This window comes from Ursus americanus, chromosome 8 (genome assembly GCF_024610735.1).
Source record: "Ursus americanus isolate L20-20 chromosome 8, mUrsAme1.1.p, whole genome shotgun sequence".
Classification (NCBI taxonomy): Eukaryota; Metazoa; Chordata; class Mammalia; order Carnivora; family Ursidae; genus Ursus; species Ursus americanus.
Window position 1 is genome coordinate 50,102,717 of NC_142134.1, and position 144,179 is coordinate 50,246,895.

Here is a 144,179-nt window from a genome sequence, read left to right on the forward strand (position 1 = left end):
CTTCAGTATGCTTGGTAAAAGAAAAAATGGCTATTCCCATTGAATTTATGGATAACAGTGAATAGCCACAGGAATATCCTGGAAATGTGAAAGGAAGACAAGCAGCATTACCATGGTAATAATACTCGGGGTGAGGTGGGGTAGCGAATGGGTCATCCTGTTATCTCTCATGGCATTCCCTTGCCCCCGTAGCACATATGACAACACTGTAATCGCATATTTGTGGGACTCTTTGTATCAGTTGTATGCCTCAGGAGACTTTGAGCTCTATGATGTCAGGGGACATAATTAATTTTTGCTGCCTTTTGTATTTTTTACCTAGCACAGTAGCTGGCATATTGTGGGGAGCTCCAAAATATTTTTAACATGTTAGTGTACTGTGCTTATGTGTCCATACATACATAGATGATGAACACAGCAGAACGCTTGTCAAGATTTGCAGAGATCTGTGGGAAACAACTTCAGTCGTCCTAACTGTGGCCAGTGAGACGATGCCGTGCAGCCGTGGTGTTAGCTGCTCACGTCCTCTCGTCCCACGCCCTCAATTAGAATCTAGCCATGTCCCCACCTGTGACGGAGAGTGCAGACAGGCAAACACTCAACGCAAGAAATAATGCTGTGTAGCTTCCCTGTCATTTGGAAAGTGAGAATGCATTGCAGTTACATAGGCATGCAGAAATTTAAATGTCAATCGTATGCACGAATGGTGAAGACGTAGGTTTAGTTCTCCAAATCACTTTACACACGCCCGTAGCTAGGACGTGCACACACACACACACACACACACACACACACACACACACACACAGAGTAGTGCAGCGCCCTGGCATTCGAGAAAACGCCTAATGCTTGGAAGACATGGAACCCGGACTGAAATCCCAGCCCCAGGACAGACCGGGTGTGTCACTTTGGGCGAGTCATTTAACGCTCTCAGAACTTTCGTTTCCTTATTTGTAAAATGATATCTACCTTTTCGAGTTAAAATAAGAATTAAAGCTGACATCTTCTTTGTGTTTTGTCTCTTCTTTGTTCCTCGTTTACTGCCTTGTTTAGGATTATGTATTGTGATTCCATTTTATCTTCACTCTTGGCTTGCTATTAGCGGTACCTCTTGGTGCGTGTGCAAGTGTGTGTCAGTGGTTGCTCGCGGACTGACCATCGGCATCTTTAACTTACCACAGTCTGCCTTAAAGTCAGACCCCTTTATGAATAGTGTAAGGATCTTACAACAATACCCTCCATTTCTCTCTTGCTGTCCTTTTTGCTATTGCTGACGTATATTTTAATCCTACCTTTTATGGGTTTTTAATTCAATTCCATTTTGGTCAAAGAACATAATTTTGTATGATATAAATCTTTTATCCTCGTTGACATGTGATTTATGCCAAGCATATGGTCTTTATTGGTAAATATTCCAAGTGCCCTTGAAAAGAATGTGAGCATTTTTGTTTTGGGGTGGAAGGTTCTGTAAATGTCAAATAGATCAAGTTACTTGATAGTGTTGTTCACATCTTCTATATACTTACTGGTTTTCGGTCTCCTATTGATTACTGTGTGAGGGGTGCTGTGTGGGTTTATCTGTTTCTCCTTGCAGTTCTATCAGTTTTTGCTTCATGTGTTTTGAAGCTCCGCTTTTACATACATAAACGCATGGATTATTTTGACCTCTTGAAGAATTAACCCCTTTACCATTAAGAAATAACTTTCATTATCCCTGCTAATAATTTTTATTCTGAAATCTATTTTGTCTGATATTAATATGCCTATTCCAGCTTTCTTTTGGTTGGTGTTAATGTGGTAGAGCTCATTCCATCCTGTTCCACTTCACCTCTCTGAGTCTTTATAATTACAGTGGATTTCTTATAGGCATCAGATAGCTGGGTCTTAAGTTTTTTATCTAATGAGACAACCTCTGCCTTTACTGGAAGTATTTAGACCATTTTACACTTACTGTGATTATTGATATAGTTCAGTTTAAATCTACATATTGCTATTGGGTTTTCTGTTTCATCCCTTATTTTTTTTTTCCCTTTCTTTCTGCCCTGTTTGTGTGTCCTTTCTATCCTCCCTCCTTTCTCCTCTGTCCTTCTGGCACTCCAATTACATGTCGTGGAGGCAAACTAATGGTTCCCTGAAGATGTCTACATCCAAACCCCAGAGTCTGTGACTATGCTAGGTTTACATGGCATGGGGACCTTAAAAAGGGAGATGACCCTGGATTATTTTGGTGGGTCCAATGTAATCACAAGGATCTTTAGAAGTGGAAAAGGGAAAACCAAAAAATAAAAATAAAAAGTGGAAAAGGGAGCATTAGAGAAAGTCAGGGTGGTGCAATGTAAAGATCTGACTCACTGTTGCTGGTTTTGAAGACGGAGGAAGGAGACCGTGAGCCAAGAACTACAGGTGGCCTCTAGAATCTGGGAAAGAGAAAGAAAAGAACTCTCTCTAGAGTCCCCAGAAAGAAATGCGGCCCTGTCAACGCCAGTGAGACCTTAGCTGGACTTCTAACCTACAGAACCGCAAGATAATAAATGTGTGGTACTTTACAGCAGCCCTAGCAAACTAATACAAACGTAGGGTAGGCTCTTGATATTGTCCCACAGGTCACATGGACTCTATTTTTTTCTGTCTGTGCTTTATTTTGGAGTGTGTACATCACATCAAATTCACTGATCTTGTCTTCTGCAGTGCCAAGTCTTCTATTATTCCCATCCTGTGTATTTTTCTCTTCAGATATGGTATTTTTTTAAATTTCTTGAATATATATACACACACATACACATTCTTTTCTCTTCCACACACTTCATTTCTTGAATATATATATTCATTCACATCTGCCCTCATATGTTCACATTTTCATTTATATTCTTGAGCAAATCTGTATTTAGATAGCTGTCCTAGGTCCTTGTCTGCCAATGTCTTCATCTCTGTCATTTCCAGGGCTGTTCCTATTGACTGATTTTTCTCCTAGTTATGGGTCATCTCCTCCTGCTAGGAATTATTGACTGAACGCTAAACGTTGTGAATCTTGTGTTGACTTGCTGAATCGTGTCGTACTCTTTTATAAAGTGTTGGCTTTTGTTCTCACACAATTAAGTTATTTGCAGATCAGTTTGATTCTTCTTTTTTTAAAAATATTTATTTATTTATTTGAAAGAGAGTGGGGGAGGGGCAGAGGGAGAGACTCTCAAGCAGACTCCCCGCTGAGTGTGGAGCCCAACGAGGGGCTCAATCTCACGACCCACGAGATCACGACTTGAGCCAAAACCAAGAGTTGGACACTTAACCGTCTAAGTCACCCAGGCGCTCCCAGCTGGATTCTTCTGAGGCTCGTTTGGGCTTCGCTCTGGTAGATCCAGAGAAGCCTTTAGGGTTAACTTAACCTCACAGAGGTGTGATCCTTTCAGGGCTCCACCAAATTTCCTGAATATGGTAAGTTTTCTCACTTCTGACTGATAGAAAAACAAACTCTTCCAGCTTGATGGGAATTGCTAGGTCTACTGATTTCCCATAATTATTTCCCCTGTTTTGAGGAGTTTTCCCACATGTGTGCAGAGGTAAGTACTTAACCAAAGACATGAGGGAATCTCATGGCAGATACATATGGCTTTCTCTCTGTACCTCCATCGTCTATTATAATGTGCTTGACAGGCTCTCCCTTCCTTGAACTCCAGTTTCATCTCAACTCAACAAGCTCTCCAGGCACTGTTTGGCGTATCCATTTCTGTGCTGCAGCTTAGAAACCTGCTGTCCAATGTCCTAAAACAGTGCTTGCCTCACATATTTTGTCTAGTTTCTTTCAGCAGAACTAGAAACCTAGAAAACTAGGTTTTCTAGTTGCTTTCAGCAGAAGATAATTCCCATAGCAGTTAATTCATCATGGACAGAAGTGAAGGTATATTTAAAGAATTAAATAATATGTAAAAATGCCTAGCAAGAAGGCACTCAATAAATGATTAATCAATGAATTATTTTAATTGCCTTCAATAATGACAATAATATCTGCTAGGTTTAATCAGGCTCTTACTAGGTCTGAAACAATATAGTATTTTACACATTATCTTATTTAATCCCTATGCAGTTGGATAATACTATTATCACCATTTAATAGATAAGAAAACTGGAGCAAAGTGAGTAAAGCAACTTGCCTAAGGTCACGTATATAGTAAGTAGCAGAGTCAGAATCTGAACCCTAATATACTTTCAAAGCACCGGCTATATGACTTCAAGTATCTTATCTTGTGTAAGAATACTTAGAATGAGTTGAAATGGTAAAAATAATGAGACTGATTTCTTTAACCAACAAACCAGAATTTTTATCTTCAGGTGAGCATTATTCTTCAAATTACTAACTACCTTGAAAGGACACAAACTTATTTTAACAATGTTCATAGCACAATTAGGGCTTCTCTTACAAAATGAGTTGATGAGCCACAAACACAACAAAAATTTTTAACCCAAATAGTGTTATTTTTCACCTGAAAAAATAACCAGCTTACTCATCCATTCATCCACTCATCCACAACCATCAGTGATATCCAACTAGTTTCAACTGCTTCCAAAAAAAAAAAAATCAAAATTATCCTCAAAAGATGAAGATAGCCACTGTTTTATCAAGCCTATTTTAAAAGATGGGTGACAAATTCTCTAGTTAACTCCCAAGCAAGTGTTGCAAACATATACTAAACATGGCAGCATTGTTAGAATACTGCTATAGCCTCACAAGGGATTGTTTTTAAAGGAACACTCAGTTGATCCTTTATATTTATTTAAAATACTATTGACATTATTTTATGGCCATACTTTTTTTTTTTTTTTTTTTAGATTTTATTTATTTGACAGAGACAGCCAGCGAGAGAGGGAACACAAGCAGGGGGAGTGGGAGAGGAAGAAGCAGGCTCCCAGCAGGGAGCCCAATGCGGGGCTGGATCCCAGGACTCTGGGATCACACCCTGGGTTGAAGGCAGATGCTTAAGGACTGAGCCACCCAGACGCCCCATCATACTTCTTTTTCTTAATGTTTCACATTTTTATTTAAATTCTAGTTAGTTAACATATAATGTAATAGTTTCAGAAGTAGAATTTAGTGATTCATCACTTACATTTAACACCCAGTGCTCATCACAAGTGCCCTCCTTAACACCCACCATGCTTTTAGCCCATCCTCCCACCCATTCCAGATTTACTCCAAGAAATCGACGAGGTAGGAAATGCACTCCTTTATGAGAGAATTCATAGTGATCTTTCTTTTAAAAGTGTTTCAGTTTTACAACCACAATAACTACCTATATTTCTTTGGAGATATATCTATTGTAAAAGATTGGATACTTCTATGCCAGTAGGCTGCATATCCAAACATCAGAAAATAATCTTAGTCCTTGATAATCAAACTGCGGTCCATGAGTCAGCGCCTTTAAAATTAATTACCTAGAAGCTTGTTAGGAACAGAGAATCTCAGTCCCACTTCAAACCTCCTGAATCAGAAAATCTGCATTAACAAGATTTTCAGGTGATTTGTTTGCAGGTTAAAATTTAAGAAACAGTTCCAGCTGATTCTATGAAGAAACAACCTAAGTTATAATGCCAATGAAACAACTAATGAAGATAAGGAAATGTTTTTTGGATAGAATAGTCAGTGATGACTATCTTAATTAAGGAGAAAGTTAATTCTACAGTAAAGTTTTAGAAATGTAAATCTTTTAAGAGAACTTCAGCCAAATTTAGTTGGACCAGAGATGAGTATCAAAAAAATTAAATAACTAAGCCATAAAACTCCTAGAAGAAAACATAGGTGGTAAGCTCCTTGACATCAATCTTGGTGATAACTTTTTGGATCAAACTCCAAAAGCAAAGGCAACAAAAGCAAAAACAAACAAGGGAGGCTACAAACTAAAAAGCTTCTGCACATCAACAGAAACCTTTAATGAAATGAAAAGGCAACCTACTGAATGGAAGAAAATATTTGCAAATCACATATCTGGTAAGGGGCTAATATTCAAATTATCTGAAGAACTCATAAAATGCAATAGCAAAAAAACCCCAGACAATCCCATTTAAAAATGGACAGGGGACCTGAACAGAAATTTTTCCAAAGGAGACATATAAATTGCCAACAGGTGGTGCCTGGGTGGCTCAGTTGGTTGAGCGGTTGAGCGTGGGACTCATTTCTGCTCAAGTCATGATCTGGAGATCAAGCCCCGCCTCCGTCAATCTTAAGCCCACCTTGCACCAGGCTCATTGTGCTGGGTTTGGGATTCTGCTGGAGATTCTCTCCCTCTGCCCATCCCCCTGCTCACACATGCTCGCTCTCTCTAATAAATAAATCTTTAAAAAAATAAATTGCCAACAGGTACATAAAAAGGTGCTCAACATCACTAATCCTTAGGGAAATACAAATCAAAAATCACAAGGTAACAGCTCATATCTGTTAGAAGGCTATTATCATAATCCAATTAAAAAATGGGCAGAAGACGCGAATAGACGTTTTTCCAAAGAAGACATCCAGATGGCCGACAGACACACGAAAAGATGCACAATATCACCAGGGAAATGCAAATCACAACTACAATTAGATATTACCCCACACCTGTCAGAATGGCTAAAATCAACAACACAAGAAGCAATAGGGGATGGCGAGGATGTGGAGAAAGGGGAACCCTCTTGCACTGTTGGTGGGAATGCAAACTAGTGCAGCCCCTCTGGAGAACAGTATGGAGGTTCCCCCAAAAATCAAAAATAGAACTACCCTATGATCATTAATTGCACTACTAGGTATTTACCCAAAGAATACAAAAATACTAATTCAAAGGAATATATGCAATCCAATGTTTATAGCAGCATTATCTACAGTAGCCAAATTATGGGAACAGCCCAAGTATCCATCAAATGATGAATGGATAAAGATGTGATATATAAAGATACACACCACACACACACACACACACACAAATGGAATATTGTTCAACCATAAAAAGAATGAAATCTTGCCATTTGCAATGACATGGATAGATCTTGAGGGCATTATGAGATGTGAAATTAAGTCAGACAGAGAAACACAAATACTGTTATAATCTCATATGTGGAATCTTAAAAAAAAAAAAAAGGACAAAAGAGCTCATAGATACAGAGAACAGATTGGTGATTGCCAGAGGCAGGAGTAAGGCTTGGAGAAATGAGTGAAGGAGGTCAAAAGGTATAGACTTTCAGTTATGAAATAAATAAGTCACGGGGAAGTAACGTATAGCATAGTGACTACAGTTAATAATATGGTTTTGTATATTTGAGAGTTGCTAAGAGATCAGATCTCAAAAATTCTCATCATAGGAAGAACTACGTAAGGTGATGGATGTTAAGTAGATTTATTGTGGTAATCATTTTGCAATGTATACAAATATCAACTCATTATTCTATACACCTGAAACTAATGTCAATTATACTTCAATAAAGTAAAAAAATTAAGTAAATAACTTATAAGAAAATCGAACCCCTTTAATCTGAAAACACCGCCAGGCTTTGAGAGGTAGTCCTATTGCAAAACTAGGCCTGTGTTCAGGACACAGAAAGGTCCCTGGCCTCAATGAAGTGAAGGTAGCTCAGAGAGCCGGGGAGGAACCTTGCAAGGCTTGGGCAGAATAGGAGTCCCACTGGAACAAATGAGGTGGAAACAGCTGTAACATCTATTTCTTTCCTTCAGGAGGTCCAAACTTTTTCACATTCGGAATAAACTGAGAAATTCCGTATCAAATAGAACTTTCTATAAAAATTTTAAATTGCTTCAATCTGAGTTTAACAGCCACCTCTCCTTTAACGTCTTCCTAAATCATCTTAAGATTACATCTAGAATTCAAAAAGAAAAATTACAATAAAAATGGGTTTTAGAGTTTTCTCAGATTTATTTAATATTTCTACTGAGAACAGATAAATCACAATTCAGAACTCCAGCAAGAAACAATACCTTGAAGCTACACTTATGAGGAAGCAAGTTAAATATTCGGAACCACCAGAGACACCATACATACCATTTCAAAATAGGCATGAGACTCTTATCGATTATGATTCTCTAGATCCGGCAGAAATGTTGCAAAGTGGAATTCACTCAATATTGAAGGCTGAAGACAATCTGCTCTAGCATTCAGGGGAAGGGTTCTCAGGAATGAAAATGCACTCTGATGTTCCTGTTTGTATAGATGTGTTACCCTGATTAGACATAGCTATCAACTGAAGACAATAGCCGTGTTTTTGTGCACATTCTATCCCTTACCTGCTCGCGGTGCCTGGCCTTGCAGGGCGCTTCCTCAAGGAGGTGTTCTTATCCCCACAGCCTAGGTAGTTGTGAGGTGGTACAGGGCCTAGTGACACAGGGCACTCAAAAAACAGCTGCTGAAAAACAGAAACAAAGAAATAAGCCAGGCTCATAAATATAGAGAACAGAGGGAGCCTGGGTGGCTCAGTCAGTTGAGTGTCTGACTCTTGGTTTCGGCTCAGGTCATGATCTCAGGGGTCATGGGATGGAGCCCCACGTTGGGCTCCATGCTCAGCATGGAGTCTGCTTGAGATTCTCTCCCTCCGCCCTTCCCCTGACTGGTGCACACGCTGTCTCTCTTTCTGAAATATGTAAACCTTTAAAAATAATAAATAAGTACAGAGAACAGATTGGTGGTTACCAGAAGCAGGGGAGGAAGGGTGGAAGAAAAGAGTGAAGGGGGTCAAAAGGTACAAACTTTCAGTTATAAAATTGATAAGTTATGGCAAAATTATAGCCTAGAGACTACAGTTAATAATAATGTTTTGCATATTTGAAAGTTGCCGAGAGAACAGATCTTAAAAGTTATGACAAGAAAACATTTTCTTTTGCAACTATGTAAGGTGAGGGATATTAAGGAAACTTATTGTGGCGATCATTTTGCAGTGTATACAAATATCAAATCTTTATGTTATACACTCGAAACTATTATGCAGTTGACCCTCCAAAACCATGGATTTGAACTGTGAAGGTCCACTTATAATGGATTTTTTTTACAGTACAGTACGATAAATGTATTTTCCTTATGATCTTAATGTTTTCTTTTCTCTAGCTTACTTCATTGTAAGAATACAGCATACAGTATATAATACATATAAGATACAAAATACGTGTTAATCAACAGTTTTCAGTAAGGTTTTGGTCAACAGCAGGCTATTAGCAGTTAAGTTTTGGAGGAGTCAAAAGTTACATGTGAATTTTCGACTGCTTAGGGGATCAGGGACCCAAATCCCTGCATTGTTCAAGGGTCAACTGTAATGTTATCTTTCAATTATATACCCCAAAAGAAAAGAGTAGTTATTGAGTATATACGGTAATTGAAGGCTGTTTGGGTTTTTTTTTTTTTTAAGATTTTATTTATTTGACAGAGAGAGAGAGGGCACAAGTAGGGAGAGCAGCAGGCAGAAGGAGAGGGAGAAGCAGACATCCCACTGAGCAGGGAGCCCAATGCAGGACTCAATCCCAGGACATGGGATCATGACCTAAGCCAAAGGCAGACGCTTAACCGACTGAGGCACCCAGGCACCCAAGAAGGCTGTTATTAACATTTCATTTTCAGTTTTCCAATAGAACAACTGCCCTAGGCTTCTCTGACAAACATACTGTCTTTACAGTGACCCACAGTGAGATCTCAGAGTATTTCAGGTTATATAAACGAAGAATCAAGCACACCACCATATTGACTCCCAACAGTATATGCCCCTATTGCTAGGGGTGGAAATCCCTACGGGAAACTTTGAAGTCCACTGGTATTAAACCCAAGTTAAAAACTAATCAAAAGAAATGAGCTTAAGTCTTTTCCCTTTAAAAGTGTTGGTTCTCACCTCCTTTTGAAAGGAGGTGTTAAAATTAAAATTCTAATTCAAGGATTCTCACACCTTAGGTTTTTTGTGTTTTTTTTTTTTAAGATTTATTTATTTGAGAGAGAGAGAGAGAGAGAGCAAGCACGAGTAGAGGGAGGGGCAGAGGGCGAGAGAGAGAAGCTCAAGCAGACTGCCGACTCCAAGCTGAGTGTGGAGCCTGATGTGGGGCTCGATCTCACAACCCATGAGATCACAACCTGAGCCAAATCCAAGAGTCGGAAGCTTAACCGACTGTGCCACCGAGGTGCCCCTCACACTTTAGGGTTGTTTTATCATTACTCAGGTGTAATTAACACACCGTGTTATATTTGCTTCAGGTGTACAATATAATGCTTCAACAATTCCAGACATTTTCCAGTGCTCGTCAAGATAAGTGTATTCTCAATCCCCTTTTTCTGTTTTCCCCATCCCCCCCACCTACCTCCCCTCTGGCAACCACCAGTTCATTCTCTGTATTTAACAGTTTTTCATCTCGTTTGTTCATTTGTTCTGTTTCTTAAATTCCACAAGTGAAACCATGTGGTATTTGTCTTTCTCTGATTTGTTTCACTTAGCATTATATTCTCCAGCTCCATACATGTTGTTCCAAATGGCAAGATTTCATCCTTTTTTGACTGAGTAATATTCCATTATACATAGGAGACACTAACATTATCGATTATCTCAAGAAGATTGAAGAACTGTTTGTCCTTTTTAATTATACTTTTATTATAAAAGACAGGCTCATTGTAGACACCTTTCATTGTAGGAAATCTGTAAATGACAAAGAAGAAAAGAAAAATTAACCATGTATGAGCACTGTCTTAGTGAATTTCCTTTCAGTCCTCTATGTACACAAAATTGGAACTATTCTGAATAGAGTCATGTATCCTGTTTTTATTTTTTCACTAAAAACATGAATCTTAAGCACTTTCTAAAATTCACAAAATATTTGCTCATAAAAATATCTTTAGTGTGCATAACAAAAAATAAGGAACAGCTCCCACCCCAACCCCAAATCTTAGCTGTAACAACCTGGAAATCCTGGGTGTGTATTCTTACATATTTCTCTTCCATAAGCATTTTGCCATGTCATTGTTCTGCAAAAAATGCTTCCAAAGATTGCATTGTATTCTACCTTATAAATATGCCATGCTCTCTTCGTTTTCCCAAATTTAAAAAAATTTTTTGTCATACGGAAGCAACTCTATTTCCTTAGATTGTATTGCTAGAAGTGGAATGACAAGGTCAAAAGGTATGGACATTTTTTTTTTTTTTAGATTTTTGTTTATTTATTCGACAGAGATAGAGACAGCCAGCGAGAGAGGGAACACAGCAGGGGAGTGGGAGAGGAAGAAGCAGGCTCCCAGCGGAGGAGCCCGATGTGGGACTCGATCCCGGAACGCCGGGATCACGCCCTGAGCCGAAGGCAGACGCTTAACGACTGCGCTACCCAGGCGCCCAGGTATGGACATTTTTGATTCTTGGTACCTTCAGATAGGTGGCCCTAATTCACACTCCCCTCAACAGCATTATCAGTGTGCCGATCTTACAAACCTAGTTTTGATGAAGATTAATATCAATCCAGTTAAATGATATTTGATAAGCACATTATTACACTGAATTGAAATCATTTGTATGGGCTGCTGCTTGTCAACTTAACTAGACTGAGCCAGAAGACCAAGTTTATGTCTTTTTTATCTTTATACTTCAGACTGGCATCATACACGAAACATTCACTTACTTAATAAATACTTATCAAATGTCTGCCAGGTGTCAGATGCCATTCTAGTTTCTGGAGACACAGCTCCAATGGATGTTACATCCTAGTGGAGATACATAAAAAATAACCAAAGGTAAAATTATAGTATGCCAGATAATATCTTCTATGGTCAAAAACAAATCAGGGAAAAATTAGGGGAGTGGAGGGGAAGATGGAGAGGGTTTTCCCTGTTTTATATAGAGCAGTGAGAAAAGGCCTCACTGATAACATGGTATTTGAGCAGATATTTGAAGCAGCAGCATGCTGTGCGGGTTTGTGGCAGGAAGAGTATTCTAGGCAGTGCAAAGGCCCAGAGAGCAATCTTAGGATGTATGAAAAGCAGAAACATCAGTCTGGCTGGAAGAGTGAGCAAGAGAATAGTAGAAAATGGGGTCAGAGAGACAGTGGGGAAACTCACCATGGAGGACTTGTAGGCCTGGTCAGGACTTTGTCTGTTATTCTGTATGAGATGAGTAGCCATTAAGAAGGCTTTGAAAAATGACACAATTGAATCATGGAACTTTACATCAAAAACCAGGGATGTACTGTATGGTGACTAACATAATATAATAAAAAAATATTATAAAAAAATGACACCATTGGACAGATTTTCAAAAAATCACAAGCTGCTGTGTCGAAATAGAATGTGTGGGCTAGGATTATGGGGGAGCCAGTTTCCCCCATAATTTGGAAATTCAATTGATATAATGGCCGACATCAAAGTAATAATTGAGATTCTGAGAAACAGATTGTAAATGTATTCCGAATGTAGAGTCAGTGGATCTTACTAAGGTGTTGAATTGTCCCTTGTATGAGAAATGCAGAGAAGCCAGACTTAAAGTCAAGATTTGGGCCAACTGAAGAAACGAAGATGCCATTTACTGAAAAGGAAAAGATTACAAGAGACTTTTGAAGGCAAGGTGAAGAAATTGGGAGTTTTGATCCCAAGTTTTCATCTCTAAGGCCTTCAGATGATGAATACTGTCATACCGACTTAGCTGTTCGCTGGGCCACCATGTTAAACTAACACTGACCCTCAGAATCACATAATTTATCAACCTGGGTAAGAATTTTTGATGGTTCAAGAACACTTTTTTAGGGTTGACTTGTTCCCTAGTGTTCAGAATGTTGATTGTGCATTTGAATAAGAAATGAAGTCCAGTTCAAACTATTTTTAAAACGAGAAATACACATATTCAAGGTAACATTAAAAAGTTGTAGCCTTCAGTTACTGCCCAAGACCTAATTATACATCAATACATTTTTAAGAACTAAGCTAGAATTTCTTTCCCCTTCCTCCAACAACAAAAACTAGATACTATAGATGGTCCCCGACTTACAATGGCCCAACTTACGATGTTTGACTTTACCATGGTGCAAAAGAAATACACATTCAGTAGAAACCATACTTCAAATTTTGAATCTTGATACTTTCTCCAAGCTAGCGATATGTGGTAGGACACTCTCCTGTGATACTGGGTAGCAGCAGTGAGAAGCAAATCCTACTTAGCCATGTAAACACTAAAGTAAACGGATACACTTAACCCATTCTGTACCCATACAAGCATTCTGTTTTTCACTTCCAGTATTCAATGAAGTACATGAGACATTCAAAACTTACAGTCTTCGTGTTAGATGATTTTACCCAAACGTAGGCTAATGTAAGTGTTCTGAGCAAGTTTAAGGTAGGTTAGGCTAAGCTGTGATGTTTGGCAGGTTAGGTGTATTAAATGTATTTTCAACTTGATTATTTCAACCTACAATGGGTTTATGGGGATATAACATCATTGTAGGTAAAGGAAGATCTGTACTTTGTTGTACACTAGAAATGTACTCTCAAATATTCAAGAGATTCTAATTCTTTAATTCCTAGAATTCTTCTTAGAATTCAAGTGATTCTAATTACTTTATCATATTAGCACTGTCCAAAAAGAATGGTGAAATAGAAATGTTCTATATCTACACTGTATAACATGGTAGCCACTAGCCACATATTAGCCATTGAGCACATGAAAATGTGGCTAATGCAACTGGGGAACTGATTTTTCAATTTTACTTATTTACATGTAAATAGCCCCATGTCACAAGCGGCTACCATACGGTAAAGCACAGCACTATACTGTTAACATCCTCTTGATGTAACAATTTTCAGTGAACACAAAACTCTGGAAATTGGCTGTGTACTTTTTAAATTATAAGAAGATTCCTTAAAGTATAAGTATTTTCCCATCTGTGTAGAACAGAGGAAATACATGCTATAAATTTGTATGTGGGTGTGCATATATACACCAAAGATCTACAAGTATACATCATAAGCTTGTAATACTAGTTTTCTCTGGGAGAAGAAAATGGGTAACTAGGGGTCACAGTTGGAAGAGAGAATATTCCCAATGTATCTGTTTGAACATCCTTAATTTTGGATCACATAATGTTTCATCTATTCAAATATAACTTCAGACTATTTTATAATTTTTTGGTTAACGCTAACCTACACACCTTTCCCTAAGTATCTTTCCTACGTGGTTCAAATCAATGACTGACAGTTGAACTAAGTATTATCTTCTGGGTATGTCTCTAAGGTGGTCTGTAAGTAATGTTTGAAAATAAATCTTAGAAGTGACAGCCAATTCCTCAGCTTCTATAAAACGTCAATGTCCCACCCCAACCCCGCCTCACCAATCCCCCTATTTGAAGCAGTCTAAATCAGATGTGGCTTGGTATTCTGTCTACTGAACTCACTGGCTTATTTTACAATAAAATGATTATTTTGGGGGTGCCTGGGTGGCGCAGTCATTAAGCATCTGCCTTCGGCTCAGGGCATGATCCCAGTGTTCTGGGATCGAGTCCCACATCAGGCTCCTCCGCTGGGAGCCTACTTCTTCCTCTCCCACTCCCCCTGCTTGTGTTCCCTCTCTCGCTGGCTCTGTCAAATAAATAAAATCTTTTTTAAAAAATGATTATTTTGCTTCCAGTTTCTATTGAGTGTTACTCTTCTTGGGCTCTCGTGCTCAGCAGAGTGACTTGTAGAGAGCCAAATTTATGTGAGTTCAAATTCAGACCCTGCCGTTTACCAGGTGCATATCCTCAGACATTATAGATCTACTGTATCTCAGTTCCCTCACCTGCAGAAAAAAGTAAATAATCATCTCTACTCCACTGATTCTTTGTAAGGATTAAATGGGTTAATATATGTAAGATGGTACCTGACATAAAAAACTCAAATTATCCTGTTGATAGCTATCATAATACCAAGAGGTATGCTTTAAGTCTATTTTTAAGCCTCTACAAGCCATTAAAGATACAGATATAATTCTGTATTTTGCTATGCAAATTCTAAACAATTGTGCTTCTGTTTTCATTTCTTTTTAAAGATTTTATTTATTTGACACAGAGAATGAGCACAAGCAGGGGGAGCAGCAGAGGGAAAGGGAGAAGCAGGCTCCCCACTGAGCAGGGAGCCGGATGCTGGGCTCAGTCCCAGGACCCTGAGATCATGACCTGAGCCAAACGCAGATGCTTAACCAACTGAGCCACCCAGGCACCCCCGTGCTTCTATTTTCAATAAATTCTGACTTGGGGGAGGGAAATATGTGCTCTCAAAATACTAAATTACTTTGGGTAATTACTTTGGTTTAGTTTCCTGTAAAAAAGAAAATACAGTTGGAATTCCTATATTAGGATTAGTAGAGAATTCAACGTGGGCCCCAGTGCAATAAGCTGGCTCTAGGTTGCAGCTTTTAGTGTTTTTGTGTTTTGTTTTTTCTCTAAATATGCTACATAAACACACCTCAGAAGAAATAACCTAATTAACATGTTTAAATAATCTAATTTTGTCAAAATGTAATAATATATACCAATAAGGGATATAACATCTTGGGTTCGTGCTTTTACCAAACACATGATATCCTAATGGTATGTTCATAACCGTTCTCCTTATCCTGAAAACTGATTATAAAATGATTAAGAGTTGTTATATTTTGGTTTTGTAAAACCAGGAAACTTACAAACTAATCAAGCATACTTAATGAAAAATAAATTCTGTTCAAAAATACAGGCATTTTTAAGATAAAATATATCAATCTACAGTTTACAGTTTAGTTCTTATTAGTACATGAAATAAAGGAGGATTTAAGTTGACGAAACATTTATCAGGAGGAGGAAAAAACAAACAAACTAATAAGTGAACTGCTCTTACTTACAATGATATTTATTAAGGAAAAAGCATCCTGAGGGACCAGGACCATCTTAATCTGCCAGCAAAATCAGAGAGATGAAATACAATATAATAGACACAAAAATTTTCTTTTCCATAAAGCCAAAGTCTAGGGATGCTAGTAAACTTAATGCAAACATAAAGGCTGCCAGACCAATCTCCTACATAAATGCCTTCCAAATTTCCATTTCAGACACAGGGATGAGGGATTTAGGGGAGAGAATCTTTGAATCAACATTTTATCTTCAATTCTTTGCTTCACTGACTTCTGACAGTTTGGCAAATTGGGGGTCATCACATTTAAAAGAAATGCCAAAGCTTGACAAATGCAATCTAAGAGAGAGAGTATAAATTCTAAATGCCTGTGCAATTTTCTGTAGTTTCCAGCATTCTACCTCAAAAAGTTATCAGATTTAAAACTTAAGTCATTTCCTTTAGATGGTGTAATTTTAGCAAAAAGCATTTTCCAAATTATGGGATAATTAAGGTAACACTAAAATCATATACCCAAAATTCAAGTCTTCTGCCATTCTGTTATTCTGGGTATTTGTTATTTGGTGTGTGGGTAGGAGGATGTATGCAGAGATTAACTTTGTTTCTGAAAAAAATCTGAAAACTTCCCAGTCTAATCCTATCTCAGTTTCCTCAGTACATGTTCAGGAATCTCCCTCTTTGGCACTGGATATTACTGGCCACCAAGACGGTCCACTTAAAAATAGGTCTCCCTCATCCTCCCAACTGCCACAGTCTAAAAACTGTGCCACCTGACACAGTCTGGGGCCTACTACTTACAGCTGATTGGAGATCCATTCTCAGCCAGGGCTGAAACAAGCATATTTCACCTTTGAGTTCCTGAGGTCAGCTTAGTACAAGTCAGAGTCATGGGCCCTTGACTGCTCTTTTCACTGTCCAACATTGCTTTTGCAAGTATTCTATCACAGAAGCTATTTCCCTTGAAAATATTAAGATTTATATGCTTACATGTTCAAATGCTATGCATCATCAGGTCAAGCCTTAAAGTAGATTAATTTGGAAAAACACAAAAACAAGAACCTGAACTAGATATTCTCTTATTTTTAAAAAAAAAGAGGCTCAAATTCTCTGGTTTTAAAAATTCAAATTGGACTCTAGTTTCAAAGGAGAAAAAAAACAGAGCAGTGATAGCATACATTTCCTGATTCCACAGAAATACTCAAATTCTTAGATAATGCTGTACATCTTTATGTCAGATTTTGTTAAACTTTACAACAGCAGTGCAGAACAGAAATGGAAAGAAAAGACAGTAACATAAGCCTTCTATCATTAAGAATAGGTATGACCTCAATCAAAATCAGATTAGAAAACTTTGTCAAAGAAGTACCAGGAATTGGTTTCTTTTAGGGAGTCCTTAAAAAATCTACCACTTAGAATAACTTGTACACACCAACTTTGATGTTTTTTTCTAAATGAGTTAATTACTCTCATGTAGCTATATGAAATTTTTCAGAGTAATTTTACTGGGAGGAAACTGGATATAATTTGGTACCTTCCCCATATGGCAGTGACATGGACTAACAAATGAGAAGAGGGAAGGGGAGGGAAGAAGACATTAGAAGTATAGAGTGAAGTATAATGGATCAAAAAAGGTTTAAAAAGGGGGGGGTAAAGAATTTGAAACTATACGAAGAGAATCAAATTCTGTGTGTGTGTGTGTATGTAACAATTTTGTACCTTCAAAAATAAAACTGGAATGTTATTTCACTTAAAATGTACAAGATGCAAAATGCTCTGTAATGGTAAAAAAATGTACACTGATATAAATTTTCATAATTTTCCAATAAATGACATTTCTAGATAAAAAAATTACCATTACAAACCCTTTACTCAAATGTTTATTTCTTGTTTCCAGCATTACAATTTGCTGTGATTCATAAACTTCAATCTAAGTAAGTTTTTAGATGCTGACCTCATACAATTAGTTAGGTCCTTAGGTCAAACACTCACTTATCCAGCCAAGAAATCACCCAGCCACCGCTCTTGCCTGGACAACGCTCACTGCTGCCTGGACAACGCTCACTACTACCTGACCAATTTAAAGTGCATATGAGTTGTTTTGATGAATGGAGACACAGCTGTAGTTTTGCACTAAATTTTCCATTATTGAATTGTATGTTTTTTCACCATGATACCTTATGATCACTAGAAAGCTACTTACATCATGTTTTAACCATATATTATGTTAAATGCCCATTTATAACTGCAAGAAACTCACGTTACAGACACACTACTGACTATGATATTATACAAAATCATGGCCACAAGTTTCCGCATAAAGAAGAGATTTACTTCTCTTTTAAAGCAAGAAATACCCCACAGTTCAGATTTACATGAGTAGTGCCTTTTTAAATAAATTAAAAATAAAATGCTGTCCTGTCTGTAAAATTATAAATACTTCTAGTCCATTTTACAGAATGTTAAAATGCTTATAAATGCATTACCTCCTAGTAAATACACATTATGACACCGAAGCCAGTTAAACAAAAACAAAAAAACCAGCCATCAAACTGGCCTATGGAAACATCTAGAGTTTTTTGTATCTCCTACACTGGAAAAATTAAACTAAACAAAGAAAAAAGGCTAGGGAAGAGACAGAAATTTTACAAAATGGCAACTACTATAACCTAAAAGAGTGGACTGACATGTCTCCCTTCAATTCAGTAACTAAGCCATTTCTGGAATGAACATTTATGGATAACTAGGTTAGGAGAGTGCTCCTCTTAGTACCCAGGGCAGAATTATGTAGAAATAGTTTCCACATTCTACAAGGAAAAAAACAGAGTGACTGTTCAAAAACCAAGATTTAGCCAGAATGTTCAAGATTGGCAGGTGTTGATGGAGTGAAATCTTCAATGGTCACAAAATTAAAAATCATAGTCCTATGGATACTGCTTATTTTTACCGATGTGAAGAAAGGAAACATGATTGCAAGGTACAATACACACTGACAGGGTAACATGAAAAATTATGAACAATTTAAATAACTAAAATGTTCCCTACTGAAACATAAAGACGTGATTTCCAAATTGATTCAACTTGTAATATGTCTCTTAGAAGTATGAAGTAGTATTAGGTCTATAGACTGCTGAATTGCCCTTCACACTGAATATTTCCTCCATCTTAAAAAAACAGCTTCTGAATGGCATGGACTCCTTTGGTGTGGGAGAGCAGGCTCGCCAGACTTGTTTCCAAGGCTTCCTCCAAGGTGATTCACCCCATCAAATCTATAATATCTCCAAATCTACATGTCGAACTTCAGGATTTCGTTTCTGGAAGGAAAAATCACCGCCACATTATTCATTGCAAGACAGAATTTTGTTTCCTTTTATTCCTTTAGATCACTAAAGCCACGGAAAACATATGGTCAAACAATTTCATGGTAGCATGTTAGCAAGATAAAAATCAACAGAGGAATATTACACACTATGAACAGCATGGTAAGCAGCCCCACCTCCCTGAGTTTGTTCATATGTTCGTTAATACAATAATGTATTAAGAATCTCATATGTGCCAAACATTGCAAAGCTTTTGGAAATATATGCATTTGGGGTAAAAAGAAAATCACTGGAAGACAAGAATAAGCAGAAGAAATAAACTGATATTCACTTGTTTCATATATGTTAGCAACAACACATATAGTTTTGGGCCAGGCACTGTGCTAGAAAGTGGAGCTAGGATTATTAAATAAGTCTGTTCCTGACCTTGAGGGACTCAGTTTAGCTAGGGAGCCAAGTATATCAATACCCATCTACGAGTTATAGCATTAGAGCTAATAATAATAAGAGTTAACATTTAAGGAGCAGTTACTCTTGTGTCAAGTACTGTGCTAAGTAAGGGGTTTCACGTGCATGTGTATGTTTTAAAATCCTCGAATAACTCAATCATTTCCATTTTACATATGGGAAAACTGAAGTCTGAAGAAATTAACTAGCCTGCCCAAAGTTTCGTAGCTAGAAGTGATGAAGCCAGGATAAATTCCAGACCCCAAGCTCCTGACCATTACGATGTACTATAATGCTAACTCTGGGAACAAAAATGTCAGATCTATTACTTTAACTCATGAGATCCAGCAAGACTTCACTAAGGATATATTATCTAAACAAGTCTTGAAAGTAGTGAGTTTTCCAGAGAGATGATGAAGAGGACCTAGACAGAAGAAAAAGCATGAGCAAAGTCAGGGAGCTCGAGAAGTATGTACTGGCAGTACTGTGTAGTTAGCCACAGAAGCTGCAAAAAGGGCGGGATTAGTAAGGAGACTGGAAAGGCAGGCAGAAACCAAGTTGTTGAAAAATTTTAAATGTTAATGTTTAGTGCCTAAAAAGAGATCATGTGCATAGTAGAAACTGAATAAATATTGTTAAATAGAAATGAAAATAAGTGGTGCTCAACTTATAATTTTCATTCATTTGTTCAATACTCATTTTTTAAAAAAGATTTATTTATTTGAGAGAGAGAGAGAGCGAGCGAGCACAGGGAGAAGGAGAGAGAATCTCAAGCAGATTCCACGCCAAGCACAAAGCCTGATGTGGGGCTCGATCCCACGACCCTGAGATCATGATCTAAGCCACCAAGAGTCAGATGCCCAACTGACTATGCCACCTAGGCGTCCCTCAACAAATACTTATGATTTATTATGTTCCAGGCACTATCCAACTCAAACACTTCACATACCACAAATTTATTCCAAAACTCACTATGGAGAGATAAAAAGCACACTGTGCAATTTATTTTGCAATGCTGCAGACTCAAGAAAATGCTATAGGAGCATGCAATTCGAGAAGTCAAAGACAGACTAAAGAGCAGAACATTTAACTGGAATACTACTTATTAGGAATTTACAAATACTATGGCATCTTCCCACTGCATTAATTCCCAACACAATTATTGCCTCCCAAACACAAAAAACTTCATGGAGGGATAGAAGGGTCTATCCACAGACTGAAATATAGAGATAGAACAAAAAAATTTTAATTAGCAGTTCAATGAACTTCAAAGTAATGGGGCGCCTGGGTGGCACAGCGGTTAAGCGTCTGCCTTCGGCTCAGGGCGTGATCCCGGCGTTGTGGGATCAAGCCCCACGTCAGGCTCCTCCGCTATGAGCCTGCTTCTTCCTCTCCCACTCCCCCTGCTTGTGTTCCCTCTCTCGCTGGCTGTCTCTATCTCTGTCTAATAAATAAATAAAATCTTTAAAAAAAAAAAAAGAACTTCAAAGTAAGAACAAAATATATTTCACATTTATAATATGGGACTTTATAAATTAGCTTCTATTATTTTTCATGTTTTTACACAGAACTATCCAAGCTATAGATTTTATGCCAAAAATACCATCTATTCTAATAATTAGATCAATGGCATTACTCAACAGAGATGGCTATACAGCTAAATTTTATCACTGAGTGTGATCTTTCAAAATAATTCAATAATTATTAAATTTAAACTTAGAGGGCAAACATTTTTAGATACTAAAAAGAAAGGAATATGCTAAAGTTGTAGTTTTCAAAAGAAAATCAGCTGATTTTCATAACAAGAAACAAGAATTACATTCATGCACTCTCTTGGTTTGACTCAACTATGAAGAACTTTAAGATAAATTATATCTTATGACCTTAGAGAGGCTTTTAAACTGAAATTATGGGTTAAACTTTGTTTCCTGGTTTGAAAGACTTATAATTCAAAAACACGTATGAATTAGTTCAGTCTACTGAAGATTTAATAGCTTCTAATCAAAGCACAAAGTTAGCTAAATAAAAACAATAAATTTATCTGATTATGATGAGAGTAAATATAAGAATAACCGATTTGTTAACTTAGATCTGGCTTCTGACTTACTGTTTCTACTGAAGAGTAAAGCTAAAATAAAGATTTAGTCTAAAAGTCCATTATTTTATCCATGTCAGGGAAATAAAAACAAATAGAATGGAAAATCAAAGTTTATTTATTCTCATGTCACCCTGCACAAAAACAATCATCTTGCATTATATTTAGAACAGTGATTTTTCAAAGTGTGGTCAAAAGATCCTGAAACCTTTTCTTCCTTTTCTTTCAAGATATTGACTGATTGATTGACTGATTGAGAGAGTGAGCACGGGAGCGCGCACTCATGTGCGTGCACATGTGAGAACATGCACGAGCAGGGGGAGGGGCAAAGGGAGAGGGAGAAAGAATCTCAGGCAGACTCCGTGCGGAGTGCAGAGCCTGGATGCTGATGCGGATGCCAGGCTCAATCTCACCACCCTGAGCAGAAATCACGAGTTGGTCGCTTAACCAACTGAGCCACCCAGGCTCCCCCTGAAACCTTTTCAAGGGATAGTCCAAGGTCAAAACTATTTTCATACTAACACTGATGTTATTTGCCTTTACTAGTAATGCTGCTATTTCCTCTGATGACATACAAAAGCAATGCTAGATAAAAATAATGGCATCTTTGTACAATTCAAGGTAACTGACACCAAACTGTACTCATAGTCACTGTGTTCCTTTATTGTCAGACACATAATTTTTTTTTAAAAGCCTGGGGCGCCTGGGTGGCACAGCTGTTAAGCATCTGCCTTCGGCTCAGGGCGTGATCCCGGCGTTATGGGATCGAGCCCCACATCAGGCTCCTCTGCTATGAGCCTGCTTCTTCCTCTCCCACTCCCCCTGCTTGTGTTCCCTCTCTCGCGGGCTGTCTCTCTGTCGAATAAATAAATAAAATCTTTAAAAAAAAATAAAAATAAAAATAAATAAATAAAAAGCCAGTTTCACTTTAAAATGTCCTTCATGATCAGGGTGCCTGGGCGGCTCAGTTGGTTAAGCATCCGAGTCTTGATTTTGGCTCAGGTCATGATCTCAGGGTCCTAGTTGGGCTCCCCACTCAGCACTCAGTGCAGAGTCTGCTTGGGATTCTCTCTGCCCACCTCCCTCTGCCCCTCCCCCCACTCACGCTCTCTTTCTAAAATAGATCTAAAAAACAAAATGTCCTTAATGAAAAAATAAATAAAATAAAATGTCCTTAATGGAGTAGTGAAAACATCAGTTTATTAAACCTCAATCCTTGAGTACATTTTTTTTTTTAAAGATTTTATTTATTTATTTGACAGAGAGAGAGAGAGCCAGCGAGAGGGGGAACACATGCAGGGGGAGTGGGAGAGGAAGAAGCAGGCTCCCAGCAGAGCAGGGAGCCCGATGGGGGCTCGATCCCAGGACCCTGGGATCACGCCCTGAGCTAAAGGCAGACACTTAATGACCGAGCCACCCAGGCATCCCCTTGAGTACATTTTTTTAAATAGTGTGTGAAAGTGCACCTGGGTGGCTCAGTTGGTTGAGCCACCAACTTGGCTTCAGCTTGGGTGGTGAGGCTCAGGTGGTGATTTCGGGATCCAGGAATCTGCCTTCCACAGGCTCTGCACTCAGCAGAGTCTGAGAGTCTTCCCCTTCTGCTCCTCCCCCACTTGCACTCACGCATGCACACTCTCTCTCAAATAAATAAATACAATCTTCAAAAAATAAATAAAATATTCTGTGACAAAGTGGGAAATATTTCCAAAGCCCTTCTGAAGTCTGATGTCACAAGGAAAAACACCTCTGAGATTGCTTGAATTATGGGTTGAATCTGACACTTTTTTATCTAAACACCATTTAGGGCTCCTGGCTGGCTCAGTTGGTTGAGCATATGGACTCTTGATTTCAGGGTTTGTGAGTTCAAGCCCTACACTGAACACGGAGCCTACTTTTTAAAAAAAAAAAAAAAAAAAAAAAAGGTGAGCTTATCTAAACCCCAGTTTTACTTGAAAGAAAAACTAACAAACTATGGTTATTCAAATTTGGGCATTTGGCAGGGATCTTTTTTCTTTTTTTAAGATTTTATTCATTTATTTGACAGAGAGAGAGAGAGAGTGCGAGCACAAGCAGGGATAGTGGCAGGCAGAAGGAGAGGGAGAAGCAAGCTTCCCACAGAGCAGGGGGAGCCCGGTGTGGAACCTGATCCCAGGACCAAGGATCATGACCTGAGCCGAAAGCAGTCACTTAACCAACTGAGCCACCCAGGCACCTGGGCAGGGATCTTTTTAAAAAATGAACAACATAAATCTGTTACTTCAAGGAAAACAACAATATTTGTTGCTAATGCTAAAATGCAAGGTTTCAAATGAAAATCAGAATGCTGAAAAACTGGTATCTACCACCATGACCCCGACAGCTTCCGAATACTTAGAAATGTATCATCATTTGAAAGATATGCATAAATTCAGGGAATTAGTATTTTCCAAATGGCCAATTCATAACATTCCAGAATCATGCATGAGTTAAAAGATCCATTCAAAGTACAAAGATAGACCAATGGATTTTCAAGTAACAGTGTATAGCAGAAAATTAATCATACCTAGAGAGAGGTCTGGCCTTGGCCCTTGGCTATGGGAGGTGATCTCTAGGCACTTGGAATGTCCTGATTGATAATTTGTCTTTATCTTTGGCCACACAGTATCTGCTGTATATCCACAAGGGACTGGGGACTAAAAGTGTGGTCTTCTCCTTGGAGTGGCTGCATATGAAAGGTTGGCCACTCAAGCCGTCAACTACGGAGCCCCAATAAAATCTCTGCACATCACTGCCAGAAAATAACAGTGTCTTTGACTCCATGGGAAGGGGACAACTGAAACTCTGTGTTTGGGACTCTGTCCTATGCACCTCCTTCGCTTGGCTAGTTTTAATCTGTATCCTTTCATTATAATAAATCATAACCATGAGTATAAAAGCAGTCAGTGGGGGCGCCTGGGTGGCACAGCGGTTAAGCATCTGCCTTCGGCTCAGGGCGTGATCCCGGCGTTATGGGATCGAGCCCCACATCGGGCTCCTCCGCTATGAGCCTGCTTCTTCCTCTCCCACTCCCCCTGCTTGTGTTCCCTCTCTCGCTGGCTGTCTCTATCTCTGTCGAATAAATAAATAAAATCTTAAAAAAAAAAAAAAAAAAAGCATTCAGTGGGGGCGCCTGGGTGGAGCAGTCAGTTAAGCTCCTGACTCTTGGTTTCAGCTCAGGTCATGACCTTAGGGTCTTGAGATCAAGCCTCAAATTGGGCTCCACACTCAGTGTAGAGTCGGCTTGGGATTCTCTCTCCCTCTCCCACTCGTGCTCTTTCTTTCCCTCTCTAAAATAAATAATCTTTTAAAGATAAATAAGTAAGAGCATTCAGTGAGTTTTGTGAGTCCTTTTTGTGAATTATCAAATCTGAGAGTGATATGAGGAACCCCTTGAAATTTGCAATTGGTGTCAGATATGAGGGGTGACCTTGTGGACTGTGCCCCTAACTTCACAAACAGTTTATGAAAAATTCTCTGATATAGTTTCAGATTCCACATTGCAACAAAGCTTTAAGAGGCTACAGCTGTCAGGTACTGGTGTAATATCCAAAAAGAACATCATAATTATCTGAAAATGCTATAAGAATACTTTTAAATACTTCCTCCCTTTTCCCTTTTCTTCATATCCTTCAACCAAAACAATATATGTCAACAGGATGAATGCGAAGCAGATACGGGAATCTAGCTGTCTTAGATTTTTGCAAAAATGTGAAACAATATCACTCTTTTCACTGTTTTTTTCATTTTGGAAAATATAGTTACTTTTCATTAAAATGTTATTTATATTAACATGTAATAGTTTATTGTTATAGCTTTTTAAATGAGTATTTTTTGAACTCTCAGTTTTAATATATAATTTAGTAAATATTAATAAATATTAATTCAAATAAATAAAAGCTCTTTGGCTCCTGAATAATTTTTAAGAATATAAAGAACCGGGGATGTACTGTATGGTGACTAAGATAATATAATAAAAAATCATTAAAAAAAAAAAAGAAGAAGAATATAAAGAATCTTAAAACGAAAATATTTGAGAACTGCTCATCTACAAACTTGAAAATCATGTTGTGAACTATAGTATTAACATAAACATAATAATATTATTTGAAGTGCTTCTATTACTCTGGCACCTAGAGTCTGAAAGAAAAAATAGTAGTGACAGAAATGTCTCCCTGAAATTTTTATTTCCCTTCAATTTTTAACAAAACTAAAGAATGGTCAATATCAGCTGAAGAAAATGCATTGCCTTCAAGAAGCTAGGTATGTTAAAGATCATTTAAGTTTTATTTATTGCAATAACCTGAACTCAAGAGTCAATAAATGACAATTTGAGAAGACTGAGATTTTTAAAAATAATCTTATCAAGTAATATTTCAGTAAAAAACCAACAGGTTGTAATGATCCCCAACTGAACAGAAGCAAAAAGAAAATATAAAATGATGACGGAGTAAAAAGAAGATGTGTGTATGTTCAAGGTCACAGTCTGTTTTTCAAACTTTTGAAGAGAATCTACTTTCCCTTTCACCTTTCTCTAGAAACTTTCAAAATGCTTTTTACTTCAAAACAAACAAAAAACCTTTAGCTACTTTAGAAACTAAGCAAGCACTATAGGATAGTGGTTGAAAGCACAGTATTTTGAATTGACCAACGAAGGTTCGAATCCCAATCTCCTACTTCCTTGAGTAAATTACCCAACTTCTCTAACCCAATGATTTTTCTCATTCACAATTACTAGTCATACACCATGAGGTTACTGAGAAGATAAACGTATACACGTGATACAATCCGCATAGTGTTCTGACACAGAGTAAGTACTTCAGAAATAGTCGGCATTATGCTTATTATGAATACATCTTACTTTCAGTTCTTTCTCCAGTCTATCTACTTCAGCTCCTAAAGTATCAATAATATTTTCTCCATGTTTAAGCATAAAGGTCTCTAGTTCTTCAGGAGTTTTCACTTCTTGAATTTCCTACAAAGAAAGCAATAGCAAGAAAACAAAATAACTTTTTAAAAAATCGTAGTAGTACACTGATGATTTCTTTAAAAAATTATAACAAACACCATTAAGTTTAATGAAAAACTTTCATGCTAAAGGTGATGGATCACCTAGTTCTAAAAAAAATTTAATTCAACAAAAAATTAAGTATAATATTTCACGGAGATAGCATTACAAAATCAGTGGGAAAAGAACAGACTATTCAATAAACAGTGTCAGGGCAGTTATTTTTCTACAGGAAAAAACGATTTAACCCCTACCTTAAATCATTAAAGAAAAAAATAATTCTAAGTGAATTTAAGAACTAAGGGCAGAAAACAAACTACAAAACATTTAGAATAAAAAATATCTTTATGATACCGGAATAAGGAAGTATTTCTCAAGCAAGATAATAAAAAGCCTGGAGAAAAAGATTATAAATTGGGCATAAAGTTAAAAAACACATTAAACCTTCTGTACAATAACAAAGTGAAATGGTAAATCACAAACTAGTAAAAGATATTTGCATATACACAACTGAGGAAGGATTAGTGTCCAGCACACTAAAAATAAAATGTTTATTAATTTGTCAGAATAACAGAAATTAACTAAATAAGCAAGCAGTAGAGGAAGTCCCAATGGTCAATAAATTTCAATGCTTACTAACCTCACTACTACTACCGGGGGGAATAGAAATTATAATTAAATATAAATTGTAATTTTCACATCTATCATAGTGACAAAAATTCAAAACTATCAATATAATACCATCTAGTAAGAATGTGAAGCAACAGAAACTTTGATGTACTGACGGTGGATGTTAAATTGACACACTTTGGAGAACAATTTGCCAATACCTAGGGAAGTTGAAGGTAAGTTTGTTTTGTTTTGTTTTTAAGTAGGCTCCACACCCAGCGTGGAGCCCAACATGGAGCCTGAACTCACGACCCACGACCCCTGAGATGAAGACCTGAGCCAAAATCAAGAGGTGGACACTCACCCCAAAATCAAGAGGTGGACACTCACCTGACTGAGCCACCCAGGAGCCCCAAGTTTACTCAATAGCCCAACTATTTTAAATCTAGCTGTATAGTGCCCTAAAGAAATTCTTACACATTTGAACAAGAAAACACATGAGAATGCCATTGTGGACATAAATGTCCATCAAATGGAGACTGGATAAATAAGTTGCAGTATATTCATAGGAGAATATTATATAGCAATTAAATTAATTAGAAGTGTATGTGTGTTTACACATATATATTAATATGAAGGAATCTCAAAATCATGCTGTTAAGCTAACTATAGAGGAAATCAGATGGTATGATACCATTTGTATCAATTTTGAAATATCCAAAAATGCTACACTATATACTATGCTAAGAAAAATCTGTTGAAAAGTATAAAAACTAAATGGAAATGACAGTACTAAATTCAAAACAATTTTTAGTTCTAGGGATGAAGGAAGAAGAATGGGATCTAGAAGGAGAAAACAAGGGCTTCACCCATTTTTGTAACAATTTATTTCTCTTTTTAAGATCCTAAGCAAATACAGTAAAATGTAAAGATCTGACAAAGGCAAGTGGTAACCTTTGCACTGTTCGTTATTTATCCTCTAAGTTCTCTTTTAAATGTAATTCTTAATATAAAAGCATGGGTTGTAGAATCACAGAGATCTAAATTCACATCTGACTCCATATTGTGGCTCTGCAATTTTAGACAAGTTATTTAATCCTTCTGTGTCTTAATCTGCCTACGTATAAAACTGAAAATATTATTTCTTTACCTCACAGCGCTTTTGAGAGTGTATCAGAGAACAAATATAAAATGCCTAGCACGTGACAAGCACCTGAATAGTAGTTTGCTCTGCTGCTGTCTCCCCCAACCCACTCTGCAGCAAATAAAATGGTCTCTGTCAAGTTTTGGAACCCTAGGAAGTTGAAAGCTGAAGTGATTTTAAGATCTGTGAAAGTTTCATTTTATTTACTGAAAAAGTAATTTCTCTAACATTTGACTATATAAGAAAACAGCAAATACATAAACTTACCTGTAGCATTTGGTCAAAATCTTGTTTTTCCAAATATGATCTTGTAACAACTCGTCCATCAAAATCTACTTCTGCCTTAAATCTTACTTTCCCTAATCCCAGATCTGTGGCTTTAACATCATGAATTGCCCTGCAATCAATAACAATGCATACAAATTTATACGCACACATACACATTTTAATGGCACAAAATACAGAATTTTTGTTTTTTTCCATCAGTGAGGAAAATGGACCAAGATGGCCTTCAGAGTGTTCACCATTAAGTGCCACCTATACATTTCCAAACAAATGTCCATTTAGCTATTTTTGCATAATGCCACACAAAGATGCAAACTTAATAAATATTATTTTATGGTTTGTATATTCATGAATTATACAGTTTGTGGATTAAAAAATCAACTCTAGGGGCACCTGGGTGGCACAGCGGTTAGGCGTCTGCCTTCGGCTCAGGGCGTGATCCCGGCGTTGTGGGATCGAGCCCCACATCAGGCTCCTCTGCTATGAGCCTGCTTCTTCCTCTCCCACTCCCCCTGCTTGTGTTCCCTCTCTCGCTGGCTGTCTCTATGTCTGTCGAATAAATAAATAAAATCTTCAAAAAAAAAAAAAATCAACTCTAAATTGCTTTTCTACAATGTTGTCATTTTGTCTCATAATCCTTTTTTTAAAAGCTTCTTTAAAAATCTTCATACAGTTGTGAAATACTCTATTGGAATGAGGTTAATAATAACTACCTAAGGGGATTTGATATGGGGAATAATGAGCCAACACATACATACAATGTTTAATATGGTAGCAACTACACGGCAGGCATTTAATGAATAGAATTCAGAAAGTAGTTAAGTTGGCATCTTTACTTTACAGACTATAAAACAGTCCCAGAGGGACCTAGGTGACTTGCCTAAGGTAATTCAGCGAGTCAACAGCAGAGGCAGGACTCACCTCCAATCTTCAGACACCAGTGGTCTCTCCATTATACCATTCTGCCTCCCAGAAAAGGAAGATGTTCTAGTGTTATAACTGCTTTTCATCCCTTCTGCCCTAACCCTCAGGAATCAATCTTCCTTAGAAAACTGCTGAGAAATTCTTTTCTTTCTATGATAACCACTATTAACACCTTTTCTTTATGGGATATATAAAATAAAAAACACTCCGAATCTTGGGGATATAGAGAGCTTTAGGAAAACAAGCCTAAATGAGACTCCAAATACTCAAAACATTTGACCCTAATTTCTGAGTGATCCTGAGCAAGTTACCAAATACTGAGTCTAAAATTCTTTAGCCATAGAAATAAGCATATTCATCAACTAAGATAAAAATAAGAATGATTTAATATTTATAAAGTTATATATGACTAAAATGACACAAAACTTGTCCAGATTGGCAAGAAGCTATATAATTTTTTCATTTTAAAAAAGCATATCTACGTCAGTCCTAACAAAATATTATAAATTTCATTATTTGACTAATACAGTGAAAGTAATGCTTAGAGGGAAATTTGTAACTGTAAAAGCCTATATTTTTAAAGATAGATATCAAATGAAAAACAAACTACCGTCTTAAGACATTGGAAAGAAGAGCAAACTAAACCCAAGCGGAAGAAAGGAAATAATATAGATCAGAACAGAAATTCATGAAATACAGAAAACAACGGAAAATCAAACTAAAAGCTGGCTTTTTGAAAAGATCAACAGAACTGACAAATCTTTAGCTAGACTGGCCAAGAAAAAAAGGAAGACTCAGATTATTAGTAGGTCAGAAATGAAAGAGGAGACATTACTACCAACCCTAAAGAAATAAAAAGGATTACAAAGGAAAATTATGAATGGTTGTATGCCAACAAATTAGATAACTTAGAACTAATGCACAAATTCCTAGAAAGACACAAACTACTGAAACTGACTTGAGAAGAAACAGACAATCTGAACGGACCTGTAACAAGTAAACAGGTAGAGTAAGTAATCAAAAAACTACCCACATAGAAAAGCCCATGCCCAGATGGCATCACTGGTGAATTCTACCAAACATTAAAAGAAGAAATAATACCAACTCTTCATAAACTTTTCTAAAAAACAGAGAGGAAAGAACACTTCCCAACTCATTCTATAATGTATTACCTTGATACCAAAATCAGACAAAGATATTACAAGGAAAAGAATATTTCCTTTTACTGAGGAAGTCCTAAGCCTAATACTGATTCTAAGAATACTCAAGTGCTAAGCCTAATACTGATTCTAAGAATACTCAATTTCTAATCTAGATCTAGCTAGGTAACTACTTTTCCAGATTAAAAATGCAGGGCTTAGAATATAAATCTAGTAATAATTTACTCATTTGTTTTACTGATTCAGATATACAGGTCGTTCTTGAAAGATTAAACTTAAAGATTCTGGTTATAAGGGGAATCTGGGTGGCTCAAGTCTATTAAGTGTCCGACTCTCGATTTTGGTTCAAGTCATGATCTCAGGGCTGTGGGATCAAGTCCCGTGTTGGGCTCTATGCTCAGTGGGGAGTCTGCTTGAGATTCTTTCCCTCTGCACCTCCCCAATTTGTGTTTTCTCTCTCAAATAATCTTAAAAAAAAAAAAAAGATCTGGTTATAACACAGAAGAAAAATACACTCTTTTAAAGTTTAACGTATGTATGTAGCTAGCAGAAAATTGTGATTTTGAAGGTTTATTCCTCCCATATTACTCTGAAACTTGAATTTCACTAACAAGTACTAATTAGAACACTGTTATCTCTTCTGATTATCTCTTAAGTCTTCAGTTTTTTTGTTTTTTTTTTTTTGAGAGAGAGAGAGAGAGTGAGCACAGAGGGAGAGTAAGAGGGAGAAGTAGACTCCCCGCCAAGCGGAGAGCCCAACATGGGGCTCGATCCCAGGACCCTGATATCATGACCTAAGCTGAAAGCAGATGCTTAACCACCTGAGCCACCCAGGTGCTCCACTCTTCATTTTTTTTTCTTTTAAGTAAACTCTACCCCTGACGTGGGGCTTGACCTCATGACTCTGAGATCAAGAGTTGCATGCTCTACTGACTAAGCCAGCGAGGTGCCCCTTCAGTTCTTCACTTTTATATCATTTAAAAGATAAAGATTATAAGGAAAAACTTTTAAAATTATCTAAAACAAGAAGTCTATTTTCAAAAGGAGTATAAATTATATTCAATTTGGTAACCACTTCCCCACTGAATAGAAATCTTCTTAAATTTAACATAGCAATTTGTAATTATAGTACAAATATAAGGCAAAAATAAATATGAAGGTTCCACATAAGTGGTTCTACATTATGGAGATAACCACTTGCAAACTTCTGTTCCCATTACATCATCTAACTGTTCCTTATTCTAAAAATTAAAGATATACAGAATTTAAAAGAAAACAGGGAGTTTCCTAAATGCTTTCACTTTTTTTCTTGTAAGGTTGCACAAAGTCCTAGATTAAAAGGCTAAAGCCTAGGGAACCACACACTCTTCTGGAAGTATTTACAAACCAAGCATTTCTATTTCTTAATATATTTTTGTAAACCTTAGCAGCATCACCAGAATAAGCTGACCTTACTGATGGGTCGTTCTCCAGGAGTTCAGTAAGCCGTTGTACTTGCTCTGGCTGGATGGATCGCCCTAAGAGTGCTTCTGTGTTAGTGTAGATGAGGAATGCTGAGACCATGCCTAATAACGTGCCCACACCCAAAGAACCTAGGCTGTCATACAGTGGATTACCTAAATAAAGCACAGAAGAAGTCAGTAAATTAACATTTTCTATTATTTCAATCAGCTTTAGTAAGTAAAGAACCAAAATTAGCAAAACAAAGGACCTGAAATTCATTCCTAATTCCTTTAATGACTTTCTCCTAGTAAGCTGACCATACTACAAAATGGGGTTGCTACAGTATGCTTCATATGACATAGGAGTATTATGTGGTTTAATTATTTAAGATCTATTTCTTGCATATGGTCATTATATGACTGAGGGTTCAGAGCATTTTGGATTAGAGACATCATATACATACTAATAATATAATAAAATCCATTTCTTTTTGATATATCAGTAGCACTTTTCCTGTCCCATGCTGACAACACCACGAATTCAACAGCTGAAAAAAATAACCACTTTTTGTCTCTTCTTATCAAGGTTCTGTGAGAGAATTAAGCCATACAAAAAATGATATGGATCACTCTTCTCATTCAACCAAGGATAATGCATAGCTCGTACCATAGTAGATACAAAGGGGAGGAGTTAATTCATTGCATGTTACAGGTACGTTAGAGCAGTGGTTCTCAAAGTACAGTTCCTTAACCAGGAGCATCAGCATCGCTTGAGAACTTGGTAAAAATGCAAGTTCTCAGGCCTCACCTAAGATTTTCTGAATCAGAAAGTCTGGAGTTGGGACCAGCATTCTTTGTCTTCCTAAGCCCTCCAGGTGATTCTGATTCTAAAGTTTGCCTTTGGTTGTTAGGTATTAATTCTCTCCCAGAACCACTGAGAAGAGTTGATTTATTATCTACGAATGTGTAGGTTAATATTTATAAAATAGACATCAACAAATATATTTTAAATTTTTATAATAAATTTTACACACAAGGCTTTTATAATTAATTTTTTTATCCCAACGATCAAATGTCAATGTTAAATTTAACTCTCTTAATGCTTGTAAAACATTCATTTTACTAAAAAAAAAAAAAAAGTCAATTTACATACTAATTTTACTAACATTTAGTCAGAATATAACACTAAAAAAGTAAAATGACTAATCTGTACCAAAGTATTAAAAATGACCCATTTGTATGTACTATATGTTGGCTAATTGAACATAATGATAATCATTTTTAAAAAAAGATTCATTTGTAAAATATAAGGCACTAGGAGGTTTGTAATTACAGAGTTCAAAATCAAATACTGTTCTTTAAAGATCCAAATATTTGCCTAATTATTACTTAAAAATATACATGTATAAATAATCCTACAGAAAACACAGAAATATTAGTTGCAAAATATTTCTTGGCATGTTATTTAATTTAAATGAATTAATTTAGCTAATTAAATAAAACAATGTGAAACTCTCAAAACAAAAATTTATGTAAGTTTGATTTGACTATTTTTATTATTATGGAAAGGAAAATAATCTATTAAAAGTTGACTTATTCATCAAGTGACACTTTCCTTAAGCCTAAAATCTTGCTAAGTAATAAGTCTAAGAAATGTCTAAAATGGTAAGGTCAACCAAAAAAACAATCAGAACTTTTAGAAATATTTTGGATCACAATGAATATCAGAGAATGCTGGTTTAGTCTTAAGATGTACATTAAAAATGAGAAAGACCCATTCATATTTCAGATATTTTAAGAAACACTGTAGAACTGTGGGAGCTCATCACCTAAAATTATTTCAAATACGCAGGGACAAACAGGTAAGCATGGAAGAAGTTTCATTCCAAGAGAGTTCCAACCTCAGAAATGGAGTCTTTTCATACTACATGGTTCTTTTGTTTTAGAAAATAAAAATGATTTCTCTGTCTTCTCATTCACCTGTATTTAACTGCTCTTCTAAACATTTAACTAGCTACCAAAATGAGGATAAACGCCAACTAGAGAGTCCAGGAAACAGGAAAGCAACAGCGTTATTATTGGCAGTAACAGTGGAAGACAAATGAACAAAAGCTACAATATATATTTATTCACAATTTTAGAGTGTATTAAAGTTCTCTTCCATATATTATCTCAATAAACCTTCGAGGTCACTAGGCCAAATATTATCAATACTAAGTTCAGAATAGTTGCATAATTTATTAAGGCACAGCTAGAAAGGCTTAGAGCACATTACAGAAATGCTCTAACAACAGCCTTCTTTACTTCAAACCAGGAGAAAATTTCTGAGAGACAACTCTAAAGACTTTTACTGTGTTATTTGTCTTATAAAAATAACTGGTTAGTATGGAATTAGCATTTAACAGTTGACTGGTTTAAAATTATTCAATGAGGGGCGCCTGGGTGGCACAGCGGTTAAGCATCTGCCTTCGGCTCAGGGCGTGATCTCAGCGTTATGGGATTGAGCCCCACATCAGGCTCCTCCGCTGTGAGCCTGCTTCTTCCTCTCCCACTTCCCTGCTTGTGTTCCCTCTCTCGCTGGCTATCTCTATCTCTGTCAAATAAATAAATAAAATCTTTTAAAAAAATAAAATAAAATAAAATTATTCAATGATATAAAAGAAAATACCCACATATTAGAGAATTATTTAAGTAGTACAAATAAGTCACATCTAACTGAAGAAATATTTACCTGTTATAGAAGTAAGGCCCATACATGTAGCTGCTATTGTCACTCCCAAGACTGCTGCAGTATCTTCCAGTAATATAACATTTGTACTAGGATCACGACTTTCCATTACTTAATCATTGGGGTAGAGACAAGAAAAGAAACTTTCTGAAATTCTAATTTGATACTCTCATGTAACATTTTAGTAAGTATCCATTTAAAATTAAGATATAAATTAAGATAAAAATGTGCAAGACCCTGATTCTAGAAATTCTATCCAATGTAAACATAATTTATTGGTTTATATGTTGAAGTAACTAAAATTTAAAGTCAAATTACTTTCTCTAGTTATATAAACATATATAGAAAAACTGTAGTTCACTTAAGTTAAAATCCAAATATAAAGTATTCATGTTCGTATCACACTACATTTCTCTTTTTAAAAGAGATGATACATAATGTAAGAGCCACACAGAGAAGACATCGAGATATATCTCGTACACACCTATAAGGAAAAAGCAATAGTACTGGGCAATTTTAGAAAATAAAGGAGGTGAAGTAAGACACGTGGTTTCTAACATACTTACCATATTTATAAAATGACATTCCTTTGGCCCGAGCACTCCTACGAAGTTCATTTACAGCAACAAGAAGTGTTGCTGAAAGAAAAGCATTCATATCAGCAAGAAAAAAACTTCATGCCTCCAAATTTTAAAGACAGCATCTCAAAATAAATAGGTACAACACTTTTAATGCCAGGATTGTCAATAAAAAAAGTTCTATATTAACTAGTCATTATCAAGACTCCTAATTATAATACAAGGAATCCCCTATTTCTAAACCACAGTAATTTAAATACCGTTACCACCACCTAATGACCTTAATTACTGGACAGCAACTAGTTGGCAGGCACCACACTAAGCACAATCACTTTTGATCCTCCCAAGCTTTTGAGGCAGGTGGTGTTATCACCATTTTACAGACTGGCAAAGATGAAGGGAACACTATGCACAGCAAGTGACAATGTATTAGACGTAAGCATAATGTGAATACACCAATGAGTTAGACAGTTTCCTACATGATGTAGCACTTTTCTGTCATAAAACTGCTACAGCTGAGGGGCGCCTGGGTGGCGCAGTCGTTAAGCGTCTGCCTTCGGCTCAGGGCGTGATCCCGGCATTCTGGGATCGAGCCCCACATCAGGCTCCTCTGCTAGGAGCCTGCTTCTTCCTCTCACACTCCCCCTGCTGTGTTCCCTCTCTCACTGGCTGTCTGTCAAATAAATAAATAAAATCTTAAAAAAGAAAAAAAAATAAAACTGCTACAGCTGAAACCTGCAGAAACTTGGAAATATTTTATTGCAAAGAGTCAGCCTTCCATGATTAACACGAAAACCTGATTTTTATTTATTTATTTTTAAAGATTTTATTTACTGATTTGAGAGAGAGGGAAAGAGCGTACAAGCCGGGGTAGAGGCAGAGGAAGAGGGAGAAGCAGACTCCCCACAGAGCAGGGACTCCAATGCGGACCTCAATCCCAGGACCCTGAGATCATGACCTGAGCCGAAGGCAGCCACTTAACCAACTGAGCCACCCAGGTGCCCCACTAAAACGTGGTTTTTAAAAATTCAATATATAGTTATGTTTTTAGACTCCATTCCAGATGTTCCGAGTGTTATGATTAAGACACTCAAGAATAACAACAAAAAAACCAGCTTTTCCCTTGTCCCCATCCTTTAGAGGAATAACCACAATACATTATACAAAGAATTTACTCCCTCAAAGTAGGTTCCTAGTTCCATAGTTTTTCTTTAATCAGTGGAATTTAACAATTTATAAAAATGAACTGCTGAATATATATTACTAAATTAAGAAAAAAGAGATACCATAACAGTACATACCTCCTTCAGATACTAATGATCCCGCTAAAATACAATATGCCTAGAAAATAAGTATTAAAATATAGCGTTAGTATTTCATTAGAGAATCACAATGATTCATGCATAAAGTTTATAAAGTTTAAAATGGAAACATAAATTCAAATTCTAGCTAGGTAAGAATCTTGATGGGAGACAGCTCAAATGAGGGCAATGAGATAGTGTATCCTATACAAGGAAAAAATAAAAGTTAAAAATTTGATGGTCATCTCATTTTTTTAATACTTAGAAGAGTAATTTATCCGTCTACAGAATGTTACACCGTCACCTAAGTTAAATTCATGATATAAGAGATGAAAAAATTAGTATAAAAAATTTTCTGAAGTTCAAAATGAACACAAACATTTGAAATCTGGAGTGCAGATACCAGGATACAGTAAGATTCATACCCTGACCCATGCAACTTCTGGATTTTGTTTGGATGCCCAGTACCAATCCTGATTCAGAAAGATAAGCAGTTACAAATAGTGATCAATGTGGGGGAGGGGGATTACACCACCTTCCTCACAGTACCAGGACACACTTGAATTAAAGAAAGATTTGAAAAAAACTTTAATCCAAGAGATAACCTAGCAACACAAATTTTTAAAAATTTAAATGAAATTCAAACGAAATATATGTAGAATTTTCAGCATTATCTTTTTGGAACCCTGGGCTTCCCTGAAATAGAAGTTTGGAAAATTCTGAACCTAGTCTCTTATAATTCTGTTAAGGAAACTGAGATGTCCCAAGGCTATCGATTTGCTTGAGTACATAGAAATGATACCAGGGTAAGAACTAGAATATAGGTTTTCCAGTCTCAATTTTAGGCTATATCTCCACTGAAACTTACTGCCAACTTACAATATAATTAAAACAGTAGCTAAACTGCCCAATAATTTTTTAAATCCTTCTATCTCCTTCCTGAAAGGATTTAAGATACACAACACCCAATAAAGGGAAACAGCATATCTCAGCAAAAGATTCCAATACCTAATAACCATAAATTGGTCTGCGGTACGTTGACTCTATTATTTATTAACTAAGAGTCATAGTCTGATGTAACCTCATTTAGTTGCAAGAAGACAAAAGAGCTTCCAGGAGGTTTTTTTTTAAGGCTCCATACCCAGCATGGATCCCAACATGGAGCTTGAACTAGGACCCTGAGATCAAGACCTGAGCTGAGATCAAGAGCCAGATGCTTAACAGACTAAGCCACCCAGGCACCCCAAGCTCCTAGTAGCTTTAAAACTTACACACAATTTAAAATTTAACTAATTTTCATTAACCACTTAGTCTCTGTAAAGTCATACTATACAATTCAGATGAATGCTAAAAGAATGAGGTATCTATAAAGTGGCTGAACCTTTTCAGAATGGAAGAAAATACGTTAAATGAGATTCATTCCAACTGACAACAAATTAGGTTATAAGTACTCCCGCATTCCAAAATGAGATGCTGTACCATCTCTTCAGGCTTTGCAAGAGAACGCCCAAGCCTGGTTTTACAACTCCCAGCTCCAAACCCACTAACCATGCAGAAGAGCTATGGTCAAGGCCAAAAGTTAAGCTGTTAAGATTGCTCAGAAAGCTGGATGTGCATCCCAGGTATTTAGAGATTACAGTTAACTCTGTCTAATGCACATACAAAAATAAATTTATTGGCAAGTCTACTGATATTGATTGTGCCAACAGACTAGATGATTATATTTGGAAAAAAAAACAACTGCACTCTCACTGAGAGGGTATTAAAGATGTCTGTTTTAACACACAGAGCCCACACAGAATTCTGAGAGTCTTTTAAAAAGAGATCAACTGCCCAAAGAGCCCTCTCGAAAATGCAAGGCAACCTCAGCAGAAAGAGTCTGGAACTACACCGTTAAGAAGCAGAAGTTAGGAGGGGGTACCACATGACCAATCTGTACTTGTCAAGGGAGCTAGAGTCAGAGTGGCCACACAGGGTAATCTCCAAGAAGTTTCCATGAGAGAAAAAGGCAGCTTTAAGTATCTATGAAGGCCAGAGGAAACCAATGCAAAATGATGCTGGTGCCAGTAAAGCAGTACTTTTCTGTCCTTTCTCCCTACCTTTGATGCTGCCAGAGGCGAGCTCAGGAGGAGAGAAGGACAGAAGCCTTAGCTAGGAAAATACAGAAGGTGACCATGCTCCCATACTCCCATTCTCCCACTATAGGCTTCCTACCTACATGAATGAAAAAAAAAGTCTTTAAATGCAACAATTCCAACTTATGACTATCTTGTGGCACTGGATATTTCTATTAATGACAGATTATTCTTGGGACTAAAATGAATAGAGATCTTCTTGTTCTTCAATATAACTGAAGAAATTAATGGAACTGCCCAAGATTTTAACCCAGGAATCAGTACTTTATGACTGCACCTACAGAGATACTCTTTTCTTTTTTCTTCTTTTTTAAGATTTTATTTTTAAGTAATCTCTATACCCAGCGTGGGGCTTGAACTCACAACCCTGAGCTCAAGAGTCGCACGGTCCACCAACTGAGCCAGCCAGGCGCCCCTGTACCTACAGAGATACTCTTGTTCAACATCATTGAATCATATGAATTGAGAGGTCATATGTAGTCGTGTTCTAAAAAACACAACTACAAACACATAACCCTATATTACAGTCAAAAAGGCATGTGATAGTCCCTTTAACATCAATATGACAAAGGCATTCTACCATACTTAATCACTCTCATATTACTTGAAAACTGAGGGGAAGAAAAGATTACCCATAGCAGGGATTCCATTGGTTGAGGATTAAGCAATCCCATGATTCCGTGGTACCAAGATAATCCTGCACCCATCATGAAAATACCAACACCACTAATTAGTGAAGCAATATAGCGCATATTTGAAAAGCCATACCTGAAAAATAAAAAAGACAGTTTATCATTATTACAACTGTAATTATTTCAGTTTACAAGAAATACAAATTGTTTTAAAATACATGTTGATTAAGTCAATGAAAAAGAAAACCAAAAACTTCTTACAATTTAAAGATGTTTGTGGTTTTGTATTTAAGTAAAATGTAAATGCCATAACTTAAACCTAATCAGATAATAACATATAATAAGAAAAAACTGCAAGATCTTTGAAAATATATGATAACAGAGAATATGACTGAATTCAGGTATTTTCTAACCCCTTTTCCATACAGTGTTTTGATTAAATAGAGGCAATTTACTATTACATACCACAAATACCAATAAAATTAATCTTTTTAAAATGCATTCAGATGTTTAATGGAGATGATGACATTAAAATTGCTCTGTAATGCAGCTTCTAACTGAACCTTTGGTCTTCTTGCCTATAATCTGATGTTGGCTACTTGGGGCTGGTTCTGAATACTTCAGCACACAGCAACTAACTACTATTATTAGGACTATGAGCTTCAGTTTTCTAGATGTTTTTATGGCAAGTTCTTTTTTTTTTTAATCTCATTTATTTTTTAATAAACTTTGGTCAATATGTGTATTATTTTGTACTATTGTATGTATTAAAAAATACTGAGTTTTAGAAGCTCAAAAACATGACATACTATATGAGGAAAGGAATCACTCATTAATAAAAATATTTCCTGGGAAATTTACTCCCCAAACCAAACTCTATGGCACCCTTCTGGCAGATGCAAATTTAAACAATAGATCTTAATTAAAACTGCTTTGTAATTATTTTTGCAAATATGTAGTAATCTTGCCAGACGGAATTCTGTTTATAGATGTGACAATATTCTACCTGCTTGATTTAGAAAAATTTACTTTTTCTCAATGTACCCTCCGAAGTAATATAGGATATGTATATATTTATTTCAGTTAAAGTAAATTAAGATCTAAATTAAGTGCTACTACTTTCCTTCTATGTGTTTTCAAGAAATTATAGGGACTTACTGAAAATTTAAACTATGTAGATCTTCACTGTCCCATATTAGTCATGAGCCACATAATGCTATTTAAATTTAAATTAATTAAAACAATAAAAATTTAAATGTAGTCTTTACACTAGCCACATTTCAAATGCTCAACAGCCATGTGTTGCTACTGACTATCATTCTGGACAGATTTCACAAAATATTTCTATCACTGTAGAAAATTCTATTGAGCAGCACTAAAGTAGACTGTCGAAAATACCTTAAAAAGAAATCACGTTCACAATCTAAAACTGCAAAATTTTATCCTGTTTTTAAAATTTTGTTGTATAAAACTAATCAGGAAAAAAATTTTCTTGACATAGTAAAAAACTATAATGTAATTAGTAGATAAGAAAGCCAGGTGTTCTCTATAATTGCTTATTGATAGTTCTAGGATATTCAAAATATACTACTATTTATAAGAAAACAATAGTGTCTTGCTTTTGAGTAAAAAAAAAGGTATTTATATAAGGCACAGAGATATACTCCTTTACAGAAATAAAAGTACATTTTTTTTTACCCTAAGGTTGATCAAATTTTATTACTGAAACTTGTTAAATAAATGATACATGTGGAATTCAAAAGTATTAGCTGGTTATGTTATTTTAAAAAAAATCTCTATCAAATAACTGATGTGACTCAAAATATTATAAAAGAATACTCATTTTACAAATAAATAATTTTGAAATGTTAGCAGAATACTATTTCAAAGTCACAACAGGATTAAAATACATTCAATAGGATTTAATAAAAGTTACCACTAAAATTTTAGATTCAGTGCCTATTAGTCTAAATGTGGAATATGTTTCTTTTAGCCAAATAAAATAGAACTCAAAGATCAAAATATGTGCTTTGTCATTATCAAATATGAAGAGGACAAGATCTCTATTACAAAGCATAAAAATAATTTAAACGCAAGTTTCAAATTATATCTTGAATTTATTTTGACACTGTGGTTGAGTCCTACATTTAAATACTATAGTGAAAGAAATGACCTAATTTTTTTTTTTAAGATTTTATTTATTTATTTGACAGAGAGAGAGAGAGACAGCCAGCGAGAGAGGGAACACAAGCAGAGAGGGAGAAGTAAGCTCCCAGCGGAGGAGCCCGAGGCGGGGCTCGATCCCAGAACGCCAGGATCACGCCCTGAGCCGAAGGCAGCTGCTTAACAACTGAGCCACCCAGGCGCCCTGAAATGACCTAATCTTTAACACAAAAATGCAGGTATATAAACTGCATGAGACTTCTAAAATTCAACTGCTTTTATTTCAATGACTTGCTGCCAAAAAGAACAGAACAGAACAGAAAAAAGAAAAGAAAAGAAAAAAGAAAAGAAAAGAAAAGAAAAGAAAAGAAAAGAAAAGAAAAGAAAAGAAAAAAGAAAAGAAAATAAAGGCAATGTCCTTACGGATGAGTTGGATCTGGTGTTTGTACAGACTTACTGATGCCCACTGCTAGTAAACCCTATGGAGAAGAAGGAAAAAGGGTAAATAATTATTAGCAAGATGGAGAGTACAGTGTGGTAATACCAATCTGGAGTGTGCAATGTGACAATGGCAAAGAACCACTTCACATGCATATACACCACAGCCCAGCAATTCTGGTTTACAGTCTCTACCTTAGAGAAATAAAGATGAACCCTAAGGGGTCCAAAACACCATTGCTTATAAAGACGAAATATGTGAAAGCCAACCTAAACATCCATCAATAAGGAATGGCAAAATAAATGATGGTATTGCCAAACCATAGTTACTTCTACAACAGTTTAAAAGAATGGAGTTGAACAGAGCTTTCTGTACTGACATGGCAAAAGCTCGTACACATACTATTAAAGTAGAAGAAAAAAAAATCAAGTTTAGGAACAGTGTGTAAAGTACAAAAAAACATGTCATTTTTGTAGACAACATATAATGGAAAGCACAGGAAAAGGTCTATACCTGTTTATACCTTTGAGGAGAGAAGTAGGATTAGGATAGTCTGTAGTATCTGGTATTTTTACAGGAAAAGTAACGTATTGCTATACAAAGACAGTAAAAATTTTAAACAGTATACATTGTATACAGACACATACATCTCTACTAAAACTTCAAAGTCATGCACAGGAAGTATACTTATCAATATATACAGAGCAGTGATTATCTGGGGTGTGGAAAGATGTGGGGTATGGGAATAAAGATGTAGGGTTACAACTAAGATTTTATTTCTTTAAAAAAACAAAAACATAAATATGGCAAAACTACGACCATGTCTTTAATCCTAGTTACCACCTTTCTCTCCTTCCTTCCTTCCTCCGAGGACTTGATCTTCCTTTCTTTCTTTCATTTATTTGGTTTTTCAACTGTTTCTTTCTTTCATTTATTTGGTTTTTCAACTGTATCTTTTGTTAAAAAGAGTTATCCACTGAAATTCCTAATATTAGTACGCTTGCCCCTAGTAAGTCCTTTCTATTCTAATTTGATGTGAATTTAGATATCTTAAAAAGATTACCTTATTAGAATTACTTATTTACTAAAAATACAAGGCCTCTGAGTGAATATCCCACGTGGTATTATTTGCCTAATCTGGGGCTTTTCCATTTTCTCAGCATGGTATCAAATAATCAGAAAGCTTCAAGATAACAAAATTCTTCATAGATGAAGTTTCCCTGTAGGTTACAAAGAACCTGATAGAAACATTTTCTCTAGTAAAATATATAGAGATTATACCACCTTGAAAATGGCTGAAACAAATATATGACTGGACTTTTAAGTTTTGATATTGAAAATCCCACCCTAAATACACGGAGTATTACAAGTTTTTTTTTCTACTGGATTCCAAAGAAAAAGAGGGTTAAAACTACCTAAAACACAGATGATAGCTTTTCAGTGAATCAAACCAAGAAAATGAAAGCAAATTAAGACAGAACACAGAATTCTTTTAAACTTGTAAATTAAATTGAAATATTCATTAATTCACACTATGTGTGTATATACACATTATGTGTGTGTGTGTGTATATATATATATATATGTGTTTATACTGTTTACAAAATAGCCGATGCGTATTCAGTTATTTTTAAAATCCTTAATATTCAGGTTGGCCATGCAACGAAGTGTAGGATATCAAGATTTTTATAAACTGAATGTGGACCACTTTATTAGTTTTTCCTATAAAAGTAAGATATCACAGACCATCCCTAATCCTGTCCCCCTCACTCCTCCCAGAGGTAGGGTAGCATGAGATAGGTTTGATATGTGTCTTTTCAGACCCCTCTCTGCACAATTACAATGTGTCTGTGTGTATACACATATATACACACTGATGTGTGTGTGTGTTGTGTGTGTGTATATATATAAAATCAGTTAATAAATATAACCTACATCTGTTTGGTTTGCAACATAATGTTAGTAACAACTGTCTAAGAAGCATTATACATGCTTCCCCCTTTGACCTCCTTACGGAAGACAGAGCAAAGATTGACTTCTTCTAAACACTACACTATAAACGCAGGTGCTCGATACATTCATATCAATTAATATTAATGAGGTACTGTATATTATTTAGCAGGAAAGTTCTAAAAAAATGAACTGTTACAGAAATTGTAAACCTAGATATCACTAGAAGCACAGGTCTAAATTTAAAACTTAAGGTATTTTAGTCTCTCAAAAGGTAAAGAAAGAAATAATACTACGGTTATAAAAATATGACAACAAATTAATTTTTTAATAACTGGAAGTTTGTACCTTTTGACCACCTTCACCCATTTCACCCACCCCCACTTACTCCTTGTCTCTGGCAACCACCGATCTGTTTTCTATATCCATAAGTTTGGGGTGTTTTAATTTTATTCCGCATGTAAGTGAGATCATTCCGTATCTCTCTCTGACTTTATTTCACTTGGCATAACGCCCTCAAAGTCCATCCATGTTGTCATAAAGGGCAGGATTTCTTTTTTTTTCTAATGGCAGAATAGTATTTAGGTGTGTGTGTGCGTGTGTCTGTGTGTACACACATATACACTAGTTCTTTTTTATCTATTCGTCTACTGAAATGGACATTTAGGTGGTTTCCAAGTCTTGGCTACTGTAAATAATGCTGCAGTGAACATGAGGGTGCACATATCTTTTCATAGTGTTTTGTTTCCTTTAGATAAGAACCCCAGAAGTGGAACTGCTGGATCATGTGGCAGTTCTATTTTTTTTTTTTATGAACCTCCATACTATTTTTCATAGCACCTGTACCAATTTACATCCCCATCAACAGCGCACAAGGGTATCTTTCTCTCTACGTGCCCGCCAACACTTGTTATTTCTTGTCTTTCTGATAGTAACCCTTCTGACTGCTGTGAGGTGAGCTCATTGTGGTTCTGATTTGCATTTCCTTGATGATTAGTGATGCTGAGCACCTTGTCAAGTACTTTTTGGCCATTTGTATGTCTTAGTTGGAAAAATATCTATTCGGGTCCTCTTCCCATTTTTTAATCAGATAGGTTTTTTGCTATTGAGTTTAGGAGTTCTTTAGAATTAATTTTTAAAAATATTATTATACTTCTAAAATAGTTTTGTGTGTGTGTATTTTTTTTAGAAGAGGGAGAGAGGGTGCAGGAGTGGGGTCAGGGAGGGGCAGCCAGAGAGGGAGAATGAGAACTTCAAGCAGGCTCCACACCTAGTGCAGAACCCAACATGGGGCTCAATCTCACAACCCTGAGATCATGACCTGAGCCAAAATCAAGAGTCGGACACTTAACCAACTGAGCCACCAAAGCACCCCTAAAATAGTTTTAAAGAACATAAGAAATACAATTGCCATCTACTCAGTAAGGCCCAGTTGAAATCTTTTTCATCAAAGCCTTTCTGACCACTCTAATCAAGACAAACTCTTCACCAAGGATTCTCAAAACACCAATACCACATGATCTCAGCTTTTATTTACCTCTGTTGCCACTCAATCTATTACAGAAATTAATTTGTTTTTCTAGTTAGAACACTAACACATTCTCATTGTAAAGAAATTAAATAGGACAGGAGAGGGAATCATTTAAGAGTCTGACGGATATTTCAGACTATCTTTATATACACTTGTATATTGTTGTTAATATTGCTTTTGTGAATATATTTGTGCCAGATTTCAGGGAGGGGTTGTGTGCGTGTGTGTGTGCGCTTAAAAAGATGATCACAATCGGGGCCTGGGTGGCTCAGTTGGTTAGGCATCTGCCTTCAGCTCAGGTCATGATCTCAGGGTCCTGGGATTGAGCCCCACATCGGGCTCCCTGATCAGAGGGAAGCCTGCTTCTCCCTCTCCCACTCCCCCTGCTTGTGCTCTCTGTCAAATAACTAAATATAATCTTAAAAAAAAAAAAAAAAGATGATCACAATCTACATCATTTATTTTTGCACTTTCTATTATGGGAATTGTCAACATACAGAGAGATGGATAAAACATTTTTTAAAAACCCTATAGAACATTTCAATAAATCCAACTCATCCGTTACTCAGCTTCAGTAATTATAAATACATAACCACATCTGTTTTCTCTAATCCATACCCACTCCTCCCATGAACAGTTTGAAGTAAATTCTAAGCTTCACGCCATTTCATCTTTAAATATTTTATCTGAATGACTAAAACTCTACAGAGTTTTAGAAAATTCAGACACAAGACCATTACCATATTTTTAAATATTAATACTAATTCCTTAACATTTTAAAATATATAGTCAGTAATCACATTTCCACATATGGAAATTTTAAATTTGAAGTAAAATTCACACGCAATGAAATGCAAGAATCCTGAATATACAGCTCTTTAAGCTTTGACAAATCATTTTTATTATTTTTTTTTTAAGATTTTATTTATTTATTTGGCAGAGAGAAAGAGACAGCCAGCGAGAGAGGGAACACAAGCAGGGGGAGTGGGAGAGGAAGAAGCAGGCTCCCAGCGGAGAAGCCTGATGTGGGGCTCAATCCCTGGACTCTGGGATCACGCCCTGAGCCGAAGGAAGACCCTTAACGACTGTGCCACCCAGGCACCCCTAAGCCTTGACAATCAACACCCTTGTAACATATATTCCCATCAAGACACAGAACTTTTCAATCACCTCAGAAAATTCTCCTGTACCTCTTTTCAGTCAATCTCTTCCAACATCAGAGGCAACCATTTGTTGAATTTTTTAAATTGTTTTTATTTTACTTCTAGTATAGTTAATAGACAGGGTTATATTAATTTCAGGTGTACAACATAGTGCTTCAAAACTCCCATGCATCACCCAGTGTTCATCATATGTGCCTTTCTTAATCCCCATCACCTATTTCACCCATCCCCCCCCACCTTCCTTCTGGTAACCGTTAGTTTGTTCTCTATAGTTAAGAGTCTGTTTCTTGGTTTGTGCCTCTTTTTTTTCCCCTTTGCTCATTTGTTTCTTAAATTCTACATATGAATGAAATCATGTGGTATTTGTCTTTTTCTTACTGACTTTATACTCTCTAGCTACAATCATGTTGTTGCAAATGCAAGATTTCAATTTTTATGGCAAATAATATTCCATTTATATAAATATATGTATATATACACACATATATATATCCCCCACAACTTCTTAACCATTCATCTACTGATGGACACTTGGGCTACTTCCGTATCTTGGCTATTATAAATAATGCTGCTATAAACACAGGGTGCATGTATCCCTTTGAATTAGTATTCTTGTATTTTTTTTTAAGATTTTATTTATTTATTTGACAGAAAGAGAGAGCACAAGCATGGGGAGCAGGAGAGGGAGAAGAAGGCTCCCCGCTGAGCAGGCAGCCCCATGCAGGGCTCAATCCCAAGGTCCTAGGATCATGACCTGAGCCGAAGGCAGATGCCTAACAGACGGAGCCACCCAGGTGTCCCTGTATTCTTGTATTTTTTGGATAGCACCCAGTAGTTTGACTACTGGATTATAGGGTAGTTTGTAATGCTGAGCATCTTTTCATGTGCCTGTTGGCCATCTGCGTATCTTCTCTGGAGAAATATCTGTTTATGTCTTCTGCCCATTTTTTAATTGGATTATTTGTTTAGGGGGTGTTCTATCAGTTCTCTATATATTTTGGCTACTAACCCTTTATCAGATATGTCATTTGTAAATATCTTCTCCCACTAACAGGTTGCCTTTTAGTCTTGTTGACTGTTTCCTTCACTGCACAAAAGCTTTTTATTTTGATGTGGTCCCAATACTTTGTCAGAGAAATTACTGCCTCTACTCTCTTCTGGATTTTTATGGTTTCAGGCCCCACATTTAGGCCTTTAATGCACTTTGCATTTACTTTTGGGTACAATGTAAGAAAGTTGTCTGGTTTCATTCCTTTGCATGTAGCTGTCCAGTTTTCCCAACACCATTTATGAGATACTGTCTTTTTTCCAGTGGATATTCTTTCCTGCTTTGTCGAAGGTTAATTGTATAATTGTGGGTCTATTTCTGGGTTTTCTATTCTGTTCCATTGATCTATGTGTCTACTTTGTGCCAATTCCATACTGTTTTGATTAATACAGCTTTGTAATATAACTTGAAGCCTGGAATTGTGATACCACCAGCTTAGCTTTTGTTTTTCAAGACTGTTTGGCTATTCAGGGTCTTTTGTAGTTCCATACAAATTTTAGGTTTGCTCTAACTTGGTGAAAAATGTTGCTATTTTGACAGCGATTACACTAAATCTGTAGATTGCTTTGGGTAATATAGACTTTTTTTTTTAAGATTTTATTTATTTATTTGACAAAGAGAGACACAGCCAGCGACAGACAGAACACAAGCAGGGGGAGTGGGAGAGGAAGAAGCAGGCTCCCAGCAGGGAGCCCCATGTGGGGCTTGATCCCAGCACCCCGGGATCACGCCCCGAGCCGAAGGCAGACGCTTAACAACTGAGCCACCCAGGCGCCCTGGTAAAATAGACATTTTAACAAAATTTTTTCTTCCGATCCATGAGCATGGAATGTCTTTCCATTTCTTTGTGTCTTCTTAAATTTCTTTCATCAGTGTTTTACAGTTTTCAGAGTACAGGTCTTTCACCTTTTTGGTTAAGTTTATTCCTATAGACTTTATTATTTTTGGTACAATTGCAAAATGTGATTGTTTTCTTAATTTCTTTTTCTGCTGCTTCATTATTAGTATATAGAAATGTAAAGGATTTCTGTATGGTGATTTTGTATCCTGAGATTTGACTTAATTCACTTATCAGTCTAATAGTTTCTTTGTGGAGTCTTGGGATTTTCTATATATACCATGTCATCTGCAAACAGTGGAAGTTTTACTTCCTCCTTATCAGTTTGGATACCCTTTATTTCTTTCTGTTGTCTGATTGCTGTGGCTAGAACTTCCAGTACTATGTTGAATAAATGTGGTGAGAGTGGATATCCTTGTCTTGTTTCTCACCTTAGGGGGAAAGCTCTCAGTTTTTGCCCATTGACTATGATGTTCCCTGTGGGTTTTTCATATAGGTCCTTTATTTGTTGATGTATATTCCCTCTAAACCTACTTTGTTGAGGGTTTTTATTATGAATGGATATTGTACTTTATCAAGTGCTTTTTCCCATCTATTGAAAGGATCATACAGTTCTTATCCTTTCTCTTATTGATGTGATGTATCACACTGATTGATTTGGGAATACTGAACCACCTTGGCAACCCAGGAATAAGGCCCACTTGATTGTGGTGAATGATTATTTTAATGTATTGTTGGATTTGGTTTGCTAGTATTTTGTTGAGGATTTTTGCATCTATGTTCATCAAAGGTTTGGCCTGTATTTTAGTGGTATCTTTATCTAGTTTTGGGATCAGAGTAATGCTGGCCTCACAGAATGGATTTGGAAGTTTTCCTTCTTCTATTTTTTGGGATAGTTTCAGAAGAATAAGTACTAACTCTTCTTTATATGTTTGGTAGAATTTACCTGCGAAACCGTCTGGTCCTGCACTTTTGTTTGCTGGGAGGCTTTTTTTTCTTTTGAAGATTTTGTTTATTCATTTGAGAGAGAAGAGGGAGAGAGAGAGGGCACGAGCAGGCAGGAGAGGCAGAGGGAGAGGCAGACTTCCCCCTAAGCAGGGAGCCAGATGAGGGGCTGAATCCCAGGACCGAGATTATGACCTAAGCCAAAGGCAGACGCTTAAGCATCTGAGCCACCCAGGTGCCCCTGGAGTTTTTGATTACTGATTCAATTTCTTTGCTAGTCATCAGGCTGTTCAAATTTTCTATTTCTTCCTGCTTTAGTTTTGGTAGGTTAATTTATCCATTTTCTTCTAGGTTATCCAATTTGTTGGCATATAATTTTTCATAATATTCTCTTACAGTTTTTTGCATTTCTGTGATATTGGTTATTTCTCTCTCATTTGTGATTTTTGAGACTTTTTTTTTTCTTGATGAATCTAGCTAGAGGCTTATCAATTTTGCTGACTTTTTTCCAAAGAACCAACTCCTAGGGGTGCCTGGGTGGCTCAGTTGGTAAAGCATCTGACTCTTGATTTCGATTCAGGTCATGATCTCAGAGTTGTGAAATCGAGTTCCATGTGGGGCTCCATGGTAACAGTGGAGTCTACTTAAAATTCTCTCACCCTCTGCCTCTCCACCCACTGCTTCCACATGGCATGTGTGTTCTCTCTTGTTAAAAAAAAAAAAAGAACCAGATCCTGGTTTCATTAATCTATTGTTTTTCTAGTTTCTATATCATTTATTTCTGCTCTAATCTTTATTTCCTTCCTTCTGCTGGCTTTGGGATTTGTTTGTTGCTCTTAATTTTATAAAAATATTTCTTTATTTGCACATTCAAGGAAAGGAATTAAATATCCCAGTTTATGGGTGCCGGGGTGCCAGTTGGTTAAGTGGTGAGATCAAGCCCCACATCCGGCTCCATGCTCAGCAGAGAGTCTGTTTGAGAGTCTCTCTCACCTTCTCCCTCCGGCCCTCCCCCAGCTCATGCTCTCTCTCTAATAAATAAAATCTAAAGAAAAAAAAAAGTCTAATGTCAAATCATTTTAGTTCATTAATCACCTGTGATTATTTTACAGCCTTAGTTTTTTAAGATTTTCTTTCTTTCTTTCTTTGGGGGAAAGAGGGAGAGAGCGCACATGCACTTGAGGGTGTGTGCATTGAGGAGGAGCAGAGGGAGAGGGACCGGCAAACTCCACATGGAGCCTGGAGCCCAATGTGGGGCTTGATCCCACAACCCTGAGATCACAACCTGAGCCAAAATCAAGAGTCAGATGCTTAACCCACTGAGTCACCCAGGCACCCCGATTATTTTATAGCTTTATTCAAAAAACTTAACTGGCCCTTATACTCATAAGAATTCATATTCAGAGACCAAATTTCTACCTAATGATAAGAATCTCTTATACAAAAGCCTTTGCCCAACACTTAGTACTGATAATCTTATACTTCGCATTCCATTGTTGTTAAGTTCTTAAAGCATAACAATCTGCTTTAAAATACTATGACCAGGGCACCTGGGTGGTTCAGTCAGTTAGGCATCTGACTCTTGATTTCAGCTCAGGTCATGATCTCAGGGTTATGAGATCAAGCCCTTCACTGGGCTCCATACTGGGTGTGGAGCCTGCTTGAATTTCTCTCTCTCCCTCTGGCCCCCTCCCTACCCTCTCACCTCATTTTCTCTCTCTCTTAAAAAAAAAAAAGTAATAAAGATCCTTGATTTAAAAAATAATAATGGGAGCGCCTGGGTGGCACAGCGGTTAAGCGTCTGCCTTCGGCTCAGGGCGTGATCCCGGTGATCTGGGATCGAGCCCCACATCAGGCTCTTCTGCTGTGAGCCTGCTTCTTCCTCTCCCACTCCCCCTGCTTGTGTTCCCTCTCTCGCTGGCTGTCTCTATCTCTGTCGAATAAATAAATAAAATCTTTAAAAAAAAAAATAAAAAATAAAAAAATAAAAAATAAAAAATAATAATGAATAAAATACTATGATCAAATTCCTATGTACTTCATCATCAAAAGTAAAAAAAAAAAACTTTCATTTTATTCCTCAAGCCAACTATAGGAATCATTCTGTTTTTACAACTTTTAGACTAAAGCCTTAAAAAATTTATTTTAAAATTAATAAGAAAAAAACTTTTACACCTTACCTGATTACAAGTATCAGATAAAGAGTGTATAGCTTCAGAGAACATACTTGCTGAACCCGTATAAATCCAGGCAAGAAATTTAAAGAAGCAGTTTAATCCATTGCTAGGAGAGAAAGATAAAACAATTTAGCATAGGTTTTGATAAAAATTTCCACCAAAAGCTTATTTGAGTATATAAATCTCTATACTAGATTCTGCTTAAAGTAAATTAAAAAGAATCTCTAGCCTTTAAGAATTTATTATATTTTATACATAACTAATGAATCATTGAACACTACATCAAAAACTAATGATGAACTATACAGTGGCTAACCAAATATAATAAAAATAAATAAAATATTTTAAAAAGAATTTATTATATTTTAGGTAACAAGAGTATAAGTTTGAAAAATACAGATTATGATATCATTAAATATTCAAGTGAAGAAACATGATTTGTGTAAACAAATTACTTAAGGGTATTTTGAGAACTGATGAGGAAGAGTGTTTTATATTTGGACGAAGTAAAGTCAGAAAGGAAATTAAGTGTCTTAGGTAAAGAGGATCTGCACTTGATATTGTCCAACACACTAGTGTCAAAACCAAGACTTCAGTGAAAGTCTGTTTATTTAAGCAGGCCAGATGTGAAGGTGCCAGATGCCAGAGGTGAAGACAAATCTAGACCAAGCAGTTGCAGAGTCATACTAGAAGATAACAGATGCGGAAAGTAGACATGGTTAGCTCTGAGGAAGCTCACTGTTCAGATTCCAACAGTAATGACTGATACGGTTTACCTCGGGCACTACACTTAGTCACTGACCATGTTTCATTATATTGCTATTATTACATAAATATGAATATCCTCATTGTATAAATACCGAAACTGTACATCCCCTTCCAGCTACTCTTTCCCCTCTTTTCCACTTCAGATAATTTCTTGAAAAAATTGTATCTCTTGCTGTCTCCGTTTTCCACATTTTGCACCAAGTCTTCAGTCCATTTAACAATCGCTTATGCCTCAGATACCTCAACAGGTTATTCTTATCAATACCACAACTGTTTCTTGCTACTAAATTCCTGAAAACATTTTAGTATTTTCCTTAAGCTCACAGAAGCATATACCACTATCTTCTTAAAAGACTGTGTTCCTTGGCGTCCATAATATCCCTGGTTTTCTTCCTAGGTCCCGGTTTGCTTTCCTTTCTTTCTTGCTCCTTTATCTTCCTCAGTCTCCACTGCAGGCTCTTTTCCTCTACCCATTCCGCAGATGTTAGCATTCTTCAAGGTTTCCTCCTGAGGGATTTTTCTTCCTCACACTTCATACACATTCTCCAGGCGATATTAACTACTCCTATGGCTTTAATTATCATCGATATATTAATAACTCTCAACTATAAATCCCTAATCGACCTTTCCTTTGTGAACTTCAGACCAAAATATTAATAATTATTAAGTACCTATTATGTACTGGGTATTACACTAAGCAGTTTACATATATTACATACATTCTTCCAATGAAGAAAGTTTTAATTGCTAACCTCACTTTACTGACAAGAAGAATTAATGCTGTTGACCAACTCCACTTGGGTGCCCCACAAGCAGATCACTCAAACTCAAAAATAAACTCATCATTTCCTTTGCTGCTACCCTGCCTCTCCTTCAAGTGCTCCTTCCCTGAGTGATGATGCCGTATCTATCCAACTGTCCAAACCAGAAACCTGGGCACCCTCCTTGACCATACCTCCTAAATACTTCTTGGACCTAAACATGTCTTTCCATCCCTACCTTCACTATCTCAGTTTAGGGCATCATCACTTCTTCTCTGCATTACTGTACAGGACGTCCTCCAGTCTAGTGCCCCTCCAATCCTTAAAGATGAGAATTATGAATTTATCTTTGTATTTCAAGACACTATCACAATTCCTGACATGTCTATGTATATATTTTAGAAATAAAGAAACAAACTAATGAATTATGGAATTAATACTTGTAAATATCCTAAAATAGATTAATCAGTAAAAGAGAAAAAAGATAACAAAACAATAGGAATCAAGAAGACAGAAGAGAAAAGAAGAGGTACAAACATCAATTACGTTCTTCCAAGTTAAGTGGGGAAAAACAAGACTGTAAATATTCTTCAGTAGTTATGACCTATGTTGGTTTAGTTACTCAAAAAATGATCTCAGCCACTTCACCTTTTTAAAAAAGACTTCTATCAACTCCAAGGAAAATAAAAGAATTTTCAGAGAGCAACTATTCTTAGATCCTGACTACTCCAAAAACAGACCCAGCACAAGCATGGATATCTATACGGACTCTTCCCTCATCACTTTACTGACAATAATTAACAAAGGCTCATTCAACTTCCTTATATAATAACATGAACTTCTAACTCTTTACATAAATACCAAGTAATAAATTTTTACATTCATAGATGTACACACTAAAAATAATCTATTTCTATTTTAAATGGTACTTACATGCAAATGGCAACCATCACCACTTTTCCTGGCCCTTTAAAAAAAACTGATGTTGTTCTGGACCGTGGCTATAAAAACAAACAAACAAACAAACAAAAACACCAAAAAAATCTTTAAAATTTCCCAGAGAAACAGTTTAATGCTTATAAGTTATCTGACACACCAGAAAATATGCCCTCTATCAAACCCTCTGAACTAGATTTAGTTATTTGCTTCTTTTTCTCCAGAATCTCCACTTTAAAAAGTGAGAAGATAGAAATTGAGAGTATACATGTGAGTCCTTTTCCAAAACCTTAATTATTTGTTTTCTTTTAAGTAATTTCCTGCCTATTGCCAGAAAAGATCTGAGTTGGTTACATAGAAACTAGGGATAAAGTGATAAAACTGTATTGAACTAAGATCAATATACTCTAAAATTTTTCTATTTCTTGAGCAACTTAACTTTTAAACAAGAACAGCCAAAGCCAAGTTTGCTTCTCTAATTTAACTCCTTACTGCTCTCTAAATACCAAAAACCTCAAGTGATGATGTTTAATTTCAAAACAGACCAAAACAAAAGAAACAAACCAAGTAAACTATTTTTTCTTGAGTTACATGTAGTTTTGCTGTTCCTTCCATGTACACTTTCTATGTTGTTTCTCCTGCTCTTTCCTCTCCCTGGAATGCCATCATCATCTTCCATTTGTGCAGCTTTTACTCATCCTATTCCATGTTAGGCTGACTGGCACTTTTCTGTGTAAAGCCTTTCTTGGTCCATCACAGAGAATAAATACTCACTCTGCTGCACATTTATTATTGAATTTAACATTTCTATTAGAGCACCTCATATATTCTGCCTTATATCATTTATTCAAGAAATATTTATTGTGCAACTACTATATGCCGGCACAATTCTAGATGCTGGGACCTGACAGTAAATAAGAGTCCTGCCTTCACTGATTTCACAATTTAGTTCAGGAAGATAGAGAATAAGTCCATAAACAAATATATAACATCAGATAATAATGACCATAACAAAGAAAATAGAATGGAGAGGATCATGTATGGGGTCGGGGGAGGACGTATGTGGGTAGGGTTATTTTAGCTAGAGTAGGAAAGAGGTTCAAAGAGGAGAAGGCAGTAACCATGAAAAAAATTTGGAAGAATGGTTTCAGGCAGAGTATACATACAGCACATTTAAAGACTGTGGAACAGAAATAAGTTTGGTATGTGGAAAGGACAAAATAAGGTTAGTGTGGCTAAGAGCTAAGAAAGCAAGGAAAATGGTAGGGGTTGAGGACAGAGAAGGAGACAGGGACCATATTCCATAGGATTTTGGAAACTATGGTAAGGAGTATAACTCTTATTCTACTGGCAAAAAGGTGGCGCCAGATGATTTTATGCAGATATTTGATATAGTCTAATTTAGGTTTTACAAAGATATAGCTTAAAATGTAGAGAATAGGGATGCCTAGGTGGCTCAGTCAGTTAAGTGTGTGCCTTCGGCTCAGGTCATGATCCTAGGGTCCCGGGACTGAGCCCCTCATTGGGTTCCTTGCTCAGCGGGGAGACTGCTTCTCCCTCTGCCTGCTGCTCCCCCCGCTTCTGTGCTCTCCCTCTGAGTCTGACAAATAAATAAATAAAATCTTTCAGTAAAATGTAGAGAATAAATTAAGGGGACAAAAGCAGAGGTGGAGAGAACAATTAGGAGAGGACTCCAGGTAAAGGATGGTGAGGTTTAGACTAAGGTTTCAGTAAGAGGCATGGTGAGAAGCAGTTACACTAGGTATCCATCTTGGAGAAAATGCCAGTTGGACCTGCTAGTGGGATTTAAATATAAAAGGGTCTATAAACGAATCTTTTGAGATTGAATAAATAAGCAGGCTTTTTTTTTTTTTTTTTTTTGCAGAAGAGATGAAGGAAGTGGAGGTATTAATGAAGTACAAGGAAAACCAGGAGAAAGACTGTCTTGGGCTCCTAGAGAACAAGGTGTTCCAAGGAAAAGGAATACTCGCTACTGGTGGCAGGCACTTCAATATTTCTTCCTTCTTGGATTTCCATGAGAAGAGATCCCCCCCCCCCCCCCCACCGCAATACTGGTGGCCTCCCCTCCTTCCCAGTGGCACTCTGGAGGTTGACTAAGTTTAGTGAGGTAAATTTAGGAGAGAATGCTGGTCATGCTTATTAGCTCCCTCCTTTATTTTAGGAGTTGGTACACATTCTCTTCTTCATTGGCTCCATATTTGGGCAAGACAGGTAGAGTTGTCTACAATTTTCTGGGTAAGTCTAAACCAGAAGAATCTTTAAGCTCTAATGTACTGGCTTGGAACTCTGAAAAACAGATGAGGAAAACAAATAAGGACTAAAATTTTAGGTTGTTACTGGGGTCATGCCATAGTAAGTCACCACAGCTTCTGGCAATTTTGTCCCCTTGCATACAGACTACAAGGGCCTTGAAGAAGTAGAAATAGCCCTCACTGAGGGTGCAGGTCCTGTAAGATACGCTGCTGCAGCTTACACTTGAATGCTATAGATGCACCCTGACTGGGTATTGCCAAGAAAGCTGAGGTGAGATTCTATATCAGGAATTAGGGGAGAAAAATGCCTATTTAAATTTTTTCTCACTTTTATAGTGTTTTGCAGTCCGGTGCCCAGTCCAGATTTAAATGGCATTTTCTACGTTCCCTGTGGACAACAGAACACAAGAGAGAGCTTCTAGATTTTAAGTGTTAAGACTAGCTCTTGACAAACAATATGCAATTAGATGCCCCGAAATTGTTTTGAACTGCCTCCAGAGCTAACACAAGGAATTCGACAGGAAGAAACCTTATCTATGATTTTACTTGAACTTAGATTCGCAACTACAAACTCTGACCATGGCTCTAGATTTGAGTTCTATTGTTCATCGATAAATAAAAACCAGAGTATGTCTGTTTTATTACAATGAGAACGTGCTGCATCCTTTGGCTGAACAGAGAAAAGCAAAACTCCAAAAAATTATTTTAGGAACAGTAAAAAAAAATGCAGAGAGATAAATGAAAAGATGCTGTTTAAACTGGAAAATGAGAAATATTTCTATAGAAGAAAGGTATGAGAACTTTTGGGATAAATAAGACAAATAAGGAAGGAAAATGAGATCTTTAGAATAGAATGTTATAAAGAAAAAGAGATTCATGGAGCTCAAATTGCTGATAAAAAACGATTACAGAAAAGGTGAAAACACGTTGGTAGTCATTAGATCAGAAATGGTGACAAAGTCCAAGGAAAAGCAAGAGATCTACGAGGAGCCAGGATTCACAACCCCCTTGGGAAGCATCCTATTAAACCCACCCCTAAATTCCATAATAAAAGCAACTGGAGAACTGCCCCTTAGCGATCAGAATGGCCAACATGCTGGGAATAACTGAAACTGGAAGATGGGTATATCAAATATTTATTTTTTCTACTTCTGGATATATTTGAAATTTTTCATAATAAACAAATTTTTTTAAAACACTGGAACAAAATTAGAAAATCTGGCAATATTTCAAAAAGGACTACCAGCAAAATCAGCATAAAATGCTTAAAACACTCCTGGCATTTCAAGGTTATAATTGCAAGTAGAGATAAAGGTACTTCTGATACTCTAAAGGACTATCACAAACAAATTCACAGAATTAGAATTCTAAGGAAAGGCACAAGAAAGTAGAAACATATTAAAGGAGAAATGTATTAAAAGGACATGGAGAAATTAGATATGAAACAGTTAGATACTGTTCTGACGAGAGAATGCTTTGGCAGACCCAGGACACAGTGAGTTCGCACATATCATTACAAGAGTTCCCCTAATACAGGAATGAAGCATGAGAGACCATGGACTATGAGAAACAAACTGAGGGCCTCAGAGGGGAGGGGGGTGGGGGATGGGATAGACCGGTGGTGGGTAGTAAGGAGGGCATGTATTGCATGGTGCACTGGGTGTTATACACAACTAATGAATCATCGAGCCTTACATCGGAAACCGGGGATCTACTGTATGGTGACTAACATAATATAATAAAAAAATCATTAAAAAAAAAAAAGAGTTCCCCTAATACAAAGAAAAATACCATAGAAAAACAAGTGTCTGGATCAGGAGAAAAAAAAAAAAAGTAAAGAATATTTAATTTTAAAATATTTAACAGGACTAGCCCCATACATTTTAGAGAAGGAAAGCAGCCATCTTCAGTAGGAGAGTGAATGTTCCTTACAGAAATATGGGAACAGTAGAGGGAAATTAAAGTGTTATCCTATTACTACCAAAAAAAGAGTGTAATAGAAACAAATTCTAGGGGTGCCTGGGGGGCTCAGTTGGGTAAGTGTCTGTCTTCAGCTCAGGTCATGATCTCAGAGTCCTAGGATCAAGCCCTGTGTCAGGCTCCCTGCTCAGCAGGGGGTCTGCTTCTCCCTCTCCCCTTGCCCCTAATCGTGGTCTCTCTCTCTTGCTCACTCTAATAAATGAATAAATAAATCTTAAAAAAAAAAAAAAGATATTCCATTCAAACCCTGGAACATTTCAAGGTTGACAAGTATGAATCCTCAAAAGGCCTCTAGTAACACTGTTTTCAGAAGTCAGCAGCTACTCTCAAAAATCTGGTGACAATGATCCTCCACATAAAACAGATTAAGACCTAGGAACAGATCTTCCCAGGAGGCAGGTCCCACGAGTCTAAATTATTCCACAGCCAAAGGCAGCGGCAGCAACTGCCATGGCACAAGTGACAAGGCTGGCTAATAAGGCAAAGATCCCACCAATGAGATGCCAGAAACACAAAACTCCAAGGGGAAATGGAAATTAAGGAGTTTTGAATATAATAAATGGAAAAGAAAAGAATATCAAATACAATATGACTAGAGTTGTCATCATTGCCAACCTAAGTTTTGCCAAAAGGGAGCAATGTCTCAAATGTAACTCAGAAGAAAGCTAGCCTTTTCTCCAGATGGGACATTCACTTCGTGACACGAGATACCTCCCAATTAGGTTTAAGAGCAACGCTGACTCTGGACATGACTACTTGGTATTTTGGAGGAACTGGTGACTTTGATAAGAGCCATTTCAGTGGAGTGGTGGGGATGAAAGCCCAAATGAAGATGATTCAAAAGAGAATAAGGGGTAGGATAATAAAAGTAAACTTCCTATACTGCTCCCAGTATTAATTTCCCTCTAATAGGAAGTATTCTGGCACACAAGTAGGTAAGTTAGTAAATCTGGTGCTGCAAAGTGAGGTACTTTTATCCGATTACATCTATTTTTTCAGTGAAAGATGAAGAAAGGTCATCAGCTGAAGAGGAAGGCTGTAGGAAGTTTGGGAAGAGAGGAAAAATCTGCAAGAGCTATCTCAGAGTGAGAGACTGCACCATGTAAGTTCAGTAAGACGGTCAAATAGTACTGTGCCCACCGATTTCATATATACTCACATAATGAGAAAGAACAATCAGAATGGCTGTGTGATTTTCTCCTCCAAGGGCTAAACTTTTTGAGCACAACCAAAAAAGTGGCAGTTTGAATATTTAATCAGGGTTAGAAGTAGGAGAGAGGACAAAGTATATGAGAGAGTTAAATTTTGCTGAAAACCTAAGAAAATAAAGTCTTCTCCCTTACCTATATTTATACATTTATACCACTGTTATGAATTTAAAGAGAAGTTATGTCCCAGTTTTTTTAATTTCAAGAAAACCAGAGACAGACTATATAATTCAGTAAATTACAATGTACTCAAGAAAATCTTGAAATTTGATCAGACATGCTAAAATTTCACTGTGCAAAATATACACACATAACATTATCAGAAAGATAATCTTACCTTGGTGTTTCCCAGGAAGTCTCTATATTCTCTTAATATTTTTTGGTTTCTAAATAGCCCTTTATAAAAAAAGAATTACAAAGTACATTTAGCTCATACGTATTCTGTCAGTCACATTTTAGGTTAACACAATTATTCTCTTTAAGAGTATGTTAAATATGTTCTACTGGCAATCTGCAAAAATATTATTATAAAAAATCTGGATCTGCAACCTGAATAAAAAATGGGCAAAGGACTAGAACAGACCTTTCTCCAAAGATGATATACAAACGGCCAACAAGCACATTAAAGGATGCTCATATCAAACTCATTACTGGAAAAATGCAAATTAAAACTACAATGAGGGGGGCACCTGGGTGGCTCAGTCATTAAGCATCTGCCTTTGGCCCAGGGCGTGATCCCAGGGTCCTGGGATCGAGCCCTGAATCAGGTTCCCTGCTCTGCTGGGAGCCTGCTTTTTCCTCTCCCACCCCGCCTGCTTGTGTTCCCTCTCTCGCTGGCTGTGTTTCTCTCTCTGTCAAATAAAATCTTAAAAAAAAAAACAAAAAAAAAACTAAACTACAATGAGGTATCACCTCACACCCATCAGAACGGCCATTACCCAAAAACAAAACAAAACCAAACCCAGAAAATAACAAGCGTTGGTGAGGATGTGCAGAAACTGAAAACCTTCTGTATGCTGGTGGGACTATAAAATGGTGCAACTGCCATGGAAAGAAACATGGACAGCGCCTCAAAAAATTAAAAACTACCACATGATCTAGCAGTCCCACTTGCTGGTATACATTTAAAAAAAAAAAAGCAAGCAAGCAAGCAAGGAGGGTCTCAAAGAAATATTTACATACCCACATTCAGAGCACTACTATTCAGAGGAGCCAAGAAGTGAAAGCAACCAAAATGTCCATGGATAAACAAAATGCGGTATACGCATACAATGAAATATTATTCAGACTTAAAAAGCAAGGAAATTCTGGCACACAGATGAACCTTGAGGACATTAAGCTATGTGAAATAACTCAGTTAAAAAGACAAACATTGTATGATTCTATTTATATGAGATAGCTATAGCAGTCGAATTCATAGAAACAAAGTAGAACAGTGGTTACCAAGGGCAACAGGTGGGGGGAAAGGGGAACCACTGGTTAACAGAGTTTGTTTTACATGATAAAAAAGTTCTGTGAAAAAAAATTTCTAAAGATTTGTTTCATAACAATGTGAATATACTTAACAACTCTGTTAAAATGATAAATTCTGTTGTGTTTTTTAACACAATAAAAAAAGGCAGGGAGAAATCTAGATTTGCAATGAAAGAAGGGTATGTATGTATGTATGTATGTATTGGGGGGGTAGGAAGGGGCAGGAGAGGGAGAGAAAGAATCTTAAGCAGGCTCCATGCCTCGTGCAGAACCTGAGCGGGGGGCTTGATCTAACAACCCAGAGATCATGACCTGAGCTGTAATCAAGAGTTGGACACTTAACCAACTGAGCCACCCAGGCGCCCCAGCAAGGCACTTTGATATAAGATTCTCTTCTCAATATTATCTAAACATACTTAATCTTGATAGAAGAACCAATTTTTCATTTTTTAGCTCAAGGTTTAAAAATACAAGAAAAACAAATTTCTTTTTTTTTTAAAGATTTTATTTATTTATGTGACAGAGAGACAGCCAGTGAGAGAGGGAACACAAGCAGGGGGAGTGGGAGAGGAAGAAGCAGGCTCCCAGCAGAGGAGCCCGATGTGGGACTTGATTCCGGAATGCCGGGATCATGCCCTGAGCCGAAGGCAGATGCTTAACGACTGCGCTACCCAGGCGCCCCAAGAAAAACAAATTTCTATTACTTTATTTTCTCAAATTGTGTTTGAATATTTCTTTTAACGTATGTACAGCCTATTCATGGTATCATTATTTTAGTAGCAGAAGACTGGAAACAACCTATGGGGGAATGACTGAGTAAACTATGGTGTACCCCCCAAAATGGAGTATTATAAAAGGAATGAAGAAATGTCTCTATTTACTGCTATAGAATGGTCCTCAGGACATAATGTCAAAAAGAAAAACAACAACAACAAAAAAAGCAAGGACAGAAAGTACACTTTATTTATGAAAGGGGGTGGGGGGGTTGATACCTGTATATATGCTATTTCATAATATATTTTTTAATGGAAAAAATAACTCCAAAACTAATTTTTTAAATGGTTACCAAAGCGAGAAGGAAGAATAGGGTGGAAGAGATAAGGATGGAAACTACATTTCTCTAAAGGTTATGTCTGGTAGATGTGACTTTGGAATCATGCAAATGTTTTCGAAAATTATAAAATAAAAATCAAAATTATTTCTAAAAATCAAAAACGAAGTGAAACAAATGAACCTAATTTTACATCTATTTGATGGTTTATCCATGCAGACAGAAATTTCAAGTGAATTTAAAACAAAGATTATGTAACCACACATCCCTAGTGGAATATATACTAAGACAAAAAGAAAAGTCAAGAAAACTTAAATCATCCTGATGGCAATAATACTGGTATTACTATTTTGAAACTACACTGTATTCTTTCTATATGTGTGTACACACATGTAAGAATAAACCAAAAATATAATTAATTATATTAATGGATTAAGAAATAAGATTTTCAGTGTAAGAAAAGAGTTACAAAACACAACAGAGAAAAAGAAAACATTAAGTTTTTCAGAATCGGCTATATATCTTCTCTATTAAGAAAAATGAAGTATTTCCTATTACTGTCCACTTGAAAGACCTTAAAAATATGCCAACCTATTAAAAATGAGCATCCCTGGGGCACCTGGATGGCTCAGTCAGTTAAGCATCCAACTCTTGATTTCAGCTCAGGTCATGATCTTGAGGTCATAAGATCGAGCCCTGCATCAGGCTCCCTGCTGGGCATATAGGCTCCTTGGAATTCTCCTTCTCCCTCTCCCTTTGCCCCTCCACACCTCTCTCTCTCTCCTTCTCTCTCTCTCCTTCTCAAAAAATAAAAATAAAAAAAGAGTACCCCTAATTCCCCAAGTACAATCTCTCAATTTTTTTACCACTAAAAAGAAACGGGGCTCCTTTCAGAGATGGGTAATGCCCAGTCTGGGGCAGGACATGTACAAGATAAACCTGAAACAGGGGCGCCTGGGTAGCGCAGTCGTTAAGCGTCTGCCTTTAGCTCAGGGCGTGATCCCCGCGTTCTGGGATCTTAGCCCCGCATCAGGCTCCTCTGCTGGAAGCCTGCTTCTTCCTCTACCACTCCCCCTGCTTGTGTTCCCTCTCTCGCTGGCTGTCTCTCTGTCAAATAAATAAATAAAATCTTTAAAAAAAAAAAAAAAAGATAAACCTGAAACATCTTATTGTACCTAAGAGCAAGGACACTACAATACTAAGGTTACGACAAAGGGACTCAGAACCAATTTGAGGTGCTTCCATTGGCCAAATATGGGACAATTTGAGCACCACTACTTTGCCTACTTTGTTCTTTCCTTCCTAGCATGTCTCCTCCACCCTCTTTCCCTTCTCCTTGATCTCCTTCCTTTCCCACCACTCCCCTTCTTGATACTGAATTCCCATGCTCTCAAGAAACTCTCTCTGCCCCTTTTCTTCCTATATTACTGACTATAATTGTCTCTCAATTTCCACTTAGAAATTTCATCAACTCATCAAGGGAAGGTAATACTGTCACCTTTAAGCTTTAGAAATGTACAGAATTTAGAAATACAGTTAAAGAATTCAGATTCTCCTAAATAAAGCCTGACTGTCAAACAAAAATATGTGTACATTTTTCTCAGATACTAGCACCTCTACCTCTATTTTAATCCTGCCATATTATATCAGTTCCCCAGAGTAACCAGAACTGAACTGCGGTGCAAGCATCTAATTCCCCAAGGCAATCTGCCCTGTTGGAATAACACTGGATCATATCCTGTATCAGCATCTCTATTACCTAAAAGAACCCAATGGAAGCCTTTTAACTGAATAGTGATACCAAAATTCTGAAGCTCCCTGACCCCAACATATATTTCTTTTACTGAAATATTTCACCCCTGTGGATTTACCTGCAGCTCTCTTTAGCATATCTGTGAATATAAAAATAATCAACAACTGTTTGCTTCTGAGAAGCCAAAACCCCACAGATACTAGGATTCACTGATTCTCCTTATTACTTTTCAAAATGCTAAACTAATGATTTAAAGGATTCTGCACAAAAAAAAAAAAAAAAAAACTACACTTGCTCAACATGCAGATGACTTAATATTATATATTGCAGGCCTAAGAGAACCTCAAATATATTCTTTATTCCTCCTGACCAGATTAGATGGAAAGAGACAAAATGTTTTCAATTTTGTCAAGAAAAGGAATAATCAGCAAAAGGTCACTCATTTTCTTTGCCTGAATTCAAACTATCCAAAACCACCCTCGATCTTCAACCAAGGTGCAACTGAGAAGATATTCGGACCTACTGACAGATTACTGCAGGCAGTGCTTAGTGAACTTTCTAGAATAGTTCAACTATCACTATCATATAAACTAACTAAAACAAATACCTGTTTTTTAGAGATATATACTGAAATATTTAAAGATGAAATGGACTGGTTTCAAAGTAATTTAGTAGAGTGAGGGTAAGGGGAATATAGATAAAACAAGGTTGGCCATGTGTTGATAATTGTAAAGCTGGGTGATGGATTCTTGAGGGGTTGTTACACTTTCCTCTGTACTTCTATGTTTGAAATCTCCCCACTGATGGGGGGAATGAAACAAAATGTGAAGAAGGAACATTAGGATATATTCAGAACAAAAACCCGCAACAAAGCAGGGATAGAGGGAACATATCTCAACATCATAAAGGTCATGTATGAAAGACCCACAGCTAATATCATCCTCAACGGGGAAAAACTGAGAGCTTTTCCTCTAAGGTGAGGAACAAGACAGGGATGTCCACTCTCACCATTGTTAAATATAGTACTAGAAGTCCTAGCCTCAGCAATCAGACAACAAAAAGAAATAAAAGGCATCCTGGGGCGCCTGGATGGCTCAGTTGGTTAAGCGTCTGACTCTTGGTTTTGGCTCAGGTCATGATCTCAGGGTTGTGATGCTGAGCCCCACACTGGATTCCACAATGGGTATGAAGTCTGCTTAGGAATCTCTCTCTCTCTCTCTCTCTCTCCCCCCGCCCCCTGCCCTGCCCCACTCTCTCCCTCACTAGGAAAAAAAAAAAAAAAAAAAGGAAATAGGCATCCAAATCAGCAAGGAAGAAGTCAAATTTTCACAAATCACAGATAACATGATACTCTATGTAGAAAACCCAAAAGACTCCACCAAAATATTGCTAGAACTGATGTGCAAACTCAGCAAAGTCACAGGATACAAAATCAACATACAGAAATCTGTTGCATTTCTATACACCAAAAATGAAACAGCAAAAAGAGAAATCAAGGAATTGATTCCATTTACAACTGCACCAAGAACCATAAGATACCTAAGAATAAACCTAACCAAAGAGGTAAAAGGTCTGTACTCTGAAAACTATAGAACTTATGAAGGAAACTGAAGAGGACACAGAGAAATGGAAAAACATTCTATGCTCACGGATTGGAAGAACAAACGTTGTTAAAATGTCTATACTACCCAAAGTAATCTACATATTTAATGCAATCCCTTTCAAAATACCACCAGCATTTTTCACAGAGCTAAAACAAGCAATCCTAAAATTTGTATAGAACCACAAAACACCCCAAATAGCCAAAGGAATCTTGAAAAATAAAAGCAAAGCTGGAGGCATCATGATTCTGGACTTGAAGCTATATTACGAAGCTGTAATCATCAGGACAGTATATGGTACTGGCACAAAAACAGACACATAGATCAATGGAACAGAATAGAGAACTCAGAAATGGACCCTCAACTCTATGGTCAACTAATCTTCAACAAAGCAGGAAAGAACGTCAAACAAGAGTCTCTTCAACCCACTGCTGTTGGGAAAACTGGACAGCAACGTGCAGAATGAAACGGGACCGCTTTTTTACACCACACACAAAAATAAATTCAAAATGGATGAAAGACCTAAATGTGAGGCAGGAAACCATAAAAATCCTAGAGAGAATACAGGCAGCAACTCTTTGACCTCAGCCATAGCAACTTCTTACTAGACGTGTCTCCAGAGGCAAGGTAAACAAAAGCAAAAATGAACTACTGGGACTTCATCGAGATAAAAAGCTTCTGCACAGCGAAGGAAACAATCAACAAAACTAAAAGGCAGCCTATGGAATGGGAGAAGATATTTGCAAACGACATATCTGATAAAGGGTTAGTATCCAAAATCTATAAAGAACTTATCAAACTCAACACCCCAACAAACAAATAATCCAGTTAAAAAAAATGGGCAGAGGAGAGGAAGAGGCATTTTCCCAAAGAAGACATCCAGATGGCTAACAGATCCATGAAAAGATGCTCAACATCACTCATCATCAGGGAAATACAAACCAAAACCACCATGAGATATACCTCACACTAATGGCTAAAATTAACAACTCAGAGAAACAACAGATGATGAGAATGCAGAGAGAGGGGAACCCTCTTACACTACTGGTGGGAATCCAAACTGGTATAGCCACTCTGGGAAACAGCAGAGATTCTCAAAAAGTTAAAAACAGAACTACCCTATCACCCAGCAATTGTGCTACCAGGTATCTACCCAAAAGGTACAAAAATACTGATTCAAAGAAGTACGTGCACCCTGTTGTTTGCAGTAGCACTATTAACAACAGCCAAATTATAGAAAGAGCCCAAATGTCCATTGACTGATGAATGGAAAAAGAAAGTGTGGTGTATATATACGATGGAATATTACTCAGCCATCAAAAAGAATGAAACCTTGCCATTTGCAACAGTGTGGATGGAGCTAGGATATTATGCTAAGCAAAATAAGTCAGTCAGAGAAAAACAAATACTCTATGATTTCACTCATATGTGGAATTTAAAAAACAAAACAGATGAGGGGCGCCTGGGTGGCGCAGTCGTTAAGCGTCTGCCTTCGGCTCAGGGCATTATCCCAGCATTCTGGGATCGAGCCCCACATCAGGCTCCTCTGCTAGGAGCCTACTTCTTCCTCTCCCACTCCCCCTGCTTGTGTTCCCTCTCTCGCTGGCTGTCTCTGTCAAATAAATAAAACCTTAAAAAAAAAAAAAAAAAAAAAACAGATGAACATAGGGGAAGGGAACAAAAAAAAAAAGGAAAGGGAGGCAAACTATAAGAGACTCTTAACTACAGAGCACAAATTGAGGGTTGATGAAGGGGAGGTAGGGACAGGATGGGCTAAATGGGTGATGGGTATTAAGGAGGGCACTTGTGATGAGCACTGGGTGTTATATGTTAAGTGATGAGTCACTAAATTCTACTCTTGAAACCAGTATTACGCTATACGTTAACTAACTGGAATTTAAATAAAAACTTGAAACAAAATAAAATTTTAAAAATAAAAAGTAGGTAACTCCAAAAAAAGAAAGAAAATATTCAGAACATACAAAATTAAGAGTTAAAATCTATCAAAAAATTACAAAAATCAATTTAAGAAGACACACAATAGGAGTAAAGGATATAAAAATTATCACAGAATTAAAAAAAATAAACATATTAAAAGATAACCAGTAGTCATCAGAGAAACTCAAAATTAAAGATACCATCTGTTGCCCATCAAATACACAACAAAGTTAAAACAATGGTAACATGCAGCGTTGTCAAGGGTATGAGGAAATAGTCACCCTCATACACTCTAAGTGTAAATGTAAACTGGCACCATATTCCTTCAGAGAATATTTTAACAAATTTTAAAATGCCCATGTCCTTTGACCCTGAAATACTACTAACACTTTACCCCGTGTATTTGTAATAAGAACATAATATATTATTACATATTTAACAAATATGACATTCACTAATGTGTTCTTTGTAATGGTAAAAAAAAAAATTGGAGAACCTAAAGCTAATTACATCCATACAATGGAATACTACTCAGCTATTAAAAAGAATGAGAGAGAGGTAGATTTCTGTATGTAGACATGGGAAGATGTTTATGGTTAGACTGGTAAGTATAAAGAACGAGATGCAAAACAATAGGTACAGTGTCACCCAATTAATGTTTAAGTGAAAAAAATGTATGTATATAAATTTGAAAATGCATCAAAAATATTCTGGGTAGATATATCCCGAACTGCCAGCAACAGTTATCTACAGGAAGTAAAATGAGATGGTAACTAGAGAGAATGAAAGGAGACTTTTTATTCTTTATATTTTTGTATTCTTTTTTAAATCACAAGTGTGCATCACCTTTGTCATTAATGCATACATATATATAAATATATATATAAATCAAAGAATTATCTAAATTACATTTCACATAATCCTGAATTCTAATTCTATAAAGGTGGCTTTGTCACAACTAATGGATTGTTAAATGCTCTGAGAGTTTTATTTGCAACTAAATCTGAAGCATCAAGCACAGCATCTAGTTCACAGTAAATGTTTGACAAATATTTGCTGAATGAATTAAAGCAGAAATGGGGGCAGGGAGCACCTGGGTGGCTCAGTCAGTTAAGCATCGACTTTTGGTTTCAGCTCAAGTCATGATCTCATGGGTCATGAGATCAGCCTGGCATCAGGTTCTGCATTTAGTGGGGAGTCTGCTTCTCTCTCTCTCACCTTCCCTCTACCCCTCCCCCAACTCATGCGACTCTCTCTCTCTCTGAAATAAATCTTTAAAAAAATTTAAAAAGTAAAGTAGAAATGGAGAAACTGAATTAACAGACTTTTCCATAAGAAAGCACTACCTCTTTTAGAACAAGTATAATCTTCAAATCAGACCATAAATTGTAATATTCATATATCTTATAATAAACCACCAACCAGCTTTGTTTCCTCTCATCATCTTTAAAGAGCTACAGAGGAGAAAACCAGAAAAATAAGAAACTGTTTTTATTTTTTTAAGATTTTATTTGTGAGAGAGAGCAAGCACGCATGCACACAAGCAGGGGGAGGAGAAGGAGGATCCCCATTGAGCAGGGAGCCCGATGCGGGACTCAATCCCAGGATCCTGAGATCATGACCTGAAGGCAGACACTAAACCAAGTGAGCCACCCAGGTGTCCCAATACTGTTTTTAAAAAAGTGGCAACTGGTATTTGCTAGAACCAACAGAGCCAAAGCCAAGAGACATACAACTACTAGGGAGTGCAATTATTACCTACAAGTTTCCTTTCAATTAACTCCATTTGAAATTGGATATACTTACTTTCTCTGTACTCTATTTCTGCTTCCTTACGCAGTTTTTTCTCTCTGGCAAGAGCTTCCGGGCTTCCCCAAACTTCCAAAGATCTGTGCATACACACATAGCCATCAATAATAGACCATTTTAATGACTTTATTGTAATCATAATTAAATTAAGATGAACTATAACTACATGAGGATCTTACAATAAAGCATAAGGTCCTTTAGGAAAAATATAAAGCACTTAAGAAATTTTTCTAAATTAAATCTAAACAGTAAGAGTAAATTCAACAGCAAATTTTCTTCTAAATTATCACATACTTTTAGTTAACTAGTACATACTAGTAATTCGCAAACAAGTTTGCAAAGATGAAAATACTTTGCTTTTAAAATACATCATTTAAAAACCTCTGAGTCTATCTAATATGGGTTTTTATTAATACAAAATTTGGCTTGTACATTTATTCTAAAAGAAGTATGTTCTTACTTTGCCTCCACATCTGATCTCAAGTATACAGTAAAGGACTCGGTATCTTCATGAGGACTTCGTCGTCTGATTTTCCGAAGTTGTTCTAGATCACTGAAGAAAGAAACATGCTGAATTTATTCAGAAAAGGTTCATATAATTTTTGTTCTTAGAAGCATTATTAGGGGTGGATAAAAGCCACTACCTAGATCCTGATCTTTAAAGGCTATACAGATCAGTTTAAAGATGGCATTTTGTACACAAAAATTGGTCTAGAGACAGTGAAAAAATTAAAATTATTCTTGATGCTCACTAAAAATACCATAACATAATATGCAGAGATTCAACTCTTTCATTGGTGTTTGCACTTTATCTGCTATGGACACCCCAATGCAATGTCTGATGTATGAAAAAAAAGTGGAAAATACATGGCTTAGAGTACCATCCTCTACTTAGGAATTTAAATTCAAAATTTATAGTCATACTTGTTTATATCCAGATTAATACTAAGTGGTGATACTAAATGGTAATACTATTTATAGGTATAAAGTCATAAAGAGTATCTGTCAATTCTGTTATTTATTTTCCATTCTCTTGAATTCTGAAAGGTTTATGTATTCATCAAGTCACTGCTAAATAGTCATTCTAAATTTGATCACTGTACTTCCTACAGAAATTTTATAAGAGTTATGAAAAGGCCTATAAATAAAAAGCTGGTATAAGTTCCAAGAAATTAAACTTGGGAGTTTATTGGGTACTTGGCTGGCTCAGTAAGTGGCGCGTGCGACTCTTGATCTTGGGATTGTGGTTTTCAGCCCCACGCTGGGTATAAAGATTACTTAAAAATAAAATCTTTAAAATAAATATAGTACAGTACAATAAGTCAACAACCAACCATCACATATTAGTAAAAAGCTTGGACAAGGTATCAAAGATATGTATTCTAACCCCCTGATGCTGACTCAGTAAATGAGCTGGGTCATCACTGACATCTTTACTATGTTTCCTGGCCTACAATGTGGAGACAGCAATACCTAATCTACTTAATTGACAAAATTTTTGTGAAAACTAAATGAAATACTTCATGTGAAACAGGACACTGTTTTACATCAATGTCCCAAATGGCTGTTAATAGTTATGGGGGTTATAAAACTGATTATAAGAATTCTTATTTCTTGATAATATATCATAGAGGATGTGACCAGGAGGGAGAGGGAAAAAAAGGCTAAATCTGATGACTAAATTGCCAAGAAATTTTCCATGTATTATGGCTTTTTTAGGCAGACACAGAAAGGAGGGGGAAATTTTTAATTTGTGACAAATATCTCAACAAATCTCTATGATTACAAGAAATTAATATCAAAAAGATATCAGAAGAACTTTATGCTCAACAGAGTTGGAGTGTGAACATAAATGTAACTAAATTACTCAACTCTGCTAGCCAAATAAACCAGAAACTTTAAAAAGTTAAACATAAAATTATACCAATATCTTATTGATAAGATAATATCTTATCTGCCACATATTAACATAATAATAAAACTCCTACGGTTCTTGTATGATATAGACATTTTGAAAAACCTGCTTTTTTAAGATACCATGAAAGACTAATTGCTCACACTGAAGCAGAGTTCAGTTTAATAAGCTAACAATTTTAACATTTTTTTAACTGAACAAAATGGTTCTTCAGTTTAGGAAGGAGTCATGGGAAAGTTTCCACATGGAGAGTAGCAAGTACCACATCCTAAGAAATAAATGGTTACTTAGATTAGACAGAACTACAACATTTAAAAACAACAGCTGCTGTACCTGGATTTAAGGCAGAACTCGTTTATTGCTCTGACTCCAGTGATGAAATTATTCTGAGTGTACTTCGGTCCATATTCCCTCTTCTTAAGGACTGCTTTGACTAAATTCAAAAATACAAAAAAACATAACCAATATGCACATTAGAAATGACATTCGAAGATGAACATATGCTGATACTTAAGTGGGTTCACTAATGAATTTCATAGAAAACTGATGTTTCTCCTGATGCAATGAATGCATCAGAAGAAGACAATCTCCCAAGTGCAGAATAGGACAGAGTTCCATTTGTAGCCATCTAGATTTTATCTCCATAGTCACCTGCCACTGACGCCAAAATGTCAATCCTTTGTCTAACGGAAACCCTGTATAGGTATTCCTGGTCTGTTTAAATTGTACTAATACAATATAAATTGTCTAGGGTCTAAAAATAATAATAATAAATTGTCTGGGGTCAAATGAAAATGAAGTTTCAATAAGAAAATTACATGCTTGTTCAATGTTTTTCAAACTGTAGGTGAAACCAGCATTTTAAAAATGCTTCATTTAAAAATGAAAATAGAAAGTGATCAAAGAGTACCACATACAATGAATAAGTACTTTTTGTGAAAACTTTTGTTTCAGTTACATACAATAACATGTATATATATATGTGTGTGTGTGTGTGTATACATGTGTGTGTGTATATATATATGTATGTATATATATATATGTATATATATATATAGTAGGTCCTTAGTATTTATGTGAGTTGCAGTCAAAAGAGCAAGAAGGCTGCTAGACTTTTCACATAGTCCATAAGAAAGCTGAAGTGAACATAAGAAATATTTTAACAGTTAAAAATTACAGAAAGTGTATTACAGATTATAGGTAAAATATTGCCTTCTAGTAAATCGTTTCCCTTTTACCAAGATCAAATTGTTCATTAAAAATCCCAGAGGTATCAATAACAAAATACTAATTTGGTATCAATTATAGTTTGTGAATTAAAAATTACACTCAATATAGGTCTATATTTATAAATCATTATAAAGTGAGGCTTTTGGTCATATGACATAGATAAATAAAATAGGCAAATATCTGAAGAGCAAGGGCAAAACAACAGAAAGTCATATGTTCCGTTTCAAACTGTCACCCTGTTACTTCTTTTCTATTCTCATACATTAATTAATGAGTTTTCCACTGTACTTTGAAGTGGAAAGAACAAATTAAGACTAAAATGATTCATCACTACAGTAGGTAAAAAAGACTCAAAATAATATATTAACAATTAAAATCAAATGCACAAATAATAAGAACATTCCAAACATAAAGTTCAATATAAAAATAAAAACTTTATTTGAAAAAACTACATCCAAGGAAGTTCAGGTTTCTTTTTCCATGAGTTTCAAGTCTCTAAACTGCCCTACTCTAATGATCCTAAAATTCTATATCCAGATGAGCTCCTCTGGAGCAAAGAACTACTTCTTCCTTTTAAAAGATGAGTTTTTTTAAATTACTTTTTAAAGATTTCTTCAAAGTATATAGAAATCCCTATTGGCCTGTCCCAGCCCAGATTACTGACGATGATGACGGCAATTATGTTAATTATTCTTAACTGTAACTGTATACTACGGATCATCTTTAAGATTATCCTAGAAAAGAAATCCCATTTTTAGCACAATCTTACAGGGAGAAAACTTTGGCCCAAGGTAAGTGCCCAAGGCCATACAGCTAGTACATGCTGGAGCCACAAACTGAGTCCACTTTTGTCTGATGCCAAAGCCATGGTGCTTCTAGTCACAGTTACTGGCTCTGTACAACATGCTGCTTGGAGACAGGAGCCTATCATTACAAAGAGCAGAGCTGCAAAGAAGAATGCCTTCGTCATTCAGTTATTCCTAAAAGAGAAAGTTGGACAAGAATGTCCAAAATCTATCTGGATTTGAACATGCTGTAACTGAAAGGTATTGGTCTCTTTTTCTTTAATCACATTACTTTTCTAAAAATGATAAAGCAATTGATGACTTTTATTTGCCATTACTCCCTTCTTTGGGCTTTCGAAAAAACAATTACCACAAAATTTATAACCAGAATGCAAAGTGAACTTCAGTAGAAAATTAGCTTATAAGCAGGAGAATAAATCTTTATGGTAGGTATAAAGAAAAGTAAAAATGGACTGTACACTCAGAATAATATAAATATACAGAGCTCTATATAAACTAATTTTGTACATTTAAATCAAAACACCATTATAATAAAAAATAGAATAAAATATATTTACCTCTTACTTGGAGAGATTCTTGCTTAATAAGTGGAGCTTTCAGTTCAGCACCTATATTTTCTGCTATAAAGTTTATTTAAAAAGTAACAATAAGTAGTTGCTTTCATACAAACCTATAAACTTAATATTAGCTAACAATCTGGCAATATATAAAAAAGATAATATATGACAGACCAAGTTGGATTTATCCTAGGAATTCAAGAATAGTCAAACATTAGTAAAACTATTAATGCCCCTCATTAACATACTAAAGGACAAAAGCTATAAAATCATTTCAGAAGCTAAAGAAAAAGCATTCACTAAAATTCAACACCCATGCAAGTTCCAAACTTTTTTGAAAATTATCACAAAAAGGAATTTCCTTAGAAAATAAACCTCTAACAAACGCAATGGTGAAAATTTAGATGCATTTCTTTAAAATAAGGAATAAAACGAGGACACACACTACAAATCCTTTTACTCAAAACTACACTAGAGGAGTGCCTGAGTGGCTCAGTCGGTTAAGCAACTGACTTTGGCACAGGTCATGATCTCAGGGTCCTGGGATTGAGACCCGTGTCGGGCTCCCTGCTCAGCGGGAGGCTGCTTGTTCCTCTCCCTCCGCTCCCTGCTTGTTCTCTCTCTCTCAAATAAATAAAATCTTAAAAAAAAAAAACCAACCCAATTCTAGAGATATTATTCAATGAGGAAAGGATGACTACCAAGTGGTTACTGCAACAACTGTACAATTCCCTCCCCCACAAAATAAATGAATAATTAGATAAAAATCAAAAATTAAATCTATCTCACCCCATAAACAGCCAATTTCAGGTGGATTAAGGACTTACATGTTAAGGCATTTACAGGCCTAACAGACAACAACAGAGAATATTTTTAGCTAGAGACAGATTTCTTAAACAAGAAAAAATGAAATTAAAATTCAAAACTTCTGTCCATCAAAAGATCCTTTAAAAAAAAAAAAAAGAAAAAGAAAAGCCTCAAATTGGGAGAAGATACTTCTAACAAATAGGATAAACAGAGGATAACTATCATATTTAAGAATTCTTCCACATCAACAAGAAAAAGACAACTCGTTAGAAAAACAGAGCAGAAGACAAGAATAAGAAGGAAAGGAAATACAATTAACCAATAAACATATGAAGAAATGGCTGCCTCATTATGGACAAAATTCAAACGAAACCACAAGAAGCCATTTTACAACCATCAGATTAGAAAAAATGAAAAAATGTATCAATATCTAATGTTGGCAAGGATACGGAGCAATGGGAATTCATACACTGCAGTGGAAATATAAACAGGCACAATTATCTTGCTAAGCAAGTTGCCATTATCTGATACAGATGAACATAAGCATAGCTTATGACCTAGCAAATTCAACTTCTAAGCCAATATATTTGACTTAATAGAAACTTGCACAAGAGTACAAGGAGAAAAGTGTATGAGTGTTTCAGAGCAGCACTGTTCTGTTGCTTCAAACTGGAAACCCAAATGTCCATAAGCATGAGAAAAGACAGACCATGTTTTAGTCACAGATTTTATACAGTAGTGAATATAATAAATATAATGGTTATCTTTCTTTGAGCCTTTACTATGTGACAACCACTATTTATTCTAAGCACTTCACATTTATCAACTCATTTAATTCACACAACCGTCTAAAGTACCTACTCTAATTATCTACACAAAAATTAATGAACCAGACACATACACTTTTAGGATAAAGCTTAGTAAAATTTACTGAAAAAAGTAAATCACAAAAGCATACACCCAATAAGTTATCACACAATAAAGTATAAAAACAAGCTAAACAATTAGAGATACATACAAATATCTCAATCTATTCTCTTTCTTAGAAATCAACAGAAAATTCAGGACACTTTGGTTTTTCTTGTGTTTTTTTTTAATACAGATTTCTCTATCTTAAGAGATCAAGAGTTGCAGGCTCCACCAACTCAGCCAGCCAGGTACCCCTCAAAACACTTTTTTTTTTTTTTTTAAGATTTAGGAGGAAGAGGGGAAGAGGGGGAGGGAGAGGAAGAGGGATAGAATCCTAAGACGACTCCACACTGAGTGCAGAGCCCAACTCGGGGCTTGACCCCAGAACCCTGAGATCATGACTTAGCCAAAACCAAGAGTAGGACGCCCAACTGACTGAGGCAACCAATCACTCCAAGATACTTTATTTTTAAAACAGGTCATAACACTAAGCTTTTGGCCCATTCTGCCAATGTGTAAGCTATAAACGACTGCTCAGCAGCTGAGGCACTCTTCAGTGGCATGTTTGAGAAGTGAATAAAAATCCTATAAAAACAAATATTCAAATAGTTTCCACAGGAACACAGATAGCTGACCCCATCTCCTAGCCTTCCATATTGCTGCATCTGTGCCAACCCTACATACAAAGACATTTCAAAACTAGCAGTAATTAAGTTAAATGGTCCCCCCACATCCCACCATTCAAGCTAAACTCGAAGTTAACAGCTACAGGAGGGGCACCTCCGCGTGAATTCTGGCTGAAGCATCCCCCTGGCAACAGGAGATGCTTCATCCACTCTCCCGAGCACAGGACACAGGCAGAAGGCTGACGTCCTACTCCTCCGCTTCGGGCGGGAAGTCGTGGTTCTGGATTTGCTGCATCAGTTGCCATGCTGGCCCCGACATCTTATAGTACATAGGGGGCCTCTGGTACCCAACCAGAAGCAGCAGCAACAGTGTGAGCACCCACGTTTTCAAAGGGCATCCAACTACCCACATGCATCTTGGACAAATCACAGCTCTCAACAATGTGATGAAGGTCGTCACATGTTGGTCCCAATACACTAGTTGAACAGTACCTCGCCTCTGGTTTCAGTCTCTTCTGCAGAAGGGGCTTCACATGTGCATGATCATAAAGGATCCAATTAAATGATCCATATACTCCATCACTCACGTAATACATAAAGGCTTGTTCACTCAACTCATCCTCGTCATCAGAGCCTGTCTGTTCCTTTAATACGAGTATTTTGGCAATGACGTTAACTGAGCATGAAAGCTGCTGCAACATAATATCTGCCGGGCTCAGCTATGATTCTCAATCCCGAGTCTGACTTTGACAGGAAATACTTGTCCAGTGTTGGATTGATGACGCTGCTGATCTCTTCAAATTTAAGCTTTACGTCCTCAGATCCAGAAAAGCCACCACTGATATCAAGCAGATACACGTTGCAGCCAATCTCAGTTCCCAATGTCAAAGACACAGAAGGCATCAGAGATGGTCTGCACGAAGGTCTCAGGCTCAGACAGCCACTTCCCACATGGGAGCTGACACTGATGACATCAATATTTAGCTCTCTCACCCACTCCAAAAGAATCCTGCTGGTTTTGAGTGTGGCACCAAATTTAGCACTGAGACAGACTGCTTTGGAATCATCAGTGGCAATTCACAAAACCAACTTTGCCTTTGGATGTGCCTTGGCAGCTTTCATCAATTCAACTTCACTATCCAAAAGTCATCATCTGGACTCCATTATTGGCAACGTACTTAACCTGAGACACTTGTTTACAAGGATCTGCACAGATAATCCTCTCTGGAGGCACCCTTAGACTCTGCACCAATTGTATTTCAGTCTTCCTGGCACAGTCAAATCCTGTCCCAAAGGCAGCTTGGGTCTTCACTATAGTTCTATCATTGCATTTGAATGCATGAAAGGGGGTGACCCAAGGAAGAGCTTTTAACCATCTCAGATGTTTCTTTAGAATGTCTCGCAGGTCTTCAATGTAGAAGGCATCCTTATTATCAGAAGACAAAACTTCGTTAATTTTTGGTCCAGAATGTCCTTGGCAGTAAAGCCTTCACAGAGGAAATGGCAGTCAAACTCTGCATTACCAAAGTTGTATTTTACATAGAGATAAGAATGAGGAGGAGGAAGAAAATGCTGGTGTAGCAGATCAAGAGGATAATCCTAAGAGCAAAGAACTTGAGCAGCTGAGATAGTAGAGGATCCAGAACACGTCTTTGAAAACATGTAATAAAATAAAAAGTGTTTCCACATATTTAGATGTATCGGTGTACTTAAATGATACGCAGCACCATGAAATCTGACGACTCGAGTAGTGGTACATTTGGACTTCTGCCATTTTACTGTTTTCAGTTTACCATCCCTTTTTCTTTTTTTTGCTTTTATTTTTATTTTGCCTTTCTTGCCATCTGTTAGATTGATGTTATCTACATCTTCTTCCCGCCCCATCCCCTATGATGGTCTGAAATTTGTTATATTTCTTTTAAGATTCCACTTAAAAATTTAATACACTTTCCTGTAAATCTTTCTAATCTGTAAAGTTATTCAGTATCTCAACTTTCCTCTAAACAAGAAAGAAAACGTTTAATCACGGAAAGCTTCTTTGATCTTATTACTCTTGACTAAAATTTTAGCATTTAATATTTTAAAAGGCTGTTCTTGTTTTTATCATCAATAGTTAATTTTACCCACACATTTTATCCCTTTCTTGCTCTTCATGGTCTCTTTTACATCCCAATGCTTTTTTCTTTTTTTTTCAAAGATTTATCTGAGAGAGAGAGAGTGCGCGCGCACACACAAGCAGGGGGAGTGGCAGGGGGAGAAGAAGCAGGCCCCCCAGCTGAGCAGGGAGGCCGACACAGGGCTCGATCCCAGCACTCTGGGATCATGACCTGAGCCGAAGACAGACATTTAAACTACTGAGCCACACAGGCGCCCCTCCAATGCTTTTTTCCCTCTGGTTTACTCTGTATCTTACACAAATACATACTTTAAGTTTCTTTTTTTTAATGTGGGTGGGTTAATAGTAAATGACATTCATCTTTCTAGATGTGAAATATTTTTATTTTACCTTCACTCTAGACTGGTTATTTAGACCAGTGTAAAATTCTAGAGTAACATTCATTTTTCCTTTTACCCTTTCATAGATGTTACTCCAAATCACTCCTCCCTGTGTTTTCTGCATATTATGACAGATAAAAAGTCTACCTCAAAAGAGCAACAACTGGACTGACAGCATTTTCAGTTTTCTCTTTGGAAGCTTTTAAGTTGGGCTGTTTCTTGTTTTTGCTTTCGTTTTTAAATCTGTGAATTTCTTTTTACTTAACCTGCTTAGTATTCAAAGTGTACTTTTGATATGAAGATTCTTATTTTGCCAAAATCTCAAAAATTCTTATCGTCACTTTATATACTTCTCCACCATTTCTCTATTCTCTCTGAAACAGCCTATTAAATGTAGGCTAGAGCTTCATGCCTCTTAAATGCCTTTTCATTTTTTTTTGAAAATCTTTTTGCTTTTCTATGCACACTGAGGGTCAACTTCAATGTACTAATCCTCTACTCGATGATGACTATTTAATCTCTTAAACTTTTTAAAAAAGATTCACTTATTTATTTGTTTATTTTAGAGAGTGAGAATGAGCGGGAGGGGTAGGGGGAGAGGGAGAGAGAAACTAAAGCAAACCCCACGCTGAGCCCAATGCAGGGGTCGATCCCAGGACCCGAAGATCATAACCTGAGCCAAAACCAAGAGTCAGACACTTAACCAACTGCACCACCCAGGTGCCCCTAATCTATTAAATTTTTATTTTAGTGACTACATACACTTTCATTTCTAAGATTTCTAGTTGGCTCTTTTCCAGATTTATTTGTTCTGGTTTTACTCTGCCAGTTTATTTCAAAATATGAATACTTCATTTATTTTTTTGAGGATATTAAACTTATTTTAGAATCACCTACAGTTAATACACATTTGATTTTGTTGGCTTTCTTACAACTACGATTTTTCCTGTATTTTTATTTTTTTATTGATATAATTGACATATAAGATTTTATAAGTTTAGGGGTGCATGGGTGGCTCAGTCGTTAAGTGTCTGCCTTCGGCTCAGGTCATGATCCCGGGGTCCTGGGATTGAGCCCCACGTCAGGCTCCCTGCTCAGTGGGAAGCCTGCTTCTCCCTCTCCCACTCCCCCTGCTTTTGTTCCCTCTCTCGCTGTGTCTCTGACAAATAAATAAAATCTTTAAAAAGAAAAAAAAAGAGTTTATAAGTTTAAGGTGTATAATGCGTTGATTTGAAATTTATATTTCAATATGATCCTTTGTGTACTTTTAAATTTTGGAATTTACAATCTTATTCTGAATAGGATATATCCTTTCACTCTCCTTCTCATGCTTTAGTGCTCAAAACTCAATCTGATCCTTCTGTCTTAAATTAGATTTCCTACTGCCAGTCTGAAATTCCTACCCTTCTATCCAGTCTCCAAACCAGCAAACAGTAGGTTCCAGCTCCTGTTTTTCCCTCGCCTCCCTACCCTACAGCCTCCTACAAGACAAAGCCTCACATAACAAATGGAAGAGACTAGTTCAGCCTCCTATATGACAGTGTTTGGGTAAGTTCATTTTTTTACAATTTATTTTTTATTTTTTTATTGTTATGTTAGTCACCATACAGTACTTCATTAGTTTTTAATGTAGTGTTCCATGATTCATTGTTTGTGTATAACAACCAGTGCTCATTGCAATATGTGCCCTCCTTAATACCCATCACTGGGCTAACCCATTCCCCTACTCCTCTCCCCTCTGAAACCCTCAGTTTGTTTCCCGGAGTCCACCATCTCTCATGGTTCGTCTACTCCTCTGATTCCCCCCTTCATTTTTCCCTTCCTTCTCCTAACGTCCTCCATGCTATTCCTTATGTTCCACATATAAGTGAAACCATATGATAATTGTCTTTCTCTGCTTGACTTATTTCACTTAGCATAATCCCCTCCAGTTCCATCCATGTCAATGCAGATGGTGGGTATTCATCTTTTCTGATGGCTGAGTAATATTCCATTGTATGTATGGACCACATCTTCTTTATCCATGCATCTGTTACAGGGCATCTCGGCTCCTTCCAGTTTGGCTAAGTTCAAACAATGAGTCTGACTCCAGCACCTGGCTATGCATGTAGCACCTGTAGATCCATTACCCTAACCAAACCAAACCACTGTTTGCTAATGCCTGATTACAGACCAGAATCCAGCACCTTCTGTTACACTCCTTGGACATAGCCCATCTTTTTTTGAGTCCAGTTGTTTCTTCAGTTTTCTCTTCCTATATTTTATTTATTACTCGAGGGGAAGTAGAACAGATACCTCAAAGCATCTATTCACAATGCCATCTTGATCAGAATTTCTGCCTTAGCCACTGATTTACCTTTCTTCAAAGCTTTTAAGGATAAATTAAATGCCAACAGACTAGGCACTAACAAAGGCAAAACTCTCTTTGAAATAAAAGCAAAGGGCACCTGGGAGCCTCAGCTGGTTAAGCACCTGCCTTCCGCTCAGGTCATGATCCCAGCACTGGGCTCCCTGCTCAGTAGAGACTCTGCTTCTCCTCCCTCTGCTCCTCTCTCTCTCTCTCTCTCTCTCGCACGCACATGCACCAAAATAAATAAAATCTTCAAAAATAAAAAAAAATGAAACCAAAAATCTTACATCTAATTTTTAGTATATTCCTAGGGTTTTTTTAGTGAAAGCCACTGGAGAAATGACTTAACAGGGTATATTATGTTTTGATAACTAAAACATATACCCAGAATCCAAAACTATCCATCAAATCCTAAGTAGGTTATGATAATATATTGGTAAATTAAAGATAACCTTAAAAACACTCCTACTTAGGTGTGCCTGGCTGTCTCAGTCAGTAGAGCATGAACCCCTTGATGTCAGGGTTTTGAGTTTAAGCTCCACGTTGGGTATAGTGATTACTTAAAAAATAAAAAAATAAATTTAAGGGGTGCCTGGGTGGCTCAGTCACTTGAACGTCTGCCTTCGGCTCAGGTCATGATCCCAGGGTCCGGGGATCGAGCCCCGCATCTGGCTCCCTGCTCAGCAGGGAGTCTGTTTCTCCCTCTCCATCTGCCCCTCTGCCCACTTGTGCTCTCTCTTTAATAAATAGATAAAAAATATTTAAAAAATAATAATAAATGAATTTAAGATACACTAATTAATAACTACAACTTGTAACATTTGACATTGAACAGTTCAATAATATTTTGTTTATCTTTATTTGCAAATTCTAAAACATCTTTATAAAATCTATATATCAATTTCTTAAAATTTTGTTTTGGGGGAGAGTAGGGCAGACAAAACTGAAGGAAAAGCTTTTAAAACTCACCTAGTATCTGAAAAACTAAAACTATTGTCAAAAGCTCTTTTCCACAATGATCAAAGTAATTCAACCACATCACATGAAATGAGTTGTTCTAAGAATGGTATTTCTGGATATTTTTCTCAAGATGCTACTAATAATATAGTGCTAAGAATCATAAACAAGAAATGCTAGTAAATGGTTCAAACACATGTATGAATACTTATTTTGCACACCAACATCTTAACTTATACTGTGTCACTGGAGTAGAATCCTTATGATTTCAATAAATAACTAGACAGTCTATCCATGAATATCTCTAGACACTTGTTAAAAGCTCAACTCCTGGCTGTTTGCCACACATCTGCTGTCATTAGCAAAATTAAAACTAATTTTACTAAAATTTAAAACATCTGAATGCTCCTTAAAAATTTAAGGATTCCTTAGCAAGTCTCTGCCTCTTAATGAGCTGTTCCTGACTTTACCATGTGATTTGAATTATTCAAAAGTCAATCTCAAATCCTTAAATATACAAATTATCTTTCAATCAAGCAATTACTTGCTGTCTATCTAATGGCTAACAAGTTCTAATTTGGCCTAAGCAAATTCTGAAAAATTGAGCCCAAAATAAAACCATCAATAAACAATGTATTTCTAATATAAGAGAATAAATGAACATTTTGATTGCAGTCAGCAGAGAAAAAAGAAACCTGGTCATGGACTTCAATTTCAAGCATTTCCTATAGCAGAACCAACATTAAGTACTTTTGCCTGAGTCTATGTTCACCTCAGAAGTGTATTATAACATAGTTTACCTTTAATTATATTATTTCTTCACTTGTTTCTCTTCCCATTTCTATGTTCCAATAAATACGCTTATTTCTGGAACTGAGGGACTCATTACCTCTCCATCCCTTCATCTTCTAACATCAAACTCTCAATCAATATTCGTTCCTGCAGTTCTCCATCATCACAAGGGAAAGACACCAAATTGGCTAAAACTGCACACTAAGCCCAAAGGGAGGATGGGGCTTAGGGAAAAGGATGAAAACACAGTGAAAACAAGCACAGGTTTCTCCAGGAATCTCTGAAATAGTCCCCTGTGAAAGACATCCAGCTAAAGAAAAGGTAGTCTTAAAATGTTTATTATTCCTTAAACATTCTCTTCTTCTGACACCATATTCTCCTTGGTTTTTCTCCTATGTCTCCAGGCTGCTCCTCAAGTAGTCTTTGCAGGTTTCTCCTCTTCCATCTGACCCTTATTCATTGGGCATTTTTGTACTAGAAGATCTTATCTCCTCACTCTGAACTCCCTTCCTGTACTGTCTCAAACACACTCATGACTTCAGTTGTCTCCTGGGTATAGCTAATAACTACTCCCGAATCTCTCCCCAAGTTAAAACTCTGAATTCACTCATTTACAAATATTTATTGAACCCCTACTATAGGTAAACCACTGCCCTAGGCACTAAGGCTCCTGCTCTCCATGGGGCTTTGGAAACAAGTAGTAGATGAGAAATAAGTAAAAGAAATATTGAAAATATCAATCAGTATTAACTGCTACTTACACAGGGAATTAAAATTAGGCTAATATTAAAGACTGACTGGGTGGCTGCTTTATTTTTTTAAAGGTTTTATTTATTTGAGAGAGAGAGAGAGAAAGAGAGAGCACGTGCATGTGCGTACACAAGCAGGCAGAGGGAGTGGAAAAAGCAGATTCCCTGCTAAGCAGGGAGCCCCATATGGGGCTCGATCCCAGGACCCTGGGATCATGACCTGAACCAAAGGCAGACGCTTACCGACTGAGTGGTTGGCTACTTTAGATGAAGTGATTAAAGAATGACTTTGTGCAGAGGTGACATTCTAACAAAGATGTAAATGACCGGAAGGGGTTAGCCATGTGTAGAAGGACACCTTGGAAAGAGAAAGCACCTAGAACAAAGGCCCTATAATGAGAACAAGGTTTATATTTACTAGGAACCAAAAGAAGACTGGTTTGGCTGAAACATAATGAGCATGAAAGAGAGCGGAAGCAAGGATCCCAGGGAGAAGGCAGTAATACAGCCAAGAGATGATGATGTCTCACAGCAGAAAAGTAGCATACCCAACTGCCTACCAGTCATCTGTTAAGATGTCACAGAGGCACCTACAATTCAGATGTCCAAACTAAATCACCATCTTCTCATTAAAATACACTCTCGCTTTGGTATTCCCAATTTTAGAAATCAGTGAATCATCTACACGATCATCCAATCCAGTCAGTAACCAGGCACCATGCTTTACTTGATCCTCTTCTCTTTTCCCTAAATTCAATCACCAAGTCCTAATTATTCAGCTCCTAAATCTCTAGTTCAACTACTCACTTAAAAAAAGCATTGCCATTAACCAACCTAGTCTAGACCCTCACTTGTGTTACTGCTCTCAGTCTCCTTCCTTTCTAATCGGTTTTCCAGTCAGCAACTAATTATCTTTCTAAAATTTTAAATCTGATCAAGCACTTCTCTACTTAAAATACTCTAACAGATTCCCACTGCCTAGGAAAAAAAAGTCCAAACTCCTCAACAAAAATTTGATCTGATTTTGTTTACCTCCTGATATCCCTTGTGCTCTCAAAACTACGAACATCACCACCAGGTCCTATATTCACTAATCTAATCACACTAAATTACTTGCAGTTTTACCTTCTTTCTCTACCATTCATCACACCAATACCTAATTTTCTTTTAGGTCCCCAGTTAGATAACATTTCCTCATGGAAAACTTTCTCAACCACTCAAGACTCAGTCAATACCCCTCTAAGTGCTCCTGCAGCATAGAGTATTTCCTCCATCACAGTATTTACTATACAGTATTACATTTGTTTGCTTAACTTTGTTTTAGTAATTCTCTGTTTTAGTAATAAACTCAGAGTCATTCTATTTTGCTGCCATATAAAAAGTGTTCAATAAATACATCTTGGGGTGCCTGCATGACTAAGTCAGTTGAGCATCTGACTCTTGATTTCGACTCATGTCATGATCTCAGGGACGTGGGATTGAGCCCCAAGTCCAGATCTGCGCTCAAGGCAGAGTCTGCTTATCCCTCTCCCTCTGCTCCTCCCCCTGTTCCATCTCCAAATGAATAAATAAAATCCTTAAAAATAAATACTTCTTGAATAAATTAGTGAATAAAGGCCTTCATTTTAATGCTGCACAGCAGACTAGATACCCTGAACAAAATCTTTTCAAAAAATGATGCAAAGAGGGCAAAAACAAAAGGAAAGCAGAACCTCTACAGAGTAAGTAAGAACACCAAAGCCAACCTTTCCCCTGAGATTTCTGTTGACATTTACAGTCTTTGAGCTTCTACTTCCATTGCTGCAAGGGGCATGAGAGACCAGAGAACAAGACTACATTCTATTCAAGATGGAACATCTAACAGGGACACCCAGAAAAAAAGCTAGACAGACAGTATAGCTGTGAACTAAAAAAAAATTAAAAAATACACACAGAAGGGAACAGCAGGAAAGCATGCCAACCTCTCCTTTGGTGTTAAATAGTGGGGATGAAAAACATAGGGCTAAGTCAGCCCTCACACAAGTTTGCAGTCTGAATTCATGCTACCAAAGTGGCCTAAAAAGTCTAGAGCAAAGAATTTAAGTTAATTTCGTCCCAAGCTGTATTTCTAGCAGCTAACAGAGGCAGAAACAAACTCTATGTAGGAGTGCATCTTCAATCCAGAGAGACTTCAAATAGTTCCAAAATATAAAACTACATGGGAAATGAACAACTCTCAATTAAAAAACACAGATGTGGCATCATGAATGAGTGCACAGAGGAAAAGATAATATAGTAAGAACCAAAAAATTTCAGACAGAATTTTCATTTATAGAATATAAAACAGGGGCGCCTGGGTGGCTCAGTTGTTAAGCATCTGCCTTCAGCTCAGGTCATAATCCCAGGGTCCTGGGATTGAGCCCCGCATTGGGCTACCTGCTCGGCAGAAAGCCTGCTTCTCCCTCTCACAGTCCCCTTGCTTGTGTTCCCTCTCTCACTGTCTCTGTCAAATAAATAAATAAAATCTTAAAAATATATATATATATATAATAGACATGTTTAATATGGTATGTAATAAAACAGGAGTTTGAAAACATAAGGAACAAGAGAACAAATAAGCAAGGTGAAAAAGAAACAATTTCTAGAAATGAAAAATATAATCACTGAAATTAAAAACCCAACACACATATCAACCAGTAGATCAGAGGCAAACTAACAAAGGAATTAGCAAACTAGGCAGACCTAAGAAAATAATCCAGAATTCAGGCCGGAAAGATAAAGAAATACAAAATATGACAGAGAGGTTTAGAAACATGGAAAATAAAGCAAGAAGATCTAACATAATTCTAATTAGAGTTCCAAAAAGAGATAAAAGAACTGAGAACTGGCTCAGTCAGTGGAGCATGTGACTCTTGATCTCAGGGTTGAGAGTTCGAGCCCCATGCTGGGTGTATAGATTACTTAAAAATAAATGAGCAAAGGGGCACCTGGGTGGCAGAGTCGGTTAAGTGTCCGACTCCTGGTTTCAGCTCAGGTCGTGATCTCAGGGTCATGAGATCAAGCCCTATATCGGGCTCCGCATCTACTTAGAGTTTCTCTCTCCCTCTCCCTCTGACTCTCCCCACTGCACTTGCTCACTCTCTCTCTCTCAAATAAATAAATCTTCAAATAAATAAGGAAATAAAAAAAAGGAGAGAGAGAGAGAGGGGTGTCTGGGTGGCTCAGACAGTTAAGCATCTGCCTTTGGCTCAGGTCATGATCTCCAGGTCCTGGGATCGAGCCCCAGGTTGGGCTCCCAGCTCAGCAGGGAGTCTGCTTCTGCCTCTCCCTCTGCTTATGTTCTCTCTCAAATGAATAAATAAAATCTTAAAAAAAAAAAAAGAGAGAAAGAGAGAGAGAGAGAACTGAGAAAAGGTAATAGACAGTGACAGAGATTGTAGACTAGATCCTAGAAGCCCAACAAATCTCAGCAGGATAAATACATAGAAATACATATCTAGTAAAATTGCAGTTTACACCAAAGAAAAAGACTCTCAAAATAAAATTAATCAAATTTAAAAAGCAATAAAATAGAAAAGACATGAGAACAAAAGCATGACATGTGACTTCTCAACAGCAAGAGAAGCCAAAAGACACTGGAATAACATCTTAAATGAACCTTTACCATAAAGATCCTCACCTAAAGGAACTTGTATAGGATGCACATCAGACAGAAAAACCAGAGAAATAAGAAAAGATGGTTAACAAAGATTTTAGAGAAATTTGAACAAATAACAATGTATATTGTATAGAAGGGAAAGAGCAGAACAGACACAAAATACTAGCCAATAAAGCATGTAATTTGGGAGCAAGTGATCAGAATTAAAGCATTCTAAGTTCTTTATATTTTTCAGAAAAAAAATGTAAACTTTTTAATTACCTTTAGACTTGGAAGTACATAGAGTATGTAACTCCCAAACAAGTGCATGTATGCGTGTGCATATGGGGGAGAGAGATAATGCAATTAGAAAAAAGAAAAAGAAAAAAGAAAAAAAATTTTTAAAGGCAAAAAATAAATTAAAAAAACAAAACAAAACCCTCAAGGAAACTCATGATACAATGGCAGAAATATGCCCAAACATATCAGTGATAACGGTAAATGTAAACAGACTGAATTTCCAATTATAAGACAAAGATTATCAAATCAGGACAAAAAAGGTTAAAGTCAAAGGATTGGAAAATGTATACCAGGCAAATAGTAATAAAATCTGGTAGAGATATTACCAAAAAAAAAAAAAAGAGTTGTTACATAAAAAGAAAGGGTGTAATTCATCAGTGTAATGTAATGATTCTAAATGTTTATGTACCTAATAACAAAGCTTCAAAATATATAAAGCAAAATTTTAGGGAGAACTGTTAAAGAAAAGACTGTCAAATCCATCAAGGTTATCATGGCTTAAATGCCTATTTTAGAAGAGAAGGAAGGTTCAGAATTAATGAACAAAACAGCTACCTAATAATTTAAAAATGAATGACAGAATAAACACAAAGAAAGAAGGAGGATATAATTAAGGTAAGAATAAAAATTAACGAAACAGGAAACTAACATACAATATAAATGTTCAAAGCAAAAAGATATTACTTGAAAAAATAAAAAAATGAAGAGCTCTGGCAAGATTAATCAAGAAAATGACAAACACTATTAAGAATGGGGGGGGGAAAGGCTATAACTATATATGCTGCTAAGAGTATACAAAGACTATTATGAACTTAATGCCAATAAATTAAAAATTTAGATTAAGTGGACAAACTTCCAGAAAAAAACAGAACTTACCAAAACTGAGTCAAGAGCAGAAAAATTAGAAGAAAGTAAATTAGCAGTTTAATAGCTTTCCACAAAGTAAACACTAATTCAGATAGTTTTGTACATAAGCTCTATCAAACATTCTAGGGACAAATAATCTTACAGAAGCTATTTGAGTATACAGAAAAAAAAATTATTTTAAAAGATTTATACATACCTGTTTCATCAAACGATGGTATTTTTTCCACTCTGAGAGTCTGTGATCCCTGTCCTTCTTTTTGAACATTTGTGGAGTATGACTTCACTTGACCCAGTGTACAAATATATGGGTGACTACAGCGAACCATGTCTGAAAAACTTCCCAATGTCACTAAATTCTGCCATTCTACAAGAAAAAAAAATTAATTTCAAACAAACTCACAACAAAGATTTTATACCCAAAGCATACCCACTATTAGAGAGTAATTTTACAGAATAACAAGAAAACTTTCATTCTGCTAAATACCCAAATGCACATGCCAACCCACCCTTTCTATAGAGGTGTTTCACTGATCCCTAGGTGTATGGGGGCTACATTTTGTAAAGAAAAAATAATGATAACATTCCTATTCTCTAATTTGTAAATTTATTTATATGGGAAACTTTTATTTTTTAAATGTCTTTTTTTAAAGATTTTATTAATTTATTTGAGAGGGAAAGAGAGAGAGAGAGAGACAGCACACGTGAGCAAGAGCAGACAGAGGGGCAGACGGACAAGCAGATTCCTCGTGCAGCCTGACACGGGGCTCGATACCAGCACCCCGAGACCATGACCTGGGCCAAAGTGCGATGTTTAACCCACTGAGCCCACCTAGGAGCCCCTGGAAACTTAAAATATGTAAAATCAGGTAAGACATTCTTATTATTCACCTCTTCTGAAACATCTCTGACATAGAATACTTTTTATTTTGTATGCTTGTTGCATGTTAAAAAAATGTTGGCATAATGTGCTTTTCAGAATAGAGAACTCTGAGAGGGGGGAGGTAAGGAGGACTTCCTACTCAAAATTACCCTATGTCCTTCTTCTGCTAGTTAGAGATTTATTCCTTTCATTTCACAATCAATAAGTGAATTATATTAATCAGTCATTCATACTGTCACTGATTTTTTTTAATCAGATAATTAGATCAACATTTGGTGAGATTCCTCAGTATATAGGAATTCTAATTGAGGGAAGAATAGAAGACTAATTACAAAGCACTTCAGCGGCTGCATCTGGCTGACTGTGGGCTTTGGAGGGCTGCAATACCAAAGAAAAATATATTCCACACTTGCACTGAAGTGGCAGAAAACTAAATCTGTCTCTACTCTCCTGTGACCTTTTTTTTTTTTTTACTATGAGTACTAGACCTTGAATACCTTGTGAATAATCTACATATTTTTTCAAGTGTTAGGTGAAATAATGAAGTTACATCATTAGAGATAGTCAAGTTTTTCCTGAGAATAGAGAGTTAAGCATTTAAGGACTGAAACTTTTTCTTTCTTTTGTCCTCTAAGGAATCTCTATACCCAACTTGGGGATTGAACTCACAACCCAGAGATCAAGAGTCACGTGCTTTACCTACTGAGCCATCCAGGCGCCCCAAGGGTGAAACTTTGTAACTGCTTAATAATGATCTTCCAAAAATGTTAACTCATGTATGTGCATGTACAGATATATGCCTTCCGAAATCAGGAAAATAAAACTTGTCTTAATGACTCAGAGAATTCATCAGGAACATAAGTTATCATGAACGTCAAAGATAAATCGAAAAGCATGAGGAACATAAAGCAGTATAAATATTCACTCAAGCTTCAGGCTTGGAACTTTTTTTGAAAAACTTCCTGATGTCAACTGACTGTTTCACTTACTTGGCAAGTAATTGTTGAAGGCCCAGTATGTTTCTGGTCATTTGCCTCTATTTTTTAAAGGCTTACTCTAAAGTAAAGCAAATATAACAATATACCTCCTTGCACATTAAAATCTGTAGCCTACTAGACAAATCTGTAAAGCAAGGGCTAAAGCAAATTTTCCTAAGAAACTCACCCTCCAGAAAAGCATCTTGTTTACCATGGCCACTGGTGTTCTGACTTGTCAGTCCTATTCAAAGTATCTTTTGTGACTATCACTAACAAAGGCAATATGCCACCCATGCTTTTTTTTCACCCGCTGATCAAATGCTTTTATGGAGACTGTGCTGAAGTGTTTAAAGAGAAACTACTCCACGGTATTTTTTTTTTAAGTTTTTATTTTTTTGTCAGAGAGAGCGAGCACACAAGCAGGGGGAGCAGCAGGCAGAGGGAGGAGCAGGTTTCCTGCTGAGCAAGGAGCCCAACGCAGAACTCAATCCCAAGACCCTGGGATCATGACCTGAGCAGAAGGCAGATGCTTCACTGACTGAGCCACCCAGGCACCCCTGAGACATAAAATAATTTAATTCATAAATTTTTCAGTATGCATTCTAAGAGACAAGAACTTTTTAAAATACAGCCAAACTACGATTACAACAAAATAAACAATGCCTTATATCATTATATCCTCAATTTCCAACTGTTAGAAGTGTTAGAATTCTTTGTGTGAACAGATCCTAGTAAGATCCACACACTATTGTTGACTGGGATGTCTTTTAAATTACCTGTACGCCACAGGATTTTTTTTTTTTTAAGTTGACTCCACAGCTAGCACAGAGCTCAACACAGGGCCTGAACCCACAACCCTGAGATCAAGACGTGAGCTAAGATCAAGAGTCACACACTTCACAGACTAAGCCACCCATCCAAGTGCCCCCAGGCTGTCTTTTTTTAAGAGCCATTTTTAAATTGAAGAAACCAAGTTGTTTGCCCTAAATTTTTGTCCTGGTAGTTTTCCAGTCTGAATTTTGCTGACTTAATTCCCATGGTGCTGTTTAACCTGTTCTTCTATATGTTCTATAAATCAATGGATGTAAAGGTTTTATCTAAATTCTGATTCCTTTTTTTAGAACAACACTACTTATTAAGCAGTGATGAGTTCTGGGGTGACCAGCTGGCTCAGTTGGTAGAGCTAGCAACTCTTGATCTCACGGTCATGAGTTCAAGCCCCATGTTGGACACAGATCCTACTTAAAAAAAAAAAAAAAAAAAAAAAAGGCAGTGATAAGTTGTTTCATCAGGAACCACATAATATTTGGTTGTCTCATTATTTGTGTAGTGTCTTCTGTTGTTCAATGCCCAGAACCATTTATCCATTAGGTGGTTATAAAATGGCGATATTCAGGAGCGCCTGGGTGGCTCAGTCGTTAAGCGTCTGCCTTCGGCTCAGGGTGTGATCCTGGCGTTATGGGATCGGGCCCCGCATCAGGCTCCTCCACTGGGAGCCTGCTTCTTCCTCTCCCACTACCCCTGCTTGTGTTCCCTCTCTCAATGCCTGTCTCTCTGTCAAATAAATAAATAAAATCTTTTAAAAAAATGGTGATATTCAGATTTTACCACTTCATTTGTCAGATTACTTCAAAAAAAGAAAATTCCCTACATTTACTTGGTTACCTAGCAGTATAGTTCATATAGGAAAATCAGGCTAAATTCTCTCCTTATTTATCAGTTCTCAAAATACTGAGTTCACTACCTACCATCCTGAAGTAGTGACACATTAATTTGTGTATGTATCATTATTTCATACATTTAAACATTATTTGATATATTTCAATCCACTTAGTCATTCTGCTTAATGATCAAACTGTCCTATTTTTGGCCAGAAGGGTCTCTTCAAATTAACTCCTGCATTTTCTTGACACTATCTTCCTTGCTAGCTGTTTTGAAAAGTCCTTAATTTTTAACTTCAGTAGAATTTCAGGTATCAGCAACTTTAAAAGTACACATTTAGCATTAATGCAAGATCAAAAATTGCACAAAACTTGAAGAATACATTACCTTCTTTAACATTTTATACTCTAAAATTATACAGGACTACATTTGATTCAATAAAACAAATATAATATCTAACACATAGTAACAGAAACACAACCATTCAAAAAAAAGAAATGCACGGGCACTTGGGTAACTCAGTCAGTTAAGCGACTGCCTTCGACTCAGGTCGTGATCCTAGGGTCTTGGGATCAAGCCCAGCATTGGGCTCCCTGCTCAGCAAGGAACCTGCTTCTCCCTCTCCCTCTGCTGCTTCCCCTGCTTGTGCTTGCTCTCTCTCTCTAATAAATAAATAAAATCTTAAAAAAAAAAACACTTTTTAATCAATTATTGAATTCATTAGTTAATTCTAGGAGGCAGAAAAATAGTAAAAAAAAAATATATTACCCACCACTAATATACCCTTTCCTCAAGGTGACATCTAAAACAAGCTGCATACAGAAGATTAATCTTTGAGAGTTTGGTGCTCACTATTCTATGGGCTTGGACAAGGACTTCTCATTGCTGTATATATACAAGCTATTTCTTCACCAAGACTGCGGAGAGACTCTTACCCTGTCCGTCTAGTTACAACGATCTTCTCTTGCTTTTATTTTACTGTTACTGCCTCTGTAGCTCCTAACAATCACTGCTGATAAGCACCTGCCCTCTCTCTCCTATCTAGTTTGTCACCTACCACCTACTCTGGCTTTCAGAGGAAATGTGGCCTTCTTTTTCAGACAACAAACACAAGAACTTTTTGTCTCATGCAAACTGACAATTCTGTCTACTGCATATGTTGCTTCTGCAATAACCATAACCAAAAACAAACAAACAGATTTCTTGCAGTTTGTACTGTTTTCTTACTGGCTAATTTAAGGACTAGAGTCAAACTGGTAGCCTAAGTCTTCTAAAGATAAGAGACTATTTCAGTAGTTTCTCCCCCAAATTCCTACAGCACTGACATATCAAAAACTAAATCACTGGTACACTTAGTTATGTAAGAGGTTAGTGTGAACTTAAAATACACAATAATAAGCAGAGAAGCACAGCAGAAGCTCGCTGGGCCCATTAAATACACAATAGTATAAAATGCAAAAACTGTTCTTCGTGGTAATATTTATCATGGCAAAAACTGGAAACAACTTACACGTTTCCTAACAGAAAAATAAGTTATGAGAGGTCCCTATATTTTCATTGTATATACATTTAAATCTTTTAAGAATGCGGGAAAATATTCATAATGTTGCTAAAAAAAAAAGCATGAGAAAAAATAACAGTGGGATTTCAACTATGAAAAATGTGACTAGCCTGGGTACCTGGCTGTCTCAGTCAGTAGAGCATGTGACCCCTGATCTCAGGTTTGTTTGTGAGTTCGAGTCCCACGCTGGGTGCAGAGCCTACTTTAAAAAAATGTGACTGGTGAAATATCTAGATTATGCATAATTTTTACTCCATAACTTACACTTTTCTGTATTTTCAAAAATGCCTACATTTTTAAAAACTAAGAATGTAGTCATTGCCAAATGACTTCTATTATTATTACTACTACTATTAACACTATCTAGTTTACTTTAATGCTTTCGGCTAGCCAAAAATGCAGAAACCCTTCTGTGCCTAATCATCTACCAAGCAAAAGTGTGACCTAGCTCAAGCAGCTCGGCCTAGAGGACTACCACTGATGTGATTTCTATGCAGCAACAGGGAAGTTCTGGTTTTTGGTTTTTGGGGTTTTTTAAGCAAAGCATATGAGATACTGGCAGCTTCCTGCACTTCCTCTTGGTATACATCTCTACTGCACTTAATTCTTGTTAATATATGCTTTAAAAAAGTAAAAACAACAATATCTAATATATTGAGGGTATACGAAGTGCCATTGTCCAAAATACTTTACCTGTATTATCACACTGTATAATTTATATGCCAAAACATACCTAAAAACCATCTACATCTCTCCATCTTCACTGCTAACTACCATGGCCTAGCCACAGCCTTCTCTGCCTACATAACTCCCAAATGATCTCTTCAATTCACACTCTCCTTTCCAATCCATTTTCCACATAGTCAGACTGGGATTTTTTAAATATTGCCTTTTAAACGTATGGCCTAAAAGGCTCCAATGCCTCTCAAACTTCATTTCACACCCTACCCCCTTACCTATGCCACAGCAGTTTGTTTTTCTGCTCCTGAATACTATTAGTCTGGTCTTTAGGGTTCCTGTTTGCTCTACCTGGATTGCTGTTCACCGGGCTTGCTCATTTTCATTTTTCAAGACTTGACTCAGTCACCGCTCTCTCTGTGTATCTAATGAAATGGCCTCTGCTAGCTACTTTCTAGCCCATCACCCAATTTACCTGTTTTACAGCATTTAGACATGTTTTCTCACTCCTGGTGTCTGCCAAATAAAGGTGGATACTATGCTTGTCTTGTTCAGCACCACAGCATCAGGAATAACAATGCCTTGGACCTCTTTGCTGAACTGAACCTCACTCACTGAAAGTTATGAGGCACATGGTATAGTTAGCATCATTTTACAGTTAAAAATCTTATCATTAACTTGAACTACATAGGATCATGGTGTCAGCCTGCCAAAACGGTCTTTTATTGCTAGTTATTCAAAGTGGGGGGGGGGGGGTTGGGGTGGCAGGCACAACAAAACAAAATTCTTGTCAGATTAAGACAAAAGTAAAACACAAAACTTTATCTTCTTATTTAAAACTACACGTCCATTAACCTCAGATTTAAACAAAAACAGGTTACTGTTAATTTGGTACGCTGTACTTAAAGGAGCACCCTCCCACCTCAAATTTTTGCCAAATGAAGCAAGGTATAATTACATGAAAAATAAAATAAGTGCTCTATGCAAAATCAGAGAAACTTAAAAAGGAAATATTTACTACAGAAATTAAGTCACATTTTTATCATTTAAGAGGATTATGTTCATTATAGATTGAAAAACACAAAGTTAAGAAAAAAAATTTTCTAGAGAAATTCACTGTTAATATCACAGTATATATTATTAACTGTACTTTTTTCTAGTTTTACCTAATAGTATAATAGCATTTTTCCAAGTCACTATTCTTCTAAACTGATTTTTTTAATGTTGCATATATCACCAGCCCATAATAAAGGCACCATATTTCAGTTTCCAACTCTATAAATCTTATCAATTTGTCACTATGAATAATGAACTTGTATACACACTGTAATACCTGTCTGATTATTTCTTTATATAACTTTAAACAGAATCCCGGGGGGGAGGGGGCAGTGGCAGCACCTGGGTGACTCAGTCATTATTAAGTGTCTGCCTTTGCCTCAGGTCATGATCTCAGGGTTCTGGGATCAAGCCCCACGTCAGGCTCTGTGCAGAGTCCGCTTGTCTCTGCTCCCACCCCTCCCCAATCCCCGGGTTAAACCTTTAAAAAAAAAAAATAGAATCACTGAGTCAGAAAGTATAAACCTTTGAAGTTATTTTTGTTTTAAATTATGATATGTTAGTCACCACACAGTACATCATTAGCTTTTGATGTAATGTTCCATGATTCATTGTTTGCATGTAATACCCAGTGCTCCATGCAATACGTGCCCTCCTTAATACCCATCACCAGGTTAGCCCAACCCCCCACCCCATCCCTCTGAAACCCTGTTTGTTTCCTGGAGTCCATAGTCTCTCATGGTTCGCCTCCCCCTTTGTTTTCCCCCCTTTATTTTTCCCTTCCTTCTTCTAATGATCTCCCTGCTATTCTTTATTTTCCACAAATAAGTGAAACCATATGATAATCGTCTTTCTCTGCTTGACTTATTTCACTTAGCATAAAGTTCTTTTTTTTTTTTTTTTTACGATTTTATTCACTCATTTGACAGAGAGAGAGCACGCTCAAGTAGGGGGAACAGCAGGCACAGGGGGAGGGAGAAGCTGACTCCCCGCTGAGCAAGGAGCTGGACGCAGGGCTCCTCCATCTCAGGACCCTGGAATCATGACCTGAACTGAAGGCAGATGCCCAACCGACTGAGCCACCCAAGCGCCCCTAAAGTTATTTTCATAAAAGAATAAATGACCTCCAAAACACTGTTCAACTATATGTCCCAATCAATAGAAAAAGAGAGTTCCTGCTTTCCTGCACCCTCACTATGAGGTATCATTATGAAAAACTTAGCCAATATGAGACAGGCGATGAATAGCAAATCCTTAAACTTACATTTCTATGCTTATTGGTAAGTATGGTACGTTTTCACATTTTTATTGGCCACTTGAACTCCTTTATGAACTCATTCATTTCCTTCACCCTTCCCCCCCCCCGGAAGATACACTGGTTTGTAAGAATTCTTAATAAATTAGGGATACTAATTTTATAACTGCCCTGTCCAATACAGTAGTCACTGTTCACTGAGCACTTGAAATGTGGCTATTCTGAACTAAAATGTGCTAAATGTAAAATACACACTGGACTTCGAAGATTTAGTACAAAAAGATGATGTAAAATATCTCAATTTTTATCTTGATTACATATTGAAATATTTTTAATATACTGGATAAAATATTATTAAAATTAACTATCTGTTTTTACTGTTTCACATATGGCTATCAGACAACCCAAGATTACATACATGGCTCACATTATCCTTCTTTTGGATAGTGAGGCTCTACAATACTATTTTCCTTTTCACCTTTAAACTGAGCTTCAGGGTATAGGCATTTCTCATTTTTAAGTATGCAGATAAAGCAACTGTTTCCCTTAAGGTTTCCTTCTCTCCTTACTCTTTGTAAGTTTACCCCCTCTGCCATACAGGAATTTTAGAAGCATAAACTTTATTTCTTGACAAACCAAAACATCTGTGCTTAGATTTTTTTCCCAACAGTTCTTCAAATATCCTTTCCTTCTTACATGCATCTGACTTAAATAGTAACCTTTTTCTAAATTTTTTTTAAATTTTACCATAATGGCTGCCCTTTTAAAAATTGTTTCAGTTATTATTGGAACTAAATTTTCACAAAGAAGGTTATTTTTAAAACCTACTATATGTTAAGTGTGAAAACACATTTTAATTTTCTGGTGATAACCATTCCAAAGAACTCTGCAAAGTCATTCTGACTGAAGAAATAGGTACTTATTATCTGTGGTTCACAGGCGGATGAGACAAAGCGTACATAATTTTCGGCATGATGACAGCTACAGAGAATAGAAATTATAAATTACACTATTTCAAGTCCTTTCTAACAACTTAGAAGGCAGTTTAGCCAATATACCTAATTTAAGTGTAAAAGGTCAAAATTGCTTGGTCAGGGGCGCCTGGGTAGCGCAGTCGTTAAAGCGTCTGCCTTCGGCTCAGGGCGTGATCCCGGCGTTCCGGGATCGAGTCCCACATCGAGCTCCTCTGCTGGGAGCCTGCTTCTTCCTCTCCCACTCCCCCTGCTTGTGTTCCCTCTCTCGCTGGCTGTCTCTCTGTCACATAAATAAATAAAATCTTTAAAAAAAAAAAAATTGCTTGGTCAATAGAATCAACTATGCTAGAAAGTTTACTTGGGGATTCTGGAGTACGGTATAATCAGAAGATTCATTCTGTTCATAAGAGAACGAGCTATATTGCCAATAAAGAAAAACTCAACTTTTCTATCCCCATCAAAAAGCCTCAGAACATGACTTTAAAATTAACCCTTCTGAAATTTTAAGAGCCACTTTTTACATTTATTGCAAATAAAAGATATTAATATATTCTAATTTATCTAATTCTGCACAGCCCTGGCATCACTATGTTACTTGTAAACTTGAATGACTCGACTACAAGTTCTAACTTCTATTGCCAGGCCACAAACATGCTACAAATTTTTTCAAACATGAATTTTTGGGAAATGTTTCTGTAAATACTCTGTAACTTCAAGAATCTAAAGAATTAGACTAGGAGTGGATTTAGTTCTGTGTTTTTCCCTCTGTTCTCGAGGGGTCAAGCTACAGCATGCCAATCTATGGCAAAAACGTAGGTAAGCCTAAAACTCACAAGTTCAATGCTATTTTGGAAACTGTGGAACAACTTAAATTTGAGTCAAAAAAGAATGTTGAAGGAGAGGGATAAAAATTCTCTTCAACCTCCTTTTTCTGGGTTACAGCTCCAGTAAACACATTTTCACCAAAAAGATTGTTCAACGCAACTGAAGAGTTCATTCTTTTGCATTACGATCCAAAACTGGGCTCATTCAATGACTGTGGCACCGTCACCCCCTCATACTTCAGAATGATTCGTAAATGATGAGTAGCACCCCCATCCGTCCCTCCCTCCTTTTAGGAAATTTAGAGGGGAAAGTTGGGAATATGGGAAAAGGAGGCAGGGCAAGAAAATCTACTAAGCCAAAGGCGCTCAATGAAGGGGAGTCGGTGAAATCCAAAAATCCTGGCACTTACAGGATTCCGCAATTTCTCATTGCCTAGGGGACAGGGGTTGTCACTGGGGGACACCGCGATGCGCACGTATCATCTTATCTGGTACAAGGTGACTGGCTTCCTGTCTGCGACCCGGCCCGGGAACTACCCGCCAAGTTTCCGTAGGAATCGTGCTAGGGCCTTAGGCAAAACCAAGGTCTGGGAAAGCTGTCAGAAGTCCCCGCCAGCTGGGCGGGCTGAACTGCAAAGACAGAGACCCAAAAGGAAGGTTCTGGGTTGGGGAAGGGCAAGCGGGCGAACTGCCCGAGGCGAGGCGCCGAGCCCGGCCTGCTCCTCCAGGCCGGCTGCCGCGGAGTCTGCGGCCGAGGCGGGACACTCACCCTGGCGCTCGCTGGAGCTGTGGGCCGCCGCCCTGCAGCGCAGACGGAGCCGGTACAGGGAGGACCAGCTACATCTGTGTGCCGCAGCGGCGGCGGCCAAGCCCGGTAACATCCTGGCGGGGCAAAGGCCCCCACTCGGACACCACCTCCTGCCTCCGCGACGTCGCGGGTAACAACTGACTCCATAGACTGGACACCCGCTAACACTCACATCTGCACCGCCCCAGGCGGCCTCGTTGACCCGGAAATGGCAACGTCATTTATCTGCGCCGGTAGCGCAGGAGGCGGAAGTGACGTAGCCGAGGAGCGCAAATGGGGGGGCCTTGTATCCGCAGACCGTGACTGGCTGCGCGGGCAGGGCGTGGCTGTAGTCGGCAATTGGTGTCAGCCCCTTTTTTCGCCCGCATCTGTATCTTTTCGCTGTAGTTAGAAATCATCGCGTAAATTCTTTTCATCTGAACAGCTAGGAAGGCTTTGGGAGAAGTGACAGGGCCTTTTCCGGCATTTGCCTGCTCCTTTCTATTTTCTGAGCTCGAAACCTGGGCGAAGGTGTTGGAAATGGGAAGAAAGGTGGAAAGGAAGGATGCTGGCTTTCTTAACCTCTTTGAGGAGCCTTCTTGGATGAGCCTAAGCGGCGGCTAACATACCGAACTCAACGGTCTCCGAACCTTGCAACAGTACGTCGTTCTCTTTGTAACACACCTTTGTGTAGCAAGTACTCACTTTGGCATCAGTACATGCCTTGCTAACCTCTGAACCTGATTCTCGTGTGTAATGTAGTAAAGTAAGACTTTCATATGTTCAAGATTTGCCTGAGTAAACGGAGATGTGCAGACATAGGAAAAGGAGTGAGTCTGGTTCTAGACAGAAAGAAACCAGAACAATATTCACCGTGGTGTTTACCCCTGACAGCTCGTTCAGGTCTCAGCGCAAACTCGGGACAGGCTTTCCTTAACCCTGGCTCTATGTAGTAGGTCTGGTTATTCTCTGCCGGGTTGCATTGTATATTTTCTTCAAAATGCTTATCGCTATTTGAAATTATCTGTATTTTTTTTTTAACTTTCTCTCAGAATAGAAAATAAGCATCAGGATGCTGGAATCTTAGGTTTTGTACATTGCTTTTTCCAAGGGGGTAAAACAATAGCTGGCACAACAAATAGAGTGGAATGCATGGTGGTTTGTTTTGAAATCAATCTGAGTAGCTTAACTATGTTACTACACAATAGCTATTTCAAAGGGAAATAAATTAGCATGTTCCTAATTTTGAGAGAATAAACAGTCTTTTATGCTAATTGAGATAACCAGATTAGTGAAATCATAGTGATGAAGTTATCACAAGAATGGTAAACAAAGTTAACTACTATGACAAACGTTAATTGGTAAGAGCATCTCAGTGGCTTAGTTGGTTAAGCGTCCCGCTCTTTTTTTTTTTTTTTTTTTAAGATTTTTTTATTTATTTGACACAGAGACGGCGCGACAGAGCACAAACTAGGGGAGTGGCAGAGGGAGAGGAAGAAGCAGGCTCCCTGCTGAGCAGGGAGCTGGATGGGGCTCCATCCCAGGACACTGGGATCATGACCTGAGCTGAAGGCAGACGCCCAACCTACTGAGCCACGCAGGTGCACCTAAGTGTCCCACTCTCGATTTCAGCTCAGGTCATGATCTCTGGATGGTGGTGGGATGGAGCCCCACGGGAAGCCTTACCCCCCTGCCCCTTACCCCTGTGGTGCAGCACTCTCTCCCCCTCTGCTCAAATAAATACAAATCTTTAAAAATAATAATAATTTCACCACTTACTTGATTCCCTTCCTTCTCTTAAGAAAAAAATTAAGTGGACATTTAAAAATATTGTGCCATAAATATCCATAACCTCAAGATTACCCAAATATCTATTACTGGAAAGTTCCTATCTCTTCCTTGTAAATAGATTTTCACAGAAATCCAACTCTATAATATAAAATACATAAAGGCTTAGCTCTAATTTTATGTAAATATCCATTGACCTTCACTATAATGCTTGCCTGCTTTGGCTTCTTGAAATACTCCCTGGTTTCTTAACTTGGATACTGTATTAATTTTGATAAACCTCCAGAAGCCTTGACTTGCCAAATAAATTTGAAGAATAAAGTAAATCATGCTGGGTTATCTTGTTTAAGCCTCGCGTTGCTCTATCAAATAATAAGGTCTCCATGGACTTGAATTAAAATACTTCTGCAGGGGCGCCTGGGTAGCGCAGTCGTTAAGCGCCTGCCTTCAGCTCAGGGCGTGATCCTGGTGTTCCGGGATCGAGTCCCACATCTGGCTCCTCCGCTGGGAGCCTGCTTCTTCCTCTCCCACTCCCCCTGCTTGTGTTCCCTCTCTCACCGGCTGTCTCTCTGTCACATAAATAAATAAATAAAATCTTAAAAAAAAAAAATACTTCTGCAGCTGTGCTGGTGTTTACACCTATATTGTCATTATATACTTGTCCTGCTGGACAGTCCTCAAAATTTCCCCAAGTGCTGAAAATTGAGGCAACGTCAGTTTTAGAGTTCCTTGGGATAATTTCCTGTGACCCTAAATTCTTTGAGAAATCCCATCCTTACCAAGAGACTTTGCCTTACTGCTCCACTTCAGACACATTCGGCAGCTGCCTGTATGTACTAAATGGGTAAGATTCCAGTATCACGGAGCTTATTTTCTATCAGAGGAGACAGAAAATTTAAACACATAATTTCACATAGTAACATTATTAGGGGTGCCTGGCTGGTTCAGTCAGTAGAGCATGTGACGCTCGATCTTGGGGTTGTGAGTTTGAGCCCCACGTTTGGGGCACAGTTTACTTAAAAATAATATTATTAGTAATAATATTGATCATTTACTAATTACCACACTCTCCGTGTGCATTATCTCATTCATAACACGCAAGTTATAGATGAGGAAAATAAGGCAGAGATCTTGCTTTTAACCACCACAGGTTACTTTTTAAGTCAGTGGGTTTTATCCTTTGGAGGAAAATACAAAGTCTTTCAAAAGATTTGAATGACAACATGTCTTTTGTTTCCTGAAATGTAGGTCAAGAGAGTATGTCCCTAGGTTTTTTTTACGTATGATCAACATGATACTGAGTTTCAAAAAATAAAGTTTCAGAGGATTTGTGATATAAATAGATGACTAAATATAACTGTTAAGTCAGAGAGATGGAAATAGAAGTAGGAAAGGAGTGAAGTGTCATTTGATTATTAGCATACACCACAACACCCGCAGGGTTTTCTATGCACTCTGAAGAAGTTCCTACATCTTTCAGGAACTTGCTTCTGTAATTGAGCCGGCTCTTCCTTGGTTTCACCTTGTCTTTTGCTTTGGGAAAATAGTGATTCTGATCATGAGACAAACTTGGCCATTTATTTGGAAAATTGACTTAGATAATCCATTGCAAAATAAAGTGAGTGGTTCTATCATGAGGTATGCTAAGAACACAAATCTCATTTTGAATGCGTATATTCGTGGGCATATCATGTTGTTTTTTGCATTCAGGACTGGGGGCAGAGGGAGCTTGCCCACCTAAACACTTCAAAAAGAAAACAGCTTACGTGCAGATAAAAGGGAGACTACCTGGCCACGGCCAAGAGTGTCAGTGCTCACTGTACAGGCATGGTCAGAAGTGGTGTGGGTCTGCACACAGTTTGTATGTAGAGACAAACATCTGCATAAGAAAGTGAAATGTGAAGTTGATATGGTGTCTGCCCAGGCTGCTAATCCTCCTCTCCATTTTTGAGCTGTTGAGTGATTTTCCCAACACCACTCAGCAAGGTGGGCTAGAACATGGAATCAAACACAGGTCCTCTGACTCCAAATCTATAGGTGTGTGAGCATCGGGTGCACGGGGGAGAGGCAGAGATAGGTTGTTCTGATGGGTTTTCTCCCCACATTATTCTGTGAAGTAACTGTTTCTTAAGCACAATTATGTGAAATAACTATATATTAACTCCACTTGCATTCAATAGGTTCACTCTTTGCCACTTACATCCAGGAATAAAAAGTATGACTTTCCAATGACGACCATATTCCTGGGTCCTAGCTCTCTTATCCATCTTAGCTTCTCCAATAATAACCCCTTCTGCAATTCACTTCATAAGTTGGGAAGGAAGTATTATATGTAAATTTATATTTATATATATGAATTTTATATATATAACCATGTGCCCCTGGCTCCTTTCCTCAGAGGTTAGTCATCAGGGAATTACAGGTATTACATTTGGGAAAATCAAGTTACTAAATACTCCTGGGGACAAAGGAGACTGAAGTGTTTGATAACCTTTATCCTTGAGAAAAATAAGCTGGAGACTCAGAGGAAGTAGATTCGGTGCTTTTGGGGAGGGCAGCATTTGTGAAGAGAGTAAATTTCTTCCACAAAGCCACAGGTGGGGGCACCAAAAGAAATTCTCGTGGGTTTTTAAAAATTTAACTTTTTATTGAAGTTTAATACACAGAAGAAAGCACAAATCTTGAGGGCGCACCTCTAAAGATTTTAAGGAACAAAACTGTTACCTGTACACAGCATTACCAGCTTCCCAGAATCTCCCCTTCCAGTCACTACTCTCCCACCCCTCAAGGTAACACAGATCCTGCTTCTAACAACATAGATTGATCTTCCTTGTTTGGGGACTTTATATGCATGAATTATACACTGTGTATTCTTTCATAGTACATATGAAAGAGTCTAGTTTCTTTAACCTCAGTATTATATTTGTGGGATTCATATTGTTGTGTCCATTCTCGCTGCTATATAAGATCCCATTGTATGAATATCCCACAATTTACCCATTTTACTGCTGATTAGGATTTGGGTAGTTTCAGTTTGGGGCTAATACAAATTATCATGGACATGTGTATGTGTTTCCGATGGATATATTCCTATGACTGAAATTAGTGGGTCATACGGTATGCAAACTTCCAGCTTTCGTAGTTACTAGCAGTTTTCCAAAGTAGTTGTACCAATACACACTCCCAATAGCAGTATGTGAAAGTTGTTTCCTCATGACTGCACCAACATTTGCTACTATCTTTTTTTTTAACCTCATGGTAGGTATGGAGCGGCATGGCGTTATAGTTTTAATTTGCATTTCCGTGATGATAAATGAAACTGGATACCTTTTCAAATCTCTATTAGCCATTTGGATATTCTTTTCATATCCTATTCAAGATTAACATGGGGCAACAGGTATGTGTGTATCAGGTCAATGTACTTCACCACTGCCAGCCAGTAGTCAGCTGATGGACACAGCAAGTCTTGCAAAGAACTATCAAAGCATAGGGAGCTGCTTGGGATTGAATTTCTCCTCAGTGAGGCCTGTCGGGGAACCCCATGTGTCCTCACTGACAAGTAGCTAGATTAAGCCACAATGACTTCCAGAAAGGGGACAACAACTTTACCACACTCATGCGTTTGAGAGATCACCTGCTTCCCTTGTTGAGCTCCTGACCGCACCATCCAAAGAGCAAGCACATGGAAGAGAAAGAGGTGTGTGTAAAGTGTGTTGGAACCACAGGTCTTGTATACTCTACCCTAGAGGGGCATGAGTGTTTTTAAATTAAATATGAGATTAGTGTTTTGTTGTTGTTGTTTTTAAGATTTATTTATTTATTTTAAAGAGAGCACAGCGGGGGTGGGGGGGCGGCAGGAGTGTAAAAACTGTCCCCACCCTGTTTCCTGGTTAGGAAGGAGCAGACTTTGGAGAAGGGAAGCCAAAGCATGTTTTGTAACAAGCTGAAAATATGCCCTTGTAGGCTGAAGCCTAAACTGTGTCTGTAAAATGGTAAACAAGCTTGTCTGTGGCTTTGGCTTATTTACAATAAGGAATAAATCAATTAATGCATTTCACATTCTTCTTCGTACCTAAACAGAAAGAGACCATAAAGAGCCAGGAGACTTTTCAAAGAATTGGGGCAAATGGAAGAATTTAATAAACAGAAAGGAACTAAAATGAGGAAATAAAAAATAAGCAGGAAAATATTTTTTAAAAAGCTAAAAACATTTTAGAAAGTGTCAAAAAAATAATTACTAACCACATATGGCTGGGACAAACGAATTGCAATCAGAGGCCAGAGTACAAAAAATAATTATTCATTAACTTGCAGGGAAGCCTCTGCTACATGTTATTTCAGCAACTAAATTGTGCAGTAATGACAATGAATTCTAAACTTAAATCTCTAATAATGTGGCAGAGTCATTCCTGTCCCACACTTGGAAAAAAGAATGAAAAAAAAAATGTTTATGGGAAAAAGTGGTTAAATGGAATCGAGCCTAGTCCTGGATTCTAATGTCTTTGAACGGGCTCCGCAGCAGGCTGCTCACTGACCTAGCTGCTGGATAGTTTTTAGGGTAGCAGAGGAAAAGCTCTGAGGCAGCCCAATATTTTACACCCCTGCTGCTTTTTCTGATAATGGGCTCACACTCATTCCTTTTCCATAAGTAAAGCATCAGACTGTTTACTCATTCCACCCTCTGGCCAAGAAGTACAAGTTCATGATGGAAATCATATTCTAGGCAATGGGTTTTGGCTATTATTTATCAGGATGTGAAATGAGAAAACATGCAACTGACAAAGCTTAGAAACAAAATCAGGAATGAAGAAAAATAAATCTGAAAACTGACTGTTTAACAGTTGCTATTAGAAACAAATTCTGGTACCCCAAAGCTACTGGTTGAGCCCACCCCTGGCTTCCTCCACACCTACTGGCCTGCTCTGCCCACAGGTCGCTGGGCTGCCAAGGGGCTGGCTACGGTGGTCCTGATCTTTCTTGCTAAGAGCATATCTCTTTGCTGGGTTGTTCCTTTCAAGCATATGCATTTGATTGTATAGAACAGTTAGACTAACCATGTTGGAGTTTTATGAATTATTTCTTTTTTTTTTAATTTTTTTTTTGAAGATTTTATTTATTTGACAGAGAGAGAGACAGCCAGCGAGAGAGGGAACACAAGCAGGGGGAGTGGGAGAGGAAGAAGCAGGCTCATAGCGGAGGAGCCTGATGTGGGGCTCGATCCCATAATGCCGGGATCACGCCCTGAGCCGAAGGCAGACGCTTAACCGCTGTGCCACCCAGGCGCCCCTTATGAATTATTTCTAAAATAAAAAACAACAAATTAATTCCAGATTAAACATTTCTATCTAAATCCAGGTCTCCTGACATGGAATTTTTTTTAATGAAATTCTTTTGCAATTTTCTTTGTTCTTTTTTTTTTTTTTTTTTTTTAGTAATCTCTACACCCATATTGGGGGGGGGGTTGTTTCAAACATTCAGTGTATATTTACTGAATCCAATATATGTTCTAGGAACTGGCTTTTAGCAATGAAAAAACAGGAACAGATTCTTGTCCTAATAAAGCTTACACTCTGGCAGGGGAGACAGATGATAAAGTAAATATATGATAATGCTACATGCCATATGATAAGCACTATAAGACTGTAAGCATTGTAGAGAAAAATAAAGCAGCTAAGGAAAAGAAAATGCCAGGGATGGAGTGTGGCACATTTAAATAGGGTGGTCAGGAAAGGTCTGACCAAAAATGGCTAAAATTAACAAGTCAGGAAACGACAGATGTTGGCAAGGATGCAGAGAAGGGGGAACCGTCTTACACTGTTGATGGGAATGCAAGCTGGTGCAACCACTCTGGAAAACAGTATGGAGGTTCCTCAAAAAATTGAATATAGAGCTACCCTACGACCCAAAAATTGCACTACTAGGTATTTACCCCAAAGGTACAGATGCAGTGATCCGAAGGGGCACACGCACCTTTATAGCAGCAGTTTACAGCAGCTATGTCCACAGCAGCCTAACTGGAAAGAGACCAGATGTCCATCCACAGATGGATAATGAAGATGTGGTATGTATATACAATAGAATACTACCCAGCCATCAAAAGAAACCAAAATCTTCCCATTTGCAACGACGTGGATGGGAGTACAGGGTATTATGCTAAGTGAAATAAGTCAGTCAGAGAAAAACAATTATCTGATCTCATTCTTATGTGGAATTTAAGAAACAAACAGAGGATCATAGGGGAAGGGAGGGAAAAATAAAACAATATCAGAGAGGGAGACAGACCATAAGAGGTTCTTCATCATAAGAAACAAACAGGGTTGCTGGAGGGGAGTGGGGTGGGGTGATGGGGTAACTGAGTGATGGACATTAAGGAGAGCATGTAATGTGATGAGCAGTGGGTATTATATAGACTGATAAAATCACTTAAGTCTACCTCTGAAACTAATACACTATATGTTAATTTTGAATTTAAGTTTAAAAAAAGGGGGGGCACCTGGGTGGCTTAGTTGGTTGAGCGTCCAACTCTTGATTTTTGGCTTGGGTCATGATCTCGGGGTTGTGAGATCAAGCCCCACATAGGCCTCCACACTCAGTGGGGAGTGTGCTTCTCCCTCTCCCTCCCCCAAATAAATAATTTTTAAAAAAACAAATTAATTTAAAAAAAGAAAAAGGACTGGTCTGACCAAGATGACATTTGAATGAAGACCTGAAGGATGTAAAGGAATGAGTTAAATGGATATCTAGGGCAACATTCTAAGTAGAAGGGAAACAAGGAGTACTTGTGTGCATGAGCAGACGTGTACTCGGCACATTCAAGGAACAGCAAGGAAACCAGTGTGACTGGAACACAGTGAACAAGGGGAAATGTAGTAGGCGATGAGGACTGAGAGGAGAGTGATCCAGTAGGTACCGGTGGGTTACTGCAGGGGCTTTGAGAGTGGAAACACTGAAGGGCTTTGAGCAGAGGAGACATGTATGATTTAACAGGATCACTGTGATTGCTGCATTGAAAAAAGACATAGGGAAAGGCACTGGACAAAAGCAGAAGGAAGAGAAAAGTGAAAAACTACTATAACAAACGAGGTGAGAGATGAAGACAGTTTGGTCCATGGTGGTGATTGGGGCGAGTGAAGAGAAGTAGACTGATTCTGAATATATTTTGAAGGTACAACTGACACCATTTATTGACGGTTGGTTTGGGAACATTCTGATGACTTCATGCTTCGGACATACAGGATTAGCATTTATGATTTAATGTGTTTTCTAAGAATCAAAAGGCAGAAATATATGTATTCTCAACATTAGTATAAACCCTCTTACATTACTAGAGAGCTTTAGCATTAACACTACCTGATACATAGAATGATGGATATCAATCATCCTTACTCTGCTGAAGTCATCTAGACAGTATTTTCAGTGGGGGTGCCTGGCTGGCTCAGTCAGTAGAGCATGCAACTATTGATCTCAGGGTTGTAAGTTCAAGGCCTGCTTTGGGTGTAGAGATTACTTAAAAATAATATCTTAAAAAAAAAAAAACAACTTCATTGCTTATTATGTGCAGGATGTGATAATTTGATAACATCACCAAAAACTTAAATAGCACTAAAGTTCACAAAGCACTTTAAATCCATTATTAAGCTCACAAACATTTCAAGAGATAAGTATTACCTGTTTTACAGATATGGAAACTGAGCCCTAAAAACATAAGTGACTTGCCTCAGGTCACCTCCTGGCAGAGCCAGCCTTGAACATGGCCACAGATCCTTTACTCACAGATTAAAGTGCTATTATCACAGCTACACTCTAAAGTGTCATTCTACCATCTCTCAGGTTTCACTTTTGTTTCTTAGTTATAAGATACTTTCTACATATGTATCTTAAACACTAAGCCCATATATTGTGGAGAGATTGGGTTCCCCCCTCAACCCCTAAATTCTTATATTGCAGTCCTAACCCCCAGTGTGCCTGTATTAGAAGACAGAGCCTTTAGGAGGTAATTAAGGTTAAATTATAGGGGCAAGCCCTAAGCCAATAGGCCAGGCGGGCTTGTAAGAGGAAGAGAAAGAGATCTTTCTCCTTCTCCACATACACACATCTGAACATACAGTGAGATGGTAGCTATTTATAGGCCAAGAGAAAAGGCCTCAGAATGAAATCTACCTTGCTGGCATCTTGACCTTGGACTTCCCAGCCTCCAGAACTCTGAGAAAATAAATTTTGTTGTTTAAGTCACTCAGTCTATGGTATCTTGCTGTAGTAGCCCAAGTAGACTAATACACCATCATTACGGAAAAGAAAGGTGGTTTAATCTCTAACAGTCTTAATTTGGCCAATTTAACATATACACAAAACCCCAAAGAACTGTTCAATCCCAACTTCATTTTTCAGGCCACGTAATCCAAACCACACAAAGCCCACAAGCCAGTGGAGATTAGAGTCATTGTTTTACTCCATCCGGCTAGCCCCTAAGCGCCATTCGCAGCCATGGAGTCTTACTCCTAGCCCCTGGGGGAGCAACATTGCTAAGGCCAAGTTCACCAGAGACTCTCTTACCTGCCTTCATACCTTCAGTACCTATGTTGTCCAATAAATTAACCACTAGTTATATGTGCAGAATAAGCATGTGATTGATATATGGCTAGTGTGAATTGAGATGTGCTATAAGAATAAAGTATATACTGGATTTCAAAAACAATATTAAAAAAAAGAATATAAAATATATAAATTATAATAACTGCTGAATATTTTGGATACAGTAGGTTAAACATTACAAAAATTTATTTCACGTGTTTCTTTTTACTGTTTTTTTATGTGCTCCTAGAAAATTTAAAATTACATATGTGGCTTGCATTTGTGCTTTGCATTATATTTCTGTTGCTTCTCCACACACACACACACACACACACACACACACAGAGTCTCTTAGTTGTTTTGATATACTTACACTTTCCTCAGAATCTCAACTCCAGCTCTTCTTGGGTCTTGCCTCCAAAGGGTGTTGCCAGTCTTTCTCTGCTCCAACTAGTTCTACTTTTGTTGTGGGCAGATTTTAGAACTTGAATATGCATGAGGCAAAAGGGGAAGACTTTATGGAGTCTAACCCCCACTCCCCCAGATAAATATTTAATGCAATTAGGTCTTTCCTCATTGCACTGATACTTTTTCTCCTTCACTATTTTAGGTAACATTACTTTTAAAACAGCCTTCTAATAATGTAGCCTTTAGAATACAACATTCCAGAAAATGGAAGGGAGTGGCAGGGAAGAAAACTCTATCCTATCATACATAAATGATTTTGATCCTATATTACTCCCTATTTTTCAAAAGAGAAAAGATGTCAAGAGTGATTAAATGCATTACCCAAGGTCATAGATCTGTATGAAGTAGTTACTACTGTATTCTGGGTTCTAACCAGATTCTGTGCTCTTACCATTATATCACAATATCATGTAATTTCCAAAATTCAAACTTCTGACAATTCAACATTTTACAGAACCTGGGTAAGGGAGAAAATGGGAGGTGGTCATTGATACAAACATCAATTATTACTAAACACTACCTGGAAAATAATTACAGTTATTTTCTGTTTGGGATATAGATAAGTGGGAAATTATGTTAACTACTCAAGTTATTCAATAAAGCACTCCACAGAATTGTTCTAAATTACAGATGATGAGGACGATGATGACAGCCAAAATGTTGTATGCCCTTACATGTGAAGCACCGTGCTGACACTCTGTGCTTTAGCTCATTTTATCATCTCACAGAGTCTGGGGTCCTAGTAACCCCATTTGATAGGAGAAACCGATCACAGGGCTAAGAACTGACTGAAACCAAGCCTGTCAGATTTCAGAGCCCTAGACCTGGGCCATGCTCCACTGCCTTCCAGTGATAATGGTCTTATCTCCACTACTTCTAGGTGTCTCACTTGGGATAAAAGAATGAAGTCGCTCCCAATTTCTGGCAAATTCCCTAAAGACGAAAGAATTGTAATTCTGGGCCTCATTCTCTGCATATTACAGATAAATTTAGTTTCGAGCATTTCTTAGACTATTTTTGCATCCTTCTTATGCACTCATTTGGGATAGTTCAGAAAGAGCATGTTTTAGAGAGGACTTTTAATCATTTACTGATTTTGAAGATGTACTTCGGGAGAGAGCTCTCACAATTCCAGAAGCTGATGTGATGTTTGCCAAGTAATAGCAATTTTGCTTTGTCCCTTCCATAAGCCTTTATATCCCTGGAAAAATCCAACTGCCAACGTAAGGCTTTGTATTTTAAGGCCAGGGCAGGGATTCTCTTAATAGGTCCAGTTTCTTTTTTTGCCCAGAAAGGTGTTGACTTAAAACATGATAACGCAAGTTTTAACACTTCGGCCTGTCAATTCTCACACAAATTCGTCTTTGGGCCCACTCTAACCCAGGAATGGGAATTCTGGGAAAATGTAGTTCTCAGCTTGACCAAGCTGATCATAGAATAATCCAGAGCAGCTCTTCATAAAAGACACACCTAGGGGTGTCTGGGTGGCTCAATCGGTTAAGCATCTGACTCTTAATTTGAGCTCAGGTCATGATCTCAGGACTGTGAGATGGGAGCCCCCCACGTCGGGCTCCGCGCTGGGCATGGAGCCTGCTTAAGAGTCTTTCTCCTTCTTCCCCTCTCCCTCTCTAAAAAAAAACAAGACACACCTGAAGCATAAAGAATAGGAAGACATGTCAGGCAAGAAACTAGGCAAATGAAACTTGTGTATACCTATATTAAAATCAACAATAAAATTTAAAGCAAAAATTATTTTCAAGAGTTAGAGGGTCATTATAGAAAGTGTTCAACTAAAAAATAAACTTCTTAAAGTGCCTACATCTAATAATATAGCCTTAAAATAATACACAAGGCAATTGAGATTACAAGAGAAACTGACAAATCTGTTATCACAGTAACAGACTTTGACATACCTTTCTGAGATTTAATAGTAACAGCAGACAAGGAATAAGAAAGGTATACAAGATGTGAGTAACACTAACAAGTGTAAGACAGAGAATACTGTGAGAGAGAAGGTGCAGGGAGGTATTACTTTAGAGATTGAGGTTTTGCAGGGTAAATGCAACAGAACAATGGGGCAAGTGTTACGGGCACTGCCAAAAGAAAGGTTCATGAGATGTCCGGAGGTAGAGAAAATGGAAATAGAGGCAGGGTTAAGTTCAGAAAAAAGGAAACAATGGGAGCATTTGTGGAATGATGCTTCATCAATAGGTCTTCAATAGATCTTCCGAGTGCTGGGGGCTTTTCACTCTAGCTCAGCTCTAGGCCTCAGCGAGTTCTTTCTCCTGGGTTTGTCTTTCAGTTACTTCAGAGAAGTGGGAAAGTACTAAGCCTTAGGCCACAGGGGCCTGAGGTTCTCCCCCGACTTGAGAGATGCCCATCCTCCTTTCCCTTCTCTTCTATCTCTGGCCAATATTGAAAATTGTTGGCAAAGGAGTTATGAATAAGATTGGAGCCGTGCAGGGTTTGAACTTCAGTATTTTCTCTACCAAAAGGAATGTGGGTCAGGGACAGGGTAACAAGGATGGAGCACAGGGCAAAGAGATGGGGACGGATCTCAGCAAAAGGAATGAGTTCTTGAGGTTAATGTAATCCAGCCCTGTTTCCCACAGCAGTAAACCAAAGACAGTCTGGGCCAGAGCTATTCACCATTAAAGTGTATACTGGCCCAGGAAGACCACAAGCTAGTAGCCTGTTGCTGAATGGGGTCCACAGTGAGAGACTGGGAGTGTCAAAATGTTTTAATTTGAATGTCAATGCCCATGTACCCTCCTGCTCGCTTCAGTCTTCCCATTGCTCAAAGCAGTCCTTCACCGACAACTTCATCTATTATTAGAACTCCTATGGATGTTGGCATGTGTGACATTATCCTTTCAGTTTATTTTCTTTGGGTAACAGTAAATAGCTGAAAACTTGGGATCCTGGATATGTGTTTCTTTTTAAGAGCCCTGATCAACAGTCAGGGGAAAAAAAACCTCAAAGATTCTATGTGCCTTAGCACCATGATTTACAACCAGATTTACTAGTGGCTAATTGTAACCTAAACTTGCTTTGTATTTTCTTTCTCTCTTTTTTTTTTAAGATTTTATTTATTCGACAGAAATAGAGACAGCCAGCAAGAGAGGGAACACAAGCAGGGGAGTGGGAGAGGAAGAAGCAGGCTCCCAGCAGAGGAGCCTGATGTGGGGCTCGATCCCAGAACGCCGGGATCATGCCCTGAGCCGAAGGCAGACGCTTAACTGCTGTGCCACCCAGGCGCCCCATTGCTTTGTATTTTCAAAGGGCTTTTTGTATATTCCATATATGGTGATAACAAAATGTGAAAATACAGGGGACGGGCTAAATCGCCCTTATCAATAAGATTACACAAAATGACACTAAAATATTTAACCAGTGGTTAAGTTCTACTGATGTCTTGAGAGTGATAACATTATTTCAAAGGAAAAAATGTTGAATATTTGGTTTAAATGGTTATGTAATACTTTTTTCTTGGCATGATAATTAGGAGATCCATGTACAGGAGAATCAGTATTAATAACCAAAAAAAAAAAAAAAGTTCATTTACTAGAGAGGTTATCTCCTCTTATCCTTGCTCAAAACTCTGAAGACATGTGAGGTGTCTAAGATGATCTTCTGAGGAGGGGCAAACAGCAAATGCATGAAAGCATCTCCTAAGTATTGAATGATTTATTCTACAAACTTTGAAAAACAATTATATGAATACCCAAATTATGATGGTATCACAAAGAACAGCCATGGGCTGCTGTTTCCTAAGAGCATCACTTAGACAATAAAAATGTGCATTCAGTGAGCATGGTCTGAATGAGGGTTGTACTCCAATTTCCTTCACAAATTATCAGGAATTCCCATGGGCTTGTCTGGAATTCTGGTTTTTCAGGCCTTTTTTTTTTTTTTTTTTTTTTAAGATTTTATTTATTTATTTGACAGACAGACAGCCAGCGAGAGGGAACACAGCACCGGGAGTGGGAGAGGAAGAAGGAGGCTCCCAGCGGAAGAGCCCGATGTGGGACTCGATCCTGGAACGCCGGGATCACACCCTGAGCCGAAGACAGACGCTTAACGACTGCGCTATCCAGGCACCCCTGGTTTTTCAGTCTTAAAACAAAGACAAAAAGTCTACTTGTCTCATAATGAAAAAATTCATTAGCTCACTTAGGCATCTTGAAATAGTGATTATTAACCAATGATAATGGTCTAAAAAACTCTTCATAACATTAAAGGTTGAAATCATAAGAATCCCTTCATGACCTTAATTAGCATTTAATATAAAAACCAACTGGAAATAAAAATCAGGAGTCAAGCTATGTTTCCCCCCACCATGATTTTTATTACATGCAAACCGAGCCATTAGAATTTTTCAGAAAATTTGCCAGTAGGGGACAGTGTGTTTGTAATTAAAGTAAGATTCTAATGTTTAAAGTTTGAGAATCTGATAACTCCCAGTATACAGACAATAGAATAAGAATGATTTTACAAATCTGCTTCAAAGTTATTCGGGCATTTTAATGTCAAATGGTTAAAAATACTGATGTTAATGAAAGCTATTAGTGCTACATAAATATCTTAACTATAGCTGCCACAGCGGTGCCTGGGTGGCTCAGTCATTAAGTGTCTGCCTTCAGCTCAGGGCCTGATCCCAGGGTCCTGGGATCAAGCCCCACATCAGGCTCCTCCGCTGGGAGCCTGCTTCTTCCTCTCCCACTCCCCCTGCCTGTGTTCCCTCTCTCCCTGGCTGTCTCTCTGTCAAATAAATAAAATCTTTAAAAAACAAACAAACAAAAAACTATAGCTGCCACAAAACCATGTTAGAGCAACTATAATGAACACAAAAAAACCAAATAGTAATAAGCCTTACGGATCCTTTGACTTTATAATATTAAAAGTCAAAAACAAGCCAACCCTCTGGTAGGTTCTAATTAGGGTAAATGTTTACTCACTTCAAAAACATATTTTATTCCCAGCAATATGCCCATATAAAATAGTTTCCTAAAAGCTGTTCCAATTTTTTTTAAGACCTTTTTTTTTTTTTTTAAGTAATCTCTACAGCCAATGTGGGACTTGAACTTACAACCCTGAGATCAAGAGTCGCATGCTCTACCAACTGAGCCAGCCAGGTGCCCCTCTTCCAGTATTTTTAAAGAAATGTTCTTCTGCTTTTTTTTTTTTAATTGGACTGTCCCTGGGAAAGAGAAATATGAAGTTCATATATAAAATATTAATTCAAAATAAGCACAATAAGACTATAAGCCCCAAAAAGAAATTTAGCTTTTTAGATAAAAGAATAAAAAGGGTATTTTCTAAACACTTCATAAGATGAACTATATGGTTTGGATATTACTAAAATGAACTGTAAAACATGAATCTGATAGTTCACTGCATCAAGGATCATTATTTCGGATCAGAGAAACCTGCACATACAACTGTATCTTTTAGGAGTTAATGACAAAAAAAATACATCCATTTTATTCTGGATCACTGCCAAGTTTCAATTCTTTGTCTTGAGAGTTTTGGGTTATTTAAATGAAATGGTCTGTTACTCTTGGAACGCTTGGTCATAATGGTTGCAGAGGTCCAAAGTTGAAGAATTCAACCAAAAAAATACTATAAACTACTGACTTGTACAGCATTTTGTTTAGTATAAGTCGTTAAAATTGCCACAGAAAATATCTGCCAATTCTAAAACCTAGAAGGAAAATATATTCCTCTATGTTACCCTGTGTTGATTTAGTACTCTGGCTATATTGTAAATAATCTGAGGGTTATAAATAACTTACCCACTAGGCTATAAATCTCACTAAACAAAAAAGTACAGAAGTAAGCACTCAAACAGCTGAGAGATCCACTATAATTTTTCTTTTTTTTTTCCAGTTTCAACTTAGACCACAAAATTACACCATTTCTATTATTTGTGATGGGCTGAGGACAATAGAAGTGTTCAAATTCACCTTACTCTAACAAGAAGGCAATGAAGCACAATGGAAAGCTGAATTCTAACTGTAAATGTTTTTTTGCAACATAACATTTTCAAATCTGCTTAAATCCAGAGAGATTTTTATTACACAATTCAATTTTTACATCAATAAAATCTCAGATATATAACAATACAGATGAAGGAACAAGAATTTAATTTGTATTGAAATAAATATTAGATATACAAAGCACATAGAGTGAAAAAGGGTCACAAGAAATTAAAGTGGAGACATCATTTCGTTCAATCACCAAAGAAAGCCCTTGACACTTTCAATTTCACACCATCAAATTTATCATTCTTGCTGATTTAAGCAGAACACAAACAAATATGGATCCCAGGGCTTACTTTCACAGGTACCAGCATAGATAATTTACTACAGTGATCCAATTTGGAAATCAGGAGGGACCAGTAAATCGCTGCATAAAAGAAAGAGCGAATGAGGTCCTTTTTCCTTAGTGTCAGCAGGCTATGATTATTATGTTTATTAGATTTTCTTGAAAGGACTTCCCATTTTCTCAAATATTCAGGAGAAATATATTTCCCCTCTGAGCCCTACATTAGCCATTTATGTGTGTTGGTCTTGAATACAGGAGAATGATGAATTTTTCAATTTATTTTATAAATTTATACAGTCTGGATAGTATTGGCCTGAAGAGTATAACTCCCCAACCTTAGATATTAAAAATGGATTCAAGAGAAGTTACTAAGAAATGCTGACATACTATATATACAAATTTTTTAGTTCAATATATCCCATTATATGGAGCACCAGAACTAATGCATTTATAAATCAAGCAGTTTTTTAGGACTCTTTCTAATCTTTGTGACCCTTTTACATTTGTTCCAATATAGACACATCACAAATGTTACCTGTCCAAGACTTTGCCCATTTGGCCTCAACTTACAAATATATATGTAAGCAAAAATGCATGTCAAAAGCAATTGTTCTGCTTTAAAGGTACAAAAGAAAATCTGGAATTCAACTGTCATGAACCAAGAAAAAAAATTAGTTTAAAAGGAGTGAATATATCAAAAAGTTAGCTTTAAGAATGTTATGAAGGAAAAGGTGAAACGACTCTTGAGACTTTCCTTCTCCTTTAATAGGAATTAATTTTTAGATTTCAGCAAAGGCATCTACCAATTTTTTATCACTTTTCTAAGAAAAAGAATCTGCTTTAGATTTTTAAAAATACTGTACTTTATCTCCTATCACATAACCTCAAATTCAATGCAGATTTCCTATTTGTACTGCACTGGAGCACTCTACAGTTTATCCCTCTCACAGAAAAAACAGGTTCCTTCTAAGAACCCACTTGAATACCACCTTAGAAGATACACATGTCCTAGAATAATTACTACCAGGAATCCTTCCAAACTTTTAGCAGTTCCTTTCTTATCCTTAATACGGATGCAGTAACACCTTTCCACTCTGAATATTAGAAGAGGTCTGCTCATTAAAACAAACTCTGGAAAAGACTCCTGGATTTACAAACATATACCTTTGGCACACTACCTACTGAACGACATTATCATACAGCCTCTGCAGAATTCCCCTAATCCTAGAGAAATCCCAATGAGGTGTAAAAGAGAAATCAGTTGTCTCTGCAACTCAAACTGAATTTACAAGTCCAGGTATCATTCTTGATATAATAACCAAAACTCTCAATATGCTTTTATATTACCATGAAAAGTCTGAATTTTAAGAGGTTGAACTGGCTATACCTTGTGCACCTACAAAATGACCATGAAAAAATTTTAAGTACCATTTTTCTACACATCTGAAAATTAAGAAGAACAATTTTACAAAGGATGTATATTTAGGTGATTTAGGCACTATTTATAAAGAAAAAAACAACAACACAGAGCCCATGGTCTGAATACTGCCACTCCTAATTGTGGCCTGTTTTACCATTTGACTAGAAAGTAAACATTAACAGGGTACTCTTCCAGCTTTTCAACATTTCAATATTTTACTACGATTTCACTATAATTGAATACAGAGTAACGTAGTTTCAATACATTACTATGTACACATTGTAAACGCTTACTAAATTTTTGTTGAATTTTGAGTAATTACATATTAAAAAGGATGAAATCAGATCCTTAGTTTTATAGCTGACTCCACACTTTTGGTGGCATTTAACCTTGCAACAGGGCCTGTGACCTGAGGAAAGAGTGCCACCTACTGATCACATCCGTAACTGTCTGTGGTTACTTTCTCCCTTGAGGTTTTCATTACAGTAGAGTAAGAATCAAAATTGGTCTAAAATTTGGGTGTTAGCTTTGAGGCTAGCTGCTCCTAGGGGGATTTGGGCGGGCATGAGTGGGGGAAGAGTTTCAGAATAACTACATTAATCAAAATAAACTCCTTAGGATTAGATAAGAGTCTTTAACCACAATCCCTCAAAATTAATTTCATTCACTCTGATCTCAAACTTTAAAAAAAAACAAAGTCTCTCGGTTCCACTTATCTTACTACATATACACTCATTTTCCTTTCCACATTGAATAATATTCACGTCCTAAACTTACAAACCTAATCAGAATTTTTGATCTTGACTTTTAGAAAAAGTATCCTGACAGCTTTACAATTCATAGTTATAAAACAGACCTCCTAAGTCTTTCATAACTTCTGGTTCAATATCAGCATGCCTTGATTTTTCCTGTAAGGGAGGTTCCTAAGTACCTAAATTTAATTACTCGCTTACTTCCAAGAGCATCGACCTTGGTTAATTCTACTCCAAGAAAATTTAAATACAAATTATTATTTAAGAAATTTCTCTTTGGACTGATATTAAAATAGAGTTTAATTCATGAGGAATCAAGTATACAAAAAGAATACAGAATTCTTGTTATAATAAAAGTGGGTTTTATATTAGGCTTCCACCTGTCCAAGAGGGTTTAATATCTAAAAGTACTAGAAGAACAATAGCATTACACCGCTTCTCAAGAATTAGATATTCTGAGTGTTAACTTTTTTAAACCTGGGAAGTAAAATTAAGTTCAGCTATATACTATAGTTTCTCCTACTTCATTCATTCCATATACTGCTACTGTATTTCCTTAATTTTAATTTGATAGATAGATGTACGTATTAAAACTATAATTCCAAATGCCAAATCAGCCAGTTGTACATATACATATTGTGGAATTCCTAGCTACCATCTCATGCAAACTAAACATCTAGTAATGCTCAAATTGCAAAATTTACTTTTTCATGAGTTGAGGAGTATTTTATTTAAAAATCAAGCCTTCCATTAAAGAACAGTCCAACATCAGCATATCAGAAATATAATCCTGCTATGTGATAAAAAGCCTCAACTTTTAAAGCATAGGGTATTCACATTGTTAAGTTTTAATATTAAAATTATTTTTGTCAGAACCAACGTGAAATTATTTCCTTTAGGGAAATCTATTTGACCAACAGGAATTTCAAACTAAAGAGGAAAAACTCACACTTCATTAGAAGACAATCAATAAAAACAGCTTACAAGAAGAAAATTAACTAACAGAAAAAATGGTGGAATTTGAGAAAGTTCTATACTTTAATAGTATTGTTCCAAGGTTAATTTCTTAGTTTTGATAAATGCTGTATAGTTATATAACATATTAATATAAGGGGAAACTGAGTAAAAGGTATACAAGAACTCTCTGTGCTATTTTTGCAACTCTTCTATAAATCTAAAATTATCTCAAGATTTAAAAAACTTGTAGAAAACAAAAAAACTAGTAACTTAAAAATAAATATGACTTCAGCTGCCAAAATTTCTTGATATAATTCAAGACTTAATTTTTAAAGACATCATTAGGAATCAATAATATACTATTTACTTAACATTATAGTCACTTTATTGCTCTAGAAAATGAGTTCTTAACACCATCAGATTACATATATGCTGATAATGAGGCTAGCCACACACCCACCCAGCCCAATCAACTGTATTGCATGAGGCTGCGTTTCTAACTTAGTAGATAAATATTGCAAAAATACAAAAACAGTTGGCTACAATTGAGCTATCAAGTAGATATCACATTTCCAGAGATGGGAAAGTTGAACAAAAAGAAAACTGATGTTACTGACAAGTTACTATCTGAGAAATCCAATTACATGCAGACAGAAGAAAACTGGTTACAAAAACCATTACATTAATGTGTACTAAAATGTTTGCAGTGTTTTAAACATTTCCAATCATGCAACAATAATAAAGATCAGAATGAATATTATAAAGAAGCTGATGGCAGCTCAACAAACAGGATTTAATATATTATACAACTCAAATCACAGCTGCATAATACACCCAAGACTCCCAAATTTACTTATACATTACGAAATTAAAATGCGCACTATTCCCCCACAATTCCTCTTCCAGTCCCATTCCCAATCAATTGTCTTACCTATAAACATTTCCATTTAACCTTTTAAATCAGATTTGATGGGTAAGTATGTAATCTACAGGATCATCTTCATTATTATTTCAGAACAGACACCAAGCATGGCATATGCTCAATCTTCAGTTACATTCCTTTCAAAAGACATCTGAACTGCTGCCAACTGTCTATGAAAATTCAAGCCTAAGAAACCGAGGAAACTGGCAGTCAAGAATCTAAGCAATTCTATCAACTATAATAATACTAATCATCTATGTGTCCACATTTGTAAAAAGGTTTCCTATTTGAGAAAGGTTACTTAATGGGTCTCTGAAAGGAAAACTGTATAACTACTAAGGCTTTCTGATGTAAAACAGCTGTGACCCCAGATATTTACCCAATTGGCTAACACGCTTACAGTTCAGCCTTTTTAAAAAATATTCAAAGCCACATTAAGTAGTTACGGGAATAAAATTTTGGAAGATCATAGCATAAGATGCAAGAAGCATGCAGAATTCCTCTTATAATGGTATATCCAAAATAAATCCTAACAAAGGAGAAGATCAATTTAATAACAATTTGAAATTAAATACAGTGGTAAATGTTTCTTTTAAAATCATCAACCAAAATTACTGAATGGCAAAAGAATACTGTCTCAAAATATAATGAATTCATGTATGTTAATATTACCATAATGAAATCATGCCAGATATAAAATTAGGGTACCAATTAGGTTGAAAGAAATTTTAGAGCTACTTTTACAAGAGAAATAAATGTACTTCATGATAAAGGCACAGCAGCATTTAAAAAAATTTGATACATTTGTCACGAGATAGAAACTTCCTTAACCATTAACAAGACAGCACAGTAAAATTTTCTTGGGACCTTTTTCAAAGGCTTGATTTAACATGCCAGGGAAACGATAATCTTTCCATTGAGATGCATTTATGTAAATTGGATTGAGGTCAGTTTTACACCTGGAATTAACAACCCATAGCAGAAGTACCAACTGCTAAAAATGCTTATTTCTACTATATATAACTTAGCTGGATGTTACACTACGCAACTGTTGGTGCCAGTCTGCTTATAAAAGCAATACTCTGGAGACAAAGTCTTCTCACAAACAGTGGGCAAGCAGGTTTCATTATTACATGTTCAACAACGATTCTCAGTTCATTAAACAAGGTCCTGCAAGATAAAACAGTTTCATTCAGACACAAAAGGAAAAAGAATACAAAACAAATGCTGATGAAGGAATTTCCCAGTCACTAAAGATTTTGAAGTAAAAATACTAGCATGCACTGTAGGAAATGCACAAAATAAAATTCTCAAAATCAACATTTGTGTGGGGTTTTTTTGGGGGGGGGAGGGGTTCATTTAACAAAAGCATCTAAAATAAATGGTCATCTCCAAGGGCTGAGATAAGGGGTGATTTATATCTTCTTTACAGTAGAGTCACCTCATTTTCACATTTAACTTTGGTAAATTCAACTAGCTCTAAAAAAGACAGCAAGGAAGTGAAAATTATATACTATGGGCAATCCCACCTACTATATTCCTTAAACTATTGCCTTAAACATAATGCCTCTCAGAGCTTTCCTCATCTATAAAATAGGACTATGTACTTCATGGAATCAGTCATACGGTAATTTAAGTGAGACAGCATAGAAGGTGCTCAATAAATGCCACTTCCCACTGGGATCATCCCACTGATCAAACCAGCTCTTGTCTACCTCCAGACTAAAGTCCATCTCCTTAACGTTAATGCCCTCCAGAATCTGGTCTTGATCGAATTTTCTGCTTCACCTCCTCCTCTCCCGCTCTCTGCCATGACTCCTATATTCCAGTTATGTTGTACATCTGTGCCGAAAACAGGTTGTCGACTTTAACTGTGCTTGCTGCCTCCGAAGGACTCTTTATTACATCCTGTACACATCACACATACACTGTATAGGCTAGCAGACACAAAATCATGTATGCTGGTTGAACTGTAATTTACAAGAGATTTGGAAAGATCACCCAAAATAATTTTGATTATTCACTTCTGAGTTTTCACTTTATGTGCTGACTCCTCCTGCATAAAGACAATTCCTGTTCTACTTTTCGGTATCCTGTCTTGGGCTTCTTCACCTTAGTCTTCCCCAAACCCTAAACTCCGACCTGCTAAATCTTTCAAATTCATCCCCTTTTTATTTTACACGAATTAGTTCAGGCTCTGGACTACTCTCACAGTCTCCAAAGTGGTCCTTTCTTCCTCTTGCTGAGCCTGTAATGCATCTTCTGGAATATTTCTAAATCAGATCTCATCATGTTCTCAACCCCTCCGTATTATGAACTTCAAATGCTCTTCCTGTCTTGAAATAAATTCCAAACCCTTTCACGATCTAGTCCCTGTCTTACCTTCCAGGCACAGATCTTCATTACTTCCCTATATACTTTCCTTAACTCCAGCAACATGCACTTTCAGGCACCCATGTGCCAGAACTCGACTTCAAAAGACTTGGCTTCTATTACCACCTCCTCAGTGAATTCTCAGCTGCCTCCCTCAGTTTTCTGTGCTTTCACGGAACTGTCACCATCACAGACTTACACAGCTTTCTAACTCACTCAGCTCTAAGTCTCTAGAAAGCAAATACTTCAATCCTACATAAACTTATCACCAACACACAATCACTATCTTCTGAATAAATGACTCCAATGAATAAAACTAGACAGCACCTCGAAAATACTCTAGTCAAACCCCTCAGGTTACAGATAAGGCCCAAAGAGGTCGATGGCTTGCCTAAAGTCACAGGGCTAGTTCTTTCATTCCTGGCTCTATCCCTGGCATAACCTAGACCAAGTCGCTGAGTTGCTTTGGAGCAGCGCTTACAACAAATGGTCACTGATGATGAAAATGTTTCTCTGCGCTGTCTAATAGGGTGACCATCAGCCACACATGGCTTCTGAGTGCGTGAAAGTGGTTAATGTGACTCAGGAACTGAGTTTTAAAGTTTATGAATTTTAATTAACTTTTTATTATAATGATCAAATGTGGGGCAAGCACATCGGTGGCTCAATCACTTAAGCATCTGACTCTCGATCTCATAGTTGTGAGTTCAAGCCCCACGTTAGACTCCACACTGAGCACGGAGCCTACTTTAAAAGAAAAAAAAAGGTCAAATGTGGCTGGTGGTTGCCATGTTAGACAGCACAGCTCTGACCAATCTACACTAGACATCTACAAAGGATTGATACCACTAACTTGAGAATGGATATCATGATAAGTGAAAATGGTACAAACTGGCAAAATCCCTAACAAAAAAGTGTAGCATAAAAAATGTAGTTTTAAAGGCTGTTTATCAATATTTATAAGCTCAAATATTTCCCATTATCTTTCCACTGTTTTGATTTGTTTTGTGTGCTCACAGATCTTTGAAAATGCTTATTAGCATATATTTATATTACCCGGGTCCACTGCTGTCCTTTCCTTTTTTATCCCACTGGACACTTCTAAATTTCTCTGTGTGCTAATCTGATTTAAGGGAAAAAATGGGAGTAGAGATAAAAAGGATATAAAGAAGCAGAGAAAAACAAATCTGCTGGTGAAAAAAAAATGGATATTAAGGCAGGGACCCAGAAGATACTGTCTGAAATGAATACATGAACCAGAAAAAAAAAAAGGGTAAAAACTCACGGAATCAAGTAAAACTAAAGGTTTATTTCTGACTAGGGACTCATTAAGAACCTACATCTGAAGTCAGCTCTGTTTTAGGAAGTACTGTGAGAAAGACATTGTCTAACAGAGCATAAAAGCCCCTCCAAGGACATTCAGAATCACAGAAAAAGGAAAATAAAGTATGTATTAAAAACATAACAGAATCTAAGCACTTTTAAAACATTACTTCATTTCATCCCCAGGAGGAGATTTTCTCCTCTACCAATGAACAAATTAAAATTTAAATAACTTGCCTAAAGTTACACACCTGGCAAATGATGGACATTCAATTTCAGCTCTTTTTACTTAGCTCGTGAAAATAAAGATCATGCTAAAACTTTACTCACTGGATTTCTGCCTGAATTCTACTATACAATGAATTTATTTTAAATTTGTAAACAAAAACTATGTTAACATTAGTATTCTCAATAACATAACCAAGAAGCTATTAAAAACAGATATCCGGGGCGCCTGGGTGGCACAGTGGTTAAGCAATTGCCTTCGGCTCAGGGCGTGATCCCGGCGTTACGGGATCGAGCCCCACATCAGGCTCTTCCGCTATGAGCCTGCTTCTTCCTCTCCCACTCCCCCTGCTTGTGTTCCCTCTCTCGCTGGCTGTCTCTATCTCTGTTGAATACATAAATAAAATCTTTAAAAATAAATAAATAAATAAATAAATAAAAACAGCTATCCATTTCAGTTTTACTCTAACTTCCAAGATCCGTATGCATAACTTACTGTATCACGGAAGCCTCCATTCCTGAACATTACAGTAACTCATTAAAATATTTCTGCTTCCTCATTTTTCCACTCCAAACTATTCTGCACAAGGCTATCAAAATATGATCATGTCCAAACCACCATTCTCACACATTTAAGATAAATTCCAAACTTCTTATCCTGAAATTCAAGAAATTTTATGATTTGGCTCCAATATACCTTTTTAATCTTAGCTGCAACCCTGGTATAGTCAAACAGGTCTATTCAATGCCACTTAAACATGGCTTGTTCCTTCTTGCCTCTGAACTTGTGTTCCTACTATCTTCCTACCTAAAATACTTTTACCTATTCTGTCTATTCAAAGGCTTAATCTTTCTTGGACAAATTAAAATCTCTGCTTTGTGAAACTTTCATGGGCTCTTTTTATTTTCTGGCTCAATGATCTCTCCTTCCTGTGGACTACAGTACTGATATGATAAAGCAAACATAAAAATGCATCATATGTTGGTTTGTGAACACTGTATTCTGAACTACTGTTTCCTTATTACGTGACATACGGTTTTGTTTCTTCAATTAGGAAAGTGCCTTGAGTTTGGGACTAATGTCTTAGACATCTTTAAATTCCTTAAACTTGAATACTATTTTATTTGAGTACTATTTTACTGGAGACCAAGGTAAATCTGGTCTCCGTTTCTAAAAAGAAATACAACCACCTCCTCACCAACCCTCCTAAGGCCTGGAATTTAGATTTACAAAAATATCACTTGCTTCGCAATTTTAACATAAAAGCTAAACAACTCTTACAAGTTATAAATACTATATTTCACAATACTCTTAACAAATAAAACATTTAAACTAATCACCAGCTTACCGACAATATGGATTTCTTCGAGAGGAGTATCGAAGAGTAAGAAATCTATAGTATATAAAAGGCTGGAGCAAACTTCCTTGACCACTGAAATAAACAAATACAAGGATAAGAAATATACATTATCAATTCATATGTATACTCTCAAAACTTAGAGCAATTTAATTGGAAAATGTGTGTGTCTTCATTCATTAAATGGTCATGGTAGCGGCGCCTGGGTGCTCAGTCGGTTAAGCGTCTGATCCTTGATTTCGGCTCAGTTCATGAGATCAGGATCATGAGATTGAGCCCTGTGTCCAGTTCAGTGCTGGGCATAGAGCCCGCTTAAGATTCTCTATCTCCCTCTCCCTCTGCCCCTCCCCACCCCCTTGGCGCACATGTGTGCACTCTCTCTAAAAATAAATAAAATAAGAAATGGTCATGGTAATACCTATCATGACTAAATCAAAGCTATTCTTTTTTCTTTAAGATTTATTTATTTACTTTAGAGAGAGAGAGTGCGAGTAGGGGAAAGAGCAGAGAGAGAGAGAAAAGCAGACCCCCGTTGCCTGTGGACCCCCAACACAGGGCTTTGATCTCATGACTCTGAGATCATAAACTGAGCAGAAATCAAGAGTTGGACACTTAACCAACTGAGCCACCCAGGCACCCCCAAATCAAAGTTATCCTTTTAAAAAGGCAATAAAAGGGTGGCCCCTGGCAAGCTCAGTTGGTAGAGCATGTGATTCTTGATCTTGGAGTTGTAAATTCAAGCCCCAAGTTGGACACAGAGCTTACTTAAAAAAAATGAAATAAAAGAATATATATGATTGCTAAGGAGTAAAATGTTATTGCTTAAATTTTTATAAACATATATTCATGTATGTATTACTTTTAAAAAGTGTAAAAGCTATAAAATGAACCAGAAAATGTATACGGGTGCCTGGGTGGCTCAGTTGGTTAAGCTTCTAACTTCAGCTCAGGTCATGATTTCAGGGTCCTGCGAATGGTCAGGGAGTCTGCTTGTCCCTCTCCCTCTGCCCTCCACCCCCATTCATGCTCTCTCTGTCTCTCAAATAAATAAAATCTTCAAAAGAAAAAAAGAAAATGTATAAATGCTTCCACAATTACCACTAATAACTGATCATCAAATTTTGAAACTTTGTAACATAGTAAATGAAAAGTGGTTTATTTTATATAAAACAACAACAACAACAAAAAAAAAACCTAGTAAAATCACAAAGGCTCCCTAGTAAACTTACATAGCTTACTCTACTATTTTGCTTGGTTAAAAAGCACAATTATAATACCCAAGAGACACATATTTATGAAATTCTAAGTCAAGAATTCGTTCCTACGAAAGATTATCTGGATTAAGACATTCACTACCAATAACTACAAATTAAATGCATCACTATTTGGGGGCGCCTGGGTGGCTCAGTCATTAAGCATCTGCCTTCAGCTCAGGGCGTGATCCCAGGATCCTGGGACTGAGCCTCACATCAGGCTCCCTGCTCTGCCGGAAGCCTGCTTCTTACTCTCCCACTCCCCCTGCTGGTGTTCTCTCTCTCTCTCTGTCAAATAAACAAATAAAATCTTAAAAATAATAATAATAAATAAATAAATGCATCACTATTTGGACAGTTAGGTAGCAAGGCTAAGTATATTATCTTTACTTGATAGAGTTAATATGCAACTACCCCAAATCTTGATTATGAAAACCATACAGCAACTTTGAAGAATGCAGAGTATAAAACTATGCATATTTTATAATTGTATTTTAAAACTTTTTAAAGAGCATTAAAGATGGCTAACGTGGTTTTTAAAGTTAATTTTTACCGTTCCTTCTAAATTGTGATTTTACTTTCATAATAAAAATTTGTGATTACAAACTAATCACTAAACTAAATGTTACAACCACTTTCACCAATAACTCCTGTGACAAATCTTTAACTCTTCAAACTGAAAAATACACATACTATAAGGAATATTCGATGAAAAACAAATTTTCCATCATCCAAGTTAGCTCCTTCCTCAGAATTGAAGCTCAGTCTCTAATATATCCCTCCAAAAATTCACATGCACGAGTGTATATAATGACTAACACTGATACAGTGCTCATTTTACAATTCACTGAATCCACTTAAACAATTCTAAGAGGAAAGTGGCAGTATCACTCCCATTTCAAAGATGAAGAAACTGAAGCAGAAAAAAATATCTTTATGCCCTTAAATACACAAAAACACCCCAAAATATAAAAGGGTTCACCCTACACAGTTCTTAACAAATTTTTTAATTTATTATATCTTGAAGTTTATCCCCATCACAACACATAAATTTACCTCATTCTTTTTATAGCTTCAACCAGTTCATCTTATGCATTAGTATTATGTAACAAGCTCTCTACTAATGAATAAAGCTACAAATATCTCATCCTTTTATTTTTTTTTTATACTCATGTTCATGTATATATAAGATAAACTCACAGCCTTTACCTTCATTTTTAAATACAAAGCTTGGAGCATTACTCAGAAAAATATAATTTAATGAAGCCTTCTAATATTAGACTGTGCCTCTATCATGGAGGGAGCATCTAAGGAATAACGATTTTAAGTTATTTTTAATTTATATAGCTTGCGTATATGTGAGTGACATATTAAAGTATCAGCCTTTCCTACTAGGGACTGAATAAAATCTTATAATCTTATTTTAGTGTTTTAGAATAACAAAGTGATTTCTCTATTTAAACATTTCTGGTAAATTCTCATCTCTTTTACAATAATCTTGAAAATTAAAATCAGTTTAAGGTTTAAGTTTCTTAAATGTGAAAAACCAATGCTCAAAAGGCTAATGATCACATCAACTAGAATCCACGTCCCTAACACCCAATGAGAAGTCTTTCCACTGTGCCACTCCGGACTTTATTTAGATTGTATCATCTAACTTATGATCCTACAACCTGAGCAACATGCAGTGATCCTAGAATTTCCAGAGAAAAACATTACTTAAAAGAATGGAACGAATGCATTTATGAGGAAATCTATGAAACTGTTACTAGCTTATAGACTGCTAAAGAGTCAGACATGCAAAAATCTCACAAATTAAGGCAATGCACATTAAAATGAAATATTTCACAAACAAAAAGAAGTTTTAACAAGTTAATGAGATTATGGAAAACAGCTAATACAGACATCTTAGAGGACAATCTGACATGGTCTATTAAATATAAAACCCACTTAGCTTAGACTCAGCAAAATTAGTTCTGGTTTAGAGTAAACACAGGCACAAGAGTATAAGCAGAAAAGTGAGAAGAGGAGCGCCTGGCTGGCTCAGTCAGGGGAGCATGCGACTCTTGATCTCAGGGTCCTGAGTCTGAACTCCACTCTGGGAGGAGAGATTACTTAAAATAAATAAATTAAAAAAAAAAAAAAAAAAAGGTAAAAAGATGTTTGCTCCATCAATATTTGGAAAAGCAAAACTTTGGAAACAAATGTTTCTCCACCAACAGGGGAACAGGTAGTAAAATGCAGCATATGAATATGACCAAACACTACATGGCCATTAAATGGAACAAACCACAATTCTATCAATATAAATAGGTCATGAAAACATATTGTAGGAGTGGAAAAAAGCAAGATGCAGATAACTAATGCATTATGGTACTTCTGATGCAAAATAAAAAACTAAAAACAAACAAAAAAAACCCCACACCCATAATATGTATTTTCTATGTATCTGTATAAATATTTTTAAAGTACTACATGCACATACACGTAGGAGAGGACAGAATTGCAAAGATTCAGAGTCAAATGATATTAAACTTTTATCTGCAATATCCTCTTATTGGAAAAACTAAAAAAAGCAATAATCCAAGCAGAAATGTAGTTTTATTTTTTCCTCCTAATCTGACTTATTTATTTTTTCCAATTTAGCTTTGAACCTAGTAATTTCCTCCCCCACCCCCAACAAAGAAAATAAACACATTAACAGAGACAGAGAAAAACTTTTGACTTGGTAACCAAAACTTAGGCTATTCCCCTTTCCTTCTTTTTTTTGGTAAGTTTTCATTTTAATCACCCAGTGCTCATCACAAGTGCACTCCTTAATTCCCATCGTCTGTTTCACCCATTCTCCCACCCATCTCCCCAGAAATGTAGTTTTAAAACGTAAATGCAAGAATCTTAATGGGGAGGGTCAATACTAACCTGATGCTCTAATTTTTAACAGGATAGCTTTCTTTACTCATGCATTACTTCTATAATGAAGATACAAACAAGGGACGCCTGGGTGGCTCAGTTGGTTAAGCGTCTACCTTCAGCTCAGGTCATGATCCTAGGGTCCTGGGATCAAGCCCCGAGTCAGGCTACCTGCTCAGCGAGGAGCCTGCTTCTCCCTCTCCTCCCAGCTCGTGCTCTCCTCCCTTCTAATGCTCTGTATTGCTATCTGTGTCTCTTCTCAAATAAACAAACAAAATCTTAAAAAAAAAAAAAAAGATACAAACAAAACATGGAGGTGATAGTAGCCAGCTATTAATATCAGACCATAATTTTTCTGAAATTTTTATAAAAGAAAAATCATCTAAATAATGGCAGATACACTAAACTAGGCTTCCCAAGATTCCTTCAAAGGCAGCAGTTCTAAAATTAATTTTCAAAATGTTAAATGGTAAATCACAAGGAATGATAAATAAGACAAGTTCCTACGTTTACCATAACATCTCAGGTTCTCTATGATAAAATGAAAAATGGTTGCTAAGATCAGTCCAGCTCTGCACATCAGTATCTACTTTAACGGACTTAAGCAAGATAAAATGAGTTAATACATTTATTATATTCACTTAGTTATCTGCCTCTCAAAACAAATGTATTCTTATTCTTACCTAAAAAGCATAAAAACTGTAGCAGGCATCAAGAAGATTTCATTACAAGCAATGAATTTCAGAATATTCTGTTGATTAGCGCTTAATTTATCCAAGACAGATCTCAGCAGAGGTAAACTATTTGAACCCTTTGCCTAAAACATAAGAAAACAAGTATTAGAAATAATGAAGCATTTTTGATTACTCAATTATTTTCTTTCTTTAGATAAATGGCATATCCAACAGGTAATATAACAAAAGATAATTACTTTGGAAATGGTAATGTAAACGTTTTTAAAATAATATAAAATTTAGTGTATTTTCCTGCTTTGTTGTATTTTGTGTATTTGAAAAATAAAAAGACAGCTTTAGTAAGTCATTTTCATGCTTTATTTTTTTGTAAAAAAAAAAAAAAAAAAAAAAAGACTAGATTATTTCACCAAAAAAAAACGGTGGTTATTTCTATCTAACCGTAACAAAATCAGACTACCTAGTAATACAGTTAAGGTATTTGTGAATCCTTAACTAAATCAATTACAGAGTCCAATTACTGCTGTGACCAAAGAACTGTAAGGATAAAGAAACAGGCCAATGCAAGGCAAACATTTGGATACTTTAATTCACATATCAGTGCATATGCAGTCAATCCTCCTGGCACACTTAAGTGAGGCTTTATGTTCCAACCTAGGAATGAGAAAATATTTTTGGAAAGTAGCAGTTCTGAACACTAATGTAAAAGAAATCCAGTACACTCTACTTACCTGGTATGTTAAAATTAAACGGTGACAGAACAAGAGATCTCTGACAACTTACCAAACCTAAATGATTTTTTTAAAAAACAAAGAGATCTATTTCAAACTTCAGAAATTCTCTGGGAACCGGGGGATATTTTGCAATACAGCTGATAAAATGTATTTTGTGAAACTTAAGTAAAAAATTTCAAACTTAAAACTTTCAAATCACTAATAATTTACAAGTTTGCAGGGATTAAAGAAAACTTTTGTGACAAATACCAAAATGTCTTAGAACTCAAATTCATGCCAACAATCTGCAATTCAGGAGTCAAAACAACAGCATAGCTCTACTTACATCAAGGACCTTTTTCGTGTATGTGGCAGCATGAAGCAAAGAGAATAACAAGACTGGGAAAATACTCACTGGAGAAAACAGTTAAAGAAAATATTTAACATTTATCAAATACTTTGCAAAACAGGCTATGTATTATGCCCAGTACAAATCTGAACCAGCATCTGCTAAAAGGACTTAAGTGATGGCTTTTGTTTTGTTTTACTTTGTAACCAAATGAAGTTGTTTTTTTTTAACCTGTAAACAATTTCATTTTCTAAAGCTTTCAGTTTTTTTAAGAAAATTAACAGTGAAAAAGTTTTTTTCTTTTCTATTAGATAATAAAATATTGTAAACATTCGCTAAATTCAATCGAAATCTAGGACACCTCAAAATATTACCACTTTTAACCCCACAATGGCCATCCTGGCCAGAATAATTTGGCCTTCAAATACAAAGACAGTCTTTGGTCTTGCTTTCCTCATCACAATTGCTTAGGAAAGAGTCTGGGGTAATGGTTTAAAAAGTACTTCCCTGGGGGTGCCCCGGCTGGCTCAGTCAGTAGAGCATGGGACTCCACCTCCGGGGGTACTTGATCTCGAGGTGATAAGGTCAAGCCCCACATTGGGAGTAGAGTTTACATTAAAAAAATAAAAATGTTTAAAAAGTACTTCCCCAATTTTCCTCAACTAAAGATCTTTCATTATCTCTTTTCCTACAAGATCCCCATTGTTTCAAGGTACTGCACCTATCGAGCTTGTACAGCTCATGTGTTCTCAATCTGTACAAATAAAAAGTGAATATATATTTGGGTTTGTGTCATACAGTTAATTGAGAGTCTCATCAGTTTAATTATAGACACGTATTTGAGTTCAACTGTTTGGCTTTAAGTCATAAATAAGTATGCAATTTTCATTCAGCTTTGTGAAAAATGAAAATTGCTCAAAAGACCCTATTTACCCAATTTCTGCCAGGCTGATAACAACAACAAAACTTGTCAAGTATTTTCATAAAATGATATAGACTGTTATTCTATTATGAAGAGCAAAAATAGATGTCCTAAAAGTATTTGCAGTTTCCGGGGTGCCTGGCTGGCTCAGTCAGTAGAGCATGAGACATGATCTCAAGGTTGGGAGGGCAAGCCTGATGTTGGGTGTAGAGTTTACTTAAAAAAATAATCAAAAAAATGTTTAAACTACCCTCATTTAAAAAAAAAAGTATTTGCAGTTTCTAAGAAGTGAACCATTTTTCTACACTAACTGAAAGCTTTGGTGCGATGGGAAATGGTGGTTATTGTTACACAAGGAGTTCCAAATTCATTACCACTGTAACTCATTAGGGTCCAGAAATGCCTAATTCCAACTGGCAAGCAAGACAGTGACCTATACCCAAGGATTAGAAAAATCCTACCTAATACAATTCTCCAAATTGATATCCTGACCAATTCTTCCCTAACACTCACAAGAACTAAGTAAAATGCCAATTTCCTCAGTAGAGACCATGTATACATAGTTTTGCACTTTTTAATCAATCCTAGATCCCTCTGGAACTGATGAAAGCTACAAGCCTCTCCTCTCCATGGCCACTGTAAAATTCTGCTGCTACTTATATGGTTAAATTTAAACTTTGACACATATGCTAACTTGAAGCCTGATTCAGTAGAAGTAATGCAAGTAATGAAAACAGAACCCTGAATGGACAGTCAAAATATCTGGGTTCCAATCATGGCTCTGATATTAACTTCCATTTCTTAGGCCAAGCTTCATCAAAGCTACAGATTTCTCTCCCATTCCCCCTCCCCCGCTCATTTTCCCCTCCCTCTCAAATATTTTTTTTTAAAGATTTTATTTATTTGACACAGAGAGAGGGAACACAAACAGGGGGAGTGGGAGAGAGAGAAACAGGTTTCCTGCTGAGCAGTGAGCCTTATACGGGGCTAGATCCCAGAACGCGGGGATCATGACCTGAGCCCAAGGCAGATGCTTAACGACTGAGCCACCCAGGCACCCCTCAAATAAATCTTTAAAAAAAAAAAGTGGGGGGGGTGCCTGGGTGGCTCAGTGAGTTAGGCATCAACTCTTGATTTCAGCTCAGGTCATGATCTTGGGTTGTGGGATGAAGCCCCAAGTCGGCCTCTGTGCTCAGCCCTGCCTCTGTGCTCAGTGGGCCTCCACGCTCAGCAAGGAGTCGGCTGGAGCTTCTCTCTTCCTCTCCCTGCCCCCCACCTCCTGAGAGCGCACAAACACGCGCGCGCGCTCTCTCTCTCTCTCTCTCTCTCATTAAAAAAAAAAAAAAAAGGCTACAGATTTCTTTTTTTAGTGCTTTTTTTTAAAATGTTTTTTAATTATATTATGTTAGTCACCATACAGTACATCCCTGGTTTTTGATGTAAAGTTCGATGATTCATTAGTTGCATATAACACCCAGTGCACCATGCAATACGTGCCCTCCTTACTACCCATCACCAGCCTGTCCCATTCCCCTACCCCCTCCCCTCTAAAAAAGCTACAGATTTCTAATGAGTTTTTTACTGCTAACGTTCTATAATTCACAAACCCTTGATAAGAGATTCACAATCTTAGCTTTCAATGTCACTTTCAAACTATTCAGAAAATATAAAGGGTGAAAAGTCTAGAAGTTAAACTCTAAGTACCTATCATTGTTCGAGCAAGGACAGCGTCACCTTTTTAAGACCAAAGATCAGAACACAACTTTCTAATATGACTTGGGCTGACCTTTATTTACTAACATAATACCCAACTACTTTAAGAATCAGATCAGTATTTCTTGCCAGTTACTAGTTTAGGCTATTCTATTGCTCACCACTGCCCAACCTCCACCCCTCATGTAAGAATTTAAGGAACACGAAATCCTTCTCTTCAACATTCCCAGAGGGGCTAGCAAACAAACAATTGCATAGAAAAGGCAAAGAGGTTGTCTTAACTGGTCATGAGCCTCGTTTGGCATCAAGGATTCACTCAACAAAACTTAGTGACCACATGCTATGTGGACTGGCTTTGTCTAGTACAGACAAATACTTCAAAACTATACTGAAGTGTTACTCATACATTAATTGTAAATTAAATTACATACACCTTTTAAGTCAGATAGACCTTGTCAGCATTACTATGTACTTGCCAATGTGATGTCAGGCAAGTTATCTGAAACTCTTTGAGCCTCAGTGTCCTTATCAATATATTGCTCGGGGCACCTGGGAGCATCTGCCTTCCACTCAGGTCATTTTCTCAGGGTCCTGGGATCAAGGAGCCCCACGGTGGGCTCCCTGCTCAGTAGGAAGTCTGCGTCTCCCTCTCCCTCTGCCCCTGGTGCACTCTCTAATAAATAAAATCTTAAAATATGATGCACACTATGATTTTTCTCAGTGTTGCAAGTTAATATATGCCAAGTCTGTATGTACTGACAAAATAGGTTCTCAAAAAATTTCAGTTACCTATTCTAACACTTTTTAAAGATCTATTTAAAATGTGATACTTCAAGAACATAGAAAGTATTATCTACATAGGTAATATATTTAGCCCTAGAGACACATTTTATTGTGTTTTCCATTAGGTATAGTTATGTAGACATATGTATCATTTATGACTATATCAGAATGTATCAGAAACATTTAAGAACTCTTAAGAGCAGACCTAAAGCACAAAATACTTTCTGGAGGGACAGAGGGACGATAGTGGCGACACAACTATTAAAATGATTGAAAAACTCCAGTCATTCTTTTGCCTCACAACGTACATTAGCACATCAAAAGTCCTCTAGTAAAGAAACCTACTTACAACTGTTTAATCCAGTGCTTCCCAAACATACTAAACAGTAGCACTCCCCCCTAACCCTCCCCAGCCTTTTGAGAAAACCTATTATCACCCAACACATTTTTGAAATGTGTAAACATACAATTCCAAATGAATTATTTCATTCTCATTATCTCCAAAGATTATCCATGTGTCCTTATCTTCTACTCTATCCACAGTAAATATTAAATTTTCATTGTTTTTATTAATTATCCAATTTTCTGCCTAAGTAAGTTATTTCTTGATGAATTTCCATTTGTTTCTAGCTCGCTAGGAGTTGAATGAGCTGAGGATTTCTCTTTTTTTAAAGCAAGACATATGGACAATTTCCCAAAGATGTGAATTAAATGAAAAAAAGTGTAAATACTAAAATAAGTTTTCCACAGTCCTGTGCTTGAAATATGAAGTTTAAAATATCCACTGCTAACAGAGCAGCTTACAAGAGTCAAGAACAAAGATACAAAATTTTAAATTCCCACATCAGCTCTTCAAATTTAGATTTCACATTTTAGAGTCAGAAATTCTTACACTAAATGTATCTTCATTCAAATTAAGTGTCAACAAACCAACCAACCCAGGCTCCATGGAAACCCTCATTGCTGAACCCTTCCTGTTGCAAAAAATAATCAGAAGAGATCTCCTATACACTTGGTGGGTGGCTTCTTTGTCAAAAAGGCACAAAAAGGATACTTGTCACAGGGTAGGAATTGACAAAGATGAGTGAGTACAGCAGGTAGTGGCAGCTGTCTTCTAATAAAGCCTGGGCCAGGAATGCTCTGCTTAACTGGAAATGTGGTAATCTTTGGTGCAGCCTCAGAGCACTGGTAAGAGCATTTGCCAGTAAAGCACGTTGGTAAAAGCTTGCAGCTTCATGCAACCTGCAAATTACCAGAGGAGAGGTTATCATGAGACCTAACAACTACCATGTCTCTTCCTCCTTTGTGGATTGCATCATAATTGCACAACACCTAAATCTCTTACTTGTCAATAGAAAAATGGAACCTATTATACCTTCTTAGAAGCATCACCTCATATATACATCCAAACGAATTTTATAAAGCAGTCACTTTCCTTTTAAGTTAAAAAATCAAAAGTGAAAAAAAATGAACTCCTCTCATCCCCACACATCCATTTTCTTTGATTTTCAAAGTGATGTCAACTTCTAAAAGCAGATGACATAAAATATTCCTCCAGTTGGTACTATTATTGAGTTATTAGCACCTAAAGCATGAGACCTGTATTTTATCTGTCCCAGAACCTCTTGCAGTTTAACAAGTCTTGCACATAAAAGGTAGTCCATAAAAACCAACCAAACAACTGAATATCAAAGGCAGAAAATCTGTGTAATACATACCCAAGAACAGGGAGGACAAACAAAGCAGAACAGTAAACTGTGAACAAGCGAGAAAGCCACATTGCCGTGTCCAGTTTGTTGGTCATCATGAATTGCTAAATTAAAAAAAAAAAAAAAACTGTAGTAAACTAAGCCTGCAAATTATCTTTCCAATGATGAATATTACATAGTCTTTTTCCTATTCAAAATGTGTTAACAATCCTGTAGCAATTATGTAAGATCATTAAATGAAAACTCCTAAGACAATTGTTTCACCTCTACGCTCAGCAACACCTCCAAACACCTTATAGTTTTGATACAGAAAGCAGCTAAGTACTTAAACAGAAAAATACCAGTTGATATTTTAAAAAATAAAGACTGATTAAAAAAGAAACCTTTGAACAGAAATTTAACTACAATTGTCTGTATTCCTTCAACACTTGTAATACTGGCTTCATCTATTTTAAAAGAACGTTAAATAAGAACTAATTGCTCTCAAGAGAACCATAATGCCTATTCTTAGAAATCTCAAATTCAAATAGGTAGGTTCTAGATCTGAGTAAAAAGGCTCCACACAAAGCCAGTTTGGATTAAATAAACCTTAAAAAGGTTTTTCTCATCCAAAATGTATCTTGTATTCAAATTCTAAAGTGGCTTTTACATTTTTTGATAGAATCTACATTAATAATTTTTACGTCAAAGTCCAATACAATCATACATACATGGATATATAAACTTCTATAAAGTTTCACAAAATAATATCTTTCCTAAGTGTAATGGATTTTGGTATTTTTGTATTCTATTTAATGTTTAGAAATAATGTTTTCACTAAATGGATTTCAAAGTCAATAATAAATCTTGACGTGGAGTCTAAAACACTACTCTAAGCAATCTAACTTAATTATCTTTTGAAAGATACAAAAACCGGGCTCCTGAGTAGCTCAGTCGGTTAAGCATCTGCCTTCGGCTCAGGTCATGATCCCAGGATCCTGGGATGGAGTCCCACATTGTGCTCTGTGCTCAGCGGGGAGCCTGCTTCTCCCTCTCCCTGCCGCTCTGCCTACTTGTGATCTCTCTGTCAAATAAACAAATAAAAATCTTTAAAAAAAAAAAAGATATAAAAATCTTCTGAAAAAATGCAAGTACATTTTAAAATCCAAAGATGTTTCACTGCATGTCTTTTTAACAATATGCAGGTCATTTCAGAAATATGCCTGGTTTATTGTATCCAAACCTATTATATTGTGACTCCTCTAAATTTAAATGACCACCCATAGTCAAGTGGAAGAATGATTCTAGCTTAGTACTCAGGCTCTCCACAAATATTGAGACTTTACACCATAATCTGAAATTTAATTTTAGAACATGTTCTTTAAAATCCATTAGCTTAGGGGCACCTGGCTGGCTCAGTCAGTGAAGCATGCAACTCCTGATCTCCTCGAGGTTGTGTATTTAAGCCCCACTTTGGATATAGATTGCTTAAAAATAAAATCTTTTTGGGGTGCCTGGGTGGCCCAGTGGGTTAAGCCTCCAACGCTTGGTTTCAGCTCAGGTCATGATCTTAAGTTTCTCTCCCTCTCCCTCTCCTCCTCCCCACCGTGTGCATGAACATACGTGCTCTCTCTCCCTAAAATAAATCAATCTTTAAAAAAATAAAATCTTTTAAAAAAATAAAATGAAATCTGGTTGGTTAGGGTGTTTATTTGTAATAAATCACTGATCTATTCATTTTGTACACTTTTATGTATCTACATTTTAGTACACAATAAAAAAGGTTTAAAAAAGTGTACTGGTTTACACTTCCAAGAGTCAACAGCCCAGCCATGTTATAAATAGCTTGGGCAAAAAACATCAATGAAACTTTGGGTGAAAACCTACTGAGGTGAAAAACTATTCACATAGTCTCAAAGCATCATGCCACAGAATACTTTTTAATTACAAAAGAAAAAAGGTATCTTTACAATGAAGAGTCTGCTGGATACCACCTGAACCAAATAATCAAGCTTATCTCCAATGATGAGCAAATTAACATAAAATGCTTCCTGAAATATATAATGCACTGAAAATGACAGATTATCATTATTGTAATATTCCTGCCAAAATGTTTAACTTCAATCTAGTCATGAGAGGAAAAACACAGGCAACTTCAATTTGAGAAGCAAAACAAGTCTGAACTCTTGACAGTCAAAAATGGCACAAGGCAAAGGGAACTATTCTAGACTAAAAGAGACTAAAGGCCAGTAAAAACAATGCATGCTTTGGATTAAATCCTGGATAAGGAGGAAGCAGCTTTAACAGACAACGGAGGAAATTTGAATATGGATTATAAATCAGGTAATAACATGTATCAATGTTAAATTTTTCAAATTTAACCGCAAAAATTGCAGCAATGACTGCATTGTGGTATTGTAGAACAGTTAAGTATTTAGGAATTAGCCATCATTGTGTATGCAAATAATTCTCAAAGTGTTCAACAAAATAGAGAAAAAAGAAAACTGTCTATAAATGGAAATGTTGTAAAATGTTTAAATGGGGAAAGTGACATGCTCAATTCACAGTGTTTAAAATTAGAGAGCAATAATGCTTTGGGTACAAATAACTAGTAAGCAGATCTGCATGTTAAGAATAAAATATTTACAGAAGCCTAGTATCTCTCTTCGTAAAGGACAAAATGACGAAAAGAAAAAAAAAAAAAAAGACTACTCTTCCCCCACTGCGTAATTTCCATAGAATGGCATAAAACGGGCAGAGACGTTCTCTGCTAGCACGCGTGTGCGGAATGAGGCCTGTGTCACGACACCACCTCAGCTGGCATCTTCAACCTTGGAACCTAAGACAATTAGAAAAGGGGGGGAGGGGGGTAAGAAGGCCCTATTTCCTTGGCGTACAGCTGAGAGCCACCTGCTCCAGCCCGGCCCACAGTGGCTTAAGAAACAGAAAACTTGTAGCTTCCTCTACATCTCTGCTCAACATCTCTGTCTGTACGCTACCCCCACCTCAATCACTAATCCCAGCCCCTTTAAGCACTGAGGTGGAACGTCTCAGAACAGACTTGGCGACACTTTCCGCTCCTTCCTAACTCTAGTAAATCAAGCCAGAAGACCCTGCTCGCTCACTTACCACTGCGCCCGCCCCTTGCGGGCCGTTCGGGGCCGTATCCGCCATGGGAGACCCACACACGCGTCTGGGACGCTGTAATCGGGAGGGGAAGAAAGGGGATGTCAGCACGGGGCCACGATTACGGTAACCGGTTTTCTTGCCCCGTGCCACAAGCCCGCCCCGCCCTACGGGAACTCCGAACCTCAACAGAAAAATCTCGTCCGCTCCAGAGCAGCGAACTGCCTTGCGAGCTCCCGAAGTGGCCGGGGAATACCTGTACCACACCACCAAAAGTAAAGCCGGGTTTCTAGAAAAGCCGGAGGGAGGCGGAGCTTCGGAGCTAGACCCAAAAGGGCCGATCTAAAGCCGCCGCCGGGTGCTGGTTATTGCCAAACCCGGAAGTGCTCCTTTCACTTCCGTGGGGAAGAGGCGGTGACGAAGAGGGGAAACCGAGAGCGGTGTCTTGATGCATGACGGGAAGTGTAGTTTTTCTTGTTTCAGTTTCACCTGTCCTGCATGCTGATTGGCTGTGTAAGCTAAGAAGAGAGGCTGGCAAAGCAATTTTTCCCTCTTCTCCAGCTCCCAGGTGGTCCTCCCTGTCAACGTCCAAGCCGCAAAACGTCTACTCCTTGAGCCTCAGAAATGTTGTTTTGCTCTTTTCCTCCAGGAGCTCACTAAGCGCTGTGGTTCTACTTACAAAATTAAGTCTTCCAGGCACCTTGGGTGGCTCAGTTGGTGAAGCATCTGCCTTGGGCTAAGGTCATAATCCCAGGGTCCTGACATGGAGCTCCACGTGGGGCTCCCTGCTCAGCAGGCAGCTTGCTTCTCCTTCCGCCTCTACCCCTACCCCTGCTCATGCTCTGGCACCCTCTCTCTCAAATAAATAAATAAATAAATAAATAAATAAATAAATAAATAAAATCTTTTTTTAAAAAAATTAATTCTTCCAACATCACTTAATGAGACTTACTACGCGAAAGGCTCCATGTTTTGCATGGAGGGTAAAAAGAATGAATATGACACAGATTGTGGGAAAGACAGACAAATAAACCAGTACCACAGCACAGCACTTGTGAAATATGGGCAGAGGCCAAGTTAATCACAGAGAGCTCAGAGGAGGCTATCTAAATCAGAAAGGGTCTGGAAAGGTTTTTCTGGAAAAGGTAATTCTGGCCCTAAATTTTGAAGGACAAGGCGAAGTTGGCTAAATAGAGGAGGGAATTCCAGGTACAGCAACAGAAAGTTCATGAAGCAACAGGACAGAGTAAAGGAACTAGACTGAGTATGACCAGAAGGAAGGGATGTTTGTGTTGGGAGTAGGGGTGGGACTGGGAGAAGTGGATTGTAAAAGATTTGAGGTAGAGAGGCAGGCATGTTAAGGAGAAGATCTGAACGACCTTGATATCCAGGCAATCATGATATAATTTTAAGCATAAATGTGACATCTTGAGATTTAGAACAATCACTCTGGCAATAGGATGGCGGATGATTAGAGGAACAAGCTAAAACTCATGGGATTAAGTGGTTTGTTTTACATACCTGTGGGAGAAATATCCAACACCCATGGGCAGTCCAAGTGCTCGTCAGTTGTAGCTGAAAAGTCAAATGGTGCCCTCTTGAAGCCATGCAAACTTCAGTTTTTCTAAGGTCACTGCCCAAGTTCAGGTCCTCATGATCTAAAGCCTGGATTACCTAAAATGCCACCTCCCCTGCACTTCTCACATACCATTTACTCCATATTTTTATAGCACTTATCATTCTTTAACATTTCTTACGATTATTTGTGTACCTATCAGCAGTGTGCGTGCATGTGTGTGTGTGTGTGTGTGTGTGTGTCTAAGCTTGGGTTGCCATAACAAAATACCATAGGCTGGGGGGCTGAAACAACAGAAATTTATTTCTCACAATTCTGGAGGCTGGGAAGTCCAAAACCAAGGTGCTGGCAGATAGGTTTCATTCTGAGGCCTCTTCTCTTGACTTGTACGTGGCTGCCATTTCAGTGTGTGCTCACATGACCCTTCCCTGGTAGGGAGCGGGAAGGAGAGAGATCTCGCTTCCCTTTTTATTTATTTATTTATTTTTAAATATTTTATTTACTTGACAGAGAGAGAGCCAGGCAGTGAGAGAGGGAACACAAGCAGGGGGAGTGGGAGAGGAAGAAGCAGGCTCCCAGCAGAGGAGCCTGATGTGGGGCTCGATCCCAGAATGCTGGGATCACGCCCTGAGCTAAAGGCAGACGCTTAAGGACTGAGCCACCCAGGCTCCCCTCGCTTCCCTTTTTAATAAGGCCGCCCAGTTTTATTAGTAGGGCTGCACCCTTATACCTCATTTACACTTAATTACCTCCTAAAGATGTTATCTCCAAAAACAGTCATATTGGGGGTTAGGGCTTCAACATATGAATTTTGGAAGGACACAATTCAGTCCATAACAATATATATGTATATGTATTATTGATTTATTTTTTTATTTAAATTCAATTAGCCAATATATAGAACATCATTAGTTTCAGAGGTAGAGTTCAGTAATGCATCAGTTGCATAAAACACCCAGTACTCGTCACATCACGTGCCTTCCTTAATGCCTGTCACCCAGTTACACCATCCCCCACCCACCTCCCCCTGTATTACTGATTTATAAGAATCCTCTTATGGGGTGCCTGGCTGGCTCAGACAGTAGAACATGTGACTCTGAATCTTAGGGTTATGAGTTCAAGCCTGAAGCCTACTTTATTTTTTTTTTTTAAAGATTTTATTTATTTATGTGACAGAGAGACAGCCAGCGAGAGAGGGAACACAGCAGGCGAGTGAGAGAGGAAGAAGCAGGCTCCTAGCGGAGGAGCCCTATGTGGGACTCGATCCCAGAACCCCGGGATCACGCCCTGAGCCGAAAGCAGACGCTTTAACGACTGCGCTACCCAGGCGCCCCTGAAGCCTACTTTAAAAAAATGTTCTTGTTACAAAAATATTAACCTATAAAATGTCCTCTATTTAAATTCCAAATAACCAATTGATTCTCACAAAATACTTTTGTTGATTTTTACTGAGCTCTTATAACCAAAGCAACATATTGTTGCTGTTGATAAACCAGCATAATTCCATGAATGTTGCTCGATATTTTTGTTAAGCAATAAAATGAAAGTGAAACAACTAAGACATATGTTGAAACTTCACTCTTTCAACAATGATGTGAGCAACTTCTTTGCTAAAGTGAGTAGTTTTTGAATACTGGACGAATATTTACTCAAATTTTTAAAAGATTTTATTTTATTACTTGAGGGAAAGAAAGAACAGGAGCAGAGGGGAGGGAGACACAGAGGAAGGGGGGCAGAGGGAAAGGGAGAAGCAGACTCCCCACCTAGCAAGGAGCCTGACGTGGGGCTCAATCCCAGGACCCTGAGATTATGACCTGAGCCAGAAGCAGATGCTTAACTGACTGAGCCACCCAGGCGCCCCTACTCAATTTTTTAATACTATTCACAATGTTAACAGCTACAGACATAACACACTTTTAAGTTTAATCTGCATCAACATTCTCTCCATGACTTTTAAGTCTAGGCAATCAACAAAATAATAAATTGAGCCTTGATTTGTAATGCTTGCTGGTATTGCCATGTTGTAAATACCCCAAAACGACCTATTTCAAACTATCGACATAGTGTCACTGAATGTGGAATTGGGAAGAGATGTGCATAACACACTATTATATAATATTGCCATCATGCAGACACAATAGACATAAATAACCTAAAGGACATAGAGAATGATAAAATGTAGTAAAAAAATAATTGAGAATTATTGAGTTTTAAATGTTTATTATCTTTTTTTTTTAAGTAACCTCTACGCCCAGCATGGAACTTGAACTCACAACTCCAAGATGAAAAGTCTTGTGCTCTACCAACTGAGTCAGCCACGTGCCTCTATTATCTATTTATAATTTAACTTATTGTAAATTTATACACTTTAACTTTTAGTAATGGCTGTGCATAACAACCAGCTCACAAAATTCTGAAAAGTTTAACAACCAGCTCTTGCAAGCCAATATGAGCTGCCTCCAGCATACCATCATGTGCCTACTCAAATGCCGACTCAGTCTCAATGCCCAGTGACACTAACACCGATCTCCCAATTTTCCCACCAGAAAAAAATCCTCGTTGAAACCCCTGGATATATTTTTATTTCTTTAGAGAATTTATTTCATCTTTTCTTATAATTCAATGACTTTACATTCTCAAAGGTCTTAAATTTCAAGGAAGCAAGCATGAGAAACTTAACAATGGGAGTAGAGGAAGGTGGAGGAGGACTTTTGGTTGATAGTCTTTTTTTTTTTTTTTAAGATGTTATTTTAAATAATCTCTACACCCTAAATGGGTAAAGGGAAAAAGTTGCCTTGACCTATAAGGGAAGTCAGGACAAAGGGCCTCACAACTGTATCCAGAAATTCTTATTCAACATTTTACATTTTAAGGAACAAGT

General features: G+C 37.1%; 2 protein-coding genes, 1 long non-coding RNA gene and 1 pseudogene across 3 annotated transcripts; all 4 read right to left on the minus strand.

Moving 5' to 3' along the window:
• Window positions 1-4,803: 4,803 nt before the first annotated feature.
• LOC148109582 (uncharacterized) lies at window positions 4,804-14,281 on the minus strand. The gene is made up of 2 exons (XR_015725513.1): window positions 10,307-14,281; window positions 4,804-8,379 (listed from the first exon to the last, which is right to left on the minus strand). It is a non-coding gene; the product is annotated as an uncharacterized LOC148109582 (long non-coding RNA).
• Window positions 14,282-15,817: 1,536 nt separating this feature from the next.
• On the minus strand, window positions 15,818-99,322 carry SLC30A9 (solute carrier family 30 member 9). The gene is made up of 18 exons (XM_045815987.2): window positions 99,072-99,322; window positions 88,632-88,799; window positions 73,967-74,029; window positions 71,707-71,806; window positions 69,919-70,011; window positions 69,456-69,538; window positions 60,171-60,229; window positions 54,370-54,437; window positions 51,911-52,013; window positions 42,240-42,295; window positions 39,654-39,789; window positions 36,887-36,926; window positions 35,574-35,645; window positions 35,011-35,118; window positions 32,288-32,453; window positions 28,736-28,865; window positions 26,569-26,682; window positions 15,818-19,144 (listed from the first exon to the last, which is right to left on the minus strand). The coding sequence occupies exons 1-18, from the start codon at window positions 99,181-99,183 to the stop codon at window positions 19,100-19,102; spliced, it is 1,716 nt and encodes a 571-aa protein (XP_045671943.1). The 5' UTR covers window positions 99,184-99,322; the 3' UTR covers window positions 15,818-19,099.
• On the minus strand, window positions 74,038-78,868 carry LOC123804102 (ornithine decarboxylase pseudogene; annotated as a pseudogene).
• Window positions 99,323-115,971: 16,649 nt separating the features above from the next.
• On the minus strand, window positions 115,972-140,106 carry TMEM33 (transmembrane protein 33). Its single transcript, XM_045815988.2, has 8 exons — window positions 139,907-140,106; window positions 139,726-139,797; window positions 136,627-136,721; window positions 135,963-136,150; window positions 131,488-131,555; window positions 130,420-130,553; window positions 125,565-125,648; window positions 115,972-121,464 (listed from the first exon to the last, which is right to left on the minus strand). The coding sequence occupies exons 2-8, from the start codon at window positions 139,768-139,770 to the stop codon at window positions 121,335-121,337; spliced, it is 744 nt and encodes a 247-aa protein (XP_045671944.1). The 5' UTR covers window positions 139,771-139,797; window positions 139,907-140,106; the 3' UTR covers window positions 115,972-121,334.
• Between the last annotated feature and the right edge of the window lie 4,073 nt (window positions 140,107-144,179).

Bases quoted from the DNA above. Each gene is read 5' to 3' on its own strand.
- SLC30A9 (XM_045815987.2), bottom strand. From the start codon at position 99,183: ATGTTACCGGGCTTGGCCGCCGCCGCTGCGGCACACAGATGTAGCTGG. The intron at 88,800-99,071 runs GTGAGTGTCCCG...TTTTTCTTGTAG, and splicing joins CAGCTCCAGCGAGCGCCAGG to AATGGCAGAATTTAGTGACA. The intron at 35,119-35,573 runs GTAAGTATGTTA...CCAATGATTAAG, and splicing joins AATGTCATTTTATAAATATG to TAATGGAAAGTCGTGATCCT.
- TMEM33 (XM_045815988.2), bottom strand. From the start codon at position 139,770: ATGGCGGATACGGCCCCGAACGGCCCGCAAGGGGCGGGCGCAGTG. The intron at 130,554-131,487 runs GTAAGTAGAGCT...CTTATGTTTTAG, and splicing joins ACACGAAAAAGGTCCTTGAT to GCAAAGGGTTCAAATAGTTT. The intron at 125,649-130,419 runs GTAAGAATAAGA...TGTTTATTTCAG, and splicing joins ACAGTTTTTATGCTTTTTAG to TGGTCAAGGAAGTTTGCTCC.